Below are 131,378 nucleotides of genomic sequence, written 5' to 3' on the forward strand. Positions count from 1 at the left end.
CTTTTTGCATATATGAGAACTTGCTGCTTGCATATATAAACACTACCACAGACAGCTGGCATTAGAGATAAGGAAGCAAAGTGGAAAAAAAGGTTTCTGAATCATCGACATGTGAAGTCTCATAGTTTGACACACTAAATGTTTTCTTATTATTTTGATAACTTTTAAAAAAATGTATCTCATATCCTTCATGTGTTTCCATGTGGCCTGTGCTGTTATTTTGTTTAAATATGGCTGAATTTCCTGCTATTTTATTAACAATGTTGTACTCATACAATTGTGTGATATTGTGCTTAAATTTGTGTTGCATGGCTAACATTTTTTTAATATATTTTCCTAATATTTTAGCAGTTTCTTAGAATTTCTTATGAAGATCCCTCCTGTTATATTTATGATTCTATTGTTTAATGTAACATTGCCAGAAATTCAACAAAAGAATAAATTAATTGGTGATTTTCAGTTGACTGTAGATTGTATTGTGTCTGCTTCCCTGTCTTAGCTTTGTGATGGTAAGGCAGCCTGTCTATTGTGTACCCTCCCAACTACAGTTGGAATAAATTCATCAACATAATCTCATGGTAGTGTACAACTAGCATGCCTCTATTTGCAGTTTTTACTTATTTATTTAATTATTTATTTGGATTTTCAACTTTTGGTGTGTAGTTATACATAACATGTAACATGTTGAATGATTTAGGATAAAAATCACAGGGCTAGACGTCATCCTCTCAATCTACATTGCATAAAATTGGACGCACAACTAAAAAAACAACAACAACAAAAAAGTTTACCATGCAATAAATGTGTTTTTTTATGAGAACAGGCTGGACTGCTGCAGTCATGCAGAAGATGATGCTTAAAGGCAAAGATGAATGGGTAAGGGTTGAGTTATAAAAACTAAATCAGTAATAAAAAAAATCTGAAAAACATTTTAAATCCAAAATTTGTTGTAGATACACTTTGAAACTGCAAAACATTAACCTTTGCTAACTTTTCTAATTGTTATAGATTCCATGAAATCTGAACAAACCTAAAGACACTCAACTCTTGATGGTGTCACAGTCTGTCATTTAACATTTCTTTCTACATTTTTGTTCTGTAGTCCCCGAAAAAATCACCATCCACTTATTGAATAATAAACGCCTTTGTGTTTTTAATGGTAAACAATATAAAAGCAAAGCAGTCCTTGTAAATGGTGACTGATTGAGAAAAATGAGTTTAACCACATCGTTTCCTTTTGTAAAAAGTCTGCTGTTGAGTGTTTCTCATGTAAACAAGCATATTATAAGTTATTTTTTTATGTGCAGTTACATGTTGACTATGAACAAAGAGTTTTCATATGTTGAATTTTAAATACTGACAGAAATTATGCAGTAGAAAATGTACAAAAACAAACTGTTTTTTTAGCAAAAATTACAAGAAAAACACAGGCTATCTTATAGGACAGTAAGCTCCTATCTACCGAAACAAATATGAATGCTAGTTTTTTATTAATGCTTTTGTTAAAGTAGGCTTTCCACTGTCCCACTGGAGAGAGTAAACTGCTGCTTGTAAATGCTACGTTTGTTAGCTTTTTGCAGGATTGGCTTGTACGACTGCAGTCAACTAGCTAATGTCTTATTTCAACGACAGACTAATCTTTATATTTACTGAGATTTCACAATCTAATCTTATTTAGATTAAACAGAGCGGGGACAGAAAATAAGCTGTAGCTAAAGTAGTCAGAAATCCCTCACTTCTATCTTTCTTCAAAATACACATACTGGAAATTTGGTTTAATTTAAAAATGTCTGATAATGATCTAAACTTGTTTGACAAACATCCCTTTCATAATCAGAGTTTCTGGGTGCTGAAAATAATGTACAACACTTGGTGATTCAACAGGCGTTTGCCTCTATAGACAACAGAAAAGCAAACTGTGACAACCAATGTCACTCACTGTGCAAGCACTGGAGAAACATAAATCATTGATACCAGTTATGCAATAACAGATTTGGTTAGAAATGGCTGTAGGGAATTAAAATATTTGAAATTAATAATATTTTTAACGATTTCTGTTGGCACATTGTATGTTCGGCCTACAGTAGGGGTGTTATTGTGTGTGGTGGGGATTTCAGGTTTAGTTTCTGACTACTTCTCCTCAAATAAGGTTTAATTAGCCTTTTAATAGATTATTAAGCAAGCAGGTGGAGCATAATTTTACATATTAAGAGAAACTTACAGAGGCTGAAATACAAAATAAATGCTGTAAATAGATCTGAGCCTGCACAAAGCTGCAAGTAAAAACATAACAGTAACTAAATTACATCTCTAATGAGAGCCATTTAGTTTCTCATATTTATAAGAAGCATGTGATAAAAATCAGTTCAAATTTATGTTACTTACAGTCAGTTTTGGGGGCCAGGTAGATGGTGACAATATACATCCATGCCATTGAAGGATTAAGGTTCTCTATGCAGAGTCAGGGGTTATTAGTTAGCAAGCTGCTATTGTGTTAATCCATACTTTCAAATGCATTGAACTGCATGTTAATTAAATGGATCTGCTTGTGATGAGTTTTATGAGTCACTGTAACAATAGTTAACATATCTCTGCTGCAACACAATGAGGTAACAATTCAAGATGAATGCATACAGAAGAACACTCAAAACACTCTTTGTGTTGCTGTTGTATCAGTTTACTACATCATATTGTTTCTAGTTTTCAATCCACCATCTCAAACAAATTTATTGAGTTTCTGTTTTCCAGCACTTAAAATGTGATCAGTTTTCCGTTTCATGAAATCATAAGTCAACCAAAAAAAAAATAAATAAATAAATAAAATTAGAATATTGTTGGGTTATACTGTTTGAATGAGTCTCATGCTGAGATTGGTGAGAAAAACATTGTCAGTGTTAGTCATCTGTGTGTAATAAGGCCAACTGGCTCGCTGATGTCATTTGTTCTTGTCAGAGAAATTGTGGACTCTGTTATGGTCAGCTGTTTTCACTGAAGCACTAGCACACGTCCCTGGTATAATTGGTGTGGAGAGAGCACGTAAGGACTATGAATTTATAATGAGAATGTTTTCTGTTCTCATAAACAGGAGGCAGGAGAGTGGCGATATAATGACAAGGATAAGAGAAGAGGGAGGGAAATGGAATAAAGCCTAAAAATATGGTGCAAGGATTGAAGGGTCTTTTGACAATGTTGGCAGAGCGGAGGCTCTAAATTGGAATTTGTGTGTGTGTGTGTTTGTGTCATATGTGCATGTGGTTTTGCAAATGTGTGGGGTATGAGCTTTTCATGAAGGAGTCATCATTCTCTGGAGGCTTGAGTGTATTATTTTGCCATGTTAATGCATTCATGCATGTCCGTGCCATGGCATCAATTTTATGGTACTAGAACACATGTGTGAAGGCTCGTGTGTGCATGCATGTTTGTGTGTAAGTGTGAAAGAGAGGGGGCATGAAACAAAAAATAAAAAATAAGAAATGCAATATACAGGGAAAACACCACTCACAGAGACATCTAGCAATTTTTAAAACACACACACACATACACACAAATAGTAATGGCAAGTTTATTTGGCAGTCTGTGAGAAGCTCGGTTCCTTGGTTCCTCTGATAGATGGAAGGTTTCAAATATCAAAATTGAAAGGCAGAAAAGGAAAAAGGCAAGTCAGAAGAGAGGGGATAGAGACAACACCAATTTTGTCCTTTCTATAGACTCTTAAGGGGAAATAGCATACTTCCTTTTGTCTATCACTGACTCAAGAACTATTAGCTTAATTATATGGAGGAACAGGGACTGAAGAGACTGTGTGTGTGTATCTGTGTGCGTGTGTGTGTGTATGTGTGGGGGGGTTCAGAGAGAGATAGACGATGAGATTTGGACACAGTTTGGAATTAACCTCAGCAGAAAGATGGAGATATTTAATTAGACGTGCCTTCTTCCCGGTCTCGTGTAAATTTAACACTGTTTGAGTGTGTATTTGGCATCATGAGGTTATTGACCTCTTGAAGTCACATTTAAGGAGAAAGAAACCGGTTTGTCACAGAATTAAACCATCAACTTTTTGGACTGAGACCGAGTTCTTTTGACATGGATCCAAAGATTTGCATTATATCACAGTAGTTTGGACCAATCAGGAGCCTGCTTTGGTGGATAATGTATTATGGCAGTAAACAACAGCAACCTCTAAATAGACTAACATGCAAGTTAATATAATCAACTTTTATCAGATTTACTGACTTAGTAGATTTTAATTTATCTATCTGGATTTTGTGATTGACAGGTTCTGTTTTCATATATTTACTGAATTGTAGACATTCATGTGAGAAAAATATAATCTCCTTTCCTTTCTTTCTTTCTTTCTTTCTTTCTTTCTTTCTTTCTTTCTTTTTTTCTTTCTTTCTTTCTTTCTTTCTTTCTTTCTTTCTTTCTTTCTTTCCATCAGTCCTCTCTAATGCAAAAAATTAAAAATGTGCAATAACAAAAAAAAAAAAAAAAAAAAAAGAAAACAATGACAGCATCTACATATCATGTTTTATTATTATTTTTCTTTTTTCTAAATCACTTCCACAGATAACTTCCAAGATGGCTAGTTTACACACCACCTTGTGCACCAGGTTATTCAACAATCTGCTGAAAAATGCCTGTAAATCGGACATCAGCAACAATCCCATACCCACAGAAACTTGACTTGATGCGATTAATTTAAACATTATGTATCAAATTAAGGATTGTGCTCAGGATGAAGCCACTCTTGCTTTTATCTGATGTACTGACATTTAAAAAGTTTAATTAGCCAAAGCTCATAGGAAAGAATGCAGGTCAATCCAACATCCTCCTGTGTGACAAAAACAATCCTTCGTGTGTGTGTGATGATGGTGGGGGGATGTAGGAAGGAATGAAGCAAAACACTTGTGCTACGGACTGTCAAACAATAATTCCCCACTGCCTCTCTCTCTCTCTCTCTCTCTCTCTCTCTCTCTCTCTCTCTCTCTCTCTCTTTCTCTTGACTCCCTCTATCCTCCTCTTCCTTCACCATGCCGCTCTCCCCTCTGCTTCTCCTTTTCATCTCAACTTGAACTATCCGTGCATTCAATTTTTAATGATACGCGTAGAGCTGGCTCAGTCTCTCTCCCCGTCTCCCTCTGCTCTCTGCTTCCTTCTTCATCACCTGTTAGTCTCCCTCTCCTCGCCGCTCTGGAATCCCCCTTTTTTATGAAGAGTTTCACTTTCGTTCTATCACTGAGGTAAGATAACATCTTTACTATTTTATCTTTAAAATGCAGACAGGTTGGTGTAGAGGCTGGAAATTTTTTACTCTTCAAATTTTTCTGGATGAAATATCAGCAGTTTCTTACTTTCTGTTGCAACCATTGCATCCTTATATTGTTTGTTTGGTGTATATATAAGTGTTTTTTTTTTTTTTTTTTTAATCTTTCTTTTTTGTGCATGAGCGTGTAAAAACCAGATTAGGGGACAGACACATAAATCCTGCATTCGACTTCAACAGCAGACAGATGCAACATGTGCCGTCTGTTTAAGTATCTTTTTACCTGCTCTTTCACTTTTCTCTCACACCTTCCAACACACCCACACACACTGGAGTTTACTCATCTCTGGCTGCCCAAAAATAACTTGCCTCTAATTGACAGCCCCTCACTGTCACCGTGCTTAGCTATAAATGATGCTTCTTATTAAGGTCTAATGAGTAGCTACACAGTGAAGCACTGTACCATACTATCTGCCTGTCATCCTGCAGCTTGTTATTTAAAGGTGAACGGAGCCCGCCGCAGGGGCCCATTGTATGTAGGACACAAGGGGGGGGGGGGGGGGGGGAGAAAACCAGCAGAGAGTGATAGAGAATTCCTCACATAGCTACAGGTGGAATGAAGATGTCTGAGAAGGGCTGACAGAGAAATAATTAAATAGAAATAAATATAGAGTGGAAGAGAAGTGAATTATGACAGTGGAGACAGGAAGGTTGAGGATGAGGAAAAGAGCGTCCATGACTGTCATATGACTTTAATGTAAAATGAAGGAGCTAAAAGAGGAGAAGGAAGGGAGATCGCATGTTGGACAGAGATATAACTGAATGTCAGATTCTGCTAGCTTCATTCCTCTTTCTCAAGGATGGAAACCTATGTAACCTCAAATATAAGTGCAAGGGGCCATGCGTCTGCTGTAGTTGCATAAGTAACAGCCACGGGGTTGTCTGTAGCTCTAAGGGACAAACTGGGCCGCTATCTTGTTGCATTTAGGAATTATATAAAGTTGTTCAACCACATGCTATAAAGCTTAGAGCCTTCTATGTTTCACCGTGAAACAAACCTCATGAATGTACAAGTAAAATCTGCATCTTGTTGTTTTGTGTGCACACTGCCACACTTTTTAACAACAAAAGAATGATAAAAAGAGGAGATGAGAGGGTTTCCAGCTGGCAGCATGAGAGCGATCAATCACAATCGCCATGTGAAGCTTCTGCTTTCCAAAGAGCTGCAAGCCCCCGGGCATTGCAGTTGTATGTGTGCAGTTCCTCCTGCTGCTGGTTCTGCTGCTGGTGCTCAAGCTGCTCCAGCTTACGGCCACATCTGCCAGAACTGCAAGGCGAATGACTGCACACATTATGTCAACTGACACCCGCTCACAAAGCTGCATAGTGTGTGCGTAAAGTGGCATGAATTAATGATTTGATGGAAGCATATCTGCATGTCTGTTTGCAGACACGCATGATTGTATTCTTATAATTGCAGGGGCTAATGCATTAATTATTGCCAACTCATCTGGGTTTATTGGTCTTTAAATTCATTCTATAATCATCTTCTTCATCCCTGGGAGCTTCATTAACTTGTTTTCACCTTCACCTTGTCTTGCAATCTCCCACTTCAGATTATTTCAGTGGCTTTAGTTTGGCTTTGTTGTTTTGGCAAACTGAAAGGATTCACTATAACTCTGATAAGTGTGGCGTTATCATCTCCACACATTATTTCACCTCAGCTTTGAAAAGCTTTGTGTGGCAAAAGGTTATCTTGCTCTAATTAATTGAGCTGTAATGAGAGCAATAAAGCTCCAACTTGTTGAAGTCATCGTCCTGGTGAGATATCAAAATGGATGCTGCTTGTTTTCAAAAGGCACATCATCTCCCATCCCAGAGCCAGAGGTCTGTCAAAGTCCTTCCATATAAATGAGTGAAGGGGGTTTCCATGCTGGCACAATGCAGCATGCATCTGCCGTTTGTTTCATCACCAGCCAAGCTAAAGCCGTAAAAGCTGTCATGTATCTCACACTCACGACAGACACTTGACCACACATGACGAATGACCCTCACGGCCTGTAATTCCGCTGAAGGTCAACAGTCAGGGGCCACATTCTGCCAGAGCATCACTGGTCATATTAACTTCATCCTGATAAGTGGATGCTCTGAATTGAATCTTACTGGTTTTGACCCTTGAGAGGAATCTGAATAGAAAACAAAAACAAAGCTATTAAATGTGTGCTTCGTCTGAAATGTGCATGTTACATGTGTTCTCTTTCTTGATGGGAAAAATAATTATTTGGTCTTGTCTTTACACAAAACATCAAGCTGTAGCCTAAAGCTGGTTGTTTATTTAATCTGTATGAAAAAGGAGGTGTAAAAAAACAAGGTTGTGGTTTTATGTGTGAGAATATTTCTCAGATGGGTGTAGAAATCTTGCAAGGGAGTGTGTCCATGCGGTGTTTTTCTGAGAAAAGTGCTGGCAAGGCGTCAAAGCATCTCAACCCAACGCTTTAACTCCAACGCATCCTCACAGAGGTGTGACTAAACATCTGACAATAGGCTTGCAACATATTACTATGGTAAAAGCACAACACTCACAAGTGAGATTTCAGTCTTTGCTGTGATTATTTTTATTTTGCGTACATCTCCAGAAATGAATATCCAGATTTTCAATTGGAAATGGTTTAAAAGGTTACATTAAAAACAGCAGGGTGCTCTGATGTGGCTTCATGCAGCTTTATGCACTCGTCACATTGGAAACAATCATAAAAAGAACATTGGTACCCAGTAAAAAAAACACTGTGGGAATACTACTTACTTGCTAACTTAACAAGCTTTTGTTCTGTTTCACCACGTGCTTATTCTGGCTACATAAAATTTAGCACAAAAAGTGTTTGGTCAATTATTTCTCCCCTTTAATAATGCAAACTAAGTTGTAAGGATCATGCCTTTGTAGAACGAGCAACATGCTCATAGCTAAACATGTGGCTAGTGCCCCAAAAACGTGCCAAAATCCCTTTCAGTACGCTCATATTGTTCACTCTTTGAAATTCAAGTGCTGCCAGATTTGTATCAGTCACAAGTGTATGACTGGCTCCTGATTGGTATTTATTTAATAGACAGAAAAATCAGAATGAGGTTCTGAAGCAAATGGCGATCCCACATCTCCAGAATCTCAGATTCTGGAGAACCAGGATCATCACAGAATACCTCCAGAATTTGGGATGGAGGATGGAAACACCTGCTGTAAGTCCAGACCTCAACCCAAATAAACATGTGTGGAATCAGCTTTGGCATGCTGTACCTGCCAGAGTGGCCAAAACAACCAAGCTGGCTGACCTTCAACAACTCCTGGTTTTGAGGAATGGGATGCCATCCCATAGCTAAATATGACCAGGCTGGTGACCAGCATGAAGAGGTTGTTGTGTATGGATCATCCACACACTACTGAGCTCCCTGATGGTATAAAATGAATAAAGTGTCAAAAGGTTGTTTTTTCCTTGTTGTTGTTATTTTGAGATAATGCAATCATCAAATACATTGAGAAACTCAAGACAGAAGGGAATACCACCAGCAGAATATTGCAGGGTATTTTGGCACATTTTTGGGGGGCACTATCCACATGTTGAGCTGCGCTGCTCATTCCACAGAAACACAATCCTTACAAACTATACCTAATTCTAAAGATGACCAGGCTTTCCAACAATGTATAATACACCAGTTGTTATTGTTAAAAGGGAGAAATATTTAACCAAACATACACTTCCTTACTTTTTGGATTGTACGTTTTGAATAAATGAATTATAGCTTTATTTTGAACTAGTTAAAGTAGTGAAGCAGATATAACAGCAAAACTGCAATATAAAGAATAAGAGCAATCTGCATGTCAGAAAACTGGTAGCAAGAAGTAAAAAGAACTTTTGGACCTCTTTTATTAACGTTCTTTATTACATTTGAGATTAAATAAAGTATATTAACTATGGAGATAAACATATTAGCAGCAATTAAGTACAGATGTGTTTTTTTATTATTCATTTAGAGAAATAATACTAAATGAATATTTAAATATAATATCTAAATATTATTTTCATATACATTTAAAATGGGAAAACAGCAAGTTTTATTATACATATTTATTTTACTTTTATCCTTGTCATTAGTTGCTCTCATATAAACTGCAGTCAACATCAGCTCGTTCATGATGTTCCATGTTGGGAATTTGAGAGAAGAAAAATGTGACATGGGTCAATATTGAATGCCAAAATGAAATTAAGGCCCCATTATAAATTGAATGCCTGGAAGCTGATGCTGAAGCTGGCTTCCCCCTGACATTTCTGTTCTTTCTTTCTTTTTGTTTCCCCCAAAATGGAGTTTATGATGGACATTTACATGTATGTTGATGTTCACAGAAACAATTCCTAAATGAACATTTTCTGGTCTTGTGCAAAGTTGATGGTTTATAATGAAGCTGGTGACTAACATTGGGGAAATTATGTTAAATTAAATATGGTTTTTGTCTGTTTAATACTTGCTGTAGAAAACCAAGAAATCCAAAGCTAATGTTTGAGATAGCATGACAATCCATTTTCACATTATGATATATATTTTTAAAAAATGCAGATTTGAGATAATCTACTCCCGTAATTATTGAAAATGTCCTTTCTTTCTCTTTATCGGCTGCGTTTCCATCCATTTAGTCACCAAAATAGTCAGAATGACCTTAAGACTCCCTGTTTGAGTTTTCGGGATTTCTACATTTCTCATCTCACAGAATTCAGTTCACAAACAGAAGGAAGTGCAAATATTCACAGTGCAAACATTACCTCCTCAGTTTCAATCGATTAATGCAGAGAGAGCAGAAGGTAGTCCAGGGGGGTTGTTCAGTATTGAGGACAGAACGCCCCCTCCAGCCCTGCTGTCTTTAGAAAAGAAAAGCTGTAAGATATTTGCAATCCACCCCCGTGTTTTTGTTTATTTTGGGAAAAGAACAGACACACCAGCCTTGTGGTCAACACGACTCCCTGAAACCTTGGCTTTATATATCCACCAGGACTCCTCTTTCTGGGAGATCTTCTTGTCAAGACTTCCTTCTGTAATTACCTGCCTATACAGGACTGTTAGACATTTTAGATAACAGTCTCAATTGTTCATACACACACACACACCCTGAGCATGATTAGGGTGCAAAGAAGACCCCTTCTGACCATTATCTTTTATCCTGCCTGATAGGCTTGGGTTCTTTTAGATTTATTTAACTGAAATGCAAATTAGTGCACATCCTCTGCTGTATTTTCGTCATCTTATGGGAAAAATCTTTAAAGCAGTCCTCATTATGCCCAAAGAGTTTTAAGTAGGAAAAGCACTTAAAGTAACAGCTTCATGACTTGATTGTCTCTCCACTGATGCAGGAATCATCAGATACATGAAACATCCTGTTCATCAAGTCTTCCTTCTTGTTACAGCTGAATGAATTTGAAAATTTCAATGTTGTGCTGTTGAAAACAAATGTGGTTAATGCTGAGAATATCTCCCACCCCCCCTCCATCCCCAGCCCTATGACCGTGCGAAAAGGAAATCGTCTAGGCATCTCCATCCAGGAGCACATGGCCATCGATGTCTGTCCAGGCCCCATCCGCCCCATTCGTCAAATATCCGCCTATTTCCCTCGCCTCTCGCCCACTTCCTCCTTCTCGGAGCCACTCTCACCCAATCAGTTGACAGCCCCCACTGCACTCAGCCCAGGCAGCGCAGGTCAAGGTGGAGGGGCTGTCGGAGGAGGAGGAGGAGGAGAAGGAGTAAGCAGAGGTCTTTTGTCTCCGCTGCTACCAGGAGCAGCAGGAGGAGGGGGGTCACTGTCAGCCATGAGCAGCATGGACACCTCCATTGAGATTGACAGCTGTGACAGCGATGATAACAGTGAGTCACCTGAAAGTAAAATAATCAAGTTTTAATTGATATAAACATATAGCTACAAAAAAAAAAAAAAAGACTGATTAAAATATTTGAACTACTTCTTTAAACTAAATGTGTTGAAATGTATTTAATATTTCTTGCTGTTGGTATTTTGCCCTGTGATCATGTCTCATCTCTTTTGCTGGTAACAAATTCATCACAAAGTAATTATGGAAGTAACTGGCATACATATTTGACTTTTCATTATCTCCCATCTAGCCTCCTTGGGGACTCTAGAGTTTGACCTACTGTATGAAAGAGCCACAAGCTCTTTACACTGCACAGTCCTCAGAGCAAAGGTAAACAGTGCCCTTGAAAACTCCATTAAAGCCACTGCACGCAGTTTGATTTGTAGAGTTAAAGGTCCACTAACTGAAATAATGCTATTCATTTATCAGTCAGGGTCTCATAGGAGTCAAACATGTATAAAACAAAGAAACTTTAATATACAAACTAGAAGCACTGCTATGGTAGGTAGTCTAACAAGCAAATCGAAACAGAAAACAAGATTAATCAGCGTAGATAGCTGGTAAATAATCATGAAACCAATGACAATCTGGCGAATGGGAACAACAAAACCAGAGGGTACACTCATGATGAGTAACATAACACATGTGTGTAGCAATAAGTAACTTAGAGGAATTAAATCCACCTAACACAGAATATGAAAGCCTCTAAAACCAATAAAACATAAAAAACAAACACAGAGAAAACAAACAAAACTACAAACCATAATATTATTTTTCCTTCATTCATATTCATGTATTCTAATGAATGTGGAGCTGTGTGTCTGAAAGCAGCAGCTCTGCTTTACTTTCACCCAGACTGAAATTTCCCCAGAGACTGAGTCCTGCTTTGATTATTCTCAAAAGTTGGCATGCTAACATTGTAATGAAAGTGAACATGGAAATCATTCCATTATAAGGTAAGGGCTGCCAATTCAAACGTAACAGCTCGAAGAAGTTAGTGTTTCTCTCAGCACTGTGCCAAAGTCTCAGGCTAGCAACATAGCAGCAGATTGTTTTTCTTCTCCCAGCTTGGTGAGACATGAGTCAGAGTGACAGGAGAGAATCTATTTCTACGTTCACACTGTCAGGCCGAAGTGACTCTAATCCAATTTTTTCCATTGACGTGCGACATATCTGATTTTTCAAGGCTGTGTGGACACAGAAATCCATCGTCAAGTATGATTTTTATAGTTTCTTAATGGGGATTTTTTTTTTTTTTTTTTGTTTGCCAAAGATTAAATAAAGTCTAGTGCTAAATGTGTGAAAGATACTCTGGCATTCAGTCCACTTTTAGAACAAGTGTCTTCCTGCTTTCTGTTCAGTGCTTGTCCCTTTATAAAGCAATGACGTAACAAATATATATAAACTCATGTCTTTACGCAGAACTGACGTGAGCTTCCAGCTCTCTGCTTTGCTTTTCATGCACTGAGCTTCCCACACATCACCATCAAGATGAAAATGGAATTTTTTTTCCTGTAGTTTATCCATAAATTTACATTTATGTTTCTGCATTTTCTCTCTTTGCTAGATAGTGGACACTCAGATCTAAAACTCCTGAACAGCTTCTTCCCTCAAGCCATTGTTACACCAAAATCTGTGACCCGTAAGAATCTGTTACCACAGGGGACAATAGTGTTCATTTCTCTGCATTTACATCTTAGAAAATGAGCAAAGTCTTGAAAATACTTGTATTGAAATTAGAGTTCATTTTAATGCGGGTAGAGTAAAGTCACACACAGAGATGGTGACCACTGTGATCCTGGCTATGTGACATATTATGTCAGAAGAGTCCAGACTATAGGAGGGGTGACAGAGGTCACCATTTCTGATAGTCATTAAAATATATGAGTTTACATGTCTTTCTGCCATGTCATCCACATATTTACTGCAAAACCCTCCAATTCTGAATTGTTCATGCTCTCCTCATGCATGTGAGGGTTTCCTCTTGATACTCCGGATTCCCCCCACAGTCCAAAAACATACACGAAAGGTTAATTTGTGATTCTAAATTCCCCCTTTGAGTAAGTAAGAGCATGCATTGTTGTTCATCTTAGTTATCTCTGTTAGCTCTGTGAATAGGTGACTTGTCCACTCCTGCATGAAAGGGCTGGGCAATATTACAAATTTAAGTATCGATCCCATACCAAGTATGTCATGATTATGATCACTAAAGATTTTATTCATTCATTCATTCATTATCTTGACCGCTTATTCCATTATGGGTCGCGGGTGAGCTGGAGCCTATCCCAGCATTTTAACAGGTCAGAAGCAGGGTACACCATGGACAGGTCACCAGTCTGTCGCAGGGCCAACACAGATAGACAAACAACCATTCACACGCACACTCTCTCCTAGAGAGGATTTAGAATAACCAATTAACCTATCATGCTTGTCTTTGGACGGTGGGAGGAAGTCGGAGAACCCGGAGAGAACCCACGCATACACGGGGAGAACATACAAACTCCACACAGTTTACAAAATATTTTAGTCAACAGCTTTTTCTGTTTGTAAACGATATAAAATAACCTCAACAATGCAACAAAATAATTAAATAACTCTTTTATTCCTTTGTATCACATACAACTGAGAAAAATAAAGTCAGTTGTAAAAAGTTAAACCTGCCATTGGCTGCCTCTCATTCACTTTCTTTTGCTTTTTGCTCTCAAAACTCTCTGCAAGAAAACTATCAATTTCATCACTCTGGTATTGAACGATACCAGTGTGATGAGACTGGTATCGCTCAATAAGATACTAGCCTTGGCATCAATAGTAATGATATTTGGATTGATCCGCCCATCCCTACCACATGATCCTGAAAGGGATAAAGTTGCTGTGAAAAATGAGTGAATGAATCCACACATGTAATAACACAAAGAAGAATTCCAAATGGTGGTCTTTGTGTTATATAGCGGTGGAACATCCTTTTTTAAGTTCATATTATGAAGTTTGAAGAAAGGTATTATAATATATAGAAGGAAAACTTTTACTCCCAATGAAAGTATTACAGCTTCTGAATAGATAAAACATTTTTATCTTTAACCGTTGCCTTTTACACCATTTCTCCCTGACTTCCTGAAACCATAAATGTTAGACTGAAACACCCACACCACCTTCGTTCATCTGGACTTCATATTCAATTTTAAACAAATCTCCCAACTCACAGCCTGATGGTTGTTTAAGAAATCATTTCTACTGTTGGAAGTTTGCAGTCATTTTCTATGCTTCACATCTTATATCTTCTCTGTAAGGGTTTGAAGCCAATGGATTTCAATGGTTTAGCTGATCCCTACGTCAAGCTGCACCTGCTGCCGGGAGCCTGCAAGGTCTGATTTTATTATCAGGACAGTTCTGAAAGAGATTTTGAGTTACCAGTCACCAAGAGCTTTTGAGTTTACTTTTCAGTTGTGCTCTCATTTTAGAGCTGTAGAATAAAAATGCAGTTGCAGATGAATAAATCAGCAGTAAGTCTAAGTGACCTTGGAGTCAATAATATTTTAAGTAGTTTGCTGTTTGCACATATGGAAATGAAGCTTGGCTTGATATTTCCTTCTCTCTGCTGCGATTTAACAGGCTAATAAACTGAAAACCAAAATTGTTCGAAACACGCTGAATCCTGTGTGGAATGAGACTCTGACCTACTGTGGCATCACTGAAGAGGACATGTACCGCAAAACTCTCCGGTAAATATTTTCTGTGCACAGTGTTATTTCTGTCCACTTCATGTCCATCCCTTCTGTTTTTCCTCATTCAAGATCTGACTCATGCTTACAAAGGATTTCTTATCATCTGTCTAAATCACAGACTCTTTTGCTCTCAGTTAAAAGGGCTTTCTCTGTTTCTCGTTGTGCCTTTTCTTCTTCTATCTCTGCTGATCCTTAGATCTTTCCCTGTCACCCCATGGTCGTTCCCACCCGTCCTCAAATCTCTCCTGCCCACTAGGATCACGAAAGAATCTCCCCTAATTTTTCCAAGCCATCCCTTTCTCTTTGTCTTTCTTTCCGTCTGGTGTCTTGTCTTCTCTTTTTCCAAGTTGCAGTGACAGATTGAGGTCAGACTAAGCACTGCGGGGTGTTTTAATTTCATTGACCCCCCTCTGGAGGTGACGAAAGCTGTGAATGGTTTCTGCTTGTGACTAAAGCTTGGCCATGGTACACGTGGGAGTTGGATCTAAATAGGATCGACGGGTGATTTCTGGAGGGAGATTAGAGAGACTGGTCCTACTACTGACCCATGACACAGAGTTAATCCAACAAAGCCATGTAAAAATCCAGAAATAGGAAGTTTAACTCAGGGAAACAAATTGACATCACCTTCTCCAAAACGTTTGTTTTTTATCATGACATTTCAACCGGGACTTTTTATTTTTGAAATATAATGATCTTGACGCACATGGACACATCATCAAGGATGTTTCCTAGGTTCCTCTGGAGTTTGACATTTGACATTGCATTTTCTTTTTGTTTGTTTTGCAAAGCTACATTCTGTACAAGTGCGGTAAAATAGCAGAAACATTCTTAAAAGCATGGTCACAGTTTGGTATCCACTTCTCTTAAAAAAAGGTCATCAAAGAAAAAGGGGGCCAAATTCAGCTCACCTAACTTCAGTTCTAGTTTTACATACCAGAGCATAATGATGGAAAAAAATCATCCTTAGATAAATAAAAAGTTCATTACACCTATTAATGCAGAAGTATCAGCACTTTGCTGGTCTGTGGCATTCAGGTGTGTACTAACACATTGTTAAGGTGGAAAGACATCAGCGATGATCTTAGAGAAGCAAATGCTGCTTCACATCAATTTTGGGAGGGTTATAAGGATCTTTCCAAATAGTTTAGAATCCAACATTTTACAATGAGAAAGATTATTAACAGGGCAGGGGCGCACATTTAAGACAGGTGCCAGCAAGTTCACCCAATCTCAGTGTGTGTAATACTTTTAGGAAAATAAAATCCCAATAACTTCATCTTTTATTCTTTGTACAGCAAGCAGATTCACTTATAAAGTTCATGACACTGCAGCTAGAAAAAGACTAGACATGAAAAAGCTGCCAGAATAATGCCCCTTCTCTCTTTAAATCATTTTTTTGACCTGGCAGTCATTGAGGCAACCATGAGCTCCTCAGTATACCAAAGTACTCTCAGTTCAAATGTGAGATTGGCTTGGCTGAAACTGGATTATATGAGTAGAAAATCCTAACTACACCAACAAATCTTTGACGTAATGACCAACGTGTATCAGTGGCCAGATCTGAAACATGAAATAGTTGAGTCTGCTGTGTCCCTTCTTGTAGATGACTTATTTGTTGTATTTCCTGTCGTCCAGCTGGCTTCCAAGGTATTTGTATTCCTCCATGAATCATGGGTTCTCCTTCGTTTTTCACACTTCTTCTGCTTTTTGGCTTAGTTTAATAATGACACAGTCTAATACGTCATGTGTTGTAGATCTGAGGTTCATCTAGAGGATTTATTTTAAACTCTTTTATGTATAGTGTCCACTACGGTGGAGAATCATTTCACAGCTCTTTTCTAATATATTTATGGCTTGGGATGACATATTTGTACGTTTGCCACTTCACTGGACATCAGTGAGTCATCAAATACACCACCAGTCATAAGTTTGAGAAGACTTTCCCATTAAACCCAATGGGAAAATTTGCCTAAACAGTTTTTTACTTGCTGTTATATTGTTTTGCACTCCCAGGCCACCCTCGTTTCTTAAAAATTCATGCATGAAAGATTATGTCCCACTACATAGGAAAGCCTGAAAGAAGATGCATTACCTTTTCGCTCCCCACATTAAAAGATACAATATATAGTGAAAATAAAAATGCTGTGGGCTCCAAACTGCACTGTACTCTCTATCTTAAGGGTGTTGCACAGATTCCCTTGAAAGGTTTCTTTGGTGAAGGGAAATGTTAAGGCATTTACTTCTGAAATAAATTATACAGTTGACCTGTTACCATCTCCAGAGACATTGTGAGGGTTGCCTTTGTTCTGCTACATCTGGCCCAGGACAGCTTGCCATCAATGATGGAACAATGACTTCTATATTATACCAGCAAACTCTAAGTGAAAATTTCAGAACATCTGTTTATGAATATCAGAGAAAGTGGGTCACGCAACAGAGCGACCTGTACATAAGTGGGTCTAACCAAATGCTTGAAAGGCAAGTAAGGAGGAAGGAGTTCTACCAACATCTCACAGCCGAAGCTGTTCTGTAACACAAGAAAGGGATAAAAATTCAAGAAGTGTAATAGTGAACTGTTTCCATAACTTAACTAAGACAAGTTACAATGAGGCGTCATGCATCATGTCGGCAGTGGCATAATAGCTATTGAAGTGAGTGTTGAGCAGCACACAGTGTCAGTCATTTAATAAACAAGACTGACATGAAATTGTAAGTTGGTGACATCATGGATCAGATTAATAAACCTGTGTTGTTTAAATGATAAAAACAGGCTATAATAAATTCAGACTGCCAGTATGATTGTAAAATGTTTAGGTTATTTCAAACTCTCTAACTGTACCCTTTCATCTGGATGACATTTGTTCCCTCACACTTGACTCCTCAACTTATCAAAATCTCCCTCCCCACATCCTCTAACACGTTTTTTCTCACACCATTTTTCATATCTCAGCTCTGGATGACTTAATCTCTTTTTGTTCTCCCCACTTCCATCACTCTTGTCTTCACACCACAGTCACTTTCTTTATTTGGTTCATTCTTTCAGCTGCTGTTTGAAATTTTATGGGATTTTTTTTTCTGCTTAATACATAATCACATAACGTGGGAGACGTAACCAGTAGTTACTGCCCCCCTCCAACCAGCAACCAACTGGTTAAGTCTCCCACATTTCTGTGATACTGTGGGGTATTTTTTTAGTGAAAACTGAAAGCAGCAGGTGACTGCAGCATTTCATTCCTGTAGTTATGAATTTAGTTAGAAGCCAAATAAAACATCAAGCTGAGAAGGAGCCCGTTCATGTCAGGTTTTCTCCAATGGCAGATCACTTTCTTTCACATTTCCATAAGCTCTGAAAAAAGGGACCCTCAGTGGATTTCAGTTTGCCTGGAGCACGCCAATTTGCATACATATTTAAATGAATCCTTCTGTTTTTAACCTCTCCTTCTCACCCACGTCACTCCATTCTCACGTGGCATCATTACAATTTCACATCTAAAGCCATCCCTCCATTTACCTCACTCTTCGGTGCAGTTCCCACCCACCAATGCCTTTCAGCTGACATCAGGACAGGTATAAGAGTTCATCAGGGCCATAAATATGGATAGACTTAACCTTATATGATGCACTTCCACACTTTCTGGATTCCCTCTGGAGGAGAAATGGTAATTATGGGTAGAACATGTATACACATTGAATATGCTTGAGTTATTTCTGACTGTGGTTTCTCACTTAGGTCACATTTACTTTCTTATTTCATAGTATTGTTGCGTTACGTGATAATGTCTTATGTTTGTTGACAACCACACTCCTACACATTTAAACACAAAAACACTTGATCTGTTCATTTTAAATATTCCATCTCTGGCTCTCCTGTTTTTTGTTTGTTTGTTTTGTTTTATTTTATATTCATGCTTTATTTAATGTTCTGTTGTTATTTATTTCCCTTCGCTGTGGCTCTGCCTCCCAGGGTGTCTGTGTGTGATGAAGACAAGCTGACGCATAATGAGTTCATCGGGGAGTCGAGGGTGGCCTTGCGCCGTGTGAAGCCTGACCAGACCAAACACTTTAACATCTGTCTGGAACATCCACCTCCTGTGAGTAGAAAAGGGGGAGGAAATAAAAGGAGGACAAGAAAGCCTGAAAAATGGAAATGAGAAAATTAATGTTTGTGTGTGAGAGATAAATGACTGGAGGGCAGTGTAGTATTTGGTATACTAATGCTTTCTGTGTGACTCACAAGGGAGCTTTCTAAGTAAAGATGTGGGGAAAAAGACATACATAGGGAGAGTGATGAGAAGGGTTGGGAAGGGGGGAGCTTGTTTACTTTCCACCAGGGAAGCACTGAACATTGAAGCACACCAATCCACTACTATCCTGGCTTTCATTACATATAAAACAACTGCATGTCCCTACAACAAGCTGATACATATTGAAAAGCAAGAGCTGAGCAAATGCTTGCAGAAAGCAGTGGGAAACAATGTCTTCAGATACCTCAAATGATCCAAAACCCCTTTTTTATTAGAGTCCAGAGCCCTTTGAGAGTAAACAGACAGATCTTCTATAGAAACACATCTCACACACATTTAAAGCACATATCAGTTTGAATGTTTTAAAATAAAGTAAAATACTGATAAAGATATTTAAAGTTGAAACATTCGGAAATGTTATTATTACATTATTACCATGGTGTCAGCATATACAGTATTGATATCTGAAGACATTAACACAACGGAGCACCATACAAAGATTCAAAGTGTTTATTGTCATTCACCCGGTAAGGAACAAGTTTCTTTGAGGAAAAAAATTCTTACTTTGACGTCCACACAGAATGCCATAAAAGATTATAAAATAAAAATAAACAACTTTAACAAACTAGATAGAAGTATTTTAAAGTTTTATTTTTAATTTTACATTATAAGTGTATGTATATCTAAATTCACATTGTCATTGCAGTCTGCTACAATTATATTGTATATCTCATGTCCACCTAATATTGTGCATCCCTAAATAGCACTTACTGGTACATTGATATAACTTTTGGAAAAAAAATCTGTCAAATTTATTACTATAAATTATTTTCAATTAAAATATGTATAAATTAAGTAATAATGTTTTAAAAAGTTTGGAAAATCTAGGGAAATTTGGCTTATTTGTAATTTCCAGAGTGTTAGATGAGAAGACTGATATCACTCTCACTATCAGGAAATAACTGATGACATAAAAAAAAGAAATTTATATGAACTAGAAGCACTCAGAGAGTACAGACTTATGTTAAGCCTTTTATTTTTTAGCCAAAGATTGTAGGCTTTATTTTTGAGTTAGAAGCTCTAATGACAAAATTATACCTGTCTCCTTGGTAAAAAGTCCTTGTTTCTTTTTTCCATTTCTGAAATTTCCTGAAAATGTCACCCAAATCTGTCCATAACTTTTATAGTTATGTTGCTAACAGACAGACAAATTAATGCTGCCAAATACACGACCTCTGCATGCCCGTTGTTTGTATTTGAAAAACAAACAAAAAAAAAACAAACACTATGCCATCACATTGGGTTTTAATCTGAGTCTTGTAGACAAAGATGCTTCAACCTCCTGAAGTACCACAAACCAAATTTTATCTTTTATTCATAAGGCAATCACTCCTGCATGTCACCAGAGCTTTTGAGCTCTTTTACAAATATTGCAGATTCCAATCTACACACATCTTGCTTGCTTTCTTAATGAAAGAAAGCGTTGTTGATTAGCGTTGCGTAGTATAAACTCTCCCTCTCTACCACTTGGTTCCCGAATCTGACCATACAAACCACTGAACCTGATTATTTAATTGGTTTTTTTCTCAGTTTAACCATTTAACTTAAGCTTTTTTGTTTTGTTTTGTTTTGTTTTTTACCTGCTGCTTGTATAATCTATGTAATGCTCACAGGCTCTTGGCAGTAGTCTTTATCTTAACAAACATTTTGTTCATTGTGAATTTTTTAATCTCTTTTCTTCAAAATGTCAACATTTTCCTTAAGAAGTAGCCTGATACTACTTTTTAAAGCTGCGTCTTATACAAAAGGTCTTTATACGTAGCTTTTGATGGCTAGGAAACTCTTTATAAATACTTTACAAGTCATTTATTGCATTAATAAAAGAATTAAAAGAGGTTGCCAGGTTGTGTATATCAAAGGCAGACCTTGAGAAGGTAGAATTTGTTTTTAGAAAAATGATAACAAGGGCACACAAGCTGATGCTTCCACAAATTCTTTCTATGTAGAAAGCTAAGCCCTACATTCCTGTGTGAAAATGAAAACATTTAAAGCCTTAAACTATTCTGCTGTAATGGCTTCTGCTTTTTCCATCAAATGTTTGAATCTGGGTGGATGGTTTGGACTCTGACAGTGAGAGATAAAGCCAAGCTCTCACCATCTGCTGAAATTCACCCAGAAAGTGCTGGACAGTGTCATGATCTTTGCAGGCCAATCAATTTAAAGCAGAAAAAGGGAAGGCTATTTATTTACAGTACGGAGAAATGGGAGAGGGGCTGCCCCACATTAATGCTAACAAACTGAAGGTACAAGTTTTGTAATTGTGTTTTTTAAACATTTTAATGCCCTCACTGAGGAAAAAACACTAACATTTGCCTTATTTGAGCCAATGTACCCAAACAGTACATATAATCAATATCATCTGGTAATATTTACCCATTTATTTGATTATTCCCTCATGCAAATTAAAAATAAAGTGGGAATCATACTCTTGAAGCCCACAAATAGGCTTTTTGCAGGCTAAATCTCAGCCAAGTCAGACATGGGAATCGGGTGCAGAGGAAAATGAAAGGTGAGGAGAAAGAGTATGAGTAGAGGGGGGCCAGCAGAGTGTCAACAGACAGCGAGTGAGATGAGAAACAAATAGATTAAAAACTAAAAGCAGGAGCGGGTGGGAAGCAGGGGGCAATGTGTGTGAAAAGATGCAGGAGGGTGCTAGGGTTTTGTTCTCTGTATGTTAGAAAGCACTGCTGGTATTAGATTGTCCCTCTGAGGCTTGTGGCCTCTTTACGATCAAACACTAAAGCCCCTCTGTCATCTTGCAAACTAGAATCTGTGTCAGGCCTGTAATTTTCAAAGTGGCTTCACCTCCACATTGATATCTCTCTCCCTCTCTCTTCATTCTTTGCTCATCTAACCTCCTTACATAGCTCTTCTGCCAGTCATTCTTACTTACCATTTATCTCATTTTCTTCTATTTGTCTGCTCCGCCTCCAGCTGCCTTCACCAACTGCGATGAACACAGCCCTGAGAGGAATCTCCTGCTACCTGAGAGAGGTGAACAGCAAGACTCCATATGCGTTTGGTTCAATGTGACCCTCTTTCTGTTTGTCTCTTTAGACTGTGTTTTTTAACTTGCCTTTAAAGGCAACAAAGTTGTTTTTTTTTTTAGTTTTACTCACCTACAGCTAATCTCCGTAAATGGTAGCTGCAAATCAGATGACTGATGATCCATTGGTGTGCATATCTGATGTCCAGATATCTGCAGGTTACATTTAAAGCATTAAGAAGTTTCTGTTCCCTCTAGTGTTAAACCATCAAATGATGGCTAATCCCACACTGACATAAGACTATGTACCCACTTTTAAATAATCTAATTTTCTTACTTTCATTTCATTGCAAATTGCTTTCATTGTAAACACATTTTATGTCCAATAGTCTTAATTTTTAATATTTTGATAGAAACGATTTCAATGTTTGGAGTGATGCTCATACGACACTGAACTGTCCAACAATTTTCTGAAGCTCAACTGAACAGAAGGACCTAGGAAACTGGTATGTTGCCTAATTTCCAGGATGACAGGATCTGGGACAATCACTAACGTTTCTGTTATATCCATGTTTAAATAAAGAAAAGAGCCATTTTTTTTATTTTGTTCAGGCACTTAGCTGGTTAATTTATAATACAGTATAATTGATAACAATAACACAGTATAACTGGACATCGTCTGCATAGAGATAGTAAGAAATGTTATTGTAACATTTCATAATTCGGCCTAGTAAGAATATATATCATTAAAAGAGAACTGAACCCAACTCAGAACCCTGAGGTACCCCACAAGACAAAGCTGCTATTTTGGACATCACATGATTGCTAAAACAATGAAAAATCTATTTAAATAAAATTACAGATTGTTGCTGCCCTACATCTAAATAATTACTCAAATTCAAGAATTTATCACAAACATATAATCCCAGCTTATCACTGTGCGAATCATGTGATAATCTGTCATGTAGACCAGTTGTCAGTCTGGAAATGCTCTTTTACTCTAAGCTGTGAGGCTGTGAATATATCTGATTTTCACACATAAGCTACTTGTACAAAAAAGTACCTAATGTGGTACATAAAGCAAAAAATCCACCAGGGTCAATTTGGCCCTTAAAAATGGTCCTTGACAGATAGGGTTTGCAGTACTGGATTTAAAGCACTGAATTTGACAGTAAAATTACAATATTTGATAGTCCAGGGAAGCAAAATCCCTGGTATGACTCTTCTTTAGGCTGCTGTATGATCAGTGCTGCAGCCCTGACACTCCAGTAAGGAGCAATGTTTCACACTTCAGTGGATGTAATTTGCCCTACCTTGTACCTCAGGCCTTGGTTGAAATGGAAAAGACCCAGGGCTGAAATAATGTTTCAGTCCTTGAAAATAGATCCAAGCCTTTTAGGTTCTTAGTGATTTTAGTCAAAATATGCCTTTAATAAAGTCTATTTTACAGCTGGATTGTCACTCCAATTACAAAAGCAAAATAGACTTTAGTTAATTAAATTCTCATTGCAACAATAATAAACAGGTAACTTTCTCTTCTGTAGATAATTTGGCTTTGAAACACATTTTGCATGATTTCTTTCACCTCAACAGCACAGTGACATTAAATTGTCATTAGCCACATCTGTTCAAACCCAAACACTACTGTCGTTGAGGAAAAGTGAGCTATAAGAGCTATAAGAGCTAAAAGAGCGTCAATCACGCCGATGGCAAAGACAAGTCTTTGAACAACTCAAAGGCATTAACCTTTACATCATTTTAAGGTTGCTTATGGGTTTAGAATTTTTTATGGATTACATCAAACTGTTACCAAAGCATTTGACAACAAGTGGAACAACAAAGCAGATTCAAAGTGACAGATGAAAGAAAGCAGAGAAGCACCAAGAGAGGACAGAGAAGATTATGTTCTCTCAGGCCTGTCCCTCACTCTCGTAGCCTACAGCACAAATACATGTTATTTATAGGAAAGATTCAGCTCTTTAAGGGTTTGCATCACTGTAGATGCATGATTTTCACAAGCTGTTTTCACTGTCACATCAGAAAACTGAAGAAAAAAAAAACTCTGCTCCAATCTCTCCACCTTTATATCGCCCTATCTCTCATTAACTCTTATCTTTAGGTAAGTGGTGGACACAGCCATGATGATCAATATGCCACATGTCTCTTTATACTCCTGCCTCGCTTTTTTAAGTGTTTCAACAGCTTGCACCTTCCTTTTTCCTTATTCTCTCTATTTTTTTCCTGTGGAAATCAACATTTGTGCCAACAGCCAGTTCTCCATCTGTCCTTAGTGAGATGGAGACTTCAGAACTCGCAATTAGTGAGGATAATTTGTACCAGGTTGCAATACAACAGCCCAGACCTTCACAGATCGATAGATAGCAAGTCATTAGGGATGTGGAAAAAAATAAGCAACAACGTGGAGCCAGCTACATTTCACAGTGACAGATGAATAGGAAGTGGAAAATTTGTCAGAGGGCTTGTAAGGCAACACCATTGGAGAACATGTAGTGGAAGACACAGACACTTGTTTAATGAGGTTGAAAGACCACACTGGTACTGTGGTTTGTACCTTTGCTTAATCAACCTAACAGATGAAGTTCCAAAATATCTGAAAAAATGGCCAATCTCTTGTTTACACATAGCAAGAATACATTGAATCTTTTTGTTTTGTGTTTGTATCCACACAGTTAGCATAGCTTAGCACCATGACTGGAAATAGTAGCAAACAGACTGCCTCTGCCCAAGGTAACAAATTTATTAATGAACCTGTTACAGTCCACCAGTCCAGAACTAACACTCTTTTTTAATATAGTTATTTTAGCTTTGTTTAGCTCTCCACATACTCCTGAGGGGCAAATCTGGCTCTATGCCTTCTAAGTGCTCAACTATGTTTACTAGTGTGCTGCTGACTTTGTGTGTCATTTGGTGCTGCAGGAACATACACAGAGCTTTGTCTCTGCAAGCAGCTGTTTACTGTGTCTGGAAACTAATTTGAAACAAGAGAATATGAAACAATAAAGCTAAGACAGGCTGTAGAAAAAGAAGATTTTTCTCTTGCGTTGTGCACGGGCATTTTATGTAAAGCTGCCACCCATATAAAAAAATTGGGACCTTATCACAGTATAACATGATAGTTTTATCACAGTGTCTTCCAGACTTCACCATGGTAAAATCTCTCCTTGTTTCAGCCTGATTCCATGACAAATGCTCACAAAACAATTGCTCACAACTCAAAGAAAAAGAGACAGACTCTCACAAATTGTTTTAAAATCTATATTTACTGTGAAAAATGATAGTATACAAATATACAAATATGAAACATGTCCACATTTCACACTGGTGAGAGTGAAAAGGGCTTTGACCCCTTTATAGATGCTTGTATACTTCTTTGGTTCTTTTTACCAATCACACCACATTTCACACTTTGTTCATCACATTTTACACTTATTGTTTTGAGAACTGACACAACATAATCACACAGCTTGGGTACTTTTATAGATGAGTTGCTCAGAAAAAAAACACCAACTGTGTCATTAGAGTAGTTCAGGATACTCACTTTATTGAGTATTTTTGAGTAGTTCTGGTATATAATGAGCTAGGACTTGTGTCCATATATAAGGATAATAAGACTGACAGGTACTGTAGTTGGTCACACTCAACATGGAGACAATCAAGACACACAAAGGTGGACACAAGCTTAGGCTTGAATGTGAAAATGTCTTATGTGACATGCATCAGAATGTTAAGTTTTTCACTTTTTTTCTTTTGAAAAAAAAAGATTGTAAAACAATTTGTGAGCATTTGTCTTTCCACCTTCAGCTAACTTAGTCCTATTTGGTAACCTAGACATTTCTCTGATCCATTGTATGCACAGTTTTCTCATTTAAAGATGAAAACAATTTATATTCAACGTTTTCACCACAAAACTTATCATATTATAACACAAGAAGGCCCTCTATCTTTTATTCGGATGATGGCTCTATGCTTCTGTAGCATATTAATGGTGGGTTTTAACTAAACAAAAACAGCACGTCTGATTTTATGTGTGTTTTTCTGTTTGTTTGTTTTTTCTTCCCTCCTTCAGTGGGAGACTGAGCAGCAGAGAAGTCTGGAGGAAAGAGGCCGTCTGCTGCTCTGTCTCCAGTACCTCCCCCCAAACAGTGAAAGTGATTTGAAGGGCGAGGCCAAGGAGCGCGCTCGTGGGGGGTTGTGTGTGGGCGTCAAACGCTGTGCCCACCTGGCAGCCATGGACGTCAATGGTTTCTCCGACCCCTACGTTAAAACGTAAGAATGAAATCAAATTGGCATTGATGAGCCAGAACATCAAAGCTGCTTTATAAACTTCAGATAATACATATGCCACCAACACACTCTCATCAATAGTACCCATTAGAATCGGTACCACGATGTGAGGGAACCAGGAAACCCAGTTTATAGTTCGAGTTTATCCCTAAACAGTGACTTTGCCCCATGAATTGCTTTCTTTAGATCAGTTTTGCGTTTAAAGATCCCACTGCAGGTGGCTGGAAAAACTCCAATAATCTTTCTGACTTTAGAGAAGGGTCAACTCAGTCATCTGGCCCTAACATTCTGCTCCTTATCAGGTCTGTGCCCCTGCCCTTTTCTCTGCGCCGGTTCGAGAACAGGCTGCTCTCTTAATGTCATACATCCCTTGCTGCTGCTGCTCGACATGCTCCATGTTGCAAGATAATTGGTGTAATTTACTTCATTCATGAGCAGTCATGTTTTGGTCCCTTGGCATATATCTGAATAAAACCAAAAATGTAAATATTTGTCCAACAATTGGGATTTTTGGCAAATTTGTGTAGAAAACTGACGAATTCTGCTGCATTCTGAGTGTCTAATGACCATGTGTTTTGACCTGAATTTGGGTGAGATACAGCCTTAAACCTGTATGCTTTGGCTAAGTCTGGCCTGTCATACTTCAGAGGGAATCAAATATTTGGGCCTTTGAAGCCAAACTGTGTCTGGGAGTTCATATGATGAATATATAACACACATCTTAGACTGATGGATTTATGCTCCATGTTCATTTTAAAATGACCTGTCCAGGCTCTCTCATTGCAACACCTTCACACCTGTGTGTCTTATGAGTCTACATGGATCACCTTTAGTCACCACTCATAGATGATAGATAGTGTGAGTTAACCCCACAGGAGGTAATGGTGACAAACGAGGGCAGATGGAGTCATTGTGAAATGTATCAGTCATTTATCAAGATAACCACAATAGTGTGTATTTTGACAGCCTTCAAAATCTACTGACATGAGTGATAAAATAAATGGTGGGGCCATAAGGGGTTGGGGGATTAGGAAAAGCAGGTTATGTTGCTGTTTTTAGTGTCATAAGGTCCCTTGGAGTTTCATTACTCACAGATAATAGAAATGGAAAAACAGTGTGTGTCACTGTGTGTGTTAGTTGCTACATTATGGAGGGCAGGAAGGTCCCTGGGTTGAATGATACAACCTGACAGTTAGTGGACAAATGGGTTGTAAAATCCCCATGTGTCATCACTGAGTAGTGGTTGTGGCTTTGAGGGTGTTATCTAAAATAGATAGGACAGAGTTAAAGAATAACAACCCCCAACACAACCATGTTAAAGAGTAAGTTAGTTGTATTTAGGTTGATTAATTTGACTGGTAAATTATCCCATTAACTGTAGAACTAGCTTTGTATTTAAATCAGTTCACAAACCTGGCCTGTTGTAATCGAGGTTACTCACAGTGACATATTAACTTGATTCATTACTGGTCTTCATTAAGTTTCCATCCTATCGTAATTCTTCAAACTAAACTAACTTTCCGGTCTTTTTAACTTAGTGCATCCGAGGAGAGGCAGCTCTCTCCTCGGACCTTCCCAGGTCATAGTCCCACTTATGCAAGTTTCTAAATTCTTTCTGATGTGAAATAACAAAACTTAATGTATTTGATCAGAAATGTGGATACTTACATAAAATCCTACAGTTATATGAATAACAAGGCTTATCATATGGACATCATACCCAGAATACGGTTAAAACTTGGGTGAGACTTAAAACTTGGATATTAATGTGGATTTAAGCTTGATATGTTATATGTAGTATACCATAACACGGTATAAAGCGATGGTTCCCAACGTGGGGTTTGGGGCACCTCAGAGCACAGGGTCCCAGAGGCTTTGAACATTCAGAGCCACTGTGATCAAAGTCCACAATTTTGGGACATAAAAAGTCATGGACAAGGGGTCTATGGCTTTTTAGTATTTGCATGAAGGTGGTCCCTAAGGAAAATAGGTTGGGAACCACTGGTATAAAACATTGCATACAGTATAATGTATTACACATAAAGATAGTTATGGCACCATGCTTGCCTCATTTCAGCACATATTTCTCCTTTCCCTTCATACATCAAGTTTTCTTATCCCCCTTCCAACATCATCAAAACCTACGCACCTATCTATCTCTCACACATTCACAGTGATATACTGTACATCACGCACCCTGTTTCATTTTAGATGCAAGCGCATATCTTTGCCCTTTGGCAGAAGCCTCTTCCCAGATGCTTTGTTGTGTCTGAGAGCGTGTGGGAACATACGCGCTCCGAGCTGTGGGTGGTGGGTGGAAAGCAAATGTGAACAGAGATTTTGCCAAACTCCTTCCAGCTGGCTTTAAAATATCTTGAGAATTTAATGGCAGGCTGGGAAGGGATGCTGAGCTACTTCAATCTGAGCTGTTACTGATTAGGTCTTACTCAGGGTTAGTTTCACATATAATACAATAAGCCTTGAGAGGATTGATAATTAGATTAAATAAGATTTATAATGTCTGTTTAATATCCCATGCAGGCTGTTTAATTGGTGTAAAGTTGTAGAATTATTTTGAGAAACAGAATAGCTTTACGTTAAAAAAGGACAAGATTCTCAGTAAATAAGAAGCTACACCTAGCTAGCATAGCTTAGCACAAATACTGGAAAGCAGAGGACTAGCTTGGTTTTCCTGAAGGTTTCTATTCTACATTTAGCAGACACTTTTATCTAAAGCGACTTACATTTGAGAGTAAGAACAAAACAAGCAAGAATTCAAACAAGATGGGACATCATAACTAAGTGGTAGTCAGATGGTTGTGAGTCCAGTTGGACCCAGGTGCTGTCATGTAGTGCAAGAGGCAGTGCACATAATTTTTTTTTATTTTTTATTTTTTTAGTTTTTTGTAAGTCATTTTGTTTGAATGCAAGATCATGATTTCATCAATCAATATCAACTTGGGCATAAGTGGTAGTCAGACTGCTGTGAGTCCAGTTGGACCCAGGTGCTGTCTTTTATTGCAAGAGGCAGTGAATATAATTTTATTTTTTTTTTTTTAGTTTTGTGTAAGTCATTTTGTTTGAATGCAAGATCACGATTTCATCAAACAATATCAACTTGGGCATAAGTGCACACAGCTTCTTCTTCTTCTTGGTTGAGCCAAAGAGCTGGACAAATCTTTCTAACTCATTCTGTTGAATAGAAGAGTTAAGCTAAGTGCAGAAATGCTCCTTAAACAACTGAGTCTTTAGCTTGTTATTCATAGTTGAATATTTCACTAATAAGCATGTCATAAATGGTTTTAAACCCAAATTAATAATTGCGATTTTACTATGTCTATCTTTGGACAGAGCATGAGTAGCAGTTTGTGGGCTAAACCAATAGCTACTGTTAGCTATTCTATTAGCCAGGCTACTGTTAGTTATTATCCCATTCATATTTCCAACTTTTCCTGATCTTTCCAGTAAAATTGGAGAGTTAAAGGACCCATAGAGCCTCATTTATTTAAAATTTTAAACATTAAATTGACTTTATTTCCACACTAGAAAACTTTATTTTCCTGACTCATAAGTAATTTAATCCCTGAACAAACATTGCTTCTTATGAATGCTTCTTTAAGAACAAAACAAGGAAAACTGCAGGTAGAATCAGTAAATGTGTCATTTGTACTATTTCTTATGTAATTGCTTTGTCCACTTATGACCATGCTCTGACCTTTACCTTCAGCATTTGCAGTTTCCCTTTACTATTCTATTCTGCAGTGCTGTGTCATTATAATATCAGACTCTTACATGATAATATCACATTCTTTTCTCTCAGGTATCTGAAGCCAGACGTTCAGAAAAAATCCAAGCATAAAACAGCAGTCATAAAAAAGACTCTCAACCCTGAATTTAATGAGGTAATGTCCATGTCTTTGTGTGTGTGCATGAGATGCACTATTGTTTTATTCATTTTATTTTAAAAGGGACAATGCACATTAATTGACATCACAATTTGGATTTTAAAATGTAAATGTACCAGAGTTAGAAAATGAGCTCATTTTTATCTGTAGTCCCTTGGCACACTTAACAGACCTAACGGACAGTCAAGCTCATCTGACCAGAAACTTGTTATCAAGTAAATTATCCTGTGCATGAACAAGCATAGTATCCGTTTTGTGGACAATTATTTTGGGGAAAAGACTGGACATTGTGCATGCAAAGGCCCTGCACAAGACATATGTTCACAGATGGCCAGTTGATCAGTCACAAAAGTGACTCTACTAAAGACATCAGAGGGGACAAAATCATTTGAATAGAGGGGAGGGAGGCTGGCTGTGAGAAGATCCTTTTTCTAATGAGTTGCATGGACAATATAGTCAGACAGTAATGGCAACCTGGGAAACTAGACTGTAAATGGTCTAATGAGAAGACAGTTAGCTCTTTCACACCTGTAAAAATAAGTAGCACAACACTACCTGCAAATCTTGGCAGACTTTTTTTCTTTCCATTTTTACAGTTTGTTCATGATTACCTTCCACGGTTTTAGAGAATATTTGAGAATGCCATAAGAAAGGAGCAAATTATTTGTTTGATGTGATCTTTTGACTTCATTGTTTCCACCCAGGAGTTCTTCTATGAAATTTCCTTCTCTGAATTAGCCACCAAGACTCTGGAGGTCACAGTGTGGGACTATGACCTGGGAAGGTCCAATGACTTCATAGGTGAGTTGACACCCCAAACACAGACAGCTTTCCTCCGGGGTATGTTTGGATCATGCATTAGCTGGACGGTTTCTTTCCCAGGAGCTTGCCCATGGCAGATGTTGCCAAAGATATTTTGACATCCTTTTTGCATAGTGCCTAAAGATGAAGTATTTTTCAATTTTATTATAGAAATCCTATAAAAAGATAACATCAGCAAAAAACCATCCAAGTCAGCAGCACCATGCACCAGTCTAAATAGTTTCTACTGAGAGTGAAAACCTTGAAAAATAGGCCACAAAAATATAACTGTGCTTTTGCAAAAAGGTTCAGTAATTTTAATGAAAGAGACACTATATTTTAATATAATACAGGGCGACTATTTATCTATTTTTAGATATAAACAAAAGCATGTATGCAAGTATGTTTTTATGCTCAGGTAATTCATTTTGATGAGTACCTCAACACAATTGAAGGTTATTAATGGGATGTGGTGAAACTAATAGTGAATGCCCATGTCCATTTTAAATGGGGCCACAGGGGATCCACTCACAGCATGCAGCCTGTCAGGGGAAGTTGAAGAGGGCAACTCGACTTGTTAAAGTTTAATTTGTAATTTCCACTTGCTCCCCTTAAACTCATCCAGTCGGAACTCTCTTTAGTATTTGAAGTTGTAAACATGACATTGGGACAGGAGTAAATCACTTTCAGTGTGAGAACATTTTAAACTAACCATTTCTACAATAAGTTGTAATATTTGGCAACATGATTTGAATATATATGGACCCTTTCAAATATTAAGACAAAATTACACTCACTGGCCAGTTTATTAGGTACTGCTAGATCCCTTTTTGTTTTCAGAACTGCCTTCATTCTTTCTGGCATAGATTTAACAAGGTGTTTGAAACATTCCTCAGAGGATTTGCTCCATATTCACATGACAGATTCACATGATTTGTTGGCTGCACATCCATGATGAGAATCTCCCATTCCACCACAGCTCAAAGGTGCTCTATTGGATGGGGATCTAGTGACTGTGCAGGCCACTGGATAACAGTGAATTCATTGTCATGTTCAAGATGCCAGTTTGAAACGATTTGAGCTTTGTGACATGGAGCAGTATCCTGTTGGAAGCAGCCATCACAAGATGGAGACACTGTGGTCATTAAGGGATGGACATGGTTACAATACTAAGGTAGGCTGTGCTGTTAAACCGATACTCAGTTGGTACTGTTGAAATGGGCCAAGAAAATATCCCCTATACCACTTCACCAATGCCAGCCGGCAGGATGGATCCATGCTTTCACATTGTTTATGTCAAATTCTGACTCTACCGTCTGAGTACTTATCAGACCAGACAACATTGTTCCAATCTTCTACTGTTCAACTTCGATGAGTCTGTGCAAATTGTAGCCTCGGTTCAAGTTCTTAGCCGGCAGCAGTGACACCTGGTATGGTGTTTTGCAGCAGTAGCTCATCTGCCTCAAGATTCTAGATTGTTTATTCAGAGATGGTATTCTCTGCATACCTTCATTATAACAAGTGGTTGCTATACTTGAGTTACTCTTTCCATCATCTTGAACCAGCCTGCTTTGACCCCTAAAATCAACAAGCCATCTGAGCATGTTTATCTCTTTTTTAGACTATTCCTTAGAGATGGTTGTGTGTGGAAAACCCCAGTAGATCAGCAGTTTCTGAAATACTCAAACAGTCCATCTGGCACCAACCACCATGCCATGTTCAAAGTCACTTAAATCCCCTTTTTTTCCTATTCTGATGCTTGCTTTGAACTTCAGCAAGCCATCTTAACAATGCATGAAGTTGCTGCCATGTGACTGATCGGCTATTTATGTTAACAAGCAATCGAACAGGCATATCTAATAAAGTTGCCAGTGAATGTCAAGGAAAATCAATGCAGTTCATTCTGATGTAGTTATCTTATTTGCATCAAATTAATGCTGCCAACATAAACATTTATAAAATAAGCAGTCACTGTTGATAAAATAATACTGTAACTAAACAAGCCAGCAACAGGATTTTCTATAGACAGAAAAGGTGGAGGTTGTAGCTACTGTGAAGAACACCAACACTACTCTCAATGCATATGTGGCATTAACAGTAATTTGAGCCTAAATATGGTCTTTTTGAAACATTTATTGGTCTTATATTTATTGTCCCTTTTTTTTCTTTTTACTCAAACCTGTCGCTTCTCCATCTCTGTTCTGGTATAGGGGGTGTGTCCTTAGGGTGTCACTCACAGGGAGAAACTCTGCAGCACTGGATAGACTGTCTGAAGAACAAGGGCAAGAAGGTGGAGCGCTGGCACACTCTGACCAACGAGTTGCCTGGATCTATGCTCCAGGAATGATCCGAGCATCCTTCCTCGATTCTGAGGCTTGAGGGACAACCTGAAGACCCGGGATGGAAGATGTTTCATCGCATGCTTGAAAGTTTTTCTGCATGACTGTGATGGATTTATATCCTACTTACTATGTGTCATTAAATGGGTTTGTGATTCATAACACCATACCCACATTGAATTCAAATCTGGTAAGCTGTTCCCACCAAAGAGCACAAACTATGAGAATAAGCTTATTAATATTCATAGGAATTTTTTGTCCCTTTTTAGGAATTTAATGTCAGAATAAATGCACCTCTGCGCTGCTCCAAACTGGACAGGTTTTATTGAACAAAACAAACTGAAATTCTGCACATATGTGTGATGAGGGAGGAGGTTTAATCATTCTGCAGTTTGACTTTCACGTCATCCCTTATATCAGGTTTGTTTGCTTTCAACAAATTCAGTTATTTTCATTAACTTCTGACATTAAAAATCCACGATAATGAACATCTGTCATACAGCGCACAAAACTTCTCCTTTGCAATAATGTTTTCCCTGATGCTTCCGGAGATTTCCAAGTGGTCTTAACACTGTCAGACATTTTACATCTATTGATCCGACTGTCATTGGATCGCCTGCAGATAGCACAGCCTGATAAGAAAATTGGCTCTTTTCATGTTAGTGCTTTGTGTGAGTTGTTTGCATGTTTGGTGTTAATGGAGCCAGGCTCTGCTGCGGAACAACACGTTCTTCATTGTGTTGTTTCCAGTTCTCTTCAGGTGTGTTGCTTTGATAAAGTGAAGAGATTTTTATTTGATTTTGTATTGTTCGCAGTCGTTTCAAGTATCAGCTCTGTTATCACTGTGTCAGTTACCTGTTAAGGACAAGTTGATGTTGACGTGATTTTACTCCATAAAGCATCATTTGTAAAGAAGAGGACAGTGATGTAATTAACAGAAAGGTTTCACAGCGACATTGTTTTTTGAGAAGGTGTGGCTATAGTCTGCTGCACCAAATGGCTTTGTTTACCTCAGATGAATTACAGATGGTGTATAGAGATCAATATTGTCTGGTAACTCTCTATATCTGCTGCTGCTTTACCCTGGTTTCCATTAACTATGAGGTAAACAAAAGATGCTGAAAATAAGTGTTGTTTATATGTAAATATATATGGTGTTTCACTTGTTTTTGATATTTGTCTTTTGGGAGATGTGCATGATTTCTTCCTTTTCATTTTATATATAAAACACTCATGCACTTATTGTGTGTGTTGTTAAATTTGTATTATAACGTACTCTGGTTCCAAAGTGGGCTTTGTGAATCTCTGATGTTTCTCAGCTCAGTGGCAACTCAATAAAGCCAACACTGCCACCTAGCCTTCTGGATCTGCAGCTGCAACCTCTTCTCTGAATGTAAGGTGAGCAGAAATAATCCTGCACTTGTTTAAAAAAAAGACACAAGAGAAAGAAACTTAAAACAGAAAAAAAAACAAAGGAAAATCATCTGAATCATTTTGAAATGGACTGTTTATCCGCAAGCAGTTGTCTCAATTTCATTTATTCGTACATTTTATTATAAGGAAATAGACATTCCCAAAAATGTAAGAATGGTATGAATTTGATATAATAAGCAAATAAGACGCTATTTTTTGTTATTAATACAAATAAAATGACATTTTACATGATAAAACAGCTGTTCAAATAATAAAAGCACAACCACACCCAAAGATTATCACACAAAAAAAAAAATCTATGCACACACACCTCATCATATTCTCTCACACACAAGCTAAATGGACATTGAGTCCCACTCCCCTCCTCTTGACCCTACTCTAACTAAAAAAAATAACAGTATAAACAACACATCTATTGCTATACTTACACTTAAGCTACTTTTTTTAATAATTCATGTATAAAAAAAAAGCTCTTCTTTTGCTCACTCGTTCACTTTCCCAGTAGTTTCGGCAAATCTAAAGTTGATCTCAATCTAAAGCAAATGAAATTGTTAATAAAAATTGTTTCTATTGCTTTGAGTGAGCTCTGTTTAACTTTTTTCTTGTTCCATTTTAAAGGCAGGTCAGCGATCAGAGCTGATGCATCAGCATGTTTTTATAAACACACCATTACTCATTGCATCCGGAAGTTTGAATGGAGACAGCCTCATACTGTGAGGCTCATTGCGAGCCGACTGCTTGACTCAGAAGCAGAGTCACGGGTGTTGTGTCAGAGACTCAGTCTAAATTTTAAATAGAGGAGGAGAAACACATGAATCTCACTGCAGCTGTACAGTTTGTGATTATTGTGCATTTTTTCTTGCATCCTGAGCGGGAAAGAAGCTCTGTGCGAAATGAGAGAAGGCTCCTACTGTTTCATCTTAGTCACTGTTTGTTCCTGACTTTGCTCAAACATCATTTTCACCACTGAATAGCTTCCTCTGTTAGAGTGTGTAAACTCATTCAGAAGGTAATCTGGTCCCTAAATAAGTTTTAAAAGCAATCAATTAAATAAATAAATAAACGTTAATAAATCGACTGACTAAATATTCAAAGTCAGTCTACTCTAAAAACTTTTGAGACTCAAAAGACTTTTGTTTAGTTCATATGCAGATGGATAAGGAAAAGTATTTAGATGTAACGAGAGCATGAGATATTAGGTTATTTGCACAGTCTATGCATGGGGATGTACACTTGTATCTCAGCTTCTTGCACAGTTTTCTCTAAGTGCTGTTGTATTAATTAAAATTGTATTTCAGTTGTTCCTTAAGTATGTTGTGTGTATGCACAGTATGAATGAATGTAAACACAAGTGTATGTGTACATGCTTATTCTTCTCTGTGTGCTTACATACTGTAATCACAATGTTTTACTCATCTAATGTCTTTCCATGTTACTGCATTGAACTGACTTGTGATTAAATGTTCTAAAAGAATAATATAGACATTGCAATGTTTTTACATAAAAATATAATCTCCAGCATGTCATGAAGGAAAGTGGATTTTTTTTACTTTATCATCTACTAAATCAGTAGATCAGTAATCAAATTATTATTAAAATCAAATAATCAATGTTGAAATGTTGCTATAATAACATCTGTCGAGATGAATGGATCATTTTGCAAGTGTTTGCTGAGGTTCACAGAACCAGCTCTGCAACCTCTGGAAATTGGTTTCTGAAGGTTTCAGGTTTGAGTCCTAGCTGGTTTCACAAAATAACCATGGGGGAACTTTGAGGGCATGTTCCCTGAAGGTTATCCCTAGCTGCAACTCCAAACTGACAAAACAAATGTCACAACATACAGTAGCACCTCCCAGCAATGTTGACAGGTTGCTGTTAAAATAACAGGAGCAGCTGTGTTTGCGGATTGATTTCAAATCTGCAGGTTTAGTTGATTTCTGTAAAGCCATGAACGTTGTTTTAAACCAAATTCTGTCCTCTTTGTAGGCAACATGTTTCTTCTGACTGGAATAAACAATTCATCCCAAATAATAAGAGCAACTATTTGATGCTCTAAAAAGGATTTAGAGACCCTGCAGTATGAAACCACAGTAGAAAAACTAAAAGCAGAGATGGAAGCATAAAGATGATGATTCAGCTAGTAGGGGCAGAGCTGAGCTTCCACTCTTCTGATGAGTTTTAATTATAAAGCAATGATGAGTGATTTATTGCCACCTAGCTGAGGTTGTCGTGAAAGGTTACAAGCACTAGGGGGGATGCTGAAGAATGGCAGGGGTGAAGGGTATATTAATAACAGGTCAAACATCAGCCAAATGATCCAATAACATTTCAATTAAGCATCACTGTTGATATCAAATGTGCTCACTTAAAATTGGGTAAATGAATAAAATGCATGGATCCCATGGTTGTGTATCTTTTAGAAGAAACTGCTGGCTGTTTAGACATGACTGTTAACTGTTAACAAGCTTTTCATATTGTACATTCTTGGCTTAGAATAATTAACAAGAGAATTTGAAGCACTGCTTTAAAACCAAGCATTAAAAAGAGATAGAAAAATATGACTGATGAAGACAGTAATTGGTTTGAATCATTAAACTTTCCTTCATGGCCTCCAGGGGATATATCACATGAGAATAATGGAAATTACTCTATTTTGTGTCACATTAATGTGTTAAATACTCCATGTTGCTAATTTGGTCAGACCCCTTCCATCAAGAAACAAGAGTGTCCCAAACAAGCACATCATTCCAGTCTGTGATCTTCATGGCGTGCATGAGTAAGCATCACAACAGTTCCTTTTAAATGCAGTGGATGTCACGGTAAGTGGGTCAACACACTGATCTTTGTTGCTCATGCTATCTGTGCAATCTGTGATATGGATCAGATGTGATGCTCAGACCAACACCTGACAAACAGACAGAACGCAGCTTGTGCTGCCCTCTGTTGCACAGTTTTATGTCAAACAGCCATACATGATATTAGATGTAGTCAAATGACACAAATGCTGTGAAATGATTAGAAATATAAATTATTAATTCATTTGCTTCTTAATTTACGGTTATTGAGAAGCAGAACTTTATGCCAAATTATGCACTGTTGATGTGTTGCATTAATTATTAATCGTGTCAGCTGAAAAATGACTAATTATGTTGGAAAACATCAGAGCAAAATGACATTTTCCCCCTCTGGAAATCTATTCAAGTTCATTTAACTGGGAGTAAATTATTCTATTACTAATGTTCAACTGTTCAGTTTCAGGGTATTTATAATGTGAACCATGACAACCTTTCTTTAAAATCTTTGGGGTGAAAAGGAACAATTAAAGCACTTCCAACACAGCTAATGGGTTTAATTGTGTTCGTCAAAGAATTTTACAAATATAACATTATACAAATTGTGAACCCTCCTAATAATATGCTGGGAAATGTCTTCACATATGTTTGACCTCTTTTCACAGCAAACAATGCCATGACTCCTCATTTGGCACGTGTCAGATCCGAGTTACTGTCAGTATAAATGAGCTTCACAGACAGAAACTGAGTGGATGATTCAGCAGCTGAACCTGAACACCTCAACAAACATGGCAGACTTCCTGTCAGATTAAACCTCTCATGCAGACTGATGATTAAAGGTGATAGATTTTTTTTTGTCTTCGCTTAATGAGCTTCAAAAACAATAAATTTTACTGCCACCATCTGCAGTGACCCATCTGAGCATTGACTGACTACTTTTCTGTTCTGATTTGCTCTGTAAATGAAGGGAGTGGTGTCCACACAGCTTACTTATTTCCTATGCAGACTGTCAACAAGACCACCGTGATGCATCCACACAAGCTGACTCACAGCCTCCCTGTTTATGTGGCCGAGCAGGATAATCTCTGACCCACTTACTGCATCTGGATGTGATTCTGTTCGGTATAGTGATCCCTTTATGAGCACAGCTGTAATGTAAACAAACTGTTAAATTAGCTGAGCACAAAGAAAAATGCCTTTAGCTGTCAAAATGTCAGCACAGGTGACAGAGAATTGCTGTTGTCAGATGTTTGGAGTGCAGTTGTGTTTCTGACAGAGTTGTTGGTTTTTCCCCTTAGTGAGCACAAACATTTTAACATGTGTGACACGGCCTTTGTGTTCATTATTCCAACAGAACAAACTTTTCATCACTTGCACAACTTGTTATGCCAACAGACAGAAAGTAATGAACTTTAAAATCACAATTTCCTGGCGATGTTTCCTTTTTCGCCTTATATGACATAAAGCCTCTGAGCACAGACATGTGTGACCCCCCCACGCACACACTTATTGTATAGTGAAGATACTCACAAAACAGACACAAATCATAAAGATGTGATTTGTTGTCTGTATATGTTGCTGATGTTTTTGAACCACTTTGCTTCTTTCTTTTTTGTTTTGTTTTTTTGTTTGTTTTTTGTTTTTTTCTGTCTTTTGGGAGATAATGACCCCATTTTGATTGTTTTGTTGCCCAATTTTAGTTAATTATTTGGGATCATTTTGTGTGACATTTCTCTCTTTGGCAAATTTAAAATCTTGTAATTTTATGTATTATTTTAAGTAGTTTTTTTTGGGATTTCACGTTTTTTTCTGTGTAATTTGTGATCATTAATTATTATTACCTCTGCCAATGTCTGGTTTGTCTGTTTGCAACATTATTTTAAAAGTTATTTTTGTGATTTTAATGAAATTTGAGGAAATTTCAGAAATGGAAGAAGAAACAAGTGATTAGATTTTGGGGGTGAGCCGGCTAAGTCAAGAAATTTTTTTAATTGACTCTTTTTTATGGAGCGATAGGGATCATTTAGCCAGTAGAGCTTCTAGCTAAAATAAATGCCCACAATCATTGGCAATAAATAAATAAATAAATAAATAAATAAATAAATAAATAAATAAAACCCCTTGGCAGGGGTCTGCGCTCTCTGAATGCTTCTAGCTTTTGTGTTTAAATCTGAATTTAAAGCTTACATTACATCTCTCTCCTTTTTTCTATTTATTCATTTTTGGGCAGGACTGGACAGTTAGCACCTTCGCCTCACAAGAAGGTTCCTGGTTTGAGCCTTGGCTGGGGGAGGGGCCTTTCTGTTTGGAGTTTATATGTTCTCCCTGTATATGTTTTGGTTTTCTGACATGCATATTAGGTTAACCGTTCACTTTATATTCTCCCTAGGAGTCATTATGAGTGGTTGTTTGTCTGTATTGGCCATAGACTGGCGACCTGTCCAGGGTGCATCCTGCCTCTCACCTGGAAGCTGCTGGGATTGGCTCCTGCAACCCTGTATTGGAATAAGCAGCTATGGAAAATGGACGGCATTTCTGGTCTCAGTTTAGTCATTTGATGTCTGTCTTGAAATGCTTTTGCCTTCATGTAGATGGTTTTACATCAGTGCTCAGTTATGTCCCATTCTGTCTATTTAGTAGGAACAAATCATTTCATGGGTATTTTATGTCATACTAACAATTTCACAATCTCCTAGTAGGTCTTAACATTCAGTTTGTACAATTTTTTATTTGTGTGTCACATTTACAATAGTTTGTAGCCATTACATCTATTTGAAGCAAATGTGTGTCACATTTTGGTTGTTTTGTATCTCATTATTGTCATTATATCTTCTTGCTGTCATAAATTTGTCATTTAAACTTTTGTCTTATATAACATTAGTTTCTCTTTTTGCTTGCTAAGGAAGAGCTGCAACTGGACACTTTTCACAAGCTTGGAGTTTTTTTTTGTTGTTGTTTTTTTTTTCTTTTGCTCATGCCCACTACAGCAGCTGCTCTGGTGTTACTTTGTTCTTGGGAAAACGTGATTGTTTGATCACAATCTTATTATGGAGTGAAATACAAGATCTCACCTTAAACAGAATGGACTGCTGTCGGATATTTTTCTACATTAATGTAATCTAGATCAGTGGTTCTCAACTTTTTCCTTAAAGACCCACTTAATGCAACTACCAAAAAGCTATGACCACAATTTTTTTCCAATACTGAGCAGCTTTTTAGCTTTAGGTTTAGATCCCTGTTTACTCTTTGAAATTCTCCAATGTCTGTGGATCTTTTTGACAGTACCAACTACTGATTCTGGTTTATAAAAAATAAAATAAATAAAAGCTTGTTGCTCCACTTGCTCACTGACCTCACTAAGCCACACAGGGCATGGACAAAAATTGGGAACCCAGGCTGGGAACCACTAACCTAAATGATTAATCTTATGAATTCATGTGCCTACCTGGAGTTTGGTTTTGTAATAATAAATCAAATGTAAACGCAACTACTGTGGTAAAATTTGATAAGAACTTTTGCATCCCTCTCAGGATGTGATCTAGATAGTTCAGTGTTTAATAATAGCTAGCAACTGCCACCATGGCAACATTTTCTCTGTTAGCTCTAGCAGTTAGCATTTAACTCCAACATAACACAGCAAGGTTGCTTTAAGACTTTACTATCATGCTTATTTAAGTATTTGTCAACTTTTTACATATTTACTGTATCTACTACACTACATACACATAAAGACCTGTACTTTTACTAAAAATATTTCTTTTTCAGAACATTGTAGTCTGTTCAGGGCTCTTGTTGGGATTATGAAAAAGAAATGCCTAGGCACCTACTGGAAATGTCGTCTTTAGGCTTTAGAAACCTAATGAGGGATATTTTTTGCTTTGATTTTTGCTGAACTCATCTGAGACTTAAGCCCTCATTACAGCCCATCAGTGTGTGTTTCCTTGGCTCTGAGCCGCTCCCTTCAGCATTTTGCTCTTCCTGCTGTCTCTGCTCCACTGCCTGCCAACAGCAGGCGCTTTGCATCACTGCAGCTTAAACACACACTCCTGAGAAATACACCCACTAATACTCACCCCACCCTTTTTTTCTACTCTCATGTGCTTAATTGCAAAACACAATCTCTCCTTAGTTGGCTAAGCTCTGTGAATCTCACTTGGACACTTCACTCTGCTGCTGGTACTGGTGCACATTATCTTCGCAACACAACACCGAAAACATGTCACATGCATTGTGTCTTTATTATGAATGTACTGCAGAAGTATAATATTCCAAGTCCCGGCTTACCTTCGCAATTTACTATAATCATACATGAATAAAAATCAACAACATGCCAATAACCACATAGATTATAGAAGCCCGCTGAGAATACAATGACTGTCAAAAAACTAGCTGACAGTGCCTGTGTCTACGTTAGATCGTGACTACATAATACTAACTCATATTAACTAGAGAATTATCACAATATTGATATTTATATCTGCAGAATACATACAATTGTTGATTACAATTGAATTTACATTATAAGAAAGAAAGGAATACCATATTAATAATTACAGAAAACCCCATGGTGAGACTCTGGAGCCATGTTTGTACATGACTGAAAATTCAGGACACAGTAAATCATTTTATCTGGTCTTGATAACCCAGACGTTTCAGATCACAGTGAGAATCACAGGTAGATAAAGTTCAGAGGTAAATCAAAGACAAATAGGAGAGAATATAACAATCATAACAAACGAGGATTTAAAACTAGTTATCCACGCTAATGCTACCATAGTGCTACCTAAATTTCTCACCCACAGGGTCATTTCTGAACCAGTGTTTTATAAATCAGCCATCAAAAGGTCATTTTGTTGTTTACACAAGGAAACGGGTATACATAAAAGCTTTTCAAGGGACAGGAACGCCACAATGTGTCTGGTTTGAAAGCACCTGTGGATGGAAAACTGAGGTTATAGCCACATCTCTGGCGGCAATAACAAGCTATTGAATTTGTTAATCAAATAGTGATGCCCACACACACTCATAACTCTAGCTTCATCTGTCAGGTGTATCACTTAAAGAGCATCATGTTAGGAAATCAATTTCTTTCAAAATGATCTTTTAAAAACATTATCAAAAGTTAAGTTACATATAGATGATGCAGCTTAACTGGCTTCAATGTAAAATTAATGCATTCTGCTACAGTAGGCTGTTTTTTTGTTTTGTTTTTAATCAATATTTTCCCAGCTCACAGTGGTCAGTGGTGTAGAGCAGATACACAGTAAAGTTGCAAGAAAGTCTAATCACATTTCATGTTCCTCTGGGATCAGAGTTGGGTCTTAACAAAGCAGGAAACTTCCCCTCTAAATTCTTTTTATTTGGCACATATTTTTCCTTGCAGTGATGACTGTGCCTTCTGTGCGAGACTTTCCGTAATCCCTTCCATTTTAGCACCCATAGCTAGTCCTTGGTAAGCCTCTCTTTCATCCTCTTTTGCCACCCGTACACTCTCTCTCTCAAACACAAGATGTAGGGCACGGTGGAGTTGTGAAAGTCACAAAGGACAGTCTGAAACAAGAGGACCTAGTGTGGTTCAAAGTGTTTCTTCTCTGTGAGGGGGAATGGGTGAATTTCTGCTGTTTGATTCCAAAGCAATGCAAATCCCACGGCCTCTCCGTGAGTGTCTGAGGGGATTTAACGGCAGGCTGATGCGTCCTGTTGTTGGTGCAGTGAGGGGTGGGCTTGGCAGACATTTTGATGGGGCTTGCATGTGGAGCTGATGCTGGGAGCCTGTAACCACCTCCACTGTCCTCACTATTTTCTAGTGCAGCAGTTTTTGTGGGTAGTGATAGCATTCTCAAAGGGCTTGCGTCATTCTTAGAAATTGAATGTGTTGGCCAGAAAAGGGAGGGACCGATTAGCCTGTGTACTCTCTTTTCCATTTAACATCAGACAGACAACTCCCTCCCCACCGCAGGCTAAGAGGAGCAGCATTTGCATATGTTTTTTTTTTCTTCCATTAGCAAAAAAGGAATTGTATATAGATCACAGAAATATGAGTAAGCACTGTATATTGGGTGCATATTTGTCACACATCCAGGTAATGACTAGGCGGTAAAGATGGTGGTGCAGGTGTGGGGCCAGACGGTGAGTTGCCTTATCCAGTTTTATCCTGGGATGAAACTCAGGTTTTCACATTTACTAAAAAAGAAAAGGAAGTGTATTAGTTAGAGCTATATATTCTGCAACTTAATATGGATGCATAAACTTTCACAGACCACAGAGGACAGTTACATAATCAGAAAAACAAGGATTGCTGAGTCCCAGAGGTCTTGGACTCAAGTTGCAGCTACAACTGCTCTTGGGCTAATTAAGATGTCTCTTGGCTTAATGAGACCCAACTGGCTGCAACTCAGAGGTACAGATAAATATCTGCTTGAACTAAATGGAATGGAGGGTGAAACAACAATTTAACTGACTTGAACTTTCATTGTTTTGTTTGAATACACACTGCAGTGCAAGACAAACACTAGTTTTTTTTTCTATGCAAGTCACTGAAATAATCACTGATCTGTTATCAGAATCCCTTTATTGAAAGGTACAATTACATTTATTCAGCTTGTGAGCTTGTGAACAACTCACACTGACATGCATAGTATACATATGGTACAGGAACAAGATTTCACATGTGGTACAAGCAAACAGGGTAAAACAAACACATACCACTCCACAGGTAAACTGAGGCATGCAGTTGGTTACAGCTGCAAAAAAATGTTTGGAAACTGTAGATGTGAGTTGGACACAAAAGAGCCCATTATTACACTTCTTGCAGTCTATATAACAGCTAACGTGTTGCAGTGTATAAAGATGCATGCAGACACCGAGACTAGAGCAATATGGTGCAAACACAGATGAAAGTAGTAACAGTGATTATGGTCAAACTAGACTAACAGTACTAAATACCATGTAACAAAATAGAGACAGTTGCAGGTTTTTGAGCAAAGGAAATCACAAGAGAGGTGTTCAGAGGACAGAATCAGCTGTGCATAGTTACACATGGGGTAAAGAGGTGTGGTTAGGGTTTAAAGGTCAGATTTGGGACACTCACTGGCTAGGTTGACAATGCAGGCGATGATAATGATCGTCCCTCCTACTAGTGACACCACGGAGAGCATCTTTGCCACACGTCCAAGACGCACAGCACCATCCAGGTTCCCCTGCTCCAAACTGTTCTTGGACTGAGGGAGAAGATACATAACCTGTTAACTTTGGTTTTAGTACAAATGCATGTTTTACCAAGTATGAGCTGTCCTGTCCTTACCATGATGGAGTAGACAAATCCAACAATGTTGATGGGCCAGACCGGACAGAAGCAGGCCAGTACAGATAGGAGGAGGTAGTCTTTGACCTTGGTCCGGTCCAAGGGTGGGTTTGTGGCAATGCTGGAATGACGAGAGATTGATGGTCTGGGTGAGAAGGCGGTGTATCCAATAGAGCCCGCCCTGCTGCCCTTCCTGGTCTTGCCGTGGTGAGGGTAGGAGATTGAGTGTTGTCTTCTGGGAGGGGAGGAGATGACTGGAGAGGTGCTCTCTGTAGGTGCCGAATGGATCCCGTTACCTGCACGTGAAGGATGAGAAGGACAAGCTAAAGGTAAATGTGTGTGTGTGGGGGGTGTGTGTACTCTCCTGGGAGCTCATTCATGCAGTGGGATTTGACTTTCCCTGAGCAAGCTGACTAAGCAGCTGCATGACCCAGGTTCCACCCACCCACTGCCTCGATTCAAAGTCAGACCGAGGTACTTACTGTTCTTCAGTTTCTCGTTGATGACTATAACTAGCTCTCCTCTGGATTTGCTGCGGGGGGGTCTCGTGCCAGTCGGGCTGCTGCTGCTGTGGAGGAGTTGTTCACCTGTGTCTGGTGGGCATGGCACAGAGACAGGCGCTTGGCCCGACAGAGAGCCCTCCTGATCCAGCAGGGATGGTTGTTCTTCCCCTGGCCAAATGGTTGGGGCTGGCATCATGTTTACAGCCATACTGACAGCAAAATTAAACCTCCGTTTGTGATTCAGTCCTGTTTTGTGCTGCCTGTAGTAACACCTGAAGGGCCAGAAAGTTTAGCCAGTTAGAAACAAAGCTTCCTCCTTGGATTGTGCTTGGGGATCATGCAAATATTCGTTTAGTGGGAAAACAGATGAGAAATGGGAGATTTGCCTCAACAAACAATGATGATTAAAAATGATCAAAAACTGTGCACAAGTTTACAGAGGTGTGTTCTGCAATTTGAAGACAATACTCAATAAAATTCTATTCCTTTGCTTTCATAATTCTATAAGCATGTAATCACTACAGTTTGTCACTTATCAAGATTATGCAAAAACTACTTGTGAAACTTGGTGGAGATTTTAAGCATGAGCAAAAGAAGAACCCATTCAATTCTGGTCACAAAATCAGTTATTTGTATCCTCTTAGTTTTCCACATTGAAGCTAAAACAACGGATAGGTTCAGGTTGCAGGAAAAATCCAATCTCGAGTTAAGCCCTGGTAGGCATGATCAATGGGAATTCTGTATCCAACCATCACCAAGGTACCTGCATTAGTTACTGTGGCAACAAAGTCATCCTTTGAAACTACTAAGCTAAACCTGTGACGCAGCTTTGCAACAACAGCTTACTTCCAAGTTAGTTTGTACAAAGGCCTCCCTCCAAAGTGCTAGCAGACAATTTATTTTGGCATTTGTCCATGCACTGTTGTCCTCCATAGCCATCTGCTAGTATCAGCGTTGATTCCAGTCATTACTGCCTTCGCCCTGGATTCTGTACTGTCGTTGTGTGTCAGGGTGAGAATGACACAGGCACACATCTGGCCAGATGAGATTATAATCATGCTTCAGACCTGCAAATGTGGTTTGAATCCACTTTGAAATTAAATACAGTGTCCTTTTGGTCTGCTTTTTCAAATAAACTGGTTTGGTTGGACAGTCTGAACAAGGTTCATGAGGTTATATGATTAATGGAATTTTATATACTCGTTTTTGTCTCGTCTGTGATGATTGTTGACTGTGTTGCAGTACAATTTTCTGCACAAGCAGACAATGATTATCTTTTTTTATTGATTCAACTCTTCATCTTGTTTATTCACCTTGTGGATATTAACTTTATACTGCATCTTGACAGAAATATAAAACATACAAGTATGCATGTTAAGTTTTCTGGCAACAATTCTGCTGTAGTAGATCACGAAGGAACTCCACCTACTTTACATGTGGAAGTCTGTTTACTGATTATCAGCGTGTTTCCCAGTATTATAGTGCTGGTGTTACATTTCCCTAGCTGGTAAAGCTAAGGAATAACAAATCCTCCCCCATCCCCCTTATATAGCCTAGTCTCTACATAAATTCTTATTTTGCATATTTACACTCTGGATATGGAGTCGGTATCATCATAATCCACTTTGATATCAGATGGCATTTATCCTCAAATTGAATCCCTTCTTATATTGGTAAACTGCAAACATATTTAATAATTAAAAAAAAAAAAAAGATACGCACGTTATTCACTGTAAATAAGCCCTAAAGTGTATTCAGAACTCATTAAAATACAGATGACCTTTTCCAAGGAAAATAAAAGCAGGTCTCAATGACACGCAGAATACAAAGGCATGGCAGATGGAGGCAGGTTCCTTTGAAGCGATAGTGGCAGCCATTGTCTCCATGCAGGTGTGTACATAGCTTTATTTCATCGTGTGTACACAACAGCAAACTGGGATATGGTGGCCTGCTGTTGGGTTCAGAAAAGCTAAAGGACACAGCGGTAAAAGGGTGAGGACAAAGGGTAAATATTCGGATGGACGAAGCAAGCTGGGAGGGAAGCTGCTCATTAATTAGCCTGTCGCTGATGATTTGTATTCAGTGGACGGTACTGCTGCTAAACTGCACTGATAAGCAGAAAAACATGCATGCAGGTCGCTTACAACTCGTGCATTTTAAGCAATGCACAAAGAATCAGTTTAAGCGCTTTTCAATCCCCCCCCCCAAGAAATGAGAATACATAACATAAAACTGACCTTTTTATTGAAGCGTCTATCTCATCACAGCCGGATTGTTCCTGGCTTTGGCATCGTGAAAACGGTTATCCGGTGGAAAAATTCAAATCAGGCGCAAGCAAACATTTCTACAACCCGTTTCTCCCCCCTAAATTGTACGCTTTTTAAAATCTAAAATTGGATCATATAATATGAATTACATGAAAGCTGAAGGTCTGATGTATCCTCGCTCCTGTGCAGTGCGCTGGGATGGATGGAGTCTCCTGGATGTCAGGGTGCGTCAGGGAGGACGGGTGTGTGTGTGTGTGTGTGAGAGAGAGAAATGAAAAGTGAAATCCACCAGACTACGTGCTAAGGATGAGGAGGAAGGGGGTTAGATTATAGCATCATCCTCTCCTCACCTCCGGAAAAACATCTCCCAGCATTCAATATTTATCCACTGACGGTGCATCAGTTCACAAATTGGCCCAATAAGGTTTTCACACCGGGAACAGGCGGCAAGAATCCCCGGAGATTGATGACCTGACACTGGTCAGGGAAAGTGACATTAACCCCTAAACATGAAGGAGAACATTACATTTACTCTTACTAAATAAAAACAAGAACGACATTAAACGTGAGATTTATTTAAAAAAAAGCACTGCCACCAGCAGGAAACACGCATCACTACAAAAGAATAAAACCAAGCAAATAAAAAAAAAAAGGTTGGTTAAAGAAGTTATATACATTCAAACGTGAGTCAAAGACAGAGGAAGAAATCATTTTCCCATGGCACTCAGGATGTTTGCCTGCAAGAGAGAAAAAAGTGAGTGGAAACATCCAACAGCAACAGAATACAAACACAAAACAAAATAATTTATCTCCAGTTTATTAATAAGGATACATCTACAATGCAATCAACAATCTTCCCCATATGTTATGAACAGATATCTAAGCAAACAATTCTTTCCCTCTTTTTCACACTGGCACATAAAATGCTTGTCTAGATGAAAAGCTGCTTCTTTATCTTTTTACCAGAATTCATGTTTGCAAGATGGATTCTCCTGATTGTCTCAGGAAGCAACGGACAGTAAGGGAGGCGCATCATACAACAATGGAAGTGTCAAAACAAACAAAAAAAAACATTTCTTTGACTATGCATTTAGCTGCAAAATGTGTTTCAAACTTCTCCCTCATTCCTCCTTCCTGAGATGAATGCAGTTTTCCTAAATAAATCACATTTGAATTAAATTAAGCCTCATTAAGAGAAGGGTCATTTTGAGTGAAGAGTGGCTTTACTGTGCTGTCAGTTTTTGCTCTAATTCATCCCTCCCATTTTAATTTCTGGCTGGAAAATTTCAAGATATCAACAGCCAATCTTGCAGCTTTTTCCTGTTACATACAGTATCCCTCACTGTGGGTAGGATCAGCTGTTTATCAGCACTGAGTGTTTGAAGTTGTGACGACAGACAAGGGAGTAGTACACAGTGATATTGCATTGAATGAGTTGGTGACAATTTCTTTTTAGATTACAGGAGTCTGAATATCTGCTGGAGGTGATCATGACAAGCAAGTACTACAGAGTCAAACTCTGGTCACCGTAGAAACTAAGGCCGATCTGTAAATCCATACTCATGGTTAACATGCTCAATATGTGGACAACTGAAATGTCCTGATTTATGTTGGAAATTATACGCCAGCTATTCAAAAGGCTTAATGGAATTAGGAAGCGTGTGGGTGTGTGTGTATATCTGTAGAGTCGTTCACGCACACAGATGGCTGATCTGTTAATGCACTTGTGTTTCAACACTGTATAATACAGACTCGGCTACATTTATAAACAAAAGCAAATGTATGAAAACATGTAATGGAAGCGCGCCACTTGGAAAAGGGGTTTAGCACAATTCTGATGTTCTTGGGGACTTTGCTTACCTTCACGAAGGAGGAAAATCTCTTTTCTGTCATACCCTCGACTTTTGTCAAATCTTCCAACTGAAAAACAACCAGAAATGAAGTAGCTAGTACAAAAATTAAAAAAAGATAAAGTATTGTTTGTGGCAAGTTGCTTGATGCAACAGGATCTATATTTGTTTTTCTCCTCTACCAACCTCTGTAAAATGACCATGGATCTCCCTCCAGCCCAGAATGAGCTTTGCCTTCTTGTCACCGATCTGCTGAAGACCTTTCAGCTCCTTGAGGCAGCCGGTATTTAAAATTTGCAGGATTTTGTTTCTGGATTGTTCCAGCACAGGTTTTTCAAGCTGTGACTCCCAGGAATTTTCCTGTATGTTCTCTTTACCATACGGGGTCTGATTATGTGGAACAAACAAACAAAAAAAAAGTGCATTTACTGTAATATGGTGTACACTGCAGACAACTCATTTTTAAACTGTCAACAGTAATTTATATGCATTATTTTAAAGAGGTCAAAAACAAGCTTTGACCCATAAATCTGAGCCTGCAGTGACAGGTCAGGAAAAAAAAACTGAAGCTAATGTGCTACGTCAGCTTATATATGATGCTTGCAACTCTGCAGCTGTGTCAAGCCAAGCACACCAGTCAATGCTCAGATGCTGACCTCAACCAGGTTTGCAAGCTTCTTTATCTTCTTGACGCAGACTGACTGTTTGACGACTGAAAGCTGTTGAAGAGGCTGGAGCTGAGACACTGAAGGGGAGAAAACCATATGCACAATTAATGTTTACATTTATTTATTTTAAGGTGCAATTATAACATGACTCAGTGCAGTTATTCTTAAGAAAATAAAATGATGACATTTTACAGGAAAAAAAAAAAGGCCCAAACTTCAAATTTTCCTTGTGACAAAATAACTGTCTTGACAGCCAAAAGCATGAGCTGGATGACAAGTACAGCTATCTGTCTCACTCACAAGTTGCTGAGGGGTGTAAAAATAATTCCTCCTCATCGTCATTCGATATATTTTCTGGCTCCAGTATTGTGGATTGAGCACTAAGATCACATTGCAGCTCATCAATACTTCTTGTGATTCAAGATGACAGAATTATACAATCATACTGTGTCAAGGAAGAATAAATAATTGATGATTACACAACTGGAAAGGTTTCTTTCTCGTTCAAGGTGAGCTTAAAGGCTTAAGTATCTAACAGCTACAGTTTTAATATGGGTTTTAATATGGGAGGTTTTGCATCCATTTTGATGGTCAAAGTGTATTCCCTCACTTCTTGAAAGAAAGAAAGGAAACCTTATATTTCCATTCACATCTATTGACTCTTCGTTCATCTCTAACCTTGTAGAGGTTGGACCACAGCCTGCTGCTTATTGAGTTTGGTGGCATTTGGCTGTTTTCTGTGCAGGGGAGCTGTGGTATTCCTGAAGACAGGCTCCTCTTTTGAATTAGACTTTTCTCCTGCCAAGTGATTCAAAAGCATGGCCTTGCTTTCAAACTCCCTCTGCTTTTCTTTGAGCTCCTGGAAAAACAAAATAGATGATCAGTGTGAGAATCTGATATCAGCTTCTAATAAATTAAACATCATATAACATCCTAGGCCGCTTCCATCGTCGACTCATGTAAATTTTAAGTGTGATTTAGGTGCATCTTTACCTGGATCTCTTTGCGGGACTCTGCAACATCTTTAAGTACACTCAGTCTGTCTTTGTCCTGGCAGCTCATCATCAGCTTCTCCAAAGCTATTAGTCTTTCCATCACTGATGGTTCTGACAAACTAAAAGACAAAAAGAAATCCAGAGAACAGGCGAACAATGAAGGAAGACAGTATGGCCATAGGCTTCCAAGCACAATGTCAAAAGGTCATGCATCTCAGCCTCAGACACCTGATAAAAGATGGTAGGAGTAGCTTCTTCCACCATCCCATCTGGCATAACAGCTGTGCCCAGCAGAGCCTCTGCAAAAACTTACCATGAGAACACACTACAAATTTTTTGCTCTCTCTGCTATGAGACGTTGGCCAGTTTAAGTTGCTGTTGTCTATTTGACAAACAGCATAAAACACATATGATGCAAAATAGGGCAGAGGGCCTTTCCAGGCAGCAATCACAGTTCTGACTAATAAAGTCTGATTAATGAGACAAGTAATCAGCAAGTCTGTGTCTGTGCTGTCTTTCACCTTTGGTAATGTGCTGAAGGTGAGGAACCATCCTGTTTAAGTTTTTTATCTTCCTTCTGCTTCTTCTTATTTGGCTCGGTGACAGACGCCCCTGCCTCAGGCTCCTCTCTGGACCGCTTCACTAAAAAAAACATGACGAAGTCAGAGCGAACATCATCAGTTTAGCATTCAGTGTGCTGTAACAGCAGCTGTGGGATTCTCTAGTGGGAATAAACTTTGAGAAAGATGGTACAGCATCAGTCAAGGCTGTGCTGCAGTGCCTTAATAAAAGGCTAAAGCTTTGTTTAGCTAAAGATGTATGGGAAAAAAGAAATCTAAAAATTACATCCATGTGGATGTAAGCATTCATTTTAGCCTTGCAATGCAACACAGATGCCCCCTACTGGTTTATGGATAACATTCCAAAAGATTTTTACCTCTCAATTTAAATAATTTATTCTTAGTCTCCCAAATCCTTTGACATAAGAAGTGTTCGATTTCCTCACTAAGTGTCACTCACCTGGCAGCACAGGCATAGCCACAGTTTCACGTGTGAAGGGCTTGTTCACAATGAGCTTGGATTTGGCTGCAAAGTTCAGTGCAGTAAAGGTGTCAAAATAGTATTTGTACTCTGGTGCAATGTTTGTGATCATGACGGAGTGTGCAGAACCGCCCAGAGAGTCCTGCAGCAGCCGTGTCAGTTTACTGTCTCTGTATGGCACCCGGATGGATGTGCCGGAGTTAAGAGAGTCCACCACTTTGCTGAGTGTGAAAAGAGAAAGGTTGATGGCGCCACTTTCCTTCAGGCGGATGCCCTGGTTGCCAGTGCGGCGGTTATCCTCAGACCCGGCCAAGTCTACCAAGTACAGTTTGCTCGTCTGTTGTCGGTAGGGTAAAACATGCTGAGTCCGTACGACCTGGATTTTAGGTGGATCGAGATTTGAGAAGGAAGGAAAGGTGGAATGCAGATTAGATGAGAAGACTGACAAAGGTCTTACATTTTATTAAATATGCAACAAACTGGATAGTGAAAGAGATAACAGGAATGAGAGAAAAAAAAAAAACATTAAAACTTGTGTTTGTATCTCATCCATGTAGTCCCAAAAAGCACAGAATTTGCTGGTGAGAGTTGCAGGAGAGAATTCATCTTAGCACCAGCTACCAAATCCTGGTCTACTGCTCCGAGACCACAACCTGTTAAGATGCTGTTTTTACCACCAACTTAAAATGAATGAAACATGAACTACTACAATCTCTGGATGATATGTTGTTGATCAAATTATGTCAAACCTTGATGAGCAGGATAGCGTGACTGCGACTGGAGCGCTGGTTTAGTTTGGTAGAAGCTGTGGTTCGGTTCAGGGTGGCAGGAATAAAGTGTTTGTCAAAATCTGAGAAGGAGGAGATGGTTGCGTGGGTGAGGCCAGGAATAAGAATGTTCTTGTCCTTGTCCTCTCTGATCGGCAAATCATGGGAATTTGGTGATAGAAGATCAAGAACCTGCGAAAACAAAAGAGGAAAGCCAAGTTTAAAAAATAGAATTAAGTGCTGTGCATTAAGCCCTGATTTCACACAAAAACTGCTGAAAATATCTCACACTTGACCTATATTCTGTAGGATGGGCTAATATTTGTATTTTGTTTGAGGTCAAATCACTTTGCAGCACTCCAAGTTAGTTCCAGCTCTCAATCAGCAGCTATGAAACATGACACCCAGGTAGACACATTTTTGCTGAGGGAGATGTGCTATGAGCTGCAACAGTAAGCGTAACCTCAAAATAAATCACAGAACCAAAAGTAGACCCATGAGGCGCTAAAGGCACAGACAAGCAAAACCAGCAAGAAAAAGATACCTTAAAAAAAAAAAAAAAAAAAAAAAAAGATACCATTTACAGTTGGCACAGCAGGAAGTAGCTCACACTTAGTCCTGCAAGCTCTAGTGTTACCTTAGAAATGAACCATTTGTTCATCAAGTCAAGCTTAGACTTTTATCCCCTTTCCAATTAACTTGAACCAGGTGCTATGTTGTCAGTGTGGAGCAGGTCCACTTACCAGTTTGGTTTTTCTCAGGAAAAGAAAACGTCATTTCATTGCAACAATGGAAATCTCATTCCAACACTGGTTGCATCCTTAGTGTTTACCACATTTCTGGCAGACCACAGTGCTGAAAGACTGTTTGCTTTTCCACTGATCACAGCATGTCTCCAAATTTGCCTGTAAATCAGTGTCTTAATGGCACCAATCTGTTCACAAATTCTATCTGCTATGTTGATGAACAAACAAAGAGGGATTTATTATTTCACTTAATAAAAAGGTTAATCAAACCCAATTTATTTATAGAGCACTTTAAACACTGTTGACCAAAGTGCTGAACAATAAAGTATCAAATAATTTACAAAACATGTTTAACTATAAATACACTAAAACACAGGCCAAAATCATTCAAAAAAAATTATAAAATGACTAAAACAACAAAACCTTAAAAACATTAAAGTAGGGCTGGGCAATATATCGAGATTTTCAAATATATCGAGACCTTATCAGACGCAATATAGAAGGAAGGAATATTGTTTATATCGAGATAGCTTGTTTTGAGTTAAAAGCAGCTTTTCTTTTGCATTTTGCACAGCTGTATTTTTGTTATGGTCATTGAAAAGTATTTTTAATTAATTTTGTTTTAGGAGCATTTAATTTTATATAAAGGTACTTTAATTTCAGTCAGCTGTTTTAATGCACATGTGCTGCTGATCCTTAATAAAAGTGTTTTTAGCACTGAAGGCTGTAAATTCGAGCCGTCTCTTTGGTTACTTGACAAAAAAAAAGTGTATTGAGATATATATATTGTGATTCAGGTAAAATAATAGAGATATAACATTTTGTTCATATCGCCCAGCCCTACATTGAAGCATCACCTCAACTGGTGTTAAAAGCAAAAAGAATAAGTAGGTTTTAAGAAGTTTTAAAAACAGGCAGCAAGGACGCCTATTTTATGTTTAAAAGCAGATGGTTGTACTGCTTTGGTGCTGCCACAGCGAAAGCCCGATCCCCTCTAAGTTTCAGCCTCATCTCAGGAACGACCAGGAGCTGCTGGTCAGCGGACCTTAAAAGTCATGATGAGTGTAGGGCTGAAGCCGGTCAGATAAATATGGTGTTGCTAGACCATTCAAGGATTTATAACGTTAAAAGTAGAACTTTCAAATGGACTAGAAAACCAACAGGAAGTTAATGAAGTTAAACCAGAACAGCTCAGATGTTCTCTAACTTATGGTGCCCATAAACAAGAGAGCAGCTGCATTTGACCATCTGCAGGCAAGAGAGAGCAACTTGGGTAACCCCATTAATCCAACCTTGTTGTTATAAAAGCGTGAATGAGTCTCTCAAAATAAATTTCTAACAAAACCAGATTAATTTTGGTTAGCTGCCTCAACTGAAAGAAACTGGACATAACCACATTATTAATGTTTGTCCAGTTTCAACTCAGTCGGGCCTTTACACCTAGACTCGTAACAATGGCCTTAACAAAGAGTCCAGACATGCAGGGAAAGCAGCCAAAGTCAGCTGCTGATTTCAAAGACAAATGTCATATATGCAGGTAGAAAGAGCCGCGGTGACATCATTTGTATTTGGTAACTGGCAACATTAAAGGATTAAAAAGTAGATGGAACAATGAGCTCATGTCTGCACCGTTGATTCAACCTAAAAAAGGTCAAATAAATTATAGAGACTCATTTAGGGCTGGGCGATATGAACCAAATCTTATTTCTCAATATTTTTTTACCTGAATCACAATATACGATATATATATCTCGATATCTATATATTTTTTGTCAAATAACCAAAGAGACGGCTCTAATTTACAGCGTTCGGTGCTAAAAACACTTTTATTAAGGATCAGCAGCACATGTGCATTAAAACAGAAATGCAAACAAATGCAAAAGAAAAGATGCTTTTAACTCAAAACAAGCTATCTCGATATAAATGATATTCCCTCCTTCTATATTGAGTCTGATAAAGTCTCGATATATTTGAAAATCGAGATATATTGCCCAGCCCTAGACTAAATATATGCAAAGTGAGACATTTTCAGCGTGTATTCATTATAATTTTGATTATGGCTTACAGTTTATGAAAACCCAAAAGTCATTATAACAGAAAATGAGAATATTACATGAAATCAGTAAAAAAGGATTATGAATACAGAAATGCTGGCCATCTGAAGAGTATAGTCATAAATATGAAATCAGTACTTGGTTTGAGCCCAGTAATTCCTTAGTCATTGAACCAGGTTTTGCCAAGTTCTGCAAGAAAATAAAGTCAGCATCTCTAAAAAGCTTTTCTGCTGAAGGAAGCATGAAGTGCTCCAAAATCTCCTGGTAGATGGCTACCTTGACTCTGGACTTAATAAAGCCCAGTGGACCAACACCAGCAGATGACATGGCTTCCACATCAACAGACTGGAAACGTCACGCTGCACTTTAAGAGTCTTGGATTGTTGCCTCTTCATTCTTCCTCCAGACTCTGGGAGCTGGATTTTCAAACGAGATGCTAAAGTTGCCTCATCAGAAAAGAGCACTGTGCTGAACAGGCGGTTTCATTTTTTCTTTAGCCCAGATAAAGATGTTTCTGATGTTGTTTTGTTTAGGAGCGACTTGACTAGAGGAAAACAACAGTTGAAGCCCATGTCCACGATCTGTCTGCGTGTGTGAATCTCGAAGCACTAACTCCAGCCTCAGCCCACTCCTTGTGAAGCTCACCCATATTTTTGAAAGGCCTTTTCCTGACGATCCTTCCCAGGCTGCGGTCATCCCTGCTAGTTGTGCACCTTTTTCTTTCACGCTTTTCCCTTGTACTCAACTTTTTATTGATGTACTTTGATTCAGCACTTTGACAGCATCCAACTTCTTTTGCAATTACCTTTTGAAGCTTTCCTTCCTTGTAGAGAGTGTTAATAATGGTTTCTGCATAACTGTCAGGTCAGCAACCTTCCCCATGATGGTGAATTCTACTGAAATAGACTGAGAGACCATTTAAATGCTTAAGAGTCCTTTGCTGGTGTTTTAGATTAATTAGCTGATTAGAGTGTGGTACTTAAGAGGCTCCAACACTGAACGTTTTAACATTATTCTAATTTTCTGAGATTGTGATTTTTCGGGTTTTCATAAGCTGTAAGCCATAACTATCTAAATTATAACAAATTATGAACATAGAGTTAAATTACTGAAATAAATTAAGGTTTGCACAATATTCTTGCGTCCTTAATATTTAATGGCAATTTCTTCTTCAATGCAAACCAGTGTTACACTGGCCAATGTGTATAGAAATAACTGTGTTGCGACCAATTGCACAAACCTTCTCATTGTAAATTTCTAGATAGGACATGCCAATACTGTAGGTCCACCCTTCACCCTCATCCTGAGCATTGACCAGGTTAAAGACCTCACGAACTGCACGAGGGATCACACCGGGCTGCTCAGCACTTCCCAACATGGTGAAAGTCTTACCTATGAAAGAGGACAGTAGAATTCATTAAAAACATCTGGGGAACATGCAAAATGTAAAATTTGATCAGTAAACCTCTCTCTAATGCTTTATGGTGAACAAAAGTAGTTTAAAACTATTTTTGTTGTGATTTCGTGATATGCTTAAAGATAATAACGATTGTGGTTCAACATACCAGCCCCTGTTGGTCCATAAGCAAACACGCTGGCATTTTGTCCCTTCAGTATATGTGGCAGGATGGGCTTCACAGACGAGAGGAAAACCTCTTGCTGCGTTGTTTGCTCACCATGAAACACGTCGAAGCTAAAACAAAAATAAAAATGATTATTAGAAAAGGTAAATGCTTAACAGCATTCACACAATAACTGATAAAAAAATAAAGGCAGGCGACACGTACTGATATTTGACGGTTTCTGTTGCATTTCTCCAGTTGATTATTTCCAGGTCCTGGGAGTTCAGGCCTCTCACACACGGTCCTTCGGCTTTTTCGTCTTCTTTAATCATGTAAGGTCTCAGACGGACCGCCACTCTAACTCTAGCAGTTTTCTTGTTTCCTCCATCTGATGCCGACACACGCTGAGCCATTTTGAGATCTCGAAAACAATGGCCTGGAGAGGCCTGTGTGATATTAATAAGCTAACAAGTTAGCCTGCTATATGTATAAAAAATGTATGCAAAATAAGGCTGCAAAATCTAAACAAACTTTCTCAAGTTTATTAAACTGCATGTGCTCCGTAAATGAAACACTGGTAATCATAAGGGCAGTTTTCATCAGTAACAGATTTCAAACACAAAACAAGATAAGGTTAGATTAAACTACTCTTCTTATTAAGACAACTTTACAAGTCTCACAAAAGACAATCTGCTTCTTTTGAAGTTTATTAGTTAACACTTACCAATAGTAATAAAAAGAACTCCTTGAAGTTAATCTTTTTTATGGTCCACCACTTTTAGCAACAACGCGGACAACTCCTTTTAACAATGGCGGTCAGGACCCAAACAAGATAACCGAAGACTTTTCAAATGAAGAGCGCTGCGACCGGAAGCCACTATCTACCAATCACGACTGGCTTACAGACTGGCGCCTATTTTTGACGAATCAATATAATATTTAATAAAAAATTTTATATTAGGCAAATATACTTGTAAAAGCTATGCTATATCAACGTCTTCAAAAAAGTTATTGACATGAAAGTGAGGAAAAAGCGGATATTAAACATTTGGCTTGTATGACAAGCCCGGTATGCGACTGCGCACAACACAGGAAGTCGTGCCGGGTGTAGATCTCCATTGCAATCGACTTTGTGTTTCACATTACGGCTCTGGGTGAATGGATTATCCGCATTGATTTTAATCAGCGCGATCACGTTGCCCAGCAGAACCGAGGACGTCGTCACGCAGTTTCTCCATCCAAAATGGCGCTATGTTTACGTTCTTTCATAATCGTTTATCGCACTTGTCAACTCTAATGGGGAACTTTGACGATAGTAACGCATGGAACATATTTTGACCCAACATTTAACAAAGCAGCACTGATCCACGACAAACCGGTAATAATTTAAGGCACGTTTATTCGCTAACTATTTTCTTCTTGGAAATAGCTGGCGGCTAGGCCTGTTAGCTAGCTTGTAAAGTCTGGTGAATATAAAACTTGATTATTTAAAAAAGTAACAGGAATAGCTATTGTTAGGCTGTATATTTTAGGCATCAGGTTATTCTTGGGAATCTTACAGATACGCATTTTGTCTCTCACTTTGAATTATTTATGTTCAGATAGATTAAAAAGAAAATTTCATAAATAATTCTTCTGTTCAGCAGATCTGTGCCTATAAAGTTAACCAGCAGCAGGAAGGATGCAGGCTGAAGCCACAGACTCTTCACTTAGAGAGGGAATAGAGGCTCTCGGTGTGAAGGACTCAGAAAAACCTGCAGCAGGTAATGAAGAAGAAGAGGGCAACACAGAGCAACAAGACACAGAGATGACAGCTGTCACAGAGGAGGACAACCCAACAGCCAAGGAGGAAACAGGTACCTTCATTTAAAGACAATAATAAGCTGTACTTGTTTGCATTGGATCCTTAAAACATATATGTTGACTGAGTATTCATTTTATCTGGGGGTTTAAGAGGATTTAAAGGATAAAACCTAAGACACTAGATTAATGCATGATAAAATTGTTTACAATTTTAATCATCCCTGTTTTAACTTATGTAGACAAAACGAAATTATGATTAACTGGTTTCCTTCATGGTCTGTCTTCAAACCATATGGGGAAACAGACTTTGGTATGAGTAATTTGACAGTGAATACTACTGACATTAAAGGCCACAGAGAATGACTATTATAGGGAAACTATCAATTAAGGGTGTTATAGGCCTCGTCTTAAAAACTTTTTGCAGGGGAGTGTCTAATGTAAACAAAAGAGAAATATGTTACCAGTAGAACTTTTCTAAAAATAGCAAATGAATATTTAATTTTTTATGAGCAGATTTGTAATGCAGTTGTATATAAAAATAGAGTAAATGTCCCCAAAACATACAATAAACATTACTGTGCTGTTATTCTGAGCACTGTTTTTGCCCTTATGTACAAGCAAGTGTAACACTGTCTCTCTCTGCCTTGCCAGATGGAAACACAGATAGTGCCATGGAAGGAGAGGCACAGGCGGATGAACCTCAGGCAGACAAGGCGATGGGTGCTGAGGAGGAGAAGCAGGCTGCTGAAGTGGATGGTGAATGGGAGCTTCCGTACAGCGATGAGGAAATGGAAGATCCTAAAAACTGGATGCCTGCTCCTTCTGAGATTAAAAGACTTTATGAGCTCCTAGCTAAAGGGGAGATGCTGGAACTGAACTTTGTACCCCTCCCCAGAAGACCCCCCACACCTGAACGCAGTCCTTCACCTGAAAGAGATGAAGAAGAGGCGGCAAAGGAAAGGGAGAGGCAGGAGAGGGAACGCAAGTCAGTATTTCCCCCTGTCATTTAACTTGTGTCATCCAGGCTTGTTGCATATTAACAGCTGTGTGATTTTCTTTACTTTTCAGGCCTCCAACTCCTACTGAGTTTGACTTTGATGAGGAGCAAATGCAAACCACTCCGAAAAATGCCTTTATCAACAGACGCAGAACACCAGGTGCGACAGACAGTGCAAATCAAAAAGTGGTGTTCTGCCTTTTCATATCTCCTGGCTGTCTCCGCATTTATTTACTATAATGACCTTTTTGTTTCTCCTCCAGGATCTTCTGCCCGCTCCTCTGTAAAAAGGGAAGCTCGCTTGGACAAAGTATTGTCGGACATGAAGCGCCACCGAAAAATTGAGGAGCACATCATGCGCACGGGACGGGATCTCTTCAAGAGTGATAAGAAACTAGAGGAGGCTCTTTCCCCAAACAGCCAGAAGGAGCGGGAGAAGGAGAGGGAGCGGGACAGCAACCCTAACACCATCTTCTCCCCAAGACAAAGGAGATACTGAAGTATTCAGAGATGAGGACTTGCCCACAAATGAGATACAGAGCTTTTCAAGACTTTCAAGAAACTTGAATTTTTTTTTAAATGTAACAGGTTTTGTATGTTTTGTGTGTTTTATATACCAGCAATAAACATTTTACATTTGGAGAATGCTAACTGATCTATTGTAATCAGTATGTGGCAATTTAAAAAAAAAATTTTTTAATAAACAAGGGATTGAAGGTGACTCAAGACACAACAAGGCATATTTCTATTAGTTACATTGTGGTGGGATTCAGGGTTTGAGGAAATATGAGGTTGGATGAGTGTGACCTTCAAGTCCTGCATGAGAATCAGCAACGCTTTGAGACTGACAAGATCAAACATGCTGAAATCAGCAGAAGTTAAAAGCCAGCACCTGTGGTGTTATGTGGGAACATCAGTATCCAGGGCATAGATGGCTTCCACATGCGTGAAGGTATTTTTGGCAAAGTGCCATTAAGACTGCTATAAAATTCTGGACCTATTTTTTTTTCTAAATATGATTGTTTGTCAGTGAAGACACAAACTATTTCCTTTGTACTTGTACAGATTTAAGTTCGAATAATCCATCCATTTTCTCCCCTCATCTAATTCGGTGGGACAGGAGCCCATCCCAGCTTCCACTGGGTGAAAAGCAGGGTACCTGGTGGACAGCCAGCCAGTACATCAACTTAGAACAATTAACCTAACCTGAATGTTTTTGTTCTGTGGGAGGAAGCCCGAGTTCCCGGTGAAAACGTGGTCATGCATGGGAAGAACATGCAAAGTCCACATTGAAAGTCAAACTTTGAACCAGGAGGCCTCAGCGCCACTGGGCTATTTCCTTTCTGAAAAAATATGGCTTGTTTATATACCTTTTAGTGTCTTCTATTTTAATATCTCAATATTTACATTGCTCCTTTTTTAAATTATGTGAATCACTTTGGAATTGTAAACAAAGTTGCTATATCAATAAAACTGATCCTGTTTGATACTTAGATCATGAGCTTTTCCAAGTTGTCACCATACATTTAATTCAATAAGTGGCGAGTGTATTTCCATCTGTCCAATAACCTGTTTAAGAACTAATTTCACTTGTATCAGGTGCTCTTTTGTCCGCATTAAAGAAATAGCTTCCAAATGCAAATGCTACACTCCTGACTTTTTGTCTGCTTAACAAATAAATATCCAACACTTGTTCATTGAACTGCTTCTAAGTCAGTTACGCAATTACGATTTCAATACACTGAGAAATCAATCTTTAACCCTTCCTAAAGTTAGAATGTGAAATGCCTCAGGTTAAGGCTCAGATTCTGGTCCAAAGTAAATTATGTTTCTGATATGAAAGCAGCTTGTGTGCTCAGCAGTGTTCAGGTCATTCTTGTGTCTTAACAACCAGCTACACCTATGGGCAACTTTAGTAAGAAATGTTTAAATCAGACAGAAAATTAATGTGCTTTGACATTTTATAAAAAGTGCATACTTTTAGCCACTTTAAGAGTTTCTTAAAAAGGCACACTTTAAAATGTGAGGTAAAATTTAACTTTATAGGCTCTGGCACCCTCTACTGGCTCATCTTGTGATAAAATGATTCTCTTGAACTACAATCTTTTTAAAGTAACTTTAAAGTTTGCAATATACAAGGAAAAAAAAAGACTCCAGACGGACTCAGGACAGAGAAGTATATTTTAGCTAAGTTTGAGTAACAATACAGCCTTCACATGAGGCTCAGAAGCATAGAGTATAATATGTATGCATAAATATGCATTCAAAACCACAAACCAAATAAATAATAAATAAATAAATACTTACAAATAAATAACAAGCATTTTGTGGAATATACAGTACATCAGTTGAAATGTTTCAGTATTGTCAAGAAGCAGTACTTTATGACTCATGGAACAGGGGAATGGATATTCTGTGTTTGACATGCCCACAGCTGTCCAGATGCTTTGGCACACACTACCCTGCGTTGATGTTTTGTTTTTTTTAGCTGTTTTAGTTGTTTTTTGTTTGCTTTTTCTTGACCAATGTCCAGGACACTGTAGCTGCATTAAATGAAAAAAGAAATACTTTAAAAGAATAAAACCCCCAAAACAAAAAAACCAGCGACTCATTGAGTGGGGCGTTTCATACGATGTTAAAATGCCTCATTTCTGGGCTAATTATTAAAAAGAAAAACAAAACATTGTGTTGGTCAAATGTACTGCACCAAAAATATGTTGGTCAAACGTGCTGCCTGTCAGTCACTAGGAAATTCTCCCCTAAGTTTTTACTTGAGCTTCCCTTCAATCATGAACACGGTCAAGTCCTCTAACAAAGCTAAAAATACTCCAATCTCACAGATCCCTTTGTGAAATGCTCCCACCACAAGAATGGATGTTTGTAGATTTACACCAGCACCAAACTAAAAGCAGTTAAGTTTTAAGAGAGTACTTCTGTGCAGCACTTCTTTGTGTGCAAAATGAAGAAAGTGATAACCAGTGAATGGAATGGAGTTCTATCTACACTGAAACGAGCCTTTGCTCTAAGCTTTGGGGGAAGTTTGCATACACTAAATTGTAAAACTGAAACCTTTCTACTCGTCTTGTTCAGAATATTTGTGTAATCATAAGATTTACAAATATATTAAAGTGTATCAGGTCTGTTGTAGGTTTAAAAAAATCAACAGCATATGAATAAAAACAGGCATCGCAGCCTGAGGGTAAATATTCTGAGACAAAACTCAGAAGAATGTCCAACAAAGGCATAAATCTACGAGGAAGAACAGGGCTTTTTTTTTTTTTTTTTAAGGATTAAAGAGGCAAATTTGTGTCAACGTGAATGAGATTTATTTTAGAAGAACCACATAGCTTTACTTTGCAAAACTGGTTAAACCTTATTGCAACACAGATGCAGCCTGTTTACTGGATGACGCTGCATTGTGCAAGTTATTAAGCATTAGAAAAAAGTTAAGATTGAGCATATCACTCATTACATGGACAAACCGACAGTTGAAAAATGTGAGAAAAGTGGTGGTTGCATCTTTGAGTATTGCTAATTGTTTTACTGCAGAACATTATATGTGATGAAGCTGCACCAATGCTTCCCCGGAGCATCTGTGATGAAATAAGGCAACTTAGAGAAAGGTACAGCAAAGTAAAGCCACATGGGTTCCTGAATTAAATATGAATGATATATATATTAATTCTCCGCTTACATTTCTTTTGTAAATATTTCAAGATTTTTGAGGGTTTATTTTAATGAAGAATATTTTTAAGATTTTCTTTCAAAATTGGTCACTTTAATCTCAGAGATAATCCACTTTTTTTCCTTTTAAATTTATGACTTCATTCTAGCAAAAAGTTTTTTTTTTCTTTTCCTTTTGTTTAAGTCCACAGTGGCCAAAATATGCAGTCGCACAAATGAGAAAAAATAAATACCCCCCCTCCCCCTCCAAAAAAAAACATAAAATCATCATTGACGTAATACTGACATAGAAAGGACAATTTTGCATCTGCTATATACAACCATCATCTTTTTCTGTCCAAGGAAAGCCTCGTCTTCCTTCTTTGAGGATAAAAATAATGTAAAAGAAACAGCAAACAATGGGGAAAAAGGGGATAAGGCAGCAGAGTACAGTATTATGACATTATCTCCCTTCTAAAGATGAATCAGTCTGCAGGTTGGTTACATTTTGTTAGAGTGACAGTGACTACATAGAGGATACAGATAATAAACACTAACAAGTCAAAATACTGCTTAGCCGGGGTAATTTTTTTTTTCTTTTTCTTTTTTGAAGGTCTTCTTCGTTACTAAACTGAATCAGGCCTTCCATCTACAGCAAACGTACTAACATACAATATAATACATTCCTATTTTCCTGCTCTTCCTGTACTGTGAGGCAGAGAGGACTGTATTTGATCTACATGAGGGAAATAGCCACCTAGGTTTGCTATACATCCAGGCAAATTCCTCTCAAGTCAGTGCATGTTTCTATCTGTCACAGTGCCTGATGACATCTTAAATACTGAGTGTGCTAACACTCTGATTCCTACAAACTAAGAAGCTGAAGTACTTGGAGGTCAGCCACAAAATCATTAAGCTGTTTGCTGGCTACAAACACTTCAGCTGGATTTGAGGCCATCATCTCAACTTGTTTCAAGTCTTGCTTTTCCCTCATTGCTTTCGTTCCTTTTACAAACTCATTGGTACATTCGCCTTACTTCCCTCCCCACCCTCCCGCTCCATGTTACCCTCCTCAGTGAGTGGCCAGCTCCGGCTCTGTGGAGCGCGTGCTGTAGCCGTTGGCTGGCTGTGGCAGTGCGTTGCCATCCGTTTGAGGCTCTTTAGCAGCGGCTGTGGTCGCACATGGTCTCTGAGAGCGGGAGGTGCCCTTGAATAGTCGTAGGGCGCCCCTGCAAATTAGGGAGAACCAGTAGAGCTGGGGTGCCATGAGCAGAGCAGCACCGAGGTTACAGTGCCACGGCACCGACAAGGGAACCATGTGGAAGGGGATAGATGCGTACCTGAATCCCAAAAGACAACATATGAGAGACTTAACACACATTTTTGCACCTTGTTTACACAACCCATGATACAAACCAAGAAGCTACGAGTCACTGACCCCAGACCAGCAAGACAGAAGAACAGAGTTAGGAAGAAAGACATACCTTCCATAGACGTAGTAGAGGTAAGGGAAGAGTAGAACTCGAAAGATGAAAAAAGTGATCAGCATAAGAGCCCCATTCACTTTGTGCAGCAGAGTGTGTTGTTGTTTGTACTGAAAGTGGGTAAAAAAAAAGGGGAGAAAGAAAAGCAAAGCAGTACAGATTGGTAAAGGCTGACAATGTTAATGTCCATCTGTCTTAATCCTGATATGTCAACTTTTAACACACTCAAAAATCCATAATCAGGTAGATAATGCATCTCACTCATAAATTCATTATTCAACCATTCTCTTTCTTTAAAAGCGGTGCAGGTGCAATGCCTCTCAATATATTTCATTTTGGCTTTACTTTTGTTTTCCATTGTTTTTTGGGGGGTTATAAAGAAGGTAGTGAACTGCCTTGCTTGTACACAGACCAAAATACACAGTGGAACACACCGCTGCTCTTTGTTTTGTGTTATTGTTGTTTTTAATGCTATAAGAGCACAGCTTTTGTTTATCAAATGGCCACATGCACAGCTTGGGTAGGGCAGGATGCTAAGTGACTGAAGGTGGAAGGACAAGCCAGCAATGTGTCTGCTAATTATCTAGTCTTCATACTGGGGGGCTATATTCACTTAAAAACAGCTGAAAGTGATGAGGGACAACCTTCTCCCATACACTCCACACACAACCTAAAACAATTACAGGGGAGGGACGCAACTCCTAAAATGTGTATCCAGGCTAAACTGTGTTACCAATTTAAGACTGATGTTTGACAGTGCTGCTCATGTAAGACACAGCTGACAGGAGCTGATTGTCATGCAGAAGCTGCATGCCGGGAACAGCCAGAAATATGCTCTCCAATGAATTAAAAGGGAGACAAAAAGAAGAAAAAAAAAACAGATTGCAGAAAACTTTAGTGAGAAACATGCGCATGCAAAAACCCACCAAAATCTTCTATTAGGCAGATTCAAGACACTCACCTGGATGAGTATTTTTCCTAAGCAGACAGATGGAGTGCTAAGCTCAGCCATGAACATTATACCCTGGAAATAATCCCCCTTTCCTTGTCGCCAAAACTGGAGAAAGAAAAAGAGGCTGATTATTTTTCATGACTTCAATTACAGCATTGTCATGATGTTGACATTTTAGAACACTTGCAGTAAAAAAAAAAAGTCTCCCCAGCGTCTTCTCTGTTCCTTTACATATGACATATTACCTGAACATGGGGAGCTGCAGATATATATATTTGAGCTTGCCTCAATTAAATCTCAGTTCAACAGAAAGAGCAACATGGAACAGTTACCACAGAGACAGGGAAGCAGACGGTGACCATGACAACGTGGTGCAGCACCATGAGGAACTCGCGACGCAAGTAGCTGGTCAGGGCTGAGCTCATGTGCTGGGGTGCCGCCGAGGCCTCCTCGTGCCCTTTGACCCGCAGCTTGTACCAGTAGCACATGAACATCGCGTAGATGTCATACACGAAGTAGGGAACAGCAAACATGATGTAAGTGCTAGTAAGCCAGTGCCTGTGTAGGAGGGAAGAGAAAGCTTTTAAAACCCAAAGAAATATGAGATTTTAATTCAAAGACAAAAAGAATTGTGTTCATACAGAGACTTGATAAGAGCCACAACACAACCTGTGACACCTTATTTGCCTTCTATTATGCAGCTGCAACTATTCAATACTTAAGCTTGAGATAATAATAAACATTAGGACATTTTAGCAGAGGAACGCTAACACAGCCACTTTTAAGTTTAGCTTGCTTGCTAAATATGTCTCTGTTGTTCTATGTACTCATATTACTTTACTGTATTTTATTATAGTGCTGTTTTACTCTTATTTTGCTTTATTTGACTTGTTTGTTTTGTCTTGTACAGCACTTTGGTCGACTGAGGTTGTGTTTTAAATGTGCTTTACAATTAAATTTGACTTGACTTGCATCTTAACACATGAAAATTGCAAAGCAGACCTGTTTCACATTGTAAAGAAAAGACTTACTAGTTATATGCAACTTAGTGACTTACTGATCCTCAATGATGTCCTCACAGGAAGAAGCAATGATGTAGCCAGCTGAAGACGCCATGACTGCCTGAATTGATGACACCAACCTAGGAGCAAAAGTGGCAAAAACACATATAATTTCTTTTTCTAGTCAGCCAAGTTGATTAAAAGTTTTACACTGCCCAGATAACTCACAGTAATAATCCCACAGGCTGTCATGCAGACACAACAGAGCTAAAAATACTTTGCAAAAATAACATTACTGTAACCACAGAAATCAATAAAGGTGTAAAATAGGAGTTATGCAAAAAATAAACTGCAAATGTTTTAATGAACAACTTCTACAGGCACCGCAATACAATCATACACACAGCACTAACTTTCAGGGAGTGTTTTTTCTGAGCACAGAGTACGACACAAAATTAAAAAAGTTCCAGAAAGTCTAACCTGGCTGATACAATGGTTGCATCTCCTTCGCTCCACCTCAGTGCTGGGATAGACTTCAGACATTGTTTGGACAGAAGGAAAAGGCCTGGAAAGAACACAGACCCAGCAGCCAAGATGGACAACATGGTCCCTGGTGATCCGAGAGGCAAAAAGTTCAGCAGGCAATCTGGTCCTGGAGATCCGTTGCTCTCCGTCCTCTCTAAAAACCAAAAACCACGACAGAGTGAATTGAGAGCTCACGTTGACCTCACTGCCGGTAACTCCCTCGCCTATACATTTGGCTGCACATGCCGAGATAACAAAAACAGCACATTATCAAAGTCCAACATATGTGGCCGTACATTGTTCTAGTTTTACTGAGGTCATGAAACAGGCAATAAATTCTGGCCTATGTGAAAAACCAGTTTGCTGTACAGTTAAAGAGCGGTTTACTGGATTTAAAGATTAAACTCAATACATTAAGCACGTTTCTGAACCTTTCAAAGTGATTAACAGCTTTTTTGTTCTCATTATTCCACTCATTTCTCAATGGTGCTACAACCTAAAACAGTTTTGGGAGTATTTTGTAAACTTTTAAAATGAAAAGATTAAAATATTTAATTTATGAGCTTTCAAACGCTTCCCTCGGTACTTGGTTAATGCACTTTAGGCAGCAGTGAAAGCCATAACTCTAAATAAGATAGTCCTACAAGTCTGGCATACCTCTCCTCTGGAAGTTTCTTCCATTCACTCTGGCAGAAACATTTATGGTCAGCTGGGTTAGATGTTGAGCATCAGTGTACAGCCATTTTAGGTCTCTCTAGAGACCCTAGTGGGTTCATGCCCAGACTCTGGCTGGGTCACTCTTTGAAAAGTAAAACTTTTATCTAATCTGAGAGCCTGAAGCTCTGAGATGGGGTTCCCCCCCCCCAATCAGAAATTATTAGAAATGTTTTCCTTTACTTTGACAATTCTTCAAGTCCATACTGCAGCAGAGAGAAAAAAAAAGACCATTTTTAAATAATCAGATGCTCCCATCACCATGTTTATTAATAGAGATAGCGTTAATGGGGTGATGTTTTGTGCCTGATTTCCTCCAAACTTGCCTTTAAGAATTTTGATTATGTAGTTTCATTCACACATGCCGGTGGAAACTGAAACCAAATAGTTTCATTTTCATTTTTGCTTATCATAATCTGATATTCATTTAGTTGCCCTTTGGAAAACTTCCAGCTGGCCCTGACATCCTTTTTTTAAGTGAGAAAAGGCTTCTGTCTGGCTCTACTAATATAGGTCTTGATGGTGGAATGCTGCTATGATGAATGTCCTTCAGTAAGGTTCTTTCTTCTCATTTATTTGTTACATTAAATTGCATTCATTTAGCAGGTGGTCCAAAACATCTTACATCTGAGGAACACAGTGGAGGGGAACATAGGTGAAACCTTGCCCAAGGAAACTTGACATGTGGAGTGAAGCCTCTACTATCTCTTAACCCCCCATGCCTTAAGCACTTTCAAAACTGTAAAAACCTTTTTATATACGTCTCCTGATCTTTGCCTGGCCAAAGTCCTACTAACAGACAATTCTCTCAACATAACAAGCATATATCCACAATCCAAATGAGTCTATACACTTTTTTACTGGAAAAAGTTGAAACGGTTTAATAACTTTCTAGATGTACCGGTTGTAATTGCTGAAGACTATGGCAGAGGTAGACTATCTTTTAGAAGGCCTTTTGTGCACCATTGTGGCCCATCTATCCGATGACACCGTATTTATGACTTTGCCATTTAATCCTAAGGCAACCATGAGGTACCACCATGCGGTTTTGAAATTTGCTTACAAAAGACTAGCTGACTCATTAAAAAGTTAAAGTCCATTAGCAAAATACGCAATGCGCTATTTTAAAATCGTGAACGTCGAAAATATCGACAATAAAAAAGACTGCTGTGTTCAATGTTCCTGGCAACCTTAGCCAACATCGTCTGTTTGCTAGAAGGTTTTCTGATTAAGCTTTGATGTGTAATTTACCACATTTATAAAAACTGAAAACAGTTAAGCGGTGACACGCTGGTGGCGTTATCGACGCTGTCCGCCAACCGTTTAGCTTAACGATCTGGCTAAATTGTACAATGAAAATGCCGAAAGCACACCTGTCAATAACACTTGATCCTAAACTAACGCTAACTTGGCAATACAGACAGTTTTAAATCAAAATATACTAGCTAGTTAAGCTAACTAGCAATATAAGGCTACAGGTACAAGTCGCCGCAAATGAATGCTCACTGTCATATAATTGCCAACGTGTTCTGAAGAAAAACTAGGCCATTTTGGTAAGAAAGTGTAGATAATTGGAAAAGAAAATCATTTTTAAAACAACAACAATACTGTTCATATTAAATGACACCCATCCCTCGTCTAATGAGCATGGCCAACTGTCTGCGCTGTTGAATCGCCTGCTAACAATGACACTACAAACGTTAGCCTTAGCCCAAAAATGTAGCTTTGACTGTTAACTGGGCTTCTTGGTTACCCACCATCTCTCTCACAATAAATACACACAACCCCAATTAGAAATATGATTACCCCCAAGAGTGAAAACCAATGACTAAATATGTAATTTCCCATGTTTTTTGACTAATTCATTGAAATAATGCAGTGACATTAAACTGTTTTGTTAGCTTGTTATTTGTTTGTAGCACTTAGCAATAGCAGCTAAGGTAACCGATCCCGTCAACGCTAAGCATGGGTAGCTGATCGGAGTTTGCACATGTTTAGATATAGATAAGCAACATTTACACAGCAACTCTGCAGAGTCCAGTCAGCGAGCAGTCGAAAGTCGTGTCCTGCAGGAAGCGTTTAAAGATATCCCAGGGGTCTCAGCCTCGATGATCCGCATGTTTATGTGACCACTTCAATGCTTGAAGGGTAGCAGCAGCGAGCTAACGCTAGCTTGCAGCAACTTTGATCAAAATTTGAGTAAGGGCAGCTCACTGAGAGCATTGGTGACTAGCTTGCGAACCAGTTACCGTAAACAAATAGCTTTACTGAAGCAAGTTAACTGATAAAAGACACAATCTGCTCCAGGTGTCAGGGTAACGTTAGCTGATCCTGTCGCTATGTCATCTCTGTCTCGCCGCTGCTTCAGCCTCCCAGATGCAACGTTGACTCAACACTGTGGACTGCTGCGCCAGCTAGTTCCTACAGGTCCAGGCAGCAGCTCGTGTCATGACGAAAATTACAGTGTACCAGTCACAGCTTTGCATTTTGTGCATTTGTAAATTGTTATGTGATATACAAGGAAACACCAATTTAACCCCAAATTTACAAAAAAGTATCCAGTCAAAGATACAAATATTTAAACAGAGGCGTACCCAAACATAAAGCCAATTGGGGCCAAGGTCCCTCATTACTACTGCTAGTATTAAATGTGTTGTACAATGCCGGAGGAACTGCCTTTTGTTTCAACCATTATATCTCTATCACCGTCTTCCTTTTTTATTTTAATATTTTTTCAATAGCACAAATAAGCATAGCTGATCAAATATTCCAAGCAGTTTACTAAGGTACAACACAAAAAGAAAACAAAAAACGAAGAGGAAACAGATTATTTATTTTTTTGACAAGGTGAACATTCATTTTTGTCCAACTTAAACCTTAATCTAAAAAACTCAGCATATGGGTAAATATCTACATATTTCTTTCTATTTACTTAACATCTTTTAATTTGGAAAATAAGGGAAATTACACAAATCTAGTTCCTGTTTGGATGATATAATTTCTGAAAACATCCGAAATGTTTTTGTTTTTTTTTCTGTCAGGAAGAGAAAAATATTTTTTAATTGATAATTCTAAAATTTGGTTGTTTATATTTACTGTCTGTGAAGTTGTATCCAGTGGTACACAGGTGTTGTATTAAAATACTGTAGTATTCCTTCAACCAGAGTTACATGATTTCCTGCACTTACAGGGATAGTTTTAAAAAACTGACAAGAACTGTTTTTGTGGGCTGTCTAAATTAAATACATTTTTTTTAAAAACTGAATAAATTAAATGTCACCATTGGTATATATCGAATAAATGATGGACCAAGCTACTTTTCCACCAAGTCTTTATAGTATAAAGATTTCCTCTTAAGTAGAATACTTGCTGTTGCAAATTATGAGTGAAATGTTTGTAAAGAGTTTTCAAATACAATAATACCTGCATGCAATAATCTGACAATCTAAAGGAGAATTTTTAAGGGTTCAAAATCACATCTCAATAGAAAGTCACTTCCACCAGCTTTTAGAAAAAATTATGAAAGGATATTAAACTACATATGATGTTCAATTTTAATAAAGGTTTGCAGCTATTTAAATTTTTTCTCTCCATTAATTGCATCTAAACCAATTACATGTATTTCCCCTTCTGTTACTATTTACTATCATATTACTCTTTTAATAAAATCTTGTTAATTATTCTATACAAGTATAATAAATTTGGTTTATCCTCTTAATAAATCTTTTGAGACCATTATATCGACAACTACTACTACTAGACTGGTAAAACCGAAATAACTACAGTTAACCATTTCAAACAAAGTAAATTTATAAAAAATATGCAATATACAACAAAACCATGCCAAAGCATCTTGAGAACGTCTGACGTTCAACTTTAGACTGAGTCACCCCCCTATTTTTTTTTCTTTTGTTTGATTGTTTGTTTTTTTTCCTAATTGGTGGCACTTTACAAGCTCAGAAAACATGAGGAATCTTGCAGGTTCCTGGATAAGCAATGCAATCTTTATCCTTTGTATGTATGCTAAAAAAACTTTCTAATGTAAAAATACAGAATTTTAATTTGTAGTAAGGTAGGGTGTGTTTTTTTCCCTAACAAATTTAACTGATCTGTAAAGCTTTAATGACTATGAAACATAGTTATTTAGAGTTCTTAAACCATATATAATTATCTTTAACCATGGTTGCAATAAATAGAACAATGTGGCACCTTAAGAAAAATTAGAACACAGAAAAGACTTTGCAGCAGCCTCAACCTCCTCTTCTGAAGGGTCAGTTTGATAAAGTTTGTAGAAAGTCTACAAAAACATTTACAGTCAAGTTAGAATTTACTGAGATCAATTAATTATTTGTAGCGTTATCATCATCAGACACAGCTCTTGTGTTAGAACAGGAGCAGCATTGTTTTATCTGTAAAAAGTCAATGAAAAAATTAACAAGTCAAAAGAACATTTGCCTTTTCGAATTCCCATAAAAAGAGCAAATGTTAAATAAAATATCCACCCAGCTTTGTAGCGTCCTTGCATAATATTAAGTGCATTTCAGGGGTTTGTTTTCAGCTGCAAAAAGTGATTTTAGTGTACTTGCTTTTTTTTCTAAAAGTCTCCAATTTTAATAGGTAATTCTTATTATTTTCCACTGGCCACTTTTATAGTGTACCCCACCTTTCACCTGAGTACAGCTCAGGTAGGCTCCAGCTCTAGGCTCTTCTTTCAAACACAAACAAATGGGATTTTTTTTCTAACATGTGACTGAAGCATGAAGAAGCATTCAGAGGTAAAAAAAAGAAAAGAAAAGAGGTTATGCTTGTTTTCGCAGAAGTGTAAGGGACTCAAATTAGTCAAAATCATACCCTGCTACATAGTCAACGCTTGACCCACTTTCTGTTTTAATGGCTTGGCTTGAATCAGTCAAGCGTCACCAGATGTCTCTTGTGTGAACAATAAATTTAGCCAATGTGTTTTGTGTAGGAACTGATGTTTGGCTGTAGAAAAAAAGCCTGGTTTGATAAGAATAAATGAAAGGCTGATACTAAAATCTTATTCCTTCTGTGTTTGTTGATGTTCAGCAATTATCATTTTAGTAAAATATATTAGTTTAAAAAGTGATGTATCTTGATAAGGAGATGTGGAAAAGTTGAACCTCAGGCAAAAATGTCTCTGGACGCTGACTTGAATAATAAAAAGAAGTTTATTACAAAAGTTCAGACATCAAAACAGATTTCTGCAGAAAAATCTGGAGGTCCCAAACCAGAACGAAGACCCAAAGACCTGATGTACAGTTCTGTCTTATATATGGTTTAAACAAAGAAAATTCCTCAGTCCTGTATCCTCCAATCATAGAGTTTGCATATAGGATGTTCGTGTGCATAGAACACATGTTCGTGTGTGAATCCAGTCTGTAGGACAGAGAACCTTATATGGTGAATCTTGAGTGTGTATCATAAAAATGCTATGCTTAGATCCCTCAAAAGTATTCATACCCCTGGAACTTTTCCACATTTTGTCATGTTACAACCACAAACTTAAATGCATTTTATTGGGATTTTATGTGACAGACAAAGTAGCACATAACTGAATAAAAATCTGAAGAGTGACTTGCATTTGCATTAAACATGCTTTGATCTAAATCATGTCTTTGTAGCTCTGACTGCATGTTCAGGATCAGTCTCCTGCTGGAATGTGAGCTCCAGTCTCAAGCCTTTTGCAACTTCTAATAGTTTTTTTTCCCCCCCAGTATTACCCTGTATTTAACTACATCCATCTTCCCATCTACCCTGACCAGCTCCTCTGCCCCTGCCGAAGAAAAACATACCCATTGCACCATGTTGCCACCACCATGTGTGGAGATGATGTGTTCAGGGTGTGCAGTGTTAGTTTCTGCCACACATAACATTTTGTTTCTAGGCTGAAAAGCTAAACTTCAATCTCATTTGACCAGATCACATTATTCCACACAGCAAATAGAAGGCTTTCTTCTTGTCTTTCTTCCATGAAGGCTAGATTTGTAAAGTACATGACTAATAGTTTCCCTGTGGAAAGATTCTCCCACCTGTGTTGTAGATCTCTGCAGCTCCTCCAGGGTTACCGTAGGCCTCTTGGCTGCTTCTCTGACAAGTGGTATCCTTGTCTGGCCTGCCAGCTCAGGTGGTGGGCCAGGTATTGGCAGGTTTTCAGTTGTTTCTATTTTCTGATGATGGATTGAAAGGAGCTCTTTGAGATGTTCAAAGCATGGGTATATTTTTAATAATCTAATCCTGCTTTAAACTTCTCCACAACTTTATCCCTGATGTATCTGGTGTGATCCTTGCTGTTTGTTGACTGATGTTCTCTAGCAAACCTCTGAAGCCTTCAAAGAACAGCTGTATTTATACTCACTCTATTTAATAAGTAGGTGACCAAAAAAAAAATCAGCTGCAGTCATCTGCCCATTACAGTGTCACAACAGTATTTGTTTATGTAAGATACAGGCCAATGCAATGCACTTGGTGGCACTAAACAGAATGGTGCACTAAAACTAAAATGATCCTGCAGCTGATAAACCAGGTGTGATGCACAGATGCGCCAAGCTTACATCAACAATCATTACTGGAATCAAATGAAAGAGAAACACTAGGAACTTCTTCTTGCTGCTGAAATAAAGTTAACATTTCTAAGAAACGCTTCTGTTCTGCTGTCTTATAAATGTGAAACGTACTTCTGAAGTTATTTAAATTCCATTTGGTGGTTTATAACCTCTAGCTTAAGACATGGTCACAGTGCACGGTGATTTGATCATCTCATTTGATACACTCTGAACTAAATTTTTAATAGTCATGCATTATGTCTGCTTAAATAAGGCACATTTACTGTTAGGCCCTAAATTGTGACATTTTAGAAAACAAGACTGGCTTTATAACTGAACCACATGCAAATACACTGTTCAGCTATAATATGTAGACCACTGGCGGATAAAGCGAATGAGGGTGCTCGTGATCTGTTGGGAAACCTGCATCCTTGCTCTCACACTTGTTACATTACATCAGTCATTTAGCAGACGCTTTTATCCAAAACAACTTGCAATGGTTACGCAGTGGCATTAAGGGTCTTGCCTAAAGACCCAACTGGAAGGTGTTAATATTTGTCCCCTGGGGGATTTGAACCCTACATGGGAGAATGATGCTCTACCAACTGAGCTAACCAGCTGCTTGTAACCTACTTAAACATGTATGCACACCGGTCACACCCATTTTATTTTGGGCCCTATAAAAGCTGCTTAGGAAGGACTCAAATTACACGACAGAGTCTGAGGTGTTCAGTTTCAGTCTCCAAACTCTCCAGATACAAAGACCCTACTCCACAATCCACATGACGCAAAGGATCTGGTACTAATGTCCTGATTTTGGCAGAAAAAGGGAGTTACTTGTGATTACATAGATCGTATAAATGTTCAGTTGTGCTGTATCTAGTCTGCCTGCGAGCTGATGTCCAGGACAAACTCATAGATTTGTGACTGTGGTGTTAATGTGTGATTCATTCCCTCTTTAAGCCTTCAGGTGTTTTCTTGAGGACACATTTTACTTGTCTGTGGAAATGGGTGAAATAAATCAGCACACCAAACGGTTCCGGTTTCCTGTTTTTACTTTAAATTGTCCAAATTACAAAATAATAACATGATCTCTACTTCATCTACAAAAAAAAAAAAAAACATATTTATGACTGTAGTAAGCATCATTGACTTTTTTTTTGCACTAACAACCTTTTTAGACATGCATACTGTTGAGAAATATAAAAATATAAATATAAATACATCCCATTAATATTCTTAATGAATCCATGACTAAGATTTGAAATATTTTTTCATAAAAGAATTAAAATGCAGTTGAGTACGATAAGGCATTAAGATGTATCACAAGAGCTGTACAGAATCCTAGAATAGAGGTATTGTTATCTTTTTTTTTCTTAGTGTGATGAAGACAACCTAAAATTAACTTGTAATAAAATCACTAATTTCTCAACAGGAAGAACACATTCCCAAAGAAAAGAAAATGAAAGAAAAGAAAGAAAGAAAGAAAACTCTACAAATTCCAAGGTAACATATTAACACAGAACTGAAAAAGCACTCCAGTACAAAACCAGGATTTGTTTACAGCATACTGCATGGTGTTGCCAACCCTTATTATGCTTCTTTGCCTGACTCGTAGCTTTATAAGCCCTTTCGACACCACACGTCCTTCACAATTTAACTCAAAGTAACTAAAATGTCCAATGAACAAGTGGCCGTTTGTTACATGATTGATTCAGAACGACAATGACTTGCGTTCAAAACGTGTGCTATACAGAGAGTTAAATGACTAAATCTAATGCATAAGTTTCACTCATTGGACTGGTACATAGAGAGAACAGAGGACTATGGCAATGACAGTTACAATCAAATGAATGGCAAACAATGTCAAAAATGTCTGAATAAAAGCAACATTTTCATAAATATTATCGTTTACAGCTAACTAACTTAGTGGAACTGCTAAATTTTTCTTTTGCCATGACAGTTCCCTAACAATAAGCATGACCGAGCTAGCTTGTTTTCATGCAAAAGGTAGTTCTCAGGTGCAAGAATTGCCATGTCAGAGGCTGAAGTGTTGATTAGCAGTTGTTTCTTTCTTGTTTTTTTAAAGGCCAAACCCAGAAAGGAAGACTCAGAGCAAGACAATCCAAGAAAGCTCAAACCTTGATCCTAACTGAATACAACAGTTTAAGGTGCTTGACTCTCCTGAACACAACCCTCCGTTTGTTTCTGTACCTTTAGGAAACAAATACACATCCCACAATCCCATACCATTCACAGCATGTGCAGTATGGTCTTCTGTCCTGATCAATTAACACATTAGTAAAGACTTAGTGAACTAGCTTTACAGTTCAAATCAAATGTTGATCTCCATTTTGTGAAAGAAAAAAAACATGTGAGAGGAGCCCAAACTTACACACACCCAAACACACAACTTCCCTTCTAATGTTTTTCTTCTTCTTCTTTTTTTTTTGAGAGCTATTCTCTCCCTGCAACTTAACACAAGCCATTTGGATTCTCAGTTAATTGAGCTGCAAAAATGGAGGTAAGATCAGAGCTGGTGTGAGATATACAGTACTTGGTGCACTTGCAGAGAGCAGCCATTGCCAAAAAGGATTGAGGTGAAGGACAGACAAAGAGAGGCCTGAGAGGGGAGAGGAGTACAGCAGATGCTCATAAAACCAGTTTCACTGGAGTCTGAAATGAACAAGAGCATTCAGGAATAACTTGACAACACATCCATGTTTGTCATTAGTGTCAGTGAACCTGCTGCAGCCTTCTTTTCACAACTTTAGTTTAGTAATACGACTCTTCCTACTTGCTACTTTACTCTGCAGCACTGAGGTGAAACTGTCCTTGTGTGCTCACATGTGTTAATCTCCCCCATCCCTATGCCTAACCCTGACCATAAATGAGAACATGACTAAACTGAAACTGGATCAGCATCTACAAGTAATTTCAGCCTTCTCTAATGTTTTCCCTCTTCTCAAGGACTCGGGTTAGCTCTCTACCGTTAACTGTGGGATTGTGGTGCTGCAATACTAGAGCAGTCTGTGACAAGCAGGTCCACCACCGTGTTACCGGTCACATAGACAGTAGGTCCTGTCACCATGTTGCTAAGGGAGACAGAACTGCTGGCAGCCACATTAGAGGTGACAGGGCTGGGTGCACCCTGGTTGTTGCTGTGGGTGCCCATATGCCCCTGGAGCTGGGTGGGTGTCTTGCAGTGGACGCCGCACAAGTGGCAGACGAGAACCCCACCAGAGGCCGTGCCACCAAAGCCCCCTGGACTCTCCTTCCATTCCTGCCCGTGGTGCTTCTGGGCATGAACGCGAAGGTAAGTCAGTGTGGTGAAGCCTGATGAATGACAGGAGAGGCGGGAGTTATGATGGAGACAAGGTTGTAGAAAAAGCAGCAGTCACACTGAAGCCTGATCTTGAAAATGAGCACCTAATCGTTCCTGAATGTAGTTCAAATCGATTATCTTTCACAGAAATCAACTAAAAAAAGATAAGATTTTGCCTACAGGGTGGGATTCAATCCAATACTGTATACATTTATATCATGTTGCCAGTAGAAAGACAACAGGAAACTAAATGGAAGATGGGAGACGGATAGATCCTCACAGGATTCAGGCTGAAGACATTTTAGCTTATGCTTGGATTATCAAAACATACCGTCTAATTAACCTATATGCACTTACAGTACACACACCAATCTAATCATGTGTACTTACTGCGGTTACAGAGGTGGCAGGCATGATGCTGAGACTGGTTGTGCACCCTCATGTGATCTGTGATGTAAGCAGCTGACAGGAGCTTCCCACAGATGTGGCAGGGCACCTTCTCTTCGTGACGAATCATATGTGCACGCAAGCGGTCCTTCGTGGCAAAGCTTGACTCACAAGTCTGAAGAAAGGTGGACAGAACCTCTCATACACAACTAATACAGAACTCTAAAAATCATGACAGATTTGCCAAAGAACAAATTAAAAAGCTGTGTAAATACAGGAAAACGTCAACATGACTCACTGGACATTTAAAAGGTCGCTCTGAGGAGTGCACCTGTCTGACGTGACTGTTCAGGTGGTCAGGCCTTTGGAAAGAGAAAACAGGAGTTAAAACATGAGGCGGTTTGCAGGTTAGCTGCATAGCTGTGCTTTTCATTTCACATCACCTGGAGAAGGCCTTGCCGCAGTGAGGGCAGATGTAGGGTTTTTCCACACCACCCTGGTGGGAGCGCACATGGTGGCTCATGCGGTCCTTCCTCTTGAAACGCTGCTGGCAGATAGGACAGGAGAAAGGCTTCTCGTCCGAGTGGGACAGGCGGTGACGGTTGAGATGGTAAACATCTCGGAAGGCCTTCCCGCACGTCTCGCAGGCGTGGTTCTTCCTCACAGGGTTCGGGTTGGGATTTGTGGGTCGCTGAGGGTAAACAAACAAGCAGATAAACACGCTACAGAGTTTAGATCTGAGGTATTGTTTGCCCAGAATTAAATAGCATGATAGGAAATAGACTTCTATCTGTTGGTGAAACCATGCAAATACATACAGATAAGTGGCCGATTAAATTACTGATCTGATGACCAAAGTTGCATGTCATGGCTTGACAGCTGATGTTAGACTTTAACTTTTTATCTGCTTGTGCACAGTTGTGTTACAGAGAACATGCAGGGGAGCGTGGGGGGGTCTTCTAGCACAGTGTTTCTTAAACTGGGGACCAGTACCGAACACTGGGATAGCTTTTACTGGCCCCAAAACTGATTACTGTTCATGGATTCTCATGAAATTTAACACACAGAGAAATTTAAGTCAATGTGAAGCAGGTGACGCTTAGCAACTGCTTGCAAGAACCTTCCTCGTGGTGAGGCAGCTTAAGAAACAACATGCTTGAAGGTTTGGGGTTGACGACAGCCGTCTCCACAAGGCCCTGACCCACCTGTACTGTCGCCCCTGTGGCCATGACGACAGCAGCAGGAGGCGGAGCATGGGGGTTAATACTAGCCATTACGTTTGGCATAGCAACCCCTTCACCATCCTGACCACCCAGGAGAGGCTGCTGGGCACCCGCCAGCACGCCGGGAGGGGCGAGAGGGGGAGCTGCGGAGAGATGCAGCAGAGAGAGGGGAACAGTGGGCCTCTCTGCCCTCCCTCCGGCCCCCACCGCCATCGCCGGCAGGGCCGCTGCCGCCGCCACCAACTGGCCAGCTGCTCCCTCCTTTGCTCCCTCCGCCTGCTCTCTGGCCCTGTCCTTCATGCGTACCCCAGTGTGGACCGACTGGTGCCGCCGCAGGTTGTAGTTGTTCTTGAACTGCTTGTTGCAGATGGCACAGATGTGTTGCACGCGGCCTGGCCGAGACACTGGCTTCACTGGACCCGAGAAAACCGGGAAAAACAACAAAAATAGAGTTGATTTCAATTCATTTTTTTTTTCAAATTCTCTTTAGTAGTTTGTATTAACTTTTCACATTTAATAGTCAGACAGTAAGCTGCAGCTGCAAAATGAACTTATAACATTTTATCTATCTGAGCCACTAAGACTCAATGAATGATGCAGCACACTGCTGATTAGGAACATGAAATCACTTAATAACCGAGTGGAAAGATCCTGCAGCATAAAGTCATGAGCAACCATTCACTGAAAAACAAGTGAACAAATAGTTAAAAATCTGTGTGCATCAGATTGGTTCTTCTGGTCAAACATTCTCTACTAGATGCATTAATTTCTCTCAGTTATTACTATAAACTCTGCATGCGGTGGTTCAAGTACTGTTGGAGGGCCCATAGACGACAACTAAGAAGTAGTTACATTCAGACAGGTGGAATCATTGTGAACATTTTATCTAATGGTTCATTTCCTGACACGTGACTGAGTCAGTTTTCTATTTTTAGTTTCAGACCTTGACTTCGTAGCATCATAGAACAATTATGTGCAACTTCAATGGTTAGAAATGTAGTATTTTTTGTTTTATTTCATTTTTAAATTGTGTAATAACAACACGGTTATCTCTGCTTATAACAATAAACATTTGTTGTACATGAAAAAATGCAGCTGATTATATCATTAAATGTTTTATGGCCCTCATAGCTTCTGTGTGTCAAGTCTCTTCAGTGTATTTTTTTTTTTTTTTCACCTGACTGACTTTAGAACCGGTACTGGATAATCCAGTTTAGACTTCTTATCTTTTCAGAGCTCCACAGGTGCAGAGAGGGGAGGAGTGTTCCTCACCAGGCAGGGGTTCCTCACTGAGGGCAGTGGTGTCCACAGTTGAAGGAGGCTGTGCAATGTGCTCTGTGGGTGGGGTCTGGGGAGAACTCGTATGCACTTGCATGAGCTCTGATTGGAGGCTCCCCTCCACTTGGTTTTGGGTGGGAGTACTCTGGAGAAGCAAGGAGAAGGCCATCATCAAATGTAAACAGAAGTCACAGCATTATCTTGTTGAGGTGCAACGCAGTAGCACGAGATATGAGGATTGATGGACACACACTGAAAAGGCCTGTGTGGGGAAATGCGCATTGTAGACGAAAGAAAGAGAGAAAAAGCCCTGCATTTCTTGACCAACAAGCCTACCTGGAAGAGAAAATTGCTCCAAGCAGCATCCATTTTGCGCCACAGCGATGGAGATTATGAAGTCAGCTCCTGATTGAAATCGTGGAGAGCAGCCTTTGCATGGTGTGGATCGGCCCACCGATGCTTGAGGCGCTGACAGTCGCCTGTCCTGCAGCAGAAACTACGGGCTCCTGGATTCTCTTGAAAAACGTGAATAAAGCCGTCTGCAAAAATATGTTTTTCTCATTGAGGTAGCCTAGTGCTGTCAATTAAAATGCACGCAGCTGTTGACTAATGCAGGCTGCAGTCCACAGGCAGAGTGGAGCAGGCCAAGTCCAATAACGGCCCGTTTCTCTTTGACTTTGGTTTTTTAACTTTAATTCTTTTAACACTAACCTGGCTAAAACGCAATATCACACGTAAAAACTGCTTTCAAAACCAAAAATCCGCATCTTAAAAGTATTACACTTTAGCAATACACATATAACAATCTACGTGAAATAAATGCATTTTTACGCATGAAAACAAACATGGGTTATAACACACGTATCTGGTAGCATAGCAGGTCATACTTTGTTTTTAATTTATGCATCTATTTTTCCGATTTCCCTCAATAGGCCAATCGGGTGTTTGTCGAAGCCTCGTTGTTAGATTCAAGCCCTGACCCCGGCGAGCGGCGCTCTCGCCGGGCCGCAGCCTATCGCTCCACCTCGGCCGTTCAGCTGCGAGGATGTCATCTTTCTTTTTTTATCGCCCGCTCTCCCTCCTCCCTCCCTGTCTCTTTCTTCCTTTTCTTTTTTAATTCCTCTTTCTTCTCCCCCTCCTCTCCTTTTCTAGCACCGCTATGTCCCACTTGCTCTTAAAGGGATAGAGTTTCCTCTTTGGACACCCCCCTCATTTCCGTCTGTCGCGCGGAGCTCGTCCTCTCCCCTTCCTTCCTGGATTTTCGGCCGACAAAAAATGCACTCCAGCGTTTTTCTTTTTTTCTTTTCTTTTCCTTTTTTTTCTCCTAGACCAGGCTGGACTAAACAGAGCTGCACCACAGGAAAAAAACAACCAGAATGACTTTCCATTAACGGAGAGATGACAGACGCATCTTAAAGGCAGCGCGAACAGATCCTCCCAGTCAGCCCATAATAATGATGTCAGAGTCAGTTACAGTCAGGACGAATAGCAGCTCAGGATACACACAAAAGATGAAACATACAGAAGCAAACAATAATAATACAACTCATTTCAAGGAGATTTCAGGCCTCTCAAATGTTTTTTTTTGGTCATTTCAGTTTATAGTAAAACAAAATTTATGTTTTTGTTTTGTCTGTCATTATGACACACTAAGATAAGATGTACCAATGTCATCATTTATTTATTTAAAATAAAGATGTGACGATTTTTCTTGGTGGTACAAAACCGTAACAATACCAAATGCCACACATTTTCAGACCAGAAAGCAGAAAATGCATTTCTTAGATAAATAAATAATTCGATACTTAATAGAATTAAATAAATGAATAAAATTAATAAAGAGAAATAAATTATTAGATAAAGTAGACTTAAATAGTTAAAAAAAAAAACTTAAAACACAATGGGAGACCCCCCTAATAATAATGTTTTCTGGAATAATTAAATTTGGTCCAAGTTGTGCTCCTTGTTTTACTGTTTTCTTAAAAAGAATTTTGCAAAATGTTGAGTTTCGGTGAAATACTGCTGTGGTTTTGTTGTTTATTCTGTGATACGTTTTGTATTATAACCCAGGGACACAGTAACAGATTATTATTTGAGAAAAAAAATCCAGACAATCCATCACCAAAAATACTGTTAAACACAGCTCCACATTCTCCAAGTGATCAATTTCCTCCAACATTTTCTAGAATGATTATTTATTAATTTGGTTAATATGGTTAATATAATTGCAAAGTGTTTATTGCTGCTTCCTAAAATTAAAGTTTATTATTTTTGGATGCAACTCAAAACCAAAAGACGTATGTTTTATCAGAGAAAATGGATAAATATTCATATAGAAGAAACTGTGACTGAAGTCTTTATGGTTTCAAAACTTGAATTTATCAAATTAGTTACCATATACATTCACAACACTGTAATTAAAAGTATAAACTCAAATCCAGTCAAGTTAATGTGTTAATATCAATTTATTATCTTTTTAAATGACTTTTTAAAACACCCCATTTCTTTTCCAACACAAGTATTAACCCTTCTTCCTTCCCCTCTGCAAGCTTGGAACTTCTTGATGTGAATGTCTAATAGGCATGTCAACACAACCCCCTCCCCCAAATCTCAACAAAATATGCGTTACATCCTCATCCATAACGCTTCATCCAGATGTGATGCAGAAACGGTGACTTCCTGTTCAGACACTGATGTCAACCAGTCTAAAAACACAACCACACTGATTTCCACACAAGGAAGGCTGTCCCAAACCTGCCAGTCTTCGTTTATACAAGGAGTTTATGCATGCACTGAGATTCCAACCAAGCATAAAGTAGTAAGTTATACAGGGAATTGTCTTGAGCTGGTGTTTCTGAGTCATACAAACAGCAGGGTGATTATCTTTTTTTCTTTTTAATTTAAATAATAATCTTAAAAAAAAAAAAAAACAGCAACAAAAAAAGTCCTGTTATTCTGATCTCCTTCAACTTAATGGCAGCCCACAAGAGCGGAGATTAAACCTTTGGGCCTCAGAAACTTTATCGAACACTGATTGGTGCGGACGGGCTGCTGCGGTCACTGCTGCTGAGCCGGCACAAGAGGGGGCACGTTCCCAGCTGCTCAGTCGAGGCCCGTCCCTTTCCTTCTTCTTCTTCTTCTTCTTCTTCTTCTGCTCCTACTGCTGCACTCTTCCACCTTCTTCCACTGCCTGCATACTGCATACTTCGGCAGTCAGATTATTAATTTAATCCTGAACTCACAAACAAATAAATACAAAGGAAAACCAGCATTTACATTCCAGTGGCCTTTTTTTCGCTCTTTGATTTTTTTTTTTAAATTGAGAGTCCAGAGGAGGAGGTCAGAGTTCATGTGAGCAGTGGTGTGTGGCTGTTGCTGCAGGAGTGTTTTTTAAAATTCTGTTTGTTGTCTTAAAAAGTGTCAATATAAGTAGACTTTACTGCTCAACACACATACATAAATCATTAACAATTATTAATAATCCCTCATTAATAATCGTTAATATCTTGAGGACACACCACACCTGACATTGCAACAGTTTTTTTTTTTTTTTTATCAGATTTGTTTCTGTTTGTTTTTCCATTTTTTTCCTTAATTTTCTTACAGTAAAAGTGGGCCCTTTTGCTTCTCGCAAGAAAAATGTGAACATGATTACAACAACAATTACACCAGGATTAGATATGGTAATATTGACACCTATAGAAAATGCAGTTGAAGTTGTTGCTCTAAATCTTGAATTCAATACTCATTTGAATATATCAAAATTACTATCATCGTCTTTGTTACTCTATAAAAGCAAATTCTTTGTTTTTGTTTTTCATATTCCCATAAATATGTACAGTAAAGATCAAAAATGTGGGACAAGTGATCTTAAATGCCAGTGAAACTTAGACAGGTACGTTACATTTCAAATATGCTTGATCATGTTTACAAATGTTCCTTTTTTTGTACATCTATCTCATGCATTGCAGTGACTCCTGTAGACACAGATGTTGTTTAGATACTCAATATGTCATGAATGCCAGAAAGTTTTTTTTTTAAATGTATTTGTACATGTCGACAGAAATATTTTTCCTCATCCTCGCTGTCTTTTTAGATGAGTCTATTGACTTTACAAACATTCTGTGTATTTGTATTCAGTTTGAAATCCTCCTACAGTCATCAAATAAAAATTTGATGCACATCCCTTTAAGAACAGCTTAAAGGCATTGGTGACGTTCAAAGCAACTTGATTTAGTTGTTTTTGTGGGTTTTTCTTTTGTTTTTGTTGTGTTTACACACTTAATACAAAAAAGAAAACAGCAGTTTTAAATCAATAAAAGTGTTTTCAAAACTCCAGCAGACTGGAAGTTAAAGTAAACCATCTTTTTTTTTTTTTTTTTTTTTTTTAATTATCCTCTTTTTCTCTCTAGAGTCCAATACGATTGCTTGCTAGATAATATTTGGACACTACAGACTAGATACATACACGATGCAACATTACATCACCTTCCTTTTTTTTCCTCCCATGTCCTCTCTCTTTCTCCATTCCAAAGAACATCATAGAAGAAGACATGGCTGCTGTCCCCCCTCTCTCTCTCTGCAGCCCTGTGAGGAATTAAAGGCTAAACATTTTCCCCGTTCACACATCCTAGCACACAATTATACAGGCTGTAACAAAGATAAAAACATTGAACAGAAACATCCTCTTTTTTAAAATCTAATATCACCTTTATCTGGTGGTAATACAGGTGTCCACATCCCTCCCCTCCTCTTTCCTGTGAGAATGGGAGAAAAAAAAACCCTCTCTACCCACCCTGAGTCTAAAGAGGCAGGGTGCAGCTCAGTAATGTCAGTTTGCACTTTCTTTGCTGTTTAAAGAGAAAAGGATCTCCCTTAAATCGTCGGCATCTTAGGAGCTGAATCTGTTCAGGAAGGAAAGAAAGGTGGCAAGCTGAGAGTATTGAGATGCAACCTGTGATAGCTACCTTTCCAAATGAATCCCACTCTTCTTGCTGCTACCACCATGGATGCTCCTGCTCTCTAAGAGTAGGAGAGGTGGGAACCGTTGGCGATGTGGGAAGTAACTGAGGTGCTTCGGCTCAGGACACCGTCGCTGCCCCCAGAGCCCCCAGGCCCCCCGCCAGATGCCGTCCTCCTCAAAGGCTGGGGGCTGTTCCTCAGGGCCATCAGGTTGGGTGTACCACGCACGGCAAGCCCGCCGCCTCCATATATCCCCCCCTGTGAGGAGGATGAGGAGGAGGAAGAGGATGATGGGCCAGAGATGGAGGGAGGAGCGGGTGGTGGGGGAGGCAACATGGCCAGGGACTGAGAGGAAGAACGTGAGGGGAGGTGATGGGAGAAGGGCAGGGGGTGTGGGTGGGCCAGGTCGCCGCCAGAGCCTCGCACTCCAGCCCACTCCCGCTCCCTCTCCTTCTCCCTCTCCCTGTCTCGATCCCTCTCCCGCTCGCGGTAGAGCTGTGGTGTGCTCTGGTGGTGGTAGTGCTGGGGCAGGTGGTGGCGCTGGTGATGGGAGGAAGACGAAGAGGAAGAGGAGGAGGAAGAGGAGGCAGAGGAGCGGGATGAATGGTGCACTTCCCTGCCATCCCGCCCATGCCCAAGGGCCATTCCCAAACCGTGGGAGGAAGAGGAGGACTCGCTTCTGCGGTCGCTTGCCCCGCTTCCGATACCACTGCTGCTGCTGTTGTGGCTGCGACGGGAGAGCTGCTGGGAGGGTGTGTTCTGTTGGTGCACGCCGTGGCTCCAGTGGCCAGCAGAGCGGGAGCTGGAGGGTGGAGCGTTGGAGTAGCCCTGCTTGGGGTAGGCTTCACTGGGGATACCTGACAGTGCCATGTTGCTGAAACCCAGACGGAGGCTCTCAGAGTCGAAGGACTCAATCTCACTGGCCTGCCTCTCCAAGAGGGTGCGAATGCGTTCTGATCGTTCATTCTGCAGGGACACCATCTCCTCCTCGATCTAGGAGAAGCGTATTAAGGAGACATATAAATATTGTGTAAGGTCTGCAAATAGAAAGCTTTAAATCCACATCAAAGGAATTTAAACTTTCCTATAGACTACACTATATACTGCTCTTAAACTGTCAAACAATTGTGCATGTTTTAGGCAAAAAATGACCAGTAAGTAAACCAATCAGGGTAAACTGAGTGTTTTAGTAAGTGGGTGAGGTGGTTTCTTAAAGAGACAGGAGCAAAAATAGTGTTTCAAACAAAATGTATCAAGAGATGCTGAAGCTGAGTACAATAAGAGAAACATATTTTTGTAAACATTATTATTATATAAGCATTCTTTGTAGATCTAAATGTAAAGTTAAGAACCTCTACATGAGCACAGTGTTGGGTCTTTAAAGCATCTCTACATAAAACTCTGCTCCTGACTAATTTTGGCTATCGTTTGGGCATCATGTGACAAATTGGTCACATGATGCCCAAAGATTTCCAGCACTGAGTCACACACCAGCAACTGGATATCAACACACAGACTGTTCGAATCTGCACTGTAGTTGATTTAGCAAAAACAAACTAACAAAAAAAAAAAAAAGGAAAAATATAAAAGAAATTGGCAGCGCAAGAGTCAACAACGGACTGACTTTTACTGGCTGGAGACAGCTCAGAGAAGAGACAGGATGCAAGACGGATGCTGTAGTAGCTTTCGTTTGGGGGCCACCAAAGTCCGAAAATCATCTACAGCTCACTAGCGCAGCTTTTAAACTATTTTAGAATTTATCTGTCATAGTTTAATCATTCGCCCATTTAGATTTCATGCAACATTTATTTTCAGCCTGATGTGACATAAAAGTTGCACCATCATAGTCAAGTTTTTGAATAATACCGATAAACAAAATGGTGAAGTTGATAACATTTAACATCTTAAATTAATTGTTTTTATTGTTTCTACTTTCTTCAAAGGCTGAGAAATAAAAGGTTTTAATGGATTTTAGTGGAAGGAGAACAGTATGTCACCTCACTTGGAAGACTGATTGAAATCCAGTTTGCAGATTTATCTATTAGTTTAAATGAATTCCTGTTCATGAATACTCTGAGGAGCTTTGATTTGATAGAAGTCTAACCCTCTGCTCCAGCAGGGCCCGGCGGATGGACACCCTCTGCTCCAGGTCCTTAACCTCCCTCTCGTGCTGCGTGTCAGTGTGGATCTTGATCTTGCTCTGGTAGGCGTTAAGCAGCTCCAACTCCTGCTGCAGCTGCATCCGCAACACCTTGTACTCGGCTTCCTGAGTCTCATCCAATCGCAGCTAAGAAGCAGAAAAAGAAGAGAATGTGATGAAAAATGGTTTGGCACAGCTGTGTAGTAATACTATTTATATATATTAGTGCTGATGAGGAAAGGTTTTGAGAGTCTGACAGAGAAAGAGGGAAGAGGGAAGACAACAGAGCAGAGGACGGGATCTATGATTGATCTATGTCGTCAGTGATCAGTGTGTGCCTGTGTATAATACCATCAAGAGGGTGAAATTAACACGTTTCAAAATAAATACAGTTTATGTGAGAGATTATTAGATAAAATCATAGTTTAGTTTTAGTCCAAGCTGAGTGATAAGTTATCATTTTAAACTTTGTTGTTGAAAAAAAAAAACACTCCAAAATGGTCTAAATATATTTATATAAGAAACACATAGGAACAGCTTTGACCTGTGTGTGTGATGCCTGTTCTATAGAATGACTCCCAGGCATGGATGAAGTCCTCCAAAATAAGCTTTTATTTAAACAGAAATTAATCAGCCAGGATGTGAGTGGATGAACAAGGGCAGTGGGGATTTGGCTTACTGGGGTTACGTGGCCCGCTGCCATGTAAGGTAATTAAAGCCGCACAGAAGGTTACGTCACCGAAGTGACATTTTGTCAGGGTCCATCCTCTACCTACTATGTTTCATTCATTTAAAAGCCCGGGATTTGCGTGTGCATGAGTACTAAGAGACCAGTGGATAACAGAGGGAAGCTTTTAAAGGATCAGTGAAAGTTATTGTGGGATGTATTATCTGAACAATTTGACTTCAAAATAAATGTTATCACTTTAGCTATTAAGAAAGCCTGTTGACCCATAATGAAATTTAATCTAATTTTGGATTAATGATATAATTAACTCTACCGGATGTGCTGTTTCGATCCACAATAGCTAATCCTGACTAATTCTCAACATCCAAATCTACTGTTGCTCCAAACAGGTATTGCATTATTAGTTTCTATGCTTGCTGCAGCTGTGAAGAGAGAAAACAAAGCCCTACAACAAAGACATGGTCCATTCACACATGGAAAAATGAGCCAGGTAATCTCAGCCACAGGGAAAAGATTGTTGTTGGGTCTATTTTAACTCCAGCTGTACAGCTAAATGTAAAAAATTCACTGTAAATCCTGACACTATCCAGCACTGGTAAACCAATCAGTTTGTTTACTGACTTTGGGAAATGAATAAACAATAATTTAGTGACTAATTCACAGTGCTAAAAAATTCATTAGCACATCTTGTCTTGTGTCAAGGCTGTCAGTTTCCTACTCCTCATAATAAATACTTGCTAATGTTGATAAACAGGAAGAAAGACAAAAAGGTATTTGAATTGGTTAATACGTGATTTTTTTTATGTTTTTTTGCACTTTTTAAGAGACACCTGAGGATCTCAAAACTACACTGACAAAAAGTCTGAAGATAGTTGACATAGTAATTCAGTGGCAGCTGAAATAATGTGGCTTAATCTTTTTCTTTATGTTGCCTAGGCAACTTGGGGTCTCTAAATTTAGATTTTAATTTGAATGACTTATAGAATTTAACATAAATCTTTGAAAAAGAAGGAAATAAGCTTGTCTCAGGATGCTTGTTTTATTAAAAGCCATGGTTGGTGTGATGCACATACATGGTGTAACACAAGCAACATGAGAGATCATTACCTTCGCCAAGGTAAAGGTCATGTATTTGGGAGGCGTTGGTTTGTCTGTTTGCAACTTAACTCAGAAAGTTAAGGACGGATTTGGATGAAAACTTCAGGAAATCTCAGAAGCTGAGTAACATGTGATTACATTTTGGCTTTCATCTGGATCACAGCCTTTTGCGAAGAGTTTTTATTACGGGGAGACGGATAATTTTCTATTAGACCTTCTTACTCAAAAATAATGCCAACAATAATTGGCGAGATATATATATATATATATATATATATATATATATATATATATATATATATATATATATATATATATATATATATATATATATATATATATATATATATATATATATATATATATATATACAAATTGAAAAATCTTTCCAAAAACTCAGCAGAATAAAATGTGTTGGAAGAGCAGTTCCACAGAGCAGGATGGGTCATAACAGCCATACAACTGGGAAGCGTGAGTTCAGGCAGAGATTAAAACCGGGGGACCAGAAGGATACTAGCTGGCGTGCGGGCAGACAGGAAAGCAGGAAGCAGGCAGGCGGATGGGCAGGACAGGACGGCCCTCCTAACCAGGCACAGCACTGGTGGTGTGGTGCGAGTGTGAAGTGAACGACGTCTCCTTGCCTTACTCACAGCCTGTGTGGACAGCATGTCATTGATGGAGTGGTCATACTGCTCGGCCAGAATGGCCAGCTTACGAGTCTGCTCATCCTTCAGCCGCTTCAGCACGGCTTTGTGGTCCGACTTGGGCGTGTTCTCCAGTAGATGGTTGCGCAGCGCCTTGTACTGACGGGTTTGGATCTTACAGGTGTCCTGGAACTGACGCTTGATCTGAAGCTCTTTGGACTGGAGAGAGAAGAGATGATAGAGGCAGCTGGGCTCAAGTGCTTCTGTGGTTTCAGAAACAAATGAATAGCAGTAATGGGAGGGTTGATTATGGAAAATCAAGGAAAAAAATGAAAATGAATTACTAGTAATGTCAACTTTAAAGATAAAAAGCTAGCAAATGTTTGACCGCTACACTGGTTCATGTTGTAATTTAGATTAGTCTGCAGAAAATCCAAACTAACCTTAGCTTTAAAGCCCCCAAATCCCATAAATACAGCTTCTTACATAATTTGTTACTATACGAGGTTTGATTTTTGTTTTTTCTCCAGGAGAATTTATTCCATTTTCTCTAAGCTCACTGCTTTGTGATCTCTCAGAGAGGATGCTGGTCTGCACACAGGGAAAAATAATGAAAGGAGCTCTCTGATGTGACTGGGGTTTAGGATTGATCAGATCCAGATGTGACCATAATAAAGTTAAAAAAGGTTTCTACACTGACACAAACGGGATAAGACACTTCATTTGTTTTGTCACTAGTGTTATAAATTTTTGATAGTTAACGTTTGATTGTGAAATGACTTCACCTCCTGCCATTTTGCTCCATCTGAACTCTTACTAATGCAGGCTTTTTACACTTTACCTCTGATAGCCTAAAGATTTAACTGTGTCTGTTTCAGGAGGAAATAAATGTGATTACTGTTGGCTACTTATTTCACTTTCTGATAAAACATATACTATTAAACAAAGCTACAGCCTGTGTTTTTAACAACACAATAGAAATACTATTAAAAATGAGTTGTCATTTAAACTGGAAAACACTGTAAACTATGCATCAAGTTTATCCATTTACAACATATAATGCATGTTTTACATTTTCTGGAGGAAAAACAGTACCAGTACTATATATATATAATTTTTTTTCCCTTGTTGAGCTACTTATCACTGACCTATGATTCCCATGTTCAAACATAAAAAGGCACCTGCCTGTGATGAGACAGTGTTACGTCTACAGGTAACAGAAAATTTAGCAAGGAACCCATTTTAGATGTCGTCTCTGGGCATTTTGATACTAGCTGCCTGTAACAAAGACACTTTGTTTCCATTTTCTTTGTTGCATCTATGAAAAATGCTAAAAATAACACAAACATAGAGCAGCAAAAATGTGACAGAACTAGAGATGCTTCTGGATCCTCATTAAATCACTGAAGCCTCCTTAGAGGTGGTTTCCACAGAAGGGTGACTGTGAAGAAGCCATTTTTTAAAGAAAGGGAACAGGGATAAAACGCTGAGGTATGTCAAAATACACAAGAACCGGAGTGAAAACTGAGAGATATTTCTGATGAATCCAGACTTTAACATTGCTGAAGCAACATCTAGACAGAGAACAGAACAAAAGGATCCAACAACCAAATAAAGAGCTTTGGAAAGTTCTTCTAAAAACCTGGAGAACTATTCCCAAAGAATACTTATGGAAATGATTAAAAAAAGCTTGTCTAGAAGGGGTTCAAGCTGTGAAGAATAAGGATTAGGATTAGGATAAGGTTATATCATATATTGTATTGACTGTCACGCTTAATGGAATAGTCAACACAGCTTTTTATAGTTTTTTTCTATTTATGTCTGCAAACATTTCAAGAATTTCCCATCAATATACAGAAATAAGGTATGACTCAAGACTTTAACACAATTCTGTGTATATATATATATATATATATATATATACACACACAAAAGAGAAGGGCAAGACAGGAATTATATGTGATGAAACAGGAATAATCAGGATGAAAAATGGTATGAGGAATCTCTAATAAGATTTGCTGACAGAAAAAGGGAAAACCATAAACAAATGGAGACATACCAATAATGGAAAAATCATAAAAACAAACAAGACAATGATTTCAACACAAAATAATTTATTTTTGTGTAAAGAAAAAAAATCTAGGTATGACAAAGGCTTTTTCCTCCTTATATGCTTGCAAACACACAGCCATATAGTATGCCAACACTCATGCAGCTAAAATGAGCATAAGAGACGACAAAATGTCTGCTGAACAAAATGCAGTACTAGTCTTTTAAATACTGCATAAATTAAATATAAAAACTAATTTAAGATGATATAACAGACGGTGTATCAACAGAATGCAACATGTAAACATACACAGATAATAACACAAATGTAAATCAATGGCATTTAAGGTACATTCAAACAAAACGTTTGTGTGATTTCTCTTTTAGAGCTCAGCTGCCCAAATGCAGGTCAACTGAGAATAAAAAATAAAAACAGTGCCCTACTTGTTCCCCCATTTCCCCTGGGTCATTTTACAGTCAAGACTGAGCTTTTCTACTCAGTAATCCTCCGCATAAATGGCTCTGCAACACACATGGCTTTTTGTTCCTTGATAGTTTGCATTTCTAAGCATGGATGCGTTTTACGCAGCCAGGTTTTCCCTGCATGAGTGTCCCACTTCTTTGCATGTCTAAGAGCAATTTGGTGTTTGAGACATTTCTGCTTTAATGACGTAAATTCAAGATAACACTTTGGTTTCAGCCTCTCACAATAAAAACAGTCTCTGCTTTTTCTATCATTGGTAAGTGAATGTCTTTGGTTTCTGGCGACTGCATAACTTTAAGAAGTGTAGCTGTAAAGTGGGGTTTTTACTATTTGTTGATGTTTTACAGGTTAAAGTCCGGCAAAACTAATTAGTAAGAGTTAATTTTTTTCACATAATCTGAAGTAAACTTTTCTCCCTTGTTTGGCATTTAAAAAAAATTAAAAAAAAACTTTGGGAAACAGACTAAATCAAAGTTTGCTGCTATTAGATGTCTGCTTTCATTTAACAGGGAGCCGCTCCATCTTCACGTTCACATTCAGTAGTTTCATCAGTCTTCATCTTTAACTGTATGTCTCATCAGATTGCCTGCACAGCTTGATATAAATTAAATTTCACTGAAATATTAAATAAGCTTCTATTATATTTCTATTATACTCTGACAAGTCAAGGATATGTCCTGCTTTTCAGATCCTTGTCTTCACTTGACTTTAAAATCACTTCACAACAGCCTAACATTTGTGCAAACAGTTACAAGAAGGCACTATTCTTATTATATGGGATTAACGTTTTCATATTAAATTGTAAAATTATTGCATAAAGCGCAATAAAATAGCATATCTAACTAGAATATGAAAGATTATGGTTTTTGCCAGATCTGTGTATAAAAACTGTATCAATATGTGTATTTAATCATGCTTTAGCATGAGATCCAGCATTTACATGTAGCAATCAGGCCCTGGTTTATCTGGATTGACTTTATGTTCCAGCTGATTATAGTAAGTATATTAAAGACCTTCTGCCAACCATTTTGCACTTGGGTTCAAAGAGCATCTCATAATGGTCCAACATATTTCTACTCGGCTGTTTATTGCACTTTTATACTGACTGACAGCTAGTGTTCAGAGGGATGTTAGTGAAGTTATTGTGTATCTGTTTGGTTTTCACAGTATTTAGCAGAGGGAAGTGAAATCCTATCCATAGAGCCGTATAACACTGTAAAATTTGTTCTAGGCACTGAGAAAACAGTGAGCCCAATAAAATAAGACCACAATAAAGAAAAAAACAAAACAAAAAAACAAACAAAAAAAAAACAAGATTGCACAAAAAATGGTATCAAAATTAACCATAAAAATATTTGTCTTACAAATTAAGAACAAATTAAAGAAACTTTAAAGGAACTTTTACAAAAAGCACAATAATAAAATGTTTAAACTTCACTAGGACTGGTACAGCAACTCCAGGTTTGTTTGCTTGTTCAAGTCTGTAGCGCCGTCTCAATCAACAGCATGGCCTGGGAGCATATCTGCATAAACGTCTACAGCCAAAATCACTTCAGCCAATGCACACAGATGTACACATGTACATGAGTGCAACTTAAATAAGGCTCATCTTTAATAAATGTGACCACAAACCAGTTTGGGAATTATCAAATGTGTGCCCAAACCATTAACACAAAAATGTTCCAACAATGGAATGCAGAGCGTGATCATGACCAAGCTTCCGCATACACATCACTGGCACATTTTCCTAATATTCCTGCTATCTCCAAGGCCGAATTTTCCCCTTGACAAACCTTCCCGATGAAGTTCGCCTCAACCCACACTCCCATCTTGCCTCCTCGCGAAACATTCTCTCCCTCTCTTGCCTCCTCTGTGTCTCCCTCTCTCTTCTCCTCCTCTCCCTCTGCCTCTTCTCTCTGACCTCCCGGGGAAGCAGTCGAGGGAGTCTGCTGGGCACCTCCTTCTTCAGGAGGCCCAGAGTTTGGAGTTTCTTTCGAACATTCAGTGGCAGCTTTCTGAGAACTTGTCTAGCTAGTTTTATCACTACGGTGTTAGCCAAGTCTGCCAGGACCCCAAGGGGGCGTCCACTGAAGCGCTTAACCCAGAGGAGGCCTTTGGCCACATGGGAAGTGTTTTTGCAGCGAGCTTGACACTCTAATGGCAAACTCTTTAGGGAAACTGGAATTTTAGACTGGCGCACACCCCAGTTGCGCCCAGCTTTGGGAAACATCTCATAAAGGCTTCGCTCAGCCATGCCGCCCATTATTGACTGACACATAGCAAAGAGAGGCCGAGGCAGGCGGAAAAAGATGCGCATACACAAACGGTTGAGTTTGCGGGGTGCATGCTGGAAGAAGTCACGGGCTGGCCTGACAACCAACACCACAGCCAAGTACAGGGAGAGGAAGAGGGAGGGGGAGCTGAGGAAGGAGGCTGAGATCAAAATCATGGGGATGTAGTAAATGCCCAAACTGAAGGAGAGTCCTAAACTGAAGAGACTGCTAGCCCAAAGACTGAGTGACAGGTAGGTGGAGAGGGACAGGGAGCAGCAGGAGCGCAAGAGGAGGTAGGAGAAGAAGAGGGCCAAAAAAGCAAGCTCAGCAGAGAGAATAAGGGAAGCCACTGAAGGCAGGGGTGGAGAACGGCGGAGGGACAGCAGAAAGATGGAGAGCATAAGAAAAGTGAGGTTGGATGGCTGTGCAGCAGCAGAGAGGGAGAGAAGGAGGCAGATGGCATGAGAAAAAAGGGAGGGAAGAGAAGTCTGGGCAGGCGGTGGGGTGGGAGGAGGTGAGAGGGGAGTGGGCTCTAGCTCCTCAAGGGTGTCAGGGAAGTAAAACTCCGACAGCTCATCAATATCTCGCTCACGAGGCCGTCTCTTTTCTGAGGCTACTGACGATATGAGCTCTGATGGACAACCATCGGCCACACCTCGGCCCTCTTCTTCCTCTTCATCAATGTCTACCTGTGAAGGTTTACTGTGATTATCCTCGTATTCCCACTGTACTCCTTCTACTTCCCTCACCTCTGATCCCTCATCTTCATCGTCTCTGCTATCATTTATCCTCGGACTTGCGTCTTCACCAGACAAACTTGCTCTCTCCACCTCCTCTTCTCCTTCTCTAAAACCTTCATTATCTCTCAGATCTAAAACTGATCCATCAAGTTCATCCCCAACATCACACATCTCTTTCAGTCCTGCCTCGTTTTCTTTCAACTCGCTATCCTCCTCATCCTCCGCCTGTATCAGCCCTGTTTCATCGCCCCAGTTGCTGCTTGGACTCTCTGTTGACTCGCTCTCTCTCTCCTCAGGAGACCCCTGGTTCTGGGTGCTCTCACTCACTTTGAGGCTCTTGGGCTGCTGGCGGACCTCCATGGCGTGTTTTTGACGCAGCTCTTGCTCGCGCCTCTTGTTATACTCCATCTGGTTGGTGAGTTCTGTCTGGTGCTGCGTGCGGATCAGATCAGCCCGTGTACGCTGCACCAAACCCAGCTGGCGGAACTCCAGCTCCTGGGTAGACTCATGGTGACGTAGCAGCATGGCACACTCCAAGTCCTTCAAAGTCTGCTTTTTGTTCAGATCCTTGAAAAGGAAATTTAATGTAGGGTTGAAATCTGTGATCACTACTGATTTATTAAATGCAGAGCATGATATTCAGTAATCTTAAGTTGTGTTCAAAAGTCACATAATACATTCTAAATTAAAGAAATTAATAAATTAGTTGATATTTTATTAGTAAAACTAAATAATACCTCTCTGAGAAGATCCTGCTCCAGGTTGTGCCGTGCAAGCAGCATCTTCCTCTTGTATTGACGACACTGTACCTCATAATACTGCCTCTGGCGCCGCAGCAGGCCTGCCTCTTCCTCCGCCTGCAGCTGCTGCAGACACTCCTTCTGGTGCACCAACCACTCCTGTTTCTCCCGCTTTGGTGTTGACTGGTTCTCATTCAGTTCCTTGAATAGAAATAGAAAAAAAAAGGTTAAATATTGGCTCAAACGCAGTAATATCAAGCTTCAAGTTTGATGATGCAGGATTCAGTTTAAGTTGCATGAGTGAAAGTACATGAAATCTTTATATCTAGGATATCAAACATCAAGAACTTCTGTAAAGTTATCAATGTGTGCAAAAAAAAAACAAACAAAAAAAAAAGCCTTGATTTGATTCCAATACAGTGGTGTAGCACATTGGTGGCATAATGACACCCAACTCAGAGGTACCTCCTTGAGTTGCTCCTTGCGTTGACGATACTGCCGTTTTTGGGACTCTAGCAGACTGGTCAACTCCTTCTTTTGCTGAGTCAGTATGTGCTGCTGGAACTTCTTCTCCTCAGTCAGAACGGCCTTCGCCTGAAAAAGAAAAAGCAAAACAATCTCAATAAACAAGGATTTAAGCCGTAAAAAATAAAAAGAATTTGAACATGAACCATTTTAAATGCATAAGGCGACTTAAACTGCTGCAGACTATTAAGACAAAGTGTACAGCTGTTTCTCCTTCTGTGTCATTCATCCCACATTTCTCTTTAACAAACGTCAATTTTCTTCATTCAAACACTCACTTTCCCACCAGCTCACCTCCTTCTCCAGGATAGCCTGGTGCTTCTTGGACACTTTTTCTCCTTCCATTGAGAAGTTGTTCCTCTGACTCTCCAGCTCTTTGTCCAGTCTCAGCTGGTGCTCGTCCATTTCTGCCTTCAGCTTGTTCTCCAGACCCATCAGCTGCTTCTGGTGCTGCCGCCGCATTCGCTTGTACCTACAAGTTAACAGAGATTTGGAAAGAAGAGAGTAAGTGCCAACAGAAACAGGTTTTATATGACTCCGTTCCCGACTAGGTTGTTTGTTTTCTGTGAAATTTAGACATTTAGGTAAACATCTTTTTAAAGATTTAGAAGGTGATACTGGAATCAAGTTTTCTTTGTATTACACAACAATATGACCTTTAATCCTTCCCTGATTCACAACCCATCATATTAAAATATATATTTTTGTTAATACATTAACAATGAAAACTAAACAAGTATTCAGCTATGCGCTTACCCAGACATTTGCTCTCTAAGGGCCGAACCCTGCTCATGTTCCTGGATCTGACGGGTGACCAGGGAGGCAGTCCTGATGGTAGCAAAGTGGTCTCGGCCACGCCGACGTCTACCACCTCCCCCTCCACCACCAGATGAAGCCTCTCGCTGTGAGTCAACCTCTGGCTGGTAGGGATCATCGTAGATATTGTCATGGCTCTACAAAAAGGAGGAAAACAAAATAAAATTATAGCATACAAATGGGAATTTATAAACTGACTGATTTCCCTCCAAAATCATAACGTACACTATTTTGTGAGATGTGAGATTTAAGATCCTTTTCAGGAGTGTTTTCTCAAAGAAAAAATTCCCTCCCATCATTTAATAATGTTTGGCCAACATAGGCAATCATGCAGAACTCAGGAAGAATGCACAGGAATGCTGCAAGAAGTAGGGATGCACCGATCCAATAATGGATTGGGTATTGGTGACAATGGGCCCAATCTACAGGCGCAGAGCTATTTAGTGTAATTCTATGCTGTGCGCTTTGAGTGACATCATGCACTAACGACACACCACAGGGAGGCTCACATTTGTTTTCAAAGAGAAGTGAGCGGAAGGATCAGCCATCTGGAACTTTTTTGCACTACCTCAGTCAACACATTCAACGGCTCCGTGTAAAACCTGCACAGCGAGTGTTCAGAGGAGCTTGAGGAATCTGCTTGAGCAGGTGACTGTACGGGTGTGAAAAAGCTTGGCAAGTTGGGACTATCTGATTTTTTTTTTTTTTTTTTTTTTTTAAACCAAGCTAGGGAAGCTTGTTTTATTCAGCTTTTGTAATGAATGTTTAATTTCAGGATTTAAAGTGCGGCGGCACCTCTCTCTGGCTTGCAGAGCTGAGAGACCCAGCTGCAGTTTAAATCTATGTTAGACCACCGATTAGTATGATAGAGCAGAGACACTGATGAATAGATGTAAACGTTAAATAAAACTACAATCGTCAGTTTTATGGGTGGGATGGAGGGTAAATTAGTGAAGCCTGGTTATTTTATATTATATTTCTTCCCCACATTCTCACCTGTCAGCTGGTGGGAGTGTGCTGACCTGCGTGTGCGTGCGCATGTGTCTTTGCACATCGGTGAGGAGGAAAATTGTGAATTGCGACCAAAGAGAGTCAGAACAGACATGCCAAAATTTAAATAAGGTAAATAACAGGCTGATTAGTTTTTAAACACTGATGTGGAGCATAGATGAAGAAATAACAGAATAGCTGTACACCAACAGCTAATGGAGTTCAAAATAAATACAAACACAATAATTAATATTTGCACTAAACCATTGTAAAGAGCTGATTTATTTTTATTTTGAATATCTACCAAACTAGTGGAGCTACTGTCGTTTTGTTTTATTCCTCCAATTTCAGTGCCTTTATTACTTATTTTACATTGGATTTTGAATTCCTAACTGCACTGACTGAACCATTTCAACCATTCTGTCCAAGGTAGTCGAGGTATTGTTTTTTTTCCCCACTTTCAGCACTTCATTCTTTTACATTAAGCTGTTATACTCCTACTTGCACTGACTGAACCAGGAGTTTTGTTATATTTTTACATGTTTGACCAAGCCCGTGAAGCTTATTTAAGATTGTTAAAATTGATTTAAGATTGCTGTACTGATGCACAGTTGTTAAATAAATAAGTAACTCAGTACATTATATCTGTTTGTTTTTAAAAATTAGGAAAAAAATTTCTAAGTCAAGTCTGATGTTGCCTTGCACAAGAGTAAGATCCCAGTCTTTTCCATACAATGAGACATAATTTGTTATGTAATTCAGTACCGTTTTCCTGTATCGGCCGATACAAAAACTCCGACATCGGTATCAGAAGTGAAAAAAGTGGATTGGTGCATCCCTAGCAAGAAGGACTGACTTGTCTCTACCTCAGGAGTGTTCATGGCTGAAACCCTGAGCACACTACTTATCTTTTTCTCCGTGTTTTAGTCAGAGCATGCACCAGGCTAGTAAGTGCTGGCATGAAGGGTTAACTCAGTATAAGATGTTTACTTGGGGGAACAAGAGTTATTCACTTCTGTTTATATAAATCCCGCCTTAGATGATGAAAAAAAGGGAGAGAAATCCTTAAATTTGGACCATGTGAAAGTGAGACTATCATGTAGTTGGGGTCAATATTATATTCTTGGCTTCTATGTCACTGAAAGCTAAACTGAAAGGATTAATAAATAAAAAGACGATCCGCTTAAACTATTTTTCAAACTGGCTGTTATGTCATCAGGTTCTGTTTGACCAAAATAAATTACCTCAAGCTGTAGGATCACTTCAAGGAGAGAATTGCAGTTAAACAATATCTGATTTATAATCAATTTTTTTCTTTAAATACCTTCAATAAATTTAACTAAAAATAAATCTCAGTTACTTCAGATTTATTGTAGATTAGAGAGCTGCTTCAGTTTGATTTAGATATTATGTAAGACATCGCTGGTCAAACCATTTCATTTATTCCCCAAGCTCAAAATTCTTTTATTTTATTCAATTCAACCCCGCATTTAATCTTAAAGCTTCCTGTTTTGTGGGAAGTTGCTGCATTACAAACACGTAATTCTGCTGCAATGTTTGAACTTTGAATTGTTTTTATTTTCCTTTTCCTGTAGGTGGTGCAAATGAACATATGGAAAACTGGTCTGCCCAATAAGGAAAAGCTCCCTCTGTGGATTAATCTCAAATTATATAAAACATATGGTTTGAATCCAGCATTTAGGAGGGACTGAAAATGCGAAAGGATAATATGAGATACATAAAGTTAAAGTGCATAAAAATAAAAGGCAAAAACAAAAATGAAAAAGATTTTCCTTCCAATATTTTCATGCTCACTGCTTTGATCTTGATAGCTTATCTTTTTACATTGTTAACCTGATAAAACACAATACTCTGTTCTTTAAATTAATAGGCATAAAGTCAGAGAGGGTTTATTTTAGAGGTGGACACTGCATCCATAAAAAGTTTTGACATGAGGACTGACCAGGGGTTTGTGTAGGACAGAGCTGTTAGAGGTGACAGTGTGCTCTCCCTCCTGCATCATGGCCATCTCCCCGCTGTCATCAGAGCCGTCTGCCAGGCTGTTGACTGAGCTGCTCTGCGAGCTGGCGCTGATTGACATGGATGGCAGAGAGTGGGAGCTCTCCATGCTGTTGACTGTGCCGGTGCGCAACGTATACTGCTCATCCTGAAAGAAGGGAAAAATACGAAGTTATGTCCAAGAAGTTGCAACTCTGGGGGAAAAAAAAGCCTGTTTAGTGTGGTGATTGGTGGCTACGTGATGATAATAGTACACTGGACTGCAAAAAACATCTGTCTGAAGACATACAGCCTAATATTCAAAATAATACAAGTCAAAAGCTTCACTTTACAAAAGTTCAGCCTTGCATTCTCCGAATTCAGTAACTTCCTTTTGGATGATTTGAGATAATAAAAAAGAAAGTACAATACAAACTAAGAAAGGCTGTGAACGGAGTTATGCTGAGGCAACTAATACAGCGGTAACACGACTACAGGGTTATTTACGTTGTTGGATTACAAACTGGTGTCACTTGTTCAAGTAATCTACTGGTGAGTAAAAAGCTAGAGCATAAATCCTCAGTGTTTTTTTCATTATAAATTTTCTAATCTCTGCATTTTTCTAATGTTTCCCTTCAGCTGACTTTTCTGTGTTTCATTCTTACCTCTTCCTCATCGCCTCCTTCTGGTGCTGGACCATTGTGTGCCTCATGAAATAGAATTTTCTTCATCTTCCGGTACTGAAGGTTGTCTAGCTCCCTTACAGCATCCTTGGTGCGTGCTATCAGATCCATCACAACAGTCATGGGACGCTCTCTGCATAGGAAATGATGCTGGGTGGAAGGTAGGTTATGGACAAGTTAGAAATAAAAACATATTTAAAAACAAACAAAAAAATCTTAACATTTTATTATGAAAAACCAAAGGTATCATGTAAGGACATCAAAGGTCCTTTTCACTCTTCACACCTCTCCTTTCATGAAGAAGCCTATCAAACCCCATTATGTGACATATGTGCTGCATAACTTCAAACCTATGAGAGTAATTCTGGTAAAACCAGAGATTTTATATAATGGGGTTCAGGCCAGTACACACCTGACAACAAACCAAGCATGGCAATTTAAATAAATGTAAACATATGGAACAAAATATATAACTAATATCTTTCTTGCTTGGTATAAAAATTTAATTAATGATCATGATAAACATTTATTTTGCACACTGGCCCTACAATTATAATTCTTGTGTCAAAAAAGGACAATCTGCTTTGAAATCAAGCAAATAACAAATCTTTCATTTCCCAGCATCAACATGCTGGCCTAATAGTTAAGTTAGTGCACGCAAGAGAAAACAGAGAACAGCTATGTATTTTCAACTCTCAATAAAAGTAAACTGACACTGACAGAAATGTTCCAAGTCTCAATGAAATAAAATATGGTTTAAAACCGGGCTGCACGGTGATGTGGTGGTTAGCACCGCGGCCTTGCAGCCAGAAGGTTGCTGGTCTTTCTGTGTGGAGTTTGTGTGGGTTCTCTCTGCGAGTTTGCCTCCTCCCACCTCCAAAGACATGCATGTTAGGTTAGTTGGTCACTCTGTTAGGTTGTTTGTCTCTCTATATTGGCCCTTTGATGGACTGGCAACCTGTCCAGGGTGTACCCTGAAATGGCAATTAGCCATTGAGATGACAAGGCAGAAATGGATGAGCCCACGACCCTGAGCTGGACTAAGAATAGAAAAAAAAAATATATATATATATATAAATGAATGAATGAATGAATGAATGCCACCATCTCCAGAGCCTTATTCGATCACTAATAAGCATAATTTCTTCAGCACAAATTACAAATTATATTTGAAATGACTTTACTCAGCTCCATGTACCTTGAGCAACACATCAGAGGTAGGTCTGTCCTGGGCAATCTTCTGCAAACAAGAGTCCACAAAATTGCGGAAAAAGTCCGACCTGAAACGTATAAAAATATTTTAATAAAAGAGGTACAAACAATATTATTATTAATCATGCTGCAATAAATGAGAACATGTAGTTTATACTGTTGCAACATTGAAAAAAGCTTTTAAAAAGTCCTGTTCTGACACCAGACAGCCACCTGAGAAGCCTCATAAGAAGAGCTCATAATGAACAAGCTTATTATAAGCAAGCAAGCTTAACTCCACCTTAGAGCAGCTGAAAAATTCTGATCTTTCTCATCATATTGTCATTAGTCTCGCTTACGTGAAATTTTAATAATTAAATCAAGTAAGTCTTACCAAAATGCATAAACACATGTATTTTTAAGATATCGTGAATTGAATCAGTCCCAACAATTACAATGTTCAGATCAGCGTCAATAACCACAAGAAATTATTTAATGCAACTATCACTAAATCTCCGCTGTGGCTCAGCTGAGTTCCCCATAACAGTCCTATGTGCCTAAAAGGACACAGATGAGTTAGAAAGCTTCATCCTCTCACCAGTGATTAGACTGCAGCACAGGGCTCTCATTCTGGGCGATGTGATATAAGGCACTCATAGCATTCATGTTGAACAGAGGAGGCTTCCTTTCCGCTAGAGAGTGACAAAGCATGAAACAGCATGACAAAAAGAGAAATGGGGAGAAGAAGGAAAATGCTTGCAGCATCTCAGCTTTATACAGAGAAAAAACACAGTCATGGCCATTTCTTACCCAGCTCTATGCAGGTAATGCCAAGTGACCACACATCCACCTTCCCATCATACTGCCCCTCGTCCATGGCCAGGATCACTTCAGGGGCCATCCTGCATCAAGAAAACAACCACACAACAAAAGAAATTTAGCCATTTTCAGCTCTTTACTTCGATTCTGGTTCAAGAGAGAACAGCACCCCAGGGTAAACTCATTTCCGACTTCTGCAGCCCATCAACAGACATGATGGGCAGTAGGCTGCGCCATGTACAGTAACAACAGTAACTTCTACCTGCTGAAAAGTGGATAATACAGCACTACAAGAGTCAGCTGGATGACAGCTACAGCAGCTTGTTTCAACTGCTCAGATAGATATGAAAATATATACAAATGAGTCAACAGATAAAAGCGCGTTGATTAAAAAAGAATTCTAACAGCTTCAAGTTAAAGGCTCAGTTACTCTGCAGATTAGAAGCTTTGCAAGTAGGAACTTTACATACTCTGAATGAATCATAATCTTTCAGGCTGTCACACCTGGACTGAAGCTGTTCACTTGGTGTGATGAGACATGGAGAACAGCAAGTTAAGAACAACGTTTTAGTGTGACTGTCTTCAACCCAGAAAATAAATGTTTTACCAGTAAGGTGTTCCCACAAAGGAGTTGGCTGGAGCAACTATAGAGGCAGAGCCAAAGTCTCCCAGTTTGACCTGTCCTGGTTCGGTTAGCAAGATGTTTCCTGCTTTCACATCCCTGAGACAAATGAAATGAAGACAGGAGAAAATGACATGTCGGAAAAAAACAAAGAAAAGCAAAAATAGAAACACATAAACTGTTGGAGACTAAACAGAAGCAAAATGTACTAAAATGTGATGCTGCACAGTGTGTGAGTACAAGCACTGTTGCATAAGCTTGTCTCAGGCAGCACAGTTTGTGCTTTCTCCCCTGCATTTGTTTTGTCTGTAGTCATTAAACCGTAGGAGGAGAAGGCTACCTGTGAATCATGTTGTGAGAATGAAGATACACCAATCCCTGCAAAGCACCATGGGTTATGGCAGCAATTTCAACTTCCTGAAGAGGTTTCTTGTGGACTAAGGAAAGAGAAACGAGAGGATATCAAATAATGTTTGTCTGAACAACTAAAAATATAATAAACTCGGTACTATTCATTCCTTCTTACCTTCTAGGAGGTCAGAGGCTGAACCTAAGCAATACTCCATCACCAGCTAAGAGAGATAGAGGTGTTAAATTGCAACTAATGAGCAAAAAGAGGTGTCTAAAATGCAAACAATTTTCCATGACATTTGTTTAAGTGGACTAGCTGCTGTCAAACTAAGGTGCAGCCTATAAAAGGGCTCTTATGCTCACTCCAACATGGAGATCTGAAGTTTGCTTTTACAACATTTCCAATGCACCGAAAGAGCTATGTCTGCACAGTATCTCAAGTGTGGGCACAACTGCTAAAACTAAGCTGCTTAAATACTTTCCCATTGCCAATAATAGCATGTTCTTCGGTGCACTGGGAGCCACAACATACCCATAGCAATAGAGTTATGTACAGTCACTACTACCTGCAAGGAGTCAAGCCTGTAGGCAATCACAACATGAAAGGATAGCATTCAACTTTGTAATACAGATTGCTTTGGACAACAAATTTAGATAAGCACGACATTCTGAGAATATTAAGCTAGTTCATGTTGTTCATTAGACTGCACAAGTTAGCCAACATGACAGAACAGAGTAAAAATGGACCAATCTAGTCTATTTTTGCCTGCAAGTTGCAGTCATTTTCAGAGCTGCATGTAAGAAGTTAGTCATATTAGGGATGTGCATTTTAGGTGATTTTTGACTACGTCTAGTCAGGCCTTTCAAAATCTATTAGTTGTGACATCAACATGATGTCATCAATAATGAAATAAAAAAAAATATCTCCAAATGGAATTTTAAGACACACATTGTGTGGGCTCCAGTGTCCTTTATTGTTCATCAGGTAGATGAGAGAGTTTTCAAGTAGATGAAAGCGGGCTGGCTGCGTTTATGAGGTGGCTGCTATGCCAGGTGAACTAAACACTGCGCCAACAGGATTAACAACAGGACACCCACACTGGTTAGACAAATACAGATTCTGTGGCAATCATCTGCAAACTACTTCACTAACAAAATAAGGAAGAGAAAGATGCTATTTGTAGGATGAGGGATCGACATTTCCTGTTTTTGTGTTAGCATTTAAGATCAAGTTACGCTTTGCTTTTGTTTACCTGACAGAGAGTAAATGTTATGGACAGATTCAGGAGAGAAAGTGAAGAGAGCAAACTTTAGTTTGTGTTTTCATAGTTGCTGGCTGCTTGGTACAGTTTGAAGAGGAAATACTAATCTAACAGCCCCAGAATGTGTTGCTATCATGTCTAAGCGAGGCTTCTGATGCTTTTTTATTATAGGTTGTGATTACACTCTTACAAATGAAGGACCTTGTAAAGTTTTTGCATCTCATAACCATGGAGTCAGTATTAATCTGACATCAGCCTTTTTCTTTAACTCTGCAGTATATTCCTTTAAAACTATAATATCAAGTTTGGTTCCTGAAATATTTAAGAGACTGGTGATGCAAATATATATAAATGCAGAATTTGTAATTTTAAGAGACTGCTAAAATATTCCTTGCTGTGCTACAAAGCAAGACTTAACCCAAATGTCCCTTCCTTGGTCCCAACCTCCCATTTTACAGAAATATGGTGCCTCTCCTCTACGGTACCAAAGAGTTGTGATCATCCAGTGCTTTTGTCAGGATGTAAGGGCCATTTCAGATTTCTAGTTGTCCATTACTCCTTTTTCCATTATTGTAAACCACAGAATAAAGTGAGTATTCAGTGGAAAACACACACTCACCCAGGCTGTGTGCTCTCTAAGGTAGCAGCCACGGTACTCAACAGTGTTGGGGTGGCGCAGTTTCTGGAGGAACTTAACTTCCTTGATGATATCCTGCCATTTCTGGAGCAGGGACAGATCAACATTCACACAAGAGCCAACATGATGAAGAAAACTGATCCGAGGTCAGTAGATGATGGATTACAGAGTTCTCAGGTCTTACCTCATTGGACTGTTTGCCACTATAGGACATCTTCTTGATTGCCACCACCTCATTTGTGCGGATGTCATGGGCCTAAGATGGATGGGTTAGGGACAAGAGTAAAACACTAAAACCATGGATACTCATTAAACAGTTTTATTTTTTCCCAACCATTTTATTTAATTTCAGGTTGAGCATCAGCTCAAAACTATTGTTTGGCAGCACAAGTGAAACATTTTTTTTTCTTTCCCCCACAAAGGACTCGAGATACACTATGATTCATCAGCCATTTTTATGCTGGACACAACAATCGCTATTACATAAAAAGATTTCTGCAAAGCTTCCTCTCCTCTTCTTTTGTGCACTCTCCGGTCCATCTCTTCATCCATGACTAGCTCTTTTTTACCCTTCATTAAACAGGGCTTTTCATCCACCAATGACAAGTTGTTCTTTGTCCCTGACTCACACCATGTTGGTGTTATTTTTCTCCTCTCCTGTCACCTTTCATATTCAGCAGATAGGTTTATCCACCTTGTGCTCTTACAGGAAGTAAAATGATCTCTTGCTTCCCTATTTTCTCACAAAATCATCTGAGAGAAATAATTTCAGCTTTACCACTGAGCTGTTACATCTTTTCCTACCATCAGCCATTTTGATGCTGGAAAGATTCACTTGGGTGACATTTGGATGTTAAAACATTGTTTATTGTTAAAAATTATTTAGTGTTTCTAATCATCAGTGTTACAGCCATCAATTGTTTTTGGTGCTTATTATTTCTTTAATTGATTTTCAACAACCAATATGATTTTATCTGTGTAATATGCCATTTATAATAAATTCACTGGCAAAATATACAAAAACTCTTTGGGGGGAAAAAGATGAACAATGTTCCAGTAAAGAGTAATTGTGTGATTGATCACTGATAACACAACATTCTTAATTCACAAAAACAATATTTTATTTAGAGATACATAATATTATTGGCACAATGCTGCATCAGTTGATATCGGGTTCTAAATTAGATATCGGCCATCCCATCAATACAATTAACTGATAAAATAACAGGCACTGGGTAACATAATCACAGTCTGTTTTAAGTAGATTAGGACGCTCTTATTTGTATTGTTTAAAAACAGTTGTCATGATTCAGTCTGACATGTTGTATATAATACGAGTTATTGCAAGGAGTGAATAATGCATCATCATTTAGCTTTGCATGTGCCAACGTGACAAAGGGTATGCAAAATAATATTGTATTTTAATTCCACAACAGAGAAAACTAGAAAATCTCTCCACTTAGGTGTGGAGGGAGGGGAATATCAGTTATCGGCCAAATCAGTTGTAAAATATCAGCATATCGGACATCAGCCAAAAATCCAGTATCATGCATCGCTACTTTTCTTATTACTTCCTAATTACACATAATACCCGTATTTAGCAGATATATTCATGCCAGCAATACAAAACATCTTGTAAGATTGAGTTTTTAATATTTATTTAAAAATTATTACTGAAAAATTTCCTTCTAAAGTTTGTAAAAATACTCGACAATAACTGCTAATTTGTCGAAGCCAAATATTACTTTAAACTGTTCAAGGGGTTGGAAGTCCAACCTACTTTTACCCTTCATTAAAAAATGTTTAGTTTTGATGCAAAAATCGTATTTCTGTTTAGTCCGATACGACAGTACCTGTGTCAAGGGATCACATCCGATTTGAATGGGTTAAAGAAGAAACACTGCAGAGATTCAACCATTAATGTTTAGGCCTCAGGCCTACACTTGTGCTCAAAAACTGGCGTCTACCAAACATGTGTAAGTAAGTGTAGCTTATTTTTTTAAATCTTAATTGTTAACTTGTAAATCTTTAGTGTTCAAACAAACTCTAACCCTCTGCACTGTTAAGTCTAATTGGTGGTGAAACTTTAGAGTTCTTTCTGTGGGATTTAAAATATAATTTAAATTTAGCTTTTACAAGTTATATCTGAGATTGGAGAGGCCTGCTGATACCCTCCCATAAGTAAACAAATATAAGAATACTTCTTTAGTGACTAACTTTACACAGATATTTAAAAATAAATCCGTTTATGAAAGAAGACTAAAAAGAAAAACATTTTTGAGATGAGTGAACTGTTAAAATCCTATTTGTTATACAATCTTACAAAAAAAGTTCTCGTTTATCAAAGGAACCGTTTAACAAAGTTACTGCAAAGTGTGGCCAGTACTGCATTGGTATCCCATCCCTATCACAGACCCAAACACTGATGAAAGTAACTTACGAAGTAGACTGCTCCGAAGCTCCCATGACCGATCTCTCTCAGGTCTGTGAAGAGCTTCTCGGGATCTTCCCTGCAGAACAGCTCAGCCACCTCCGGGTCCTTCAGGCTCCCGGCCCGCACACTCGATGGCATGGCCAGCGCCTGGTGAGAGTGCAAGAGACACGCTGGGTGACAATCTGTTATTTGGAAGGATTACAGACATTTGTGTTGGAAACATGAGTTGAAACGAAATATGGTCCAGTCTGTCATATATCTCTGGAGGAAATTATACACATAAGCAATTCTTCTAGATATACTGTTGAGGTAAAAACACATTTTGCTCAAGCAAAGACAGAAACAAGAGAAGTGTATAACAACAATTAAGCTAAAAACACTGACATCCAATCAAACAGTTTACAGCATCTGTCAAAGCATTATAGAGACCATCTTAGGTCTGGTACACGCAAAGATTATTGGGATGTTTTTTGTCCTGATTTTGCCCCATCCCAACCAAGGATGGCAAATGCCCGATTATCTTGAGTCTTATAAGATTTTCCTATAAAATTGTCATTCAGTCTGAGGTGTGTTAGGAGTGGATTTGTCCCGATAACTGGCTCCGAAACGGGTCATGACCGACAATTGGAAATATTAAACATGTTTAATATTTACAACAAAATATCTTCAGGTGTGTGGACGTGGAACGGAATGTAGCCAATCAGAGAGCGAGCTGACTGGGGAGCAAGGAAGTACATAAAGTTCACGCTGCCTCCAGTCTGTTATTTGTTTTTTTCAGTTCTGGTTTTTTCTGTTAACAATAGTCCCAAGACCACCATCATTCCCTCGTCTTGTATATCCTCTTCCAAGCTGGGTGTTATGTTTTTCTGTTGTTGCTACATTTCTTTTTCTTTGTTTTTTTTTTTGTTTGTTTTTTTTGTCGATTGTTGCTATGGTTCTTCTACAATTTTGTTAGATCACGTCCGGTCACGCGAGTTGTCCAGCTCGGAGGACTAGATTGTAGATCAGTTGCAAGACAGCATCGTTATGTGTGTGTTGTTCTGTGATGAGATTATCTGAGCACACCACACACAGTATGATCAAAACTGTTAAAGTCCTGATTTTTTTATCTTCACGTGTGAGGTCTCAAACCGATAAAAAATCTTATAAGATTAAAAAAAAACCTTATGTGTGTACCAGGCCTTAGATATGTCCACAATGCCTTCTCATAACTTTAATACCAAATGCTACCATTTACCAACCCATATTTTGCAGCTTCAAACAGTGTTTGCCATTCAGCCTGACACAAGCAAATTAATTCAGTTCGTGTGTATGAAGCACATCCTTCGCTACATCTACATCCAAAGTTAGATAATACAAAAACACACTGTGTTGGCCCTTATAAATAGCAAGCATCAAAGACCCCATCAAATTGTATTGCCCCTAAATCCACCCACTCATACATCCATCATTTGTCTCTCTCTATCTAATGCTGTCTAAACTATTCATTGCTGCATATTTATTTAAAATGTTCAGTTATTCATTACACTCATTTAAGATACAGCTGGTACAGGTGAAGCCTCCCCAGATTAACTGCAAATAAAAGTTATTTTCTTTATGAAGCAGAAAATCTTTTAAATGACTCAAGCATGTTAAAATAGCACATGCAATGTTTTTCCCCTACACGTATTGCTTTTGTAGTGGTTTCTTTTATCTACTAACCCTGACTAATTGTGTGGTTTAATAAATTCATAGAAATGTATGGATTTTCAGTCTATGCTGAGCAAAACACTCCTCTCCTCCACTCCACCTAGCCTTAAGAGACTCAATAAAACAAGTTACATTAAAAGGTTTGTCTTGGGATTAGTGTTCTTTCAAGTAGGAAAATGTTAAGAGTAAATTATGGTGAATCTTTTATAAACTGTATTATGTCAGCATTAAACATAGTTACACTGCAATGTTGATGCTGTGACATGAAACTTTTCTTGCCAATGAAATATAAATAAAAGTGGTGTGAAATAATGAGGAGTATCAAGCACTAACCAAACATGTAGTACACAATACAGCAAGAACAATATTGGATTTCTGAGGTCGGATTTTAGGGAGTATCACAAATCATATGTAGTCATCGATTCAGAACAGATTCAACATGCGTACAGTTAAACCTAATGTGACATGAGCACTTCTTAAGAAAATATTCATAAAAATGTGAAATAGTCAAATAATTACAATAAAAGCAGCAGGTCTGACCTCTAATTCTGTTCTTATTTCATGTTTGCAGCTTCTTCTGAAGCTGACAAATAAAGGTTTTAGTGGAAACTTTCAAGTTTTCCACAAAACTCTTATATTAGGTTGATTTTTTAGTTAAGTCCTTAGGTCTGAATGGGTTAAAACGCAAGTACATCACATTCATGATGAGTAGCAGAACATTGCACAGCATTAACCATTAGGTTGCCCATGGTTTGCTTGCTGTAGAAATGTTTTGACTATAAAATTTACCTGCTTTTCTGATTCTTATGAACCTCTAATCACAACAGAATGTGATAGACCTGATAAAATGTTTCCTGAACAATTGTGATCATGCAGCCAAAGAATAAGGTTATTCTTTTGTAGTCATTTTGCTACAGCCAGAGAGGAAGTGTTTGGTTCCCTTGAAAATGAGAAGTTCTTTAAATATTGCAACCAAGCCAATGGCAAGCTCTTGATCTATTTTTTAAGAGCTGAGCCACCTCACACTGGTGGCAGACAACATAGGAAGAGACAAGTAAATCTATTGTGATGTAATTTAATCCAGTTTAAATTTTTAACTACCATTAACTTTTCCAATCTGTGAGTCTACAAGAGAACAGTGTCTAGAGAACAAAAATCTTGCTCTTTGTCCAGCAAAGGAAGTAATTATTCAGATATGTGATTGCTGAAAGTATCACAAATGTGGCTTTCAGCTGAGCAAGCTAGATTTTTTTTTTTTTACTTGGATGGGCAACTGGGCTATCTTTGCTACTGCTCAGCAAAGAAATCTATCACACGCATTCAACAGCAAGCAGACAACAACTCCGTGCTGACTGAATGTTAAGGACCAAAACAAGGTTTCATATTAATGTCAATGTCTCTAAGAGCTGAAAATATGTAGCTAATAATGCTGTCTAGTTGCTCCCATGGAGGCAGACGTAGGGATGCGCATCCAGCAGCTTTGCAACGCTGAATGATTTATAACATGTCTTACCGTGGCTTTTGGGATCCACTGTAGCTAGCTCTGGAGCTAGCTAACTGGCCTGGCTGGAAAATATTGGTCTTACTCCCCTTTCCTCGGCTTTGGTGTCTATTCACCACGAACGAACCACATTCTGTCTGCCGATGGTTTGACTGAAACTCCTCGCCATCCTGATGCTCCCCGTCAAATGGACAGCTAACACGATTTGCTACTTGACATGAGTAAAGAGCCAGTCGGTCAGACTGACAGCTAGCTGACTGACGTCTGCCAGCTAACCTAGCCAGCCAGCGAAAAGCAGAGCTGTCTGTCAGGGAAAATCAGAGGCTAGCCCTGGCTGCTGTTAGCAAAACTGCTAACTAAATAACGTAACGCCAGGAGCTGGCTGAAACGTTTTCAGCGTGAAACAGATTCATTAAAATCCGCCGTTCCACTCCGCTTTCCGCTCTGTAATGTCATTTTGTTAATGTTGTGAGCGGGTTTCATCTTCAGTTCGTGTTATCCCCATTTTGCTCGGCTCTCATCCGTTTTTGTTCAAGACTTCATGATGGCGGAGCGGGGCGGGAGCCGAGAGGAAAACGGAAGTACTCTTCTTCGACGCTTCAGAAGTAGGCGAGTGTCCAATAACACTATCCCCATGTGGCAAAGGAGATTCGCCAAAACGTTACACAAGCTGGAATACTATAAGAAACAAACCATACAAACAGGTCCAGTAAATAACAGCATAACCTATTTTTATGGTAAACTGATAAAAAAAAAAGCTCACTAAAATGGGCTAATAATAATACATAGATTTTCACAGAACTCCACTTGTTTATCAGAACAAAATAAACAACAATAGCAATAGAGACACCATAATACATTGATTAATTTTCGATACCGCTTATTCTAGTTCAGGCAGAGTACCTAGAGAACCCACACAAACACAGGGAGAACATGCGATTTTAAAGCAAGGACCCTGTTTGAACCCCTCCCCATTTATGGCTTGAACCAGGGACCTTCTTGCTATTAAGCCACAGTGCTAACCACCACACCACCTTACAGCCTGACTCACTGTAATAGATGTTCAACCCACCCATCCACCCTTACATATGAAATAGTTGCGGTCTCACTCAGTGTTTTGTTAATGGATGTAATGACAAATGATTTCAACTACTTTCAATACCTACTGCTATGCCCTAAATGTTTGGTAAATTATATTGAGATTGCAATGCATATAACAGCCTTGTTATAAAGTTCAGTGAGGTTTAGGAAGACCTGCTATTTTTGCAGCAGTCTTGGTCACCTTTTTGAGTTTGGTACAATTTAATTAAAAAACAAAAACAGGTGAAGCAATACTGAATGAATGACGCTTTGATAAAGTAACATGAGTATGTGAGGAACAACATGAATACCTTTGCTGACTTCTTTTCTGAATGTCGATTTGCTTGAAACTGTAATGACAATGGGGTGCTGGGATGAAGGAGGACAGTTTGTCAGCTCTTTTGTTCTACTGACATTAAAACTCAGGTGGTTGTTCTCACACCACTGTATGAAGTGTGAGACTTTGGTGTGGTAGTCCATGGCAGTTATTGTCTTTGTACCTTATACTGGGTGATGGGCTGATGCTTTAATTTATAATTTATTATTTGATCCCAAAAGACTAACAGGCTAATCAATTTGGGACATAAAAGTATCACAGAAAAAAATGGACCTATAAGGAATCAGACCAAACTAAGACAAAGGCATTAAACTTCCAGAAATTAATGTAAAAAACAAACAAAAAACAAAACAAAAAAAAAAAAAAATAGAAAATGATACAAACAGTCCGGGTGACCAGGCTTTGGAGAGCAGCCAGGAGGCCGTGACGACAGCAGGCATGGCAGTGGAGGACACCCCAGAGTGGCCAACAAGGCAAGGGCCCCACCATAGACCAAGGGGTGAAGGAGCTGGACACCTCTGGCAAAAACACGAAGCACAAACACAAAGAAGGCGAGATGTAATTAAACCAGGTGAGCCGATGAACAGGAAGCAAAAAAAGAACAGACAAGGAAAAAAACTACAAAATAAAACAGGAAAGACAGAACTCAAATTGACCAGACTAACAAAACCCCAAACCAGAACCCACTGATCATGACACATTACATCGCCAGTTTTAACAGCTGTGTCGCATGGCCAACTGGCAACAACTGTCCTCCAGAAGGGACTGGGGAAATTAAGGTTGTGGGGAACAGATAGTACTCTTTTGAATAAGTTGGCTGTTAATTTTGTGTTTGCTGCTTCTGCTGATCAGTGGTGGATAAAGGTGGATAAACTCTTACATAATTTATAATCTGTATTAAATAATAATGAATGTGTTGTGTTTTGATTAAGTTCTTGGATAAACAGACAAAAAAAAAAGTTAACAGGCATTTTAACTACTAGTATGCCACCAATTTTGCTCAATGATTTGTTGTTTTGTTTGCAATTAACTTGCAAACAAATACACACACATGCAAAGAAAAGAAACACGATTTCTGGTACATCTTATGTGTCTGACCATTTTATTGCCGCTGACAATCACAGGAAGTGGCAGCCTAACGATTAAATTCTCTTTGACCAAAGAAGGGGATCTCTTCTGTTCACAGTTGTTCACCCTGGTGAAGTGTGATGTCAGATTTTTTTTCTTCTCCAGGGCTGCTGCTCTGTGCTGTTCTGTAAAGGTGATGAGAAGAATTTCTCAGCTGAAAAATGTATGCAAGATACTATGATTCCATCACATGAAGGAAATTGACATCACATTGTCAGCTCACACATCACATCATAAAAAAGAGGCATCCACCCAATTTAAAAGTGCTCAATGTTTGAAATGACAGATTATTATGTCACAATTACTCTGATTATAATAATAATAATACTGGTGTGATGCTGTTGCATAATGTGTAAGGGTGATGTCACCATTGAATAATTACCACACGACTGCTGAACTGAAAAAAAAAAGAAAAAAATGGGGTGATTTAAAGGAAACTTCTTTCTCCATTCAAAACATGTAAGGACAATCTCACATGTGACTTGTTTTCTCAGTAAATGCTTACATAATCACCAGGTGTAATCTCTTTGTTTTTTATTCCAGCAGACAGACAACATAAAAATAAACCTTTTACCCCACATACCCAGATTATTGTTATTATTATTATTATTATTAATAATAATAATAATAATAATAATAATATTAATTTTATTATTATTACCAAACTGCTATTCACCATAAATTAAATGAATAATGAAGCTTTCTTAACCATGCTAAATACAGGGAAACTTAACAGGACTGATGGGTGATGTTTGCTACCGTTAGAAAAGCATCTAACTAATAAAGAAATACAAAATGTTTTTCACCATCCTGTAACCATCCTATCACAATTTACTCATTCCCACAGTTAAACTGATACTAATCCCTTTACCATGTAGACCTACCTTCCTTCCCCTCTCAGCTTTCAGTCACCCATATACCTCCAGCCCTCCATTCTACAGACACCCTTTCACAGCTGTGGATATAACCTTGCATAACCTCCTCAACTGGCCCACTACAACAAGGAAAGGAAAACAGATAATAAATCGTTATTAGTTCTCGTGTGTGTGTGTGGTGACAGATTAAGCTTCTTATGCAAACAGATTTCAGATGGATTTACATAACAGAGGGCACACAGAGGGAAGAGGTTCATGCACACCATGCAGATGACATGCACACCATTAAGATTTGATGCGTCTGAGTCTCAGCTCAGACACTTAATTAAGACTAAGCATGAACATCCTTGCTAAAGGAAATCTACATCAACCCTGTGGTTATTGAAGAAATACTCCTTTGAGTCATGCAAATCAAATAAATACTGTGACAGATTACCATACAATTGGATAAAAGCTGTCAGAGCCTATGACCTTTTAATACTCCCAAAATCTGTTTTTTGGTAATGTCTGAAAAAAAGAAAAGATCCGCATAAGCCTCTGTTGTTTTATTGAAATGCTGTCATATGCTTTTCCACAAAAAAAAAAACAAAAAAAAAAAAACAACTGCATGGACTATATAAATAGATGATCTTAGGATATTAAATGTGTGATTTCTGTTGTGTCCTGAAAAATATCAATGTCTTCTCAACTATATTCAGTCAATGCTTTAAGAAATTCTGATGTGTGTTGATAAAAGAAGATTTTTGATACAAGCTTTGATCATAATACACCAGTGTCATTTGACTTTTAGATGTCTTTTTGCCATTTGGTACACATGCAAAGTATCAGTACTGTTACAGTCAGCTGAATTGAGATCACTAGTCAGTGATACATAATGTTCATGCAAGCTGTGCAGAAAATTTTGTGCGTTGATGCAGGGAAATGGTTTTATTATAACTTCATTTGCAAAATGGTTAAGATGTCAATATAAAGAAAATGTAAATAAAAACAGAATGCAATATTTTGGAAATCTCATATATATTTATAAAAGAACACAATCGACATATTACATGTTAAAATGAAGACTTTTCAATGTTTCATGAAAAATATGAACTCATCATGAAAGTGACGACAGCAACATTTCTCAAAGAAGTTGAGACAACATCATGTTTACCACTGTGTAGCATCACCTTCTTTTTACAACATTTTCTTGCTGAAACTAGCAAAAGTATACCTAAAAATATCTCATATAAATGGGAGCTGATGCTCTGAGAAGAAAAGAAATAAAACAAAAAAAGTTGTATATATGTTTTAAAATGAATTTTTTTTCTTTGTAAATTTGTAAATAATTTCTTTCTGTTTTTATTTAAATTTTTTTTACTGTGTTCAAACTTTTGTTAAAATTGGGGATGTGTAATTTTGTGTAATGAACTGTGATTTTAAATGATGGATTAATGAAATGCAGGAGTTGTGCCTTTTTGTTCTCAGGTCACAAGTACTAATTCACAAACAAAATGTTTAATTATCTGAGTGAATTCGGGTTTCACGGTGGTGTGGTGGTTAGTACCACAACCTCACAGCAACCTGCTGGTTCGAGCCTTTGCTGGAGACGGGTTTCTCCCCGTGTATATGTGGGTTCTCTCCAGGTTTATAGCTTTCTCCCACAGTCCAAAGACGATTAATTCATCACTCTAAATTCTCCATAGGTGTGAGCGTGATTGGTTGTTTGTCTCTCTATGTTGGCCCTGTGATGGACTTGCAACCTGTACCCTGCCGCTCACCTGCTAATTGCTGGGATAGGCTCCTGCGACCCTGAATTGGAATAAGCGGTACAAAAATTGGATGGATGAGGGAATAAATTAATTAACTGTAAACAAGCAAGTGCACCCTATAACCGATACTAACTGAGTGTATTCTCTTTGTCAGTGGTGGGTTCAGAAAGCAGTATTACTTACAGTGATGTCACCACTCAGATGGAAACCAGGGCATCATTTCCTGAGCTCATACATGATCCTGCTGTCTCCCAGTCATGCCACTGACTCCTCCCCTACTAGCATGCAATCCTAGATGCAGCCACACCCCAATTCATCCAACCTCCGAGCATCCTGACACGCAGGGCAGACGGGGGCTCTGCATGCTGAGAGGCAAAGCTGTCTTGGCTGAAGAAGGACAGGTCTGATTCTAGGAAGAAGAGCAAAAAAGAGAAGGAGGAGAAGAAAGAGCTCTCTGCACAGCAGGGGTCAGCTGCTGAGTGTCAACCAGAGGGCTCATGTGCGATGCGCTTGGCTGATGAGCAGAAATCACCAGAGGACGGTGAGTGCAGGCAGTAATAGTGACATTTATTTGAACTTTGTCATTTAAATTATGAAAATGATTTTAACCTCTTGAGATATTCTAATGCAATTTAAAATGGATAATTTTTAAATCAGCTTTTAATAGTCTTTAAGAAAAGCTGTGTATCAGACATCATCAACTTTGAATGCAACCGTAACTTTTTTCTTATCACAAACCACTCGCTATGTTTGCTCTTGCAGAAATGAGTTTCGGTGCAGCGTGCATTTTCCTGCGAGGGGGGAAAAATATTGTAAGTACAGTGACTTGTTATGGACTTTTTTTTATAAAAGGTTTTCTTGAATTTTTTGTGAACACTGACTAGTTGACAGGAAGCTTATAATGTATATATGAATCCACGCCATCAGAATCACCCCACATTTGAATCTGTTCTTATATTTAATTTTAGTTCTGTAATCATATTTCGTACAGGATTTTTACTCATTTACACATTTTCAGATGTGTATTGTGTTTAGTTGTAAATATATATGTTTTTTTTTTGTTTGTTGGTTTTATGTTGGGTTTTTTTTAAATAAAAGTCCATATTTCGCTGGTCCTTAGCAAATTCTTTTTGCTTTTACAGTCGAGAGAACTGGCTGACGATGAGATTGATGGTGAGTCCAGTTCTTACTGGCTGCATACTTAGTTTCTCTCCTGCTTACATCTCAACATTACTTTGATCTGCACAATCCTGGCAGTTTCCATACTGTTTTCTACATCTCATAATCTTAAATCTATTGTTGTGTGTGCCTCTGCAGAACTGCGTGATGCTTTCAATGAGTTTGACAAAGACAAGGATGGGCTGATCAGCTGTAAGGACCTTGGGAACCTGATGAGGACAATGGGTTACATGCCCACTGAGATGGAACTGATTGAGCTCGGCCAAAATATTAATATGAACCGTGAGTCCTCACTGAACCAAACATATCCTGCAGAACTTGTAGAATTTCTCAATTATTTGCTAAATTTGAACATTAAGGGGAATTTATAATTGATATTTGATAATTTGATTTGGTTAGAAACTAAGAAAAAAATGGAAGTATGATGTCATCCCACCATCTTTTTTCCTCCACAGTTGGTGGCAGAGTTGACTTTGAGGACTTTGTGGAACTTATGGCCCCAAAGCTCCTGGCAGAGACAGCTGGGATGATTGGTGTAAAGGAACTCAAAGATGCCTTTAAAGAGGTGAGAAAGAAACTGAAAGGAACAGCTATCAGCTTTTCTCATAAGCAGATTTTACTCAGTTCCTTTTGCTCATAGTGGTCCTGTGAAGGTCTTACTGTTTGTTCAATTTCTTCTTTCTGTGGTTAGTTTGACATGGATGGAGATGGAGAGATTACAACAGAGGAGCTGCGGGCAGCCATGACTAAGCTGATGGGAGAACAAATGAGCCGCAGAGAGATCGATGCTATAGTGAAAGAAGCAGATGACAATGGAGACGGCACTGTAGACTTTGAGGGTACATATTGTTTTTCATTTGTAGTGACATTAGATCAACAGTGTTTACCAGCCCAACGCACACATAAATATGATGGCTTTTCTCACTTGACAGTACACTAATCATCCTGCCCACCTTCCTTGCAGAGTTCGTCCAAATGATGTCCCGTCAATGATGATCAAGGACAACGCCAATCAAAGTTTATTTGCACCTTTACAATCATACATTACTATTGATACTGTCTTCCTCTAATACTCTCTGATAGATTGACTGTTACCATTAAAAATTTACTCTTATGAATTACTGAAAAGAAAAGATCAAGCAGTTCTCAGAGGATTTCATTGCTATGCAAAGATTTAGTCATGTAATGACATTTTTATAAATGCAAGAACTCAAAGACTCTGTAAAAGACTGGAAATATATTGTGTTGTTGATATATTGTATATAAGGCAAGTCGTTCTAAATTGGTTTGCTGAGTTGGAATTTTTGAAAATAAATATTGCTCATGAAACAATTGTATTCTTAACAGTGTTGCATTATTTTTATAACCTTATTTTTTTTAAAAAAGGGGGTATAAATATAAAAAAAATACGTTTAGAAAATGTAATCGTTTTTAGAAAATGGATGCTTACTTTGAATATATCTTAAGCACATTTGATAACAATTGGTGAAGTAGCATTGAATCAAAGAAAAGTTATGCAATGCTACAAAATTAGAATAAAAGTAACTCAGATAGGTTTAATGGATTAAAAGGTAAAACAAACCCACAAGAAACAAACCAGAATTATGCCGAATGCTGGACTTGCATTAAAAACAGCTGTGTATCAACCACTTTATGGACTCAGGAACATTTCAGAAAGCAATTATTAATAAGCACAGTTGGCTGCTGCATCCACAGATGTAGGATAAAATTCTATCAGGTACATAAAGATGGAGAAAGAGCTTCCCTGGGGTTTGAATGTTTTTAGGATCAAGCAAGCTAAAGTGAAAATCTATCCAGTAGTCTGATTAATCAGAATGTGTAATTCTTCTTGGAAAGCATGGACGAATGCTTGATAACTCCCCTGGGATAAAGAGAGGGGTGACCTCCCAGCTTGTTAACAGCACACAGTTAAAAATCTGTAATGATATGAGCATGCACTAATTCATACAGCACGGAAAACTTGTTTAAGAATAAATGCACAATTAATTATGACAGATACACACAAAAATGGCCTGAATGCAGCAGTCAGTTGGAAAATTAAGGAACAAACGCAAAAGAAAGAAACTTCAAATTGTTGAACAGCTGATTTTTTTTAAAAGCAAGAACAGGAAACATGCAACATACAGCAATAGTTATAATGCCAATAAGGATGTGAAGTATTTCCTGTTATAATTTAGCTATGTTCCATGTAATATGCCCTTTTAATATGTAATGTTCTACTTTTATTTATGTATTTATGTTTCCAAATCCAGCCAATTAAATTCTGGTCACAGAAATATGCATTTCTAAACACACAGGAATATTCAAGTATTATTTTGTATGAGTTTGAGATAGGACTGATGTTTAGTTTTCCTGTTTTGTCAGGTAAATTTTACATTGTGAAAATAAGCACTTACAAACTGTTAACACTGTTGCACTGTTTTCCTCTTGCATCGCGACAAGTAGCTGCATGGATTATAAATAGACACACTGATCTACGGATTTCATGTCCCAAAGTAGGGATTTGTAAACCAAAAACAGTGATACTGCTCCTCTGTCAGTAAAATTTTGGGGATTGAATGAACTCTCTGACCTTTAAAAGGACACTGGAATAAAGGGATTTTGTGACCAAATGTGGACAGACCACTGATTTAAAAAAAAAAAAAAATGCAGCTTATAAAAACAAAACAAACAAAGATATTATCATAATGTTTTTCTTGCATAACAGACTTTTTGGAAAAAATGAGGATGTAACAAGAAACTACTTCCACTGATAGACAAAATCTTCACATCCTCACTCAATCTGGGAACAAAAGTTTCCTGTGATTTATCTTCAAACTGTGTGTCAAATGCATCCAAATGCAGCACAGTGGAGATTAAATGCCTGGGTGGAATTTGGACTGTGGACAGGAACACAGTGTAGGGACACAGTGTGCACTCACACTGAAGACACACCAGAGAGACAGATGTTACTGCTCTACAAACTACACCCATTTTCAATCAGGCAGACAGATGGGGTGCAAGAGCTTATAGTGCCAATTAACAAAAGTGAAGCATTTGAATAACTAAAAATACATCTTTGAACCGGACTGAACAGATTGTGTTTGTAGAGTGATACCTCTGACAATATGCTGAATGGAAACATACGTGACAACTTTTTCTTCTCTTCTTTTTTTTGAGTTGTAAACAGCTCCTGTGCACCATAGAGATTATAGGAGACTATTTATTCCCTTTCTTTTTATTGGCTTACTGATGTAAATGTAATGTATGTGAGAGTGTCTAAAGAGAAGACCCTTTCATCACACCAAGACGTGTAGTGAAAAGAGAGGCTGATGAGACCAGAAGAAGAATCAGATGATGTAATGGTTGTTGCCCTGCCTTGCTCTGATCCTCCCCTGATCCCTCTAACATCTAGCATCGACCTTTATTGCAGTAATCTTCAATAATCTCTCTTTTGGTCACTCTGACTCAATCCCGAGGAAGCCATTCAGTCCAGAAGCTTGCTGGCATGCCAGAATTGCAGTTTTAACCCATTGCCATCCTCATTTGCCCACAGATGTAATTTGTTTACATTGCCAAACTGCTGTAATCTTTCTGAGAAGGGCAGAGACCACCCTGCATATCTGCTAGACCACCTGCCCTATGGGAGTTAATACAGCTCATCAAAGTAGTCTAGTCTTTTCCTGTTTGCTTTAATCTCTGAGTTTGTTTCATAACATTACATATTTACTGTATTGTGTAATATGAACAACTCTCCAAAGGTTGCTGATTAAGTTTGCCTTATAAAGTTGATCATCAAAACCCTGTGTATATAATTCTGAATACATTTATCATTAGAAAGTGTTTTGTCCAGTAAAAGAACTTAAGTATAAAAAGAATAAATTATTTTTATCCTACCAACAGCAAAACATGGCCAAAGCACCCAGAGGCATTACAAGTTTCTACAATTATAAGCCTTCCAGAGCACTCAGGTCTTTAGATAGAGGTCTTTTATCAATCTCTAAAACCAGAACCAAAACACATTGTATGACAGCTTTTTATTATTAAGGTCCTGCCTGTGGAACTACCTGCCTGAAGACCTGAGATCAGCTGAGAGTTTAGACATTTCTAAAAGAAAACTGAAGATATATCTTTTTAGTCTGGCTTTTAGTTTAACTTTATAAGTAGGTTTTACAAAATTTGATTGTTTTATATATCTCGTTACTTATTTTATTTATTGCATAACTTATATGTTAACATAATATGCTTTTCTTATTTTTTTTATGTTAATTGTGTTCCTTTTATTTTTTTATCCAGTCTCTAGTGTTTCCTCATGAAAAGTGCTGGAGTGATATAGTGCTTCCACACAACTGGAAGCTTCCTTACTACAGTAATCCCATTTATCTTAATTGTGTATGTGTGTGTGTGTGTTGGTGTGCAAGCATCTGTGTGGTGTCTGGACACAATCTTTCATTCTCCTGTTTTTTTTTTTATTATTATTTTGTAAAGCACTTATAAAGCAGTATATATACATATATATATATATATATATATATATATATATATATATATGAAGCTTTGATTGATTTATTTGTAGCCTACTGACCAGAATTTAGTGTTACAGCAATTCACAAAAATAGATTATGTCTAAGGGATTACATTTCCCCTGCACTCTTCGATAATACTCTATCCACAAATCGCCAATAAACTTGATTTTTTTTTTCTGTTTATATTTGCTGAAATGGTTTTAGTGATGATTTTGTGGATAATTATAGATGCACTTCATCCCTTAATCTCTTCTAATGCTGAGCAGGAGTGATCTCATAGATCTGACACTTCTGAAACAAACTACTGTGTGTTTTAGTTCAGACTTGCATTTGACATTAAAATGGATTCAATGCTGCACAAGTATAAACAGAATACTGGAAATTAACAATGCTAAAATAATTTGAATATGAGCAGGGACACTACTTTCTCTGGTAAAAAAACAGATGTCATATCACTCAAAAGCTTGGAGACATTTTAACAATAAGCCTTTCCATGATTATATAAAGTAACTGTACTACTGCAAACCAAATATTTAATTTAATGTATTTTTTCACCACATTGTCGAACAGGCCTGCACCTGCATTTAATATTTAATAAAAACATCAACATAATGTTATTGACTTCCCTTCACTGAAGAAGAAGAAAATCATTTGTATAAATCTGGATGATTTATTTCCATAGCCAGTTTTTAATCTGGATAAAATGCATTTCATGGTATTTAGCAATAGAGATACAAAAAAAGAAATTACATTGGATATACTGTAGAACGTAGTAGTATTGACAGAGTAAGAGAAAGCGTATCCAGTGTTACTGGGTGTTATTACTGATGAAAATATTTCATGGAAGTTGTATAATAATGGTATAAAAACAAAAATAGCAAAAACAATTGCTGTGTTAAATAAAGTAAAGAACTCTTTGAACAATGATGCATCTATTATATAATTTTTTGATTATTCTGTATCTGACTTATTGCATTGAAATATAGGGAACTACGTGTAAAACATGCATTAATCCAGTTTCATTTTACAGAAAAGAGCAATTACAATCATTAGTTGACGCAGATATATAAATTCATCCAGTCAGTGTGTTGTATTCTTTGCCTGTTAATGTGTTGTATAACTGTGGTTGCACAATAAAGATTATTTAAAAAAAGAAGACTTTAATGACCAACAAGTATATGACACATGAACAGAAGACCAAAACGGTAAACATAACTACATTCAAATTCGAGGTGCAAATATAAAATTATTAAAACAAATGCAAAGATTTACATGTTATTTAAATGTTTACATTGGTCTATGTCATTGAAAAAAGAGGTGGTAAATTTACATTTATGTATGAAAATTTTAGCTATTAGAATTAAAAAGTTTATTACAATAAATAAGACAAAACAGAATAAGACATTAAACTTAAGAACTTAAACTTAAGAAACAACATCTTTCTGGAACAAACTGTACATTTTCTTGTTGCTGTTACCTGGTTGCTGTAAGGAACAGATTTTCCCCTCTGCTGAGTCAGTTGGATTAGGGAGAGGGACTGAGATGAGGTGAGTTTGAAGCTTCCTGTGGTTTTAAATAGGATACCTGAAGGAAATGCATATAGTAATAAGAATTTTTGGGACTGACTGGAATGTTATATTGTGGCAGGAACTCATTATACCTGAGTAGTCGCCCCTCTTTCTGTTAATCAACTGACCCACCATTAGAATCCCATTCTTAACCCATTTTTGATAAAAAGTGACACATAAGGTATAAGTTCCAGATAAGGTATTTATGAGGTAAAAAGTTATGTTTATAAATAAGGGACTAAAAAGGAAAATGCTTTGGGAAAGTGAGTTTGAAAGAGAGTTTCTTGAAATAAAGTTAAATAAAGTTAAAGCCACCTAAATGAGAAAAGACATAATTTGGTATAAAATTCCAGACAGAAACAGAGTTTTTAAAAAAATGTTTGGCCCAATTAATTTTAAAAGTGTTAGTGGAAGTGGAGAAGTTCAGAAAATTGATTCAAAATTATTCATAATAACCGCTTTTCTAATGTAAAGTGTTTGCTTTTTCGAAATAAGGTTGGAAAACATACAGCAATGTGTTTTTATTTTAATTTTTTTTAATCTAGATGTAAGAAGAGCGAGGCTAATGTCAGACGGGATAACCGTTCAGCCTTGGTAACTAACACTACCTTTCAGAGATAAATCTCTTTGCAGTGTTTATTTATTCATTCATTCATTCATTCATTCATTCATTCATTCATTCATTCATTCATTCATTCATTCATTCATTCAAGAAGCATCTTAAGTTTGGGCCTTTGTGAATTATAGGTCCTAAGAATATGACTACCAAGAAGAAAACTGTTTACCCTTCTAATGAATATTAGTAGTATCTTTTATTTAAACTAACGGAAGCCGGGAAGGGAAAAGCTGAGTTCCGCGTAAGTGTGCAGGCTTTGACAAAAATGTGTTCAGTTATTCACCTTTAGTAATTGTGTTCCTTAAGAGGCAAACAAAGGTACGATATGTTCATTCATGCACATATTTATACATTGATGTCGTGTTTTTAATGGTAGCTATGTTAGCATATAGGTAATGCTAGCCAGGTAGCTCTGCTGTTAGCCGCATGTCAGTGAACTGTCAGCGTAGTCGTAGCTCATCGTTATCGACTAACAGTCGGATTCATGTCTAAGTTGAACTGCAGTGTACCTTAAAGTTAACTAAGCACTAAGCATCGCGCTCAGACATCACAGTTAATGATGACAAGTTCGTATAAAGTTAAGGTACACTGGCGACTAATGGTTATAACTAATAGTTAATCCTAATTTGCCACTATCAGTTTGAATAAGATCTCTCAGCTCCTTATAGCCAGTGTAAGACTTGGTTTATGTGTGATCAAGGAGAGTTTCTAAGATGTTTCCTGTTTAGAAAGCTACCTTATTAATTTCGATTAATCAGAATCAATTTTTCTGTAATTTTCTGCTCAACTTCAAGGACAAAGTTTTAGGGGTTCAGATTCAGCTTTTGGTAGTAATCTGCCACAGGTCCTAAAAGTAAATTAAAATGTTTGTAAATAAAACCCTATTGTATCCTTCACAGTATGCTTATTTTATTCCACAAAGATCCTAAAAACACAATGTGAAATGAAAATTAACGTGAAAGACAGCACATACGAGAAATTAAACTGTGATTTAAAGTTTTATCAGAGAAAAAACTTTAATGAATAAGTATAGTTTATCTTTGTAAAAGTAAACCTTCAACATACACCTGACAGATAAAACAAGCAGAAGAAGAAAACAGTTATTAATTAATCAAGAAGACAGGTAATTGTAACAGTTTAATTAAATTAAAATTAAAATGAGTTCAGTTAATGTTTTAAGTACTTGCAGGAAAGTTGACCCAAGACTCAGATTTAATCTGTGATAGATATCCAGTGCATACCGTTCAGTTTTATATTGCTTTTTATTCTGCAGACCTCCACTGATGCTGACTGGATGCAGAAATCTCCTTTGGACCTTTTTGTCATTCACAAATAGAAGATACTGGAGCAGTAAATATTTAAACTCCCATACTGCACTTTGTTCTTCAGCCTTAGCAGCATCATCCATTCTCCCATCTTTCCCTTTACCCAGTAAGAGCTACAGCTCCCTGAAAAGCAGACAAATCTCTCTTCACTATCCATCAGTTCACCTCTCCTCCACCCGCTGCCTTTCTAGTTCTACTTGCCACACTGGCTTGATGGAGTTAAAAGACATTCTGCAGGTGTTGGAGCAGCTGGCTCCTCTGTCACTTGCTGAATCGTGGGACAACGTCGGCTTGCTGGTTGAGCCAAGCAAATGTAGACCAGTTACAACCATACTGCTGACCAACGACCTCACAGATACCGTCATGGAGGAAGCAGTGGCTGTCAGCTGTGACCTCATTATTTCATATCACCCACCATTGTTTCGGCCAATCAAACGACTGGTTCAGAAAGACTGGAAGCAGCGATTAGCCATCCGGGCTGTTGAGGCTGGGATAGCAATCTTCTCTCCTCACACATCATGGGATAGTGTTAAAGGAGGCGTGAACGACTGGCTGGTCGGGGGCCTTGGTAAGAGGCTTTTCTGACTGGAAAATGTGTAACACAAGCAGTATTTTCATATTAATGAAAGTATAGGCTAGTGTTGTGACAATGATCCACTGACTCTTTACATCTCGTTGTTTTCTTTCATTTTCAGGCAGAGGTCAGGTGTCTGTTTTGAGTCAAGCCTTTGGTGGCGCCTCTCCCAATCACAAACTGGAGTTCATGGTCAGGAGCACAGAGGAACTTAATGCTGTTATGGAGGAGCTGAAGGCTTGCGATGGTGGAACAACCCTACAATATTCAGGCAGCAGGTTGTGTGCATGGTCTAACACGTATTTATGTATATGTAAATATAAAAATCTGGATTTACACATTGCTGTACATCACAGTAGACAGTTTCTAAAATTCACAATGATTTACTTTTTTTAACATACACATGCAATGACGCTACAAAAACAAAGAAAAATAACCCTTGCAAAAGCTTTTGCATTGAGAAATGATGTTCTTCTCTCTTAACAATAGCGCAGACAACAGTGGCGTTCGTGTCAGCATAACCTGCAGTGACTCAGCACTGACCCCGAGTGTCCACACTCTGTTACAACACAGCTCTCCCAGCCAGTCGCTCAGTATCCTCAAGTTGGAGAAGGTATCAAATTAAATCTTCACATACTCCAAAATACACTCAAGATCAATGAGAAGACACAGCTTTAATACACTGGAAGATAGATAGGATCAAGTTACCATCAGCAGTGATCAACAGCAGAACTTGAAACTTGATTGTCACTCTGTAATGACTTTCCACCTCTCACCACTCTGCAGCCACCTCTTCCAGGCCATGGCCAAGGCCGACTCAGTGTTTTGGACCAGCCGGTAACTGTGGCAACAGCCATCCAGAAGATGAAGTCTCATTTGGGTTTAAGTCATCTCCGGCTGGCTCTGGGATCAGGGAAGACTCTAGGTGAGGGACAGTGAATCTGCACAAAAACACAACAGATCATTTTATTATGTTATCATCTAAACTTGTATACTTAATTATATAAGTTCTCAGGAAAATAATTAAAACAACCCCAAAGGTTAAAAAAAAAAAGGTAATGTAAACTATAGTTCAGTATTCTATTAAAACCAAAACCTTTACTGACAGTAGATAATGTGAACATTTTTACTTTAAGGGCAGATGCACAGCTTATCTGGAGCAGCTTATGAATATTATTCTTTAGCCAGCTTCACATCAGCTGTGTGGCAGGTGCGTTGTGTGCAGAACGTCATGATTTTCATTTCAGCTTCCATGTTGACAGATTAGAGCAAACCAGATGTGTGAAACAAGTCTTAGCCATGGCTTTAACCGTGCTGCAGCCTTGAACCATCAGGACTTGTATGTGTAAGATAAGCGTCATCAAAGCAGTTACAGCAAAAAAAAAAAAAAAATGCATAGCTGTGCACCGTGTTTCTGTGTGTAGGCGAACTGTTAGAGACATAAATTATATTGCATGTCACTTGTCTTTAGATTTCAACTGCCCACCTTTCATGGCTTTGCTTTAATAATCATGGAAAGCTCAAAACTTTTCGAATATATGACAATTTCCATTTGTATCACCATGCAAAAAGTTTGTGGAGCCATTGTTATAACACGTTACTCACCACACATCTGGTATGTAGCTGGCCTAAAGAAACAGCTTATGGTTAATAACAAAGAAGTTGCCCAATTACCTAAATACCCCCTCTACTGAAATGATTTTATTTCTGCCTAAAATATTTTAGTTTTGCTTTACAGAAAGATCTGTATCGTAGCTAGTTCTGAAACCAGTCCTGAGGCTGAAGCTAGTGATGGTGTGATGAAGCACAGTGAATGTGTCTAGTCTCGAAGCCATCCATACGTCAAACTTACATGTGTTTGAAGTAAGTCAAACCTGAGATTGTGAAATAAAAAGGTAAAGCTGTAGTTTAGGTGAAAGAAATTATTTTATTAAATAAAGGCAATGATTTTCCTTTAATTGTATGTTGTTTTATATCAATATGTATAATTTGCTATTTACAAACTGGACTGTATATAATTGTGTGGCAAATATTTTCCATAACTGCAAGTTATTTACAGCTCCTTGTTAGTGCTTTCAATAGCTGCAGACGTGTGATGATCCTGTCTTTATGTGGCCAGTCTGACAGTGAAGGACCTTTCCTGTGAAGAATTGTTGTAGTCTGAGGATGGGATGTGGTGCTTTACTGCATTTTAGATTCAAAATAGGCTTTTTTTTTATTTCTATAATGGCCATGAGATGTATGAATATGTCTGAGTGAGTTACTGTTTTTGATATTTTATTAGAGTCGTCTGTGTGCGTGGTGGCTGTTTGTGCTGGTTCTGGAGCCTCGGTGCTGAGTGGAGTCAAAGCAGACCTCTACATCACAGGTTAAATTGAGAAGCCACTGAAACAGTTGTATTTTATCATGATTTTTATCATTATTATCAATATGATAAATGTTTTCCCTGTGTGATTAAATCCATCTTTCAGGGGAGATGTCCCATCACGAAGTTCTGGATGCAGTGGCAAACGGAACCAGTGTCATCCTCAGCGATCACAGCAACAGTGAACGAGGTTTCCTGGCTGTGTTCAGGGAGAGGCTTGCTGCGACTCTTCCTGACAGCGTAACAGTGGTGGTGTCGAAGGCAGACAGGGACCCTCTGGAGGTTGTCTGACCCACTCAGTTTGAAGTTGAACTTGTTAGTCTGTTGGATGATACTAATCCAAACTGATGTGTATGACATGTTTGCATGAAAGCTCTTGCAGATCTTGCACATGCAGGCTCTTTATGTAATCTACAGCTGTAGAGGCGTGCAATGATGCAAAGTGCTACCTTGGTACATTATTTACATGCACTGTATGTTTGGCAAGCACTTAATAAAAATGGATCCTGGTTGATAAAAATAGATTGTGTGAATGTTGGATTAGACTAAATCTGAAGTGATTGCTGAAGATAAAGGGTGTAATCTGAATGCATGTAGTGGTTACAAGCAGTGGATCTATTGAGGGATGACACATAGTGTGTCAGCTAGCAACCCTAAACTTTTAAGTGTGTTGTACAGGGAATTTAAGTATCCACGCATGTTCCTTAAAAGGAAATATTTGTTTCAGTGGAGCACTGGAAATAAATAAATAAATAAAAAGTAATCCTGGTCGGATAAAAAGGCTTGTTCAATCATGAACATGCTGTGGATAATCTGAAATATCCCGTTCTGATGGAAGTTTTCAAGCAGGATTCTGAGTCTGCCATGAGGATTTAAAGGCACATGACAACACAATGAACTGTGATGCCTTAAAATCTTAAAAGCTGACCTTAAGACCTCAGTGAGCAAACGTGGTCGGACATCAAACTATTTAGCACATACGTGCCGAAGCGCAGGCTGGTGGTAATGCTTAATGCTCTGCTAACGGCACTGCCTGCCCCCGCTCTGGAGCAGAAGTAACAGTCCTCATTATTGGCTTTTACAGAGTCTTGTGGCTGCAGCGCCTGTCACACACCTGTCTGTTCGTAAAAACATTAAGAGACATCACACACCTCGCTGCCTCCATCAAGGTAATTATCTTTCTCTCAGCAAGGTGTTCACACCTCCACTTCCCCTCAGTCTTCACTTGCTTTTATCCTCAACAACAAACACAAATGGGGAAGGAAAACAACAACTAGAATAACGTGT

General features: G+C 38.5%; 9 protein-coding genes across 18 annotated transcripts; 4 read left to right on the top strand and 5 right to left on the bottom strand.

The window, feature by feature from the left end:
- The first annotated feature begins 4,973 nt into the window (after positions 1–4,973).
- On the top strand, positions 4,974–34,825 carry LOC121632971 (double C2-like domain-containing protein alpha). Its single transcript, XM_041974813.1, has 12 exons — positions 4,974–5,240; positions 10,800–11,164; positions 11,420–11,499; positions 14,457–14,531; positions 14,779–14,888; positions 18,859–18,985; positions 22,133–22,192; positions 26,272–26,471; positions 30,310–30,391; positions 31,099–31,195; positions 33,406–33,924; positions 33,955–34,825. The coding sequence occupies exons 1-11, from the start codon at positions 5,209–5,211 to the stop codon at positions 33,540–33,542; spliced, it is 1,365 nt and encodes a 454-aa protein (XP_041830747.1). The 5' UTR covers positions 4,974–5,208; the 3' UTR covers positions 33,543–33,924; positions 33,955–34,825.
- Positions 34,826–41,979: 7,154 nt separating this feature from the next.
- Positions 41,980–48,278, bottom strand: prrt2 (proline-rich transmembrane protein 2). 3 transcript variants are annotated; one of them, XM_041974177.1, is made up of 5 exons: positions 47,804–48,276; positions 45,546–45,838; positions 45,064–45,359; positions 44,851–44,980; positions 41,980–43,943 (listed from the first exon to the last, which is right to left on the bottom strand). In XM_041974177.1, the coding sequence occupies exons 2-5, from the start codon at positions 45,772–45,774 to the stop codon at positions 43,927–43,929; spliced, it is 672 nt and encodes a 223-aa protein (XP_041830111.1). In that variant the 5' UTR covers positions 45,775–45,838; positions 47,804–48,276; the 3' UTR covers positions 41,980–43,926. The 3 variants fall into 3 exon arrangements, with proteins under 3 accessions (XP_041830111.1, XP_041830109.1, XP_041830110.1); XM_041974175.1 differs by lacking the exon at positions 41,980–43,943 and having other exon boundaries at positions 44,320–44,980; positions 47,804–48,278; XM_041974176.1 differs by lacking the exons at positions 41,980–43,943; positions 47,804–48,276 and adding an exon at positions 46,413–46,633 and having other exon boundaries at positions 44,320–44,980.
- Positions 48,279–48,388: 110 nt separating this feature from the next.
- kif22 (kinesin family member 22) lies at positions 48,389–58,429 on the bottom strand. The gene is made up of 13 exons (XM_041974179.1): positions 58,241–58,429; positions 57,742–57,962; positions 57,520–57,647; positions 57,195–57,346; positions 53,137–53,346; positions 52,367–52,763; positions 51,868–51,988; positions 51,345–51,465; positions 51,030–51,210; positions 50,340–50,428; positions 49,870–50,070; positions 49,694–49,753; positions 48,389–48,570 (listed from the first exon to the last, which is right to left on the bottom strand). Exons 2-13 carry the CDS (start codon positions 57,927–57,929, stop codon positions 48,541–48,543), a joined length of 1,878 nt encoding a protein of 625 aa, XP_041830113.1. The 5' UTR covers positions 57,930–57,962; positions 58,241–58,429; the 3' UTR covers positions 48,389–48,540.
- A 212-nt stretch (positions 58,430–58,641) lies between these two features.
- On the top strand, positions 58,642–61,974 carry pagr1 (PAXIP1 associated glutamate-rich protein 1). 4 transcript variants are annotated; one of them, XM_041974183.1, is made up of 5 exons: positions 58,642–58,907; positions 59,160–59,372; positions 59,971–60,304; positions 60,388–60,476; positions 60,580–61,974. In XM_041974183.1, exons 2-5 carry the CDS (start codon positions 59,198–59,200, stop codon positions 60,813–60,815), a joined length of 834 nt encoding a protein of 277 aa, XP_041830117.1. In that variant the 5' UTR covers positions 58,642–58,907; positions 59,160–59,197; the 3' UTR covers positions 60,816–61,974. The 4 variants fall into 4 exon arrangements, with proteins under 4 accessions (XP_041830117.1, XP_041830116.1, XP_041830115.1 ...); XM_041974182.1 differs by having other exon boundaries at positions 58,642–58,894; XM_041974181.1 differs by having other exon boundaries at positions 58,642–58,894; positions 59,163–59,372.
- A 505-nt stretch (positions 61,975–62,479) lies between these two features.
- tlcd3bb (TLC domain containing 3Bb) lies at positions 62,480–71,103 on the bottom strand. The gene is made up of 7 exons (XM_041974211.1): positions 70,675–71,103; positions 67,897–68,095; positions 67,473–67,556; positions 66,748–66,973; positions 66,425–66,520; positions 65,464–65,573; positions 62,480–65,319 (listed from the first exon to the last, which is right to left on the bottom strand). The coding sequence occupies exons 2-7, from the start codon at positions 68,019–68,021 to the stop codon at positions 65,052–65,054; spliced, it is 909 nt and encodes a 302-aa protein (XP_041830145.1). The 5' UTR covers positions 68,022–68,095; positions 70,675–71,103; the 3' UTR covers positions 62,480–65,051.
- Positions 71,104–76,304: 5,201 nt separating this feature from the next.
- On the bottom strand, positions 76,305–82,867 carry mazb (MYC-associated zinc finger protein b (purine-binding transcription factor)). 4 transcript variants are annotated; one of them, XM_041974250.1, is made up of 8 exons: positions 82,319–82,867; positions 81,768–81,915; positions 81,426–81,576; positions 80,136–80,566; positions 79,374–79,621; positions 79,229–79,292; positions 78,934–79,105; positions 76,305–78,554 (listed from the first exon to the last, which is right to left on the bottom strand). In XM_041974250.1, the coding sequence occupies exons 2-8, from the start codon at positions 81,798–81,800 to the stop codon at positions 78,211–78,213; spliced, it is 1,443 nt and encodes a 480-aa protein (XP_041830184.1). In that variant the 5' UTR covers positions 81,801–81,915; positions 82,319–82,867; the 3' UTR covers positions 76,305–78,210. The 4 variants fall into 4 exon arrangements, with proteins under 4 accessions (XP_041830184.1, XP_041830183.1, XP_041830181.1 ...); XM_041974249.1 differs by having other exon boundaries at positions 81,768–81,946; XM_041974247.1 differs by having other exon boundaries at positions 81,768–82,867.
- A 1,010-nt stretch (positions 82,868–83,877) lies between these two features.
- Positions 83,878–113,342, bottom strand: taok2b (TAO kinase 2b). 2 transcript variants are annotated; one of them, XM_041973276.1, is made up of 20 exons: positions 112,780–113,342; positions 109,584–109,724; positions 107,328–107,399; positions 107,126–107,227; positions 105,420–105,465; positions 105,234–105,330; positions 104,879–104,992; positions 104,263–104,354; positions 104,051–104,144; positions 103,460–103,541; positions 102,244–102,411; positions 101,544–101,747; positions 98,531–98,727; positions 98,069–98,246; positions 97,715–97,843; positions 97,247–97,450; positions 96,837–97,076; positions 90,970–91,182; positions 88,498–88,680; positions 83,878–87,386 (listed from the first exon to the last, which is right to left on the bottom strand). In XM_041973276.1, the coding sequence occupies exons 2-20, from the start codon at positions 109,713–109,715 to the stop codon at positions 86,454–86,456; spliced, it is 3,480 nt and encodes a 1,159-aa protein (XP_041829210.1). In that variant the 5' UTR covers positions 109,716–109,724; positions 112,780–113,342; the 3' UTR covers positions 83,878–86,453. The 2 variants fall into 2 exon arrangements, with proteins under 2 accessions (XP_041829210.1, XP_041829209.1); XM_041973275.1 differs by lacking the exons at positions 83,878–87,386; positions 88,498–88,680; positions 90,970–91,182 and having other exon boundaries at positions 93,061–97,076.
- A 4,940-nt stretch (positions 113,343–118,282) lies between these two features.
- cabp5a (calcium binding protein 5a) lies at positions 118,283–120,389 on the top strand. Its single transcript, XM_041973277.1, has 7 exons — positions 118,283–118,479; positions 118,701–118,750; positions 119,081–119,111; positions 119,256–119,399; positions 119,573–119,682; positions 119,809–119,956; positions 120,082–120,389. The coding sequence occupies exons 1-7, from the start codon at positions 118,443–118,445 to the stop codon at positions 120,108–120,110; spliced, it is 549 nt and encodes a 182-aa protein (XP_041829211.1). The 5' UTR covers positions 118,283–118,442; the 3' UTR covers positions 120,111–120,389.
- A 5,622-nt stretch (positions 120,390–126,011) lies between these two features.
- Positions 126,012–130,625, top strand: nif3l1 (NIF3 NGG1 interacting factor 3-like 1 (S. cerevisiae)). The gene is made up of 7 exons (XM_041974954.1): positions 126,012–126,145; positions 127,101–127,720; positions 127,848–128,004; positions 128,216–128,339; positions 128,513–128,651; positions 130,011–130,094; positions 130,198–130,625. The coding sequence occupies exons 2-7, from the start codon at positions 127,111–127,113 to the stop codon at positions 130,380–130,382; spliced, it is 1,299 nt and encodes a 432-aa protein (XP_041830888.1). The 5' UTR covers positions 126,012–126,145; positions 127,101–127,110; the 3' UTR covers positions 130,383–130,625.
- The last annotated feature ends 753 nt before the right edge of the window (positions 130,626–131,378 follow it).

Source organism: Melanotaenia boesemani, chromosome 21, assembly GCF_017639745.1.
Source record: "Melanotaenia boesemani isolate fMelBoe1 chromosome 21, fMelBoe1.pri, whole genome shotgun sequence".
Taxonomy (NCBI): Eukaryota; Metazoa; Chordata; class Actinopteri; order Atheriniformes; family Melanotaeniidae; genus Melanotaenia; species Melanotaenia boesemani.

Coding starts and splice junctions, on each gene's coding strand:
- tlcd3bb (XM_041974211.1), bottom strand. CDS start 68,021: ATGTTGTCCATCTTGGCTGCTGGGTCTGTGTTCTTTCCAGGCCTTTTC. Junction 67,557..67,896: donor GCAACCATTGTATCAGCCAG/GTTAGACTTTCT, acceptor TTTTGCTCCTAG/GTTGGTGTCATCAATTCAGG. Junction 65,320..65,463: donor CTCTACTACGTCTATGGAAG/GTATGTCTTTCT, acceptor TTTGGGATTCAG/GTACGCATCTATCCCCTTCC.
- cabp5a (XM_041973277.1), top strand. CDS start 118,443: ATGCGCTTGGCTGATGAGCAGAAATCACCAGAGGACG. Junction 118,751..119,080: donor TGCGAGGGGGGAAAAATATT/GTAAGTACAGTG, acceptor TTGCTTTTACAG/TCGAGAGAACTGGCTGACGA. Junction 119,957..120,081: donor CGGCACTGTAGACTTTGAGG/GTACATATTGTT, acceptor CCTTCCTTGCAG/AGTTCGTCCAAATGATGTCC.
- pagr1 (XM_041974183.1), top strand. CDS start 59,198: ATGCAGGCTGAAGCCACAGACTCTTCACTTAGAGAGGGAATAGAGGCT. Junction 59,373..59,970: donor AACAGCCAAGGAGGAAACAG/GTACCTTCATTT, acceptor CTGCCTTGCCAG/ATGGAAACACAGATAGTGCC. Junction 60,477..60,579: donor CAACAGACGCAGAACACCAG/GTGCGACAGACA, acceptor TTTCTCCTCCAG/GATCTTCTGCCCGCTCCTCT.
- nif3l1 (XM_041974954.1), top strand. CDS start 127,111: ATGCTGACTGGATGCAGAAATCTCCTTTGGACCTTTTTGTCATTCACA. Junction 127,721..127,847: donor CTGGCTGGTCGGGGGCCTTG/GTAAGAGGCTTT, acceptor TTTCATTTTCAG/GCAGAGGTCAGGTGTCTGTT. Junction 128,005..128,215: donor CTACAATATTCAGGCAGCAG/GTTGTGTGCATG, acceptor TCTTAACAATAG/CGCAGACAACAGTGGCGTTC.
- taok2b (XM_041973275.1), bottom strand. CDS start 109,715: ATGCCATCGAGTGTGCGGGCCGGGAGCCTGAAGGACCCGGAGGTGGCT. Junction 103,542..104,050: donor GTGCTGCAGTCTAATCACTG/GTGAGAGGATGA, acceptor TATACGTTTCAG/GTCGGACTTTTTCCGCAATT. Junction 97,451..97,714: donor GCAAGGAGCAACTCAAGGAG/GTACCTCTGAGT, acceptor TTTCTATTCAAG/GAACTGAATGAGAACCAGTC.
- prrt2 (XM_041974175.1), bottom strand. CDS start 45,774: ATGGCTGTAAACATGATGCCAGCCCCAACCATTTGGCCAGGGGAAGAA. Junction 45,360..45,545: donor CAACGAGAAACTGAAGAACA/GTAAGTACCTCG, acceptor CTTCACGTGCAG/GTAACGGGATCCATTCGGCA. Junction 44,981..45,063: donor GATTTGTCTACTCCATCATG/GTAAGGACAGGA, acceptor CTTCTCCCTCAG/TCCAAGAACAGTTTGGAGCA.
- LOC121632971 (XM_041974813.1), top strand. CDS start 5,209: ATGAAGAGTTTCACTTTCGTTCTATCACTGAG. Junction 22,193..26,271: donor TCTCCTGCTACCTGAGAGAG/GTGAACAGCAAG, acceptor TCCCTCCTTCAG/TGGGAGACTGAGCAGCAGAG. Junction 30,392..31,098: donor TCAACCCTGAATTTAATGAG/GTAATGTCCATG, acceptor GTTTCCACCCAG/GAGTTCTTCTATGAAATTTC.
- kif22 (XM_041974179.1), bottom strand. CDS start 57,929: ATGGCTCAGCGTGTGTCGGCATCAGATGGAGGAAACAAGAAAACTGCT. Junction 52,764..53,136: donor ACGCTATCCTGCTCATCAAG/GTTTGACATAAT, acceptor CCTAAAATCCAG/GTCGTACGGACTCAGCATGT. Junction 51,989..52,366: donor GGCTATGCCTGTGCTGCCAG/GTGAGTGACACT, acceptor TGTTTTTTTTAG/TGAAGCGGTCCAGAGAGGAG.
- mazb (XM_041974250.1), bottom strand. CDS start 81,800: ATGGATGCTGCTTGGAGCAATTTTCTCTTCCAG. Junction 79,106..79,228: donor AGCGACCTTTTAAATGTCCA/GTGAGTCATGTT, acceptor ACCTTTCTTCAG/ACTTGTGAGTCAAGCTTTGC. Junction 78,555..78,933: donor CTGCCACCTCTGTAACCGCA/GTAAGTACACAT, acceptor GTCATTCATCAG/GCTTCACCACACTGACTTAC.